This window comes from Nyctereutes procyonoides, unplaced genomic scaffold (assembly GCF_905146905.1).
Source record: "Nyctereutes procyonoides isolate TBG_1078 unplaced genomic scaffold, NYPRO_anot_genome, whole genome shotgun sequence".
Classification (NCBI taxonomy): Eukaryota; Metazoa; Chordata; class Mammalia; order Carnivora; family Canidae; genus Nyctereutes; species Nyctereutes procyonoides.
In genome coordinates this window covers 22,990,930-23,096,077 of record NW_026575135.1, presented here as the reverse complement: position 1 = coordinate 23,096,077, position 105,148 = coordinate 22,990,930, and the positions used below count along the sequence as shown (strand labels likewise).

At 46.4% G+C, this 105,148-nt stretch overlaps 8 protein-coding genes and 1 pseudogene across 17 annotated transcripts; 2 read left to right on the top strand and 7 right to left on the bottom strand.

The window, feature by feature from the left end:
• Window positions 1-2,858: 2,858 nt before the first annotated feature.
• On the bottom strand, window positions 2,859-5,599 carry SIGMAR1 (sigma non-opioid intracellular receptor 1). 2 transcript variants are annotated; one of them, XM_055301402.1, is made up of 4 exons: window positions 5,331-5,599; window positions 4,986-5,186; window positions 4,760-4,852; window positions 2,859-3,919 (listed from the first exon to the last, which is right to left on the bottom strand). In XM_055301402.1, exons 1-4 carry the CDS (start codon window positions 5,479-5,481, stop codon window positions 3,693-3,695), a joined length of 672 nt encoding a protein of 223 aa, XP_055157377.1. In that variant the 5' UTR covers window positions 5,482-5,599; the 3' UTR covers window positions 2,859-3,692. The 2 variants fall into 2 exon arrangements, with proteins under 2 accessions (XP_055157377.1, XP_055157378.1); XM_055301403.1 differs by having other exon boundaries at window positions 4,778-4,852.
• A 5,963-nt stretch (window positions 5,600-11,562) lies between these two features.
• On the top strand, window positions 11,563-15,015 carry GALT (galactose-1-phosphate uridylyltransferase). 5 transcript variants are annotated; one of them, XM_055302807.1, is made up of 11 exons: window positions 11,563-11,713; window positions 12,000-12,169; window positions 12,401-12,476; window positions 12,552-12,600; window positions 12,724-12,853; window positions 13,007-13,063; window positions 13,217-13,339; window positions 13,614-13,746; window positions 13,849-13,932; window positions 14,246-14,400; window positions 14,678-15,015. In XM_055302807.1, the coding sequence occupies exons 1-11, from the start codon at window positions 11,632-11,634 to the stop codon at window positions 14,759-14,761; spliced, it is 1,143 nt and encodes a 380-aa protein (XP_055158782.1). In that variant the 5' UTR covers window positions 11,563-11,631; the 3' UTR covers window positions 14,762-15,015. The 5 variants fall into 5 exon arrangements, with proteins under 5 accessions (XP_055158782.1, XP_055158780.1, XP_055158783.1 ...); XM_055302805.1 differs by having other exon boundaries at window positions 11,566-11,795; XM_055302808.1 differs by lacking the exon at window positions 12,552-12,600 and having other exon boundaries at window positions 11,566-11,795; window positions 12,753-12,853.
• Window positions 15,016-16,671: 1,656 nt separating this feature from the next.
• On the top strand, window positions 16,672-33,146 carry IL11RA (interleukin 11 receptor subunit alpha). Of its 3 annotated transcripts, none has more exons than XM_055301874.1 (13): window positions 16,672-16,737; window positions 19,705-19,804; window positions 20,088-20,148; window positions 21,042-21,211; window positions 21,352-21,466; window positions 21,619-21,651; window positions 21,737-21,903; window positions 22,997-23,160; window positions 23,976-24,117; window positions 24,452-24,571; window positions 24,678-24,774; window positions 25,026-25,108; window positions 32,866-33,146. In XM_055301874.1, exons 2-13 carry the CDS (start codon window positions 19,705-19,707, stop codon window positions 32,889-32,891), a joined length of 1,278 nt encoding a protein of 425 aa, XP_055157849.1. In that variant the 5' UTR covers window positions 16,672-16,737; the 3' UTR covers window positions 32,892-33,146. The 3 variants fall into 3 exon arrangements, with proteins under 3 accessions (XP_055157849.1, XP_055157852.1, XP_055157851.1); XM_055301877.1 differs by lacking the exon at window positions 32,866-33,146 and adding an exon at window positions 25,617-26,039; XM_055301876.1 differs by lacking the exon at window positions 16,672-16,737 and adding an exon at window positions 18,425-18,501.
• Window positions 26,123-26,915, bottom strand: CCL27 (C-C motif chemokine ligand 27). Its single transcript, XM_055301880.1, has 3 exons — window positions 26,775-26,915; window positions 26,494-26,626; window positions 26,123-26,300 (listed from the first exon to the last, which is right to left on the bottom strand). Exons 1-3 carry the CDS (start codon window positions 26,842-26,844, stop codon window positions 26,144-26,146), a joined length of 360 nt encoding a protein of 119 aa, XP_055157855.1. The 5' UTR covers window positions 26,845-26,915; the 3' UTR covers window positions 26,123-26,143.
• LOC129494793 (uncharacterized) lies at window positions 29,621-32,846 on the bottom strand. Of its 3 annotated transcripts, none has more exons than XM_055301884.1 (4): window positions 30,630-32,846; window positions 30,192-30,259; window positions 29,906-29,965; window positions 29,621-29,784 (listed from the first exon to the last, which is right to left on the bottom strand). In XM_055301884.1, exons 2-4 carry the CDS (start codon window positions 30,236-30,238, stop codon window positions 29,628-29,630), a joined length of 264 nt encoding a protein of 87 aa, XP_055157859.1. In that variant the 5' UTR covers window positions 30,239-30,259; window positions 30,630-32,846; the 3' UTR covers window positions 29,621-29,627. The 3 variants fall into 3 exon arrangements, with proteins under 3 accessions (XP_055157859.1, XP_055157858.1, XP_055157860.1); XM_055301883.1 differs by lacking the exon at window positions 30,630-32,846 and adding an exon at window positions 30,555-30,603; XM_055301885.1 differs by lacking the exon at window positions 30,630-32,846 and adding an exon at window positions 30,337-30,358.
• A 15,009-nt stretch (window positions 33,147-48,155) lies between the features above and the next one.
• CCL19 (C-C motif chemokine ligand 19) lies at window positions 48,156-50,175 on the bottom strand. The gene is made up of 4 exons (XM_055301881.1): window positions 49,920-50,175; window positions 48,833-48,959; window positions 48,515-48,608; window positions 48,156-48,424 (listed from the first exon to the last, which is right to left on the bottom strand). The coding sequence occupies exons 1-4, from the start codon at window positions 49,978-49,980 to the stop codon at window positions 48,404-48,406; spliced, it is 303 nt and encodes a 100-aa protein (XP_055157856.1). The 5' UTR covers window positions 49,981-50,175; the 3' UTR covers window positions 48,156-48,403.
• A 14,882-nt stretch (window positions 50,176-65,057) lies between these two features.
• On the bottom strand, window positions 65,058-66,220 carry CCL21 (C-C motif chemokine ligand 21). The gene is made up of 4 exons (XM_055301879.1): window positions 66,066-66,220; window positions 65,853-65,973; window positions 65,582-65,764; window positions 65,058-65,494 (listed from the first exon to the last, which is right to left on the bottom strand). The coding sequence occupies exons 1-4, from the start codon at window positions 66,130-66,132 to the stop codon at window positions 65,452-65,454; spliced, it is 414 nt and encodes a 137-aa protein (XP_055157854.1). The 5' UTR covers window positions 66,133-66,220; the 3' UTR covers window positions 65,058-65,451.
• Window positions 66,221-81,153: 14,933 nt separating this feature from the next.
• On the bottom strand, window positions 81,154-95,662 carry LOC129494570 (protein FAM205A-like). Its single transcript, XM_055301498.1, has 2 exons — window positions 95,612-95,662; window positions 81,154-83,379 (listed from the first exon to the last, which is right to left on the bottom strand). Exons 1-2 carry the CDS (start codon window positions 95,660-95,662, stop codon window positions 81,154-81,156), a joined length of 2,277 nt encoding a protein of 758 aa, XP_055157473.1.
• An 8,199-nt stretch (window positions 95,663-103,861) lies between these two features.
• Window positions 103,862-104,588, bottom strand: LOC129494789 (high mobility group protein B1-like; annotated as a pseudogene).
• Between the last annotated feature and the right edge of the window lie 560 nt (window positions 104,589-105,148).

Below are 105,148 nucleotides of genomic sequence, written 5' to 3'. Positions count from 1 at the left end.
AAATCAGATATCTAAATCTAAAGCTCAGAGGTGGGCAGCCCCGGTGGCACAGTGGTTTAGCGCCGCCTGCAGCCCAGGGCATGATCCTGGGGACCCTGGATCGAGTCCCACGTTGGGCTCTCTGCATGGACCTGCTTCTCCCTCTGCCTGTGTCTCTGCCTCTCTCTTGCTCTCTGCATCTCTATGAATAAATAAATTTAAAAATCTTAAAAAAAAAAAAACTGGCCATCATCTTTGGCCTCATTAAAAAAAACAAAAACATGCATTTAAAAAAAATAAAGCTCAGAGGTTTAGGTTAAAACAAAAAACTAAGAGCTGAGACATATAGACAGGCCTCAAGGTCCATCCATATTATTGTAAATGGCAGGTTTCCTTTTTTATGGCTGAATAATATTCCACTGCGTGTACCTAGGGACATTCATACATATATACCACATTTTCTTTATCCATTCATCCCTGTGGAAATTATTAAGTGAAGTCAGATGAAGACAAATACTGTATGTTCTTACTTATATGTGAACTCTGCAAAAACCCAAACTCATAGAAACAGAGAACAGATTGATAGATGCCAGAGGCAGGGGGTGGGTGGGCATGGGGTTGGGGGTGGGAGTAATGGAGGAATGAAGAAAGGTGGTCCAGAGGCACAAACTTCCAGTTGTAAGATAAATAAGTCCTGGGGATATAATGTAGAGCTTAGTGCTCTAATACTATATTACTTAATAGTATATTAGCATATCAAATACTGCATATAGAATTGGAAAGTTGCCAGGTAGATCTTGAAAGCTCTCACCTGGGCAGCCCGGGTGGCTCAGTGATTTAGCACAGACTTCAGCCCAAGGCCTGATCCTGGAGACCCAGGATCGAGTCCCACATTGGGCTCCCTGCATGGAGCCTGCTTCTCCCTCTGCCTGTGTCTCTGCCTCTCTGTCTCTCATGAATAAATAAAATAAAATCTTAAAAAAAAAAAAAAAAAAAAAAAAGCTCTCACCTCAAGAAAAAAAGAACTTATAGGCAGCCCGGGTGGCTCAGCAGTTAAGCGCCTGCCTTTGGCCCAGGGTGTGATCCTGGAGATCTGGGATCAAGTCCCACATCGGGCTTCCTGCATGAAGCCTGCTTCTCCCTCTGCCTGTGTCTCTGCCTCTCTCTCTCTGTGTCTCTCATGAATAAATAAAATCTTAAAAAAAAAAAAAAAGAACTTATAACTATGTGAGGTGATGGATGTTAATTTATTATTGTAATCGTTTCACCATACATACATCAAATCATTGTATTGTATACCTTAAACTAACAGAATGTTCTATGTCAATTGTATTTCAATAAAATTGTGAAAAAAAAAAAAAAAAGACATATAGGTGGTTGAGAACACCTGAGAGGAGTATAGACAGAGAAGTCTGAAGATTAAGTCCTGGGAAGCCAAAGGTTAAGGAACTATGAAAGATACAGCAAAAGGAGCTAATTTAGGAAGAGTAGTGTTCTGGAAACCAAGAATGTTTTAAGAGCAATTAATTATGTCAAATGAAAGAAATCACCATTGGACTTATCAGCTGAGACAGTAGGGAGTCTGGGAGCCCAGTCCTATGTGGAAGGGAAGAGTGGACAAGGAGAGCAAGGGCATTCCTGATAGATGTGGTCCCTGAGCCTAGGGTCAGAGCTGGGTTACAGGGTGGGAGAAATTCTTAGAGGTTTGGCTTTGCAACCCATTATCAGTGGGAGAGGCTCCAGCTAGGACCTGTTATGGCCAATATGATGATATGTCAGAATGGCCATCTTGCCTGGGCCTCACATTCACTCAAAGCCATAAATTTAAACTTTTGATGTTGTTTCCATATGGTTATACATGTGGTCTTTGGGGTTTCTGTTCATTAGAATGTTGAGTTTGTATATTGTATATAAAAACAGTATTTTTTAAAAAGATTTTATTTATTTATCCCTGAGAGAGACTGAGAGAGAGAGAGAGAGAGAGATAGAGGCCAAAACATAGGCAGAGGGAGAAGCAGGCTCCATTCAGGGAGCCTGATGTGGGCCTCAATCCTGGGACTCCAGGATCACACCCTGAGCTGAAGGCAGGTGCTTAACCACGGAGTCACCCAGGCATCCCAAAATACTGTATTTTCATATATAATTTATATACAACAACCACCAGTTCCCTTCTGTTCTTAATATACCAGGAGGGTGGGCACCCCGGGTCGCTCAGCAGTTTAGCGCCGCCTTCAGCCCAGGGTGTGATCCTGGAGACACGGGATCGGGTCCCACATCAGGATCCCTGCATGGAGCCTGCTTCTCCCCCTCTGCCTGTGCCTCTCTGTATGTCTCTCATTAATAAAGAAATAAAATCTTTAAATATAAATAAAAAAATATATACGGAGGGCTAAGAAGTGAGTGGCCTGGGTCTTACTCAGAATAGGGTCAAGAGGGTGACGGTGAGGTGCCAGGGTGCAAAATTTAAGAAGGTGAATGCAGTGTCCCAGGGAGTGTACCTTAGGTACCTCTTTTGCCTCACCCTGGTGCCAGCCTCATCTACCTTAGACACCACCAGGTAGTCTCCCTGTTCTCCATCCCTGGTGGGACCTCTAAAGGTAGGCATCCTGGAGAAGGAACACTAGAGAGAAAGAACTCTTACTCTGGGTGGGGGTGGGCACAAAACCCTGGAAATAGACAAAAATGATTATTAGGCCTCCTTCAACTCAAAAGTGGGTATACACTGCCACCCTGTGGCCACCCAGGATTGGATTCCCAGAACTACTTCCAGAATGGCACTGGCAAAGGTAAGGCAAGACCAAGATACACACCATCTCACCCAGCCCTGAATTTCTTCACATTAGCCTGTTTTCCTGCTGTTCAGACACATGAAGAAATGAAACTGTTCAACACATCTTTATTAACAGAGACATATGGACAGACTATGCATCAAGGGCAATGTCTGGAAGCTGTGATGGGGGTGTCTGTGTGCAGAAAAGGCCTTCTCTAGGCCAGGGATAGCTCCCTGAACCTAGGCTAACCTCTCTAGGTCCCCTGCCCAGCAGTGGGTCCTGAGCTGAGACCAGCCTCGCCATCATACTCCTGAGGGATGGATGGGGCTGGGGATCTTTCAGGATTGGAAGACCCTGACCTCAGCATTCTTATGGTTCCCCAGCTAACTTGGTTGCTGAGAGGGTGGGGGACAGGCCATGAGAACACTTGCATAGCAGGGGAAGAGAATGGGGGTAAGGCATATGGTGAGGACAGGGAGATGAAGGGGGCCTCCACAGGCAACCTTCATCTTCTTCCCCCCTCAATTTCTGCTGGATTGAGGGGTCAGGCCCATACAGAGTATAATACCCACACCCATCCCTAACTCCAGAGCCCTGACTGGTGGCAGAGAAACTCTGGAAAGGCCTGAGTTAGTCATCAAGCTTGTGGTATGTGAGTCTGAATGACTGGTCCCCTTGGTATACGTGGGGCTCCCTCTCTGGATGGGTGTGAATGCATGATGCTGCTGTACACATGGGATAATATCTGCGGGTATGTCCCATATGTCCCCATGAGTCTCTATGTTTGGTTGTGTAAGTATGTATGTCCCTGCTTGACAGCAGGAACTTAGTAATTGCATGTTGTGAGTACGTCCCTGTCTTTCCACCTGGGCTCCAGAAAGTGGATGTATGCGGGCCTGCCCGCTCCTGTCTATCCACAGGTCCTCCTTCAGGCCTGGCTGGTCAGGGGTCCTGGCCGAAGAGGTAGGTGGTGAACTCAAGCCGGAGGCCCCGGGCATAGGCTCGAAGAGTATAGAAGAGTGTGAGGAAGTCCTGGGTGCTGAAGATCGTGTCAGCCAGCGCGAAGGCCAGGGTAGATGGGATGACACCCCGGCCATACTCCACCATCCATGTGTTTGGTCCCCACTCCACAGCTGTTGCCTCACCAGGCCCATGCACCACGGTCTCTCCTGGGGGACAGGGAGCACCCACATAAGGAGCCTCGCCCTGCCCTTCCACTGCTGCCACCTCCCTAGGCCATGGGCTATCTATGGGCAGGGAGCAGAGCAAGAGCTTCAGGAAAGGAAAAAGCCTTACCTCATGGCCTGGTTGCCCATCTGGAAGATTAAGAAGGCAAGATAGCCACTCTTAAGTTTTCCTCTGTGGCATCGCCTGGCTCATGTCCTCTTTGGGGGGAAGCCAAGGAGGGCCACCTCACCTGGCCATGGGCCACTGTATGGGAGTCCTGGAAGTCTGCATTCCCCAGCCTCACACATGTCAGGCAGAAATTTAGCTAAATTTGGGCTGGGCCTGTTAGATAGGGAGGAGTGATTGTAAGATTTTTGTGGCTTTCTGAGAAATGTAGCTGTTCAGTTATAATTCCTGTCATGCCTGTAAAGCTCAACCTCAAATTTATGTGGAAGTCCAAAGCTCTACTTTTTATGTCATATGTTTCACCACAGAAAAAGGGAGACAATGGTCTGTCTTGTCTTTGGGGGTAGGAGAGCATATCTGATTACCCAACTGTCTTCCCAACAACTGTTGGAATATTAGATGAATAAAACAGTGTCTGGGTAGATAAAAATCAGGCATGGTTAACAGGAAGCTGTTATGTTTCGTTTCCTTTTAACAGTGGAAAGCAACGGGGGCCCTCGGACCTGCCTCAATCAACGACCTGTGGCTTATCTAGGGGGTTAAGGAAACCTGGAAAGAGCCCCCAACACACCCCCTTTCCGTGCTATCGCTCTCTTCCAACTCTGGGCACCCCAGAATGAAGGGACCCACCTCTCTGCCAGAGCCCCCCTACCCACCTGGGTAGAAGACCTCACTTTTGGTAGTGCCCTCTCTCCACTGGTGGAAGGTGCCAGAGATGATGGTGTCGGAGATCTCAGCCCAATAGCGCCCTGAGGGACAATCAGATGGACACCGAGTATCAGGGGATCAGCGCCAATACACGGCTTGGCCAAACATCAGAACGGAGGGCATGGGCCCTTGTACAGCCCCAGCCTCCCAGTTCGGCCCGCCGCCAGCACTGACCCGAGTGGCCGCGAGAGCCCAGGGCGGTGCCGAAGAGCAGCACGTACTCGGACAGCGAGGCGTGCAGAAGGCACATGGCGCCCATCCAGCCGCCCGCGTTCACGAACACCCACTGCAGCTCCTCGTCGGGCAACACGTGGCCTGGGTGCAGCCGCCGTAGCTCCACGATCAGCCGAGAGAAAGCCAGCTCGTGGTCCAGCCCTGGAGGGGGCAGAGGAACAACAGGGTCAGAGCCAGCACCACTCCGAACTCGGGAAAGGCGCCTCTCAAACTCCCAGCTCGGCTCGGGCCTCCCCAGGACCCTGCCCTCCACCCGTTCACTCGCCCGGTCATCCGGCGGCTCACCCGCGTACTGCCGGGCCAGCTGCGCGATCTCTTCGCGCTGGAAGACGAAGCTCTGCGTGCCCAGCCAGAGCCAGACCACCTGGGCCAGCACCGCTGCGGCACCCAAGAGCAGCGCGGCCCACGCCCACCGCCGGCCCACTGCCCACTGCATCCCGGCGGGCGGCCTGGCACGGAGAAGCGAAGGAACGACCGGTGGGCCTGCAGCTGCGACTCCCACTGCCTCCAGACCTGCGGCGCGCAGCCCACGACCGTTCCCCCGCCACAGCGTGGTACGGCTTGCCCTGGCCAATCATAACAGTCCGGGCACCCGGGCTCCGCCCCTCGGGTTGAACCATTTCCTCGCGGGGAGCGGGGAGCGCCGAGGAGTGCGGCGGAGCCTCGCGCGTGATGCGAGGGGGCGGGGCTAAGCCTCCCCGGCTGCACTATTTAGGGCCTACGAGCAAGGTCTCTGCGAGTGCCCTACCACGTGTGAATGGGGGTGTGAATGTGGGCGGGGGTAGGGGGCCGGCCTGGACTCCCAGGTGAAGCAGGCAAGCCCGGAAGCAGAGACTTCCGGGACTTGTGATTGCCATTTTTGTTAGCACAGAAAGTGGGAGGAGGCGCTTCTGCCTAGGAATGTTACCGAAGGCTTTATGGAGGCGCTGATGCCTGAGCCACGCCTTTAGGGGAAATGGGGAGGGCATTCTAGCGAATGTGGCCTGTTCCAAGAACAAAGTCGCTGTGAAGAGACAACAGGGGGTCTGTTGGGGGCCTACGATTCATTCTTTGCTTTGAAGCACAAAATGTGAGAGGAGTGCATTGTAAACCAAAAGGGTTATGAGGAGCGGAATAATAAAGGAAGAGAAACAAAGGAGAAAAGAAGCAGCAAAGTGCAGTGATTAAGAAAGTAACTCTGGAGCTGGACTGGGTTAAAAGCCCGGCTTCTGCCATCTACTAGGTGTGTGATCTTGGGCAAGTTACTTAAACCCTGTGACTCAGTTTTCTCATCTGTGTAATGCGATGAATAAAAGTACCTACCTCAGAGAGCATACGTTCATTGTGATGAAGATTAAATGAGTTAATATTTATAAAGCAATTAGTGCCCTGCAAGTGGTGACATGTGTATTTGTTATAAAAATAAAACACAAGGGAGAAGAGAACTGTAAGAACATAGCATCACACATGATAGTGATGGAATGAAGGATCAACACAGTCAAATGTAATTGAGAGGTCCGATAAAATGATGGGAAATGGTCATTAGGTTTCTCAGTAGGGGCATGTAGCAGAGATGATGCTATATGTTCACAAATCTATTTCCTTTTGCTCTTGGGCAGTCAGATTGCATTCCACAGTATACTCTATAGTTAGATGAGGTCATATGACTGTGTTCTGGCCAATGAAGTATAGCCAGAAATGTTGTATGCCACTTCCAGGTCCAGCTCCTAAAACCTGTGAAATTCTTTACATTCTCACTCTTTCTTCATCTATTATCTTAGTTACAGAGAATTAAGTAGTGGAGAATTCTGAATGCTGCTTCCCCTCTACCTCCACAATGGACTGTGTTGCTAAGCCACTGAGTTTGGGGGTGTGGTGTCATTTGTTACAGCAACTAAGATTACTTAGACCAATACAGGCCACTAACCTTGTTACAGTGTATTGTGCAGTTAAGAGTAGAGACTGGTGGGCAGCTCCGGTGGCGCAGTGGTTTAGCGCCACTTGAAGCCTGGGGTGTGATCCTGAAGATCCCGGATCGAGTCCCCCATCAGGCTTCCTGCATGGAGCCTGCTTCTCCCTCTGCCTCTCTCGCTCTCCCTGAATAAATAAATAAATCTTAAAAAAAAAAAAAAAAAAAGAGTAGAGACTGGGAAGATGGACTCTGTTAAGAAAGACAATTCAACCAAGTAAACTTGAATATCTAATTGGCTTTATTAAACAATTCATGAATCAGGGAGCACCCCATCTAGCCTGTAGAGGAGAGCTCCAAGGAGGAGGCATACAAAATGGAAGGTTTTTATTTTTTTAAAGACTTATTTTTATTTTTTTTACCTATTTTTTTAAGATTTATATATTTAAAAAAAAGATTTATTTTTAGAGAAAGAGAGTGAGGCACTTGGGTGGCTCAGTGGTTGGGCATCTGCCTTTGGCTTGAGTCATAATCCCAGGGTCCTGAGATCGAGTCCCTCATCAGGCTCCCTGCCAGGAGCCTGCTTCTCCTCTGCTTGTCTCTGCCTCTCTCTCTCTCTCTCTCTCTGTATTTATTCAGAAAGAGGCAGAGACACAGGCAGAGGGAGAGGCAGACTCCATGCAGGTAGCCCAATGTGGGACTTGATCCTGGGACTCCAGGATCACACCCTGGGCTGAAAGCAGATGCTTTAACCGCTGAGCCACCCAGGCGTCCCCCAAAAATATATATATTTTTAAAGATTTTATTTATTTATTCATGAGAGATAGAGAGAGAGAGAGAGGGAGAGAGAGAGACAGAAACATAGGCAGAGGGAGGAGCAGGCTCCACGCCCTACACGGGACTCGATCCCGGGTCCCAGGGTCAGGCTCTGGGCCGAAGGCGGTGCTAAACTGCTGAGCCACCTGGGCTGCCCCCAAATAAATAAAATCTTAAAAAACAAACAAACAGAGAGAGAGAGAGAGAGCTTGCATGTGACTGTGAGGCAGGGTGAGGGAGCAGAGGGAGAGGGAGAGAATCTGGAGCAGACTCCTTGCTGAGTGCAAAGCCCACGCGGGGCTTGATCTCCCAACCCTAAGATTGTGACCTGAGCTGAAATCAGGAGTCAGACGTGTAAGATAAGATGCCCCCCAAATGGAAGGTTTTTATAGGAAGGAGCCTGGCACAAGAAAGTTATTAGCAAGAGAAAAGGATTATTCCAGGCAAGTTCCTTTCCCTTAAGGAGTATTATGCAGATTACCTAGTTTTCCTTTGGGGAAAGAAAATGCCCATGTAGGGGCTCATTGGTGCTAATCAGAAAATTCCTGACTAATCAGTGAAGACAACGTGTCTGTGGAAATTGAAACACAGTTATAGGGGATCCCTGGGTGGCTCAGCAGTTTAGCGCCTGCCTTTGGCCCAGAGCACGATCCTGGGATCGAGTCCCACGTCGGGCTCCCAGCATGGATCCTGCTTCTCCCTCCTCCTGTGTCTCTGCCTCTCTCTCTCTATGTCTATAATAAATAAATAAATTAATTAATTAATAAATCTTAAAAAAAATGAAACACAGTTAAATTAGGCATTAAGCCTGGGTTTGGGGCAGCCCAGGTGGCTCAGCAGTCTAGCGCCACCTTTGGCCCAGGGTGTGATCCTGGAGTCTTAGAGATGCGGGATCGAGTTAGGTGTGGGGCTCCCTGCAGGGAGCCTGCTTCTGTCTGTGCCCCTCTCTCTCTCTGTCTCTCATGAATAAATAAATAAAATCTTAAAAAAAAAAAAAGCCTGGGTTTGAAGACTTGACCTATTCTTTTTTAAATATTTTTTTAAGATTATTTATTTATTTACTCATGAGAGACGCAGAATGAGAGAGAGAGAGGCAGAGACACAGGCAGAGGGAGAAGCAGGCTCCAAGCAGGGAGCCCGACGTGGGACTTGATCCCAGGACTCCAGGATCACACCCCGGGCTGAAGGTGGCCCTAAACTGCTGAGCCACCGGGGCTGCCCTGAAGACTTGACCTGTGTGATGCCAATTTTGGACTGCAAGTTTTCTTTTCTTTTTCTTAAGATTTATTTATTTATTTATTTATTTATTCATTCATTCATTCATTCATTCATTCATTCATTCATGAGAGACACACAGAGAGGCAGAGACACAGGCAGAGGGAGAAGCAGGCTCCATGCAGGGAGCCCAATGTGGGACTGGATCCTGGGACTCCAGGATCATGCCCTGAGCCGAAGGCAGGTGCTTAACCGCTGAGCCACCCAGGCATCCCTGCAAGTTTTGTTTTCAACAATGTTGTATTAGAGATCTTCAAGGGATCCTGGAGGGAAAGGGCTCAGTAGGCTCCATCTCAGCCATTCTGTTCCTCCCCCAAAAAGTCATCTTGGAGACAGAGAAGAGGTTTGGAAGTGTTCCTGAAGAGATGTTTCTGAAGGGGGTGAGAAGTTATTTGGCATTGATGAGAGAGCAGAAGGCAAGCTGAGGACAAAGCACAGACACCCTGCAAACCCCTCCCTCTTCTCCCAGGTGGGACAGGTGTGACATTCCTCAGGCACTCCTGGCTGCCCTAAAGCTAAGGGAAGGAAAAACAAATGGTTAACTTACAGAGATACAGTCCAGCAAGACAAGAGTCTCCCTCAGTTTACAAATGTCTTAGTGACATTTGTAAGAAAAAAGCATTCTTATCAATAACCTAATTTCCAGAAGGAAGCTCCCAACTGTCTTAATGTTAATGCTTTACTAGAGGAAAAAACAACCTTAACTTGACAATGGCAAGGCCTCCAGTATCTCGTAGATCCTCTTTTTTTTTTTTAACAAAGTTGAATTATCCTCTTTTTTTTTTTTTTAAGAGTTTATTTATTCATTCATGAGAGACACAGAAGCAGAGAGAGGCAGAGACACAGGCAGAGGGAGAAGCAGGCTCCACCCAGGGATTCCGATGTGGAATCGATTCTAGGTCTCCAGGAACACACCCTGGGCCAAAGGCAGCACTAAACCGCTGAGCCACCTGGGCTGCCCTGTAGATCCTCTTTAGCATATGAAAGTTCTTTTAAAAACCTCCCTTTTTCCTTACCCCCAGTTCCCAAGTATATAATCAGCCACCCCTCGCAACCCTGGTGCAGCAGCTATTTCTGCCCAGGGTCCTGTCCCTGTTGCTTTAATAAAATCACCACCTTTTGGGACCAAAGACCTCTCAAGAATTCTTTCCTGGCTGTTGGCTCTGGACCTCACCTACATTCAAAACTGTATCAGCATGATGTAAGGAGTAGCACTGAAGCACTGGTGTTCTTGGGAAAATGGGTCTGCCTCCAAAATCCAGTCACTCCAACAACAAAGATGGCTGAGAGAGGAGGAAAGCAAATCTATCCTAGCTCCCCCCACCCCACCGCCACCCCAAAGAATGAAAAGCCAGTGGTATAGGTTAAATGCTCATTTCTCAGTTTCCTGCTCCCTGCCCCCTACCTAGTAGTCTCTTCAGATTCCAGTCTGAGGACCTAGGGCAGAGATTAGGTAAATGACCAATGACCCAGTTTTTGCATCTGAGCTGCAAAACACCTGGGTTGGCCTGGCCTGGGTTGGGGGAAGGGGCCTCCCTACTACTGGGGAGTTCCTATCTTCTGTCTTGAGTCTCACTGAAATCTCAGAGCATTTTAGAGCATGGAGAAGAGCCTGGAAGCTTGGGTTCAAATCTTAGCTAGGCCACTAATCCTCTAGGTGACCTTAGGCTTCTGTTCTGCATGTGGAATGAGCAGGGGGTTCAAACAATATTTAGGAGTCTTTTAAAAAGTGCCAAGGGAGGAATTAATTTGAATTTTTTTATCCTAGTGTAAAGGAAACACCCCTGATCCTACCTAGATGGTGGCTGATTATATACCTGATTATATACCTAGATGGTGGCTGGAGCTACTGACAGTTGGGTCCTGTCCACACTTCTACATTTCTTTTAGCCTTCTTACAAGACAATTCACTTCTTGTGCTTGTAACGCTAAATAACTAAATAAATAACATGGTTACTTAGGCTCTTTCCCCCCCAAACCTGTTTCTCCAGCCTGCAGGGGATGGGGTTTGATTTTGGTGAAGTATTCACTCCTCCAGGTAGTAACTGGAAGCCAGGGTTGAGCTGAAGCAGATCGCTCCCACCCTCACCCTCATGCCATTTTGCTTCTCCACCTTGGCGATTGAACAAGTGCGACAATTGTGGATTCAGGATTATACCCCTACCCGACCCCAGACTGTGAACTGCTGGAGAGCAGAGACGATGCCTGACTTGTGCAGGGGCATCCCTTTGCCCCACATGGAGCCTAGGGGCCTGGCACACAGATCTTCAGTAAATATTTGCTGAACGAGTGACCAAATGAATGACTGAATACGGCAAAGAAATCTTGTGTCACGGAGCTGAGGGATCTGCAAGCAGCGGTTTTTACAGATAATTTTTTCCTAAAGTAGTGACTTGGCCCGAGGGTATACTGGGATGACCAAAGCGCCCCCTCCCCCCCAAAGCTAGGCTTTTCCGGAGTCGCGCCCGCGGTCGGGTGGGCGGTCCCTTAGGCGGTCACCTGCTAGAGGTTGGCCAATCATCGGGGGGCGGGGCGGGTCAGACCCAGAGATGGGTGAGAGTCTGCTCTATAGAGCTCCAGAGGATCCCCACCCACGCAAGTGGCCTAATGTCGCGCAGCGGATCACCCCCTGAGCAGCGCCAGCAGGCGTCAGAGGCGGATGCCACGGCCACAACCTTCCGAGCGAGCGGTAACTGCAGGGCGGCTGGGACGCGCTGGGACGCGGAGCCGAGCCCTCCCTTTGCTTGGAAAGTTACCGTCCCTTCCCCGAGGTCGGTGCCCCACCCGGCCAAGCCTCCGCGACCGAGTTGGGGCCGAGGCTAATTAGGACCTGGGAAAGCTCAAGCTCGCGTCTTTGGCTCCTGAGCAGGAGAGGGCCGAGACGGTGCCTCCAGGCTTGGCCCTGCTGGTGGGTGAGACCCAGGCCAGAGGGAGTCAGAGAGTTTTGCTGATTGATCTTGCCTTTCTGTCCCCAGAACATCAGCATATCCGCTACAACCCGCTACAAGATGAATGGGTTCTGGTGTCAGCTCACCGCATGAAGCGGCCCTGGCAGGGGCAAGTAGAACCCCCGCTCCTGATGACAGTTCCCCGCCATGACCCCCACAACCCTCTGTGTCCCGGGGCCACACGCGCCAATGGAGAGGTAAGCCTTTAGAACCTGCATCTGCAACTGAGCCCCGAGTAGTAGCTCCTTCTTAGAGCTGCCCCTCACCCACAACGGAGTGGACTCCCTTCTGTGTTATAACCCACGGAGTCTTTCTGACCCCACAGCGGGCCCTCCACACCCCCCCTGTAGCCTGTCTGGCCCCTGAAGCTGGCCAGATGACTGGTGGGTATGGAGCAGCAAATGCTTCTAGACCATCCTTGTCAGTAGGTGAATCCCTATTATGATGGCACCTTCCTGTTTGACAACGACTTTCCAGCTCTGCAGCCTGATGCCCCCAATCCAGGTAAACTGTGGGGGGGGGGGAGGCTGGACTTGTTGGGGGACTTCTGTTGCAGAGAATGATACCCTTTTATCTCAGGACCCAGTGATCATCCTCTTTTCCAAGCGGAGGCTGCTCGAGGAGTTTGGTAATAACTATGGATTTCCTTTCTTACCTTCAACCCAGGGCTTGGACTGAGCACTAGGTTGGGCCCTGCCCCTGGCACAGCCAAACCCATATCACTGTCATTTCTTCCTCCTACACCACCTAGTAAGGTCATGTGCTTCCATCCCTGGTCAGATGTAACGCTACCACTTATGTCAGTCCCTGAGATCCGCACTGTCGTCGATGCGTGGGCCTCAGTGACAGAGGAGCTGGGTGCCCGGTACCCTTGGGTGCAGGTCTGTGAGGTTGCCCCCTCCCCTGGATGGGCAGGGAGAGGGTGGTGCAGATTTGGTGCTGGGAAGTAGTATTCCTGTTTTCACAGGATGTGGTCAGGAAAGGCTGGTTTGGTGTCTCTTTGGCTATTAAAGCTACCTACCTCTACCCGATAGATCTTTGAAAACAAAGGAGCCATGATGGGCTGTTCCAACCCCCATCCCCACTGCCAGGTAAGTGTGTCAGGGGCCCTAGTGGATTTGTGGGGTGAGTTCAAGGCAGTACTGTGGGGAAAGGACCTAGAGGGACAGAGTAAATATGCTAGTAATGTGGAGGCTTGGAGGCAAAGGATCTGCCAGCTGTTCTCTGCTCCTGCCCCTTGACAGGTGTGGGCCAGTAGTTTTCTGCCAGATATTGCCCAGCGTGAGGAGCGATCTCAGCGGGCCTATCAGAGTCAACATGGAGAGCCCCTGCTAATGGAATATGGCCGCCAGGAGCTGCTCAGAAAGGTGCGGAAAAGCCAGACCCTGTTTCTGCAAGGAACCCCTACCCTCAGCCCAAAAGAGAAAGGTGTATGAAGGAGAAGGGTAGAAGGAAAATAGAAGAGAGACTTGATGGGTAAGCCATAGCAATAATCAAAAAGGAAAGATGACAGTGGCTTAGATTAGGGTGGTAGTAGTGGAGATAAGATTCTGGGTACATTTTTTCTTCTTCTCCTGCCTATTTGCTGACAGTCCCCCAACCCCATCCCTTCATGACCTCAACTCTACTTGATCTGCCCAGGAACGACTGGTCTTAACCAGTGAGCACTGGTTAGTACTAGTCCCTTTTTGGGCAGTATGGCCCTTCCAGACACTGCTGCTGCCCCGTAGGCATGTGCGCCGCCTGCCTGAGCTGACCCCTGCTGAGCGTGATGGTGAGTCTTCCAGCTGGGACCCTGGGGCCAGGCATAGGATGGGGATAGCTCTGGTAGGGCCAGCATCTTGGCCCCAGGCTGAGAGTCAGGCTCTGATTCCAGATCTAGCCTCCATCATGAAGAAGCTCTTGACCAAGTATGACAACCTATTTGAGACATCCTTTCCCTACTCCATGGGTTGGCACGGTAAGGCTTTTTGAGCATCCATACCTAGCTCTGACACCAATTCTGAGGTCCTGAGGCCAGCTCAGTGGACTGCAACCCCCAGCAGGCTTTGAAATACTTGTTGGGGGAAGTGTCCAGACCAGGGGTGCTGGGACTGAAGGTGGAACAATAAACTTGGTGAAACTGTGTCTCCTAGTGTTTTCCAATGCCTGGTCTACTCAGTGGCAAGGAATGCTGGGAGATGTAGTTTTCAGGTAGCTAGCTTAGTTTAGGGGTAGGGGCTAGGCTGAAGAACTAGAAAATGACCCTTCCCAATTATCTCTTCTTCTGTCAGGGGCTCCCACAGGATCAGAGGCTGAAGCCAACTGGGATCATTGGCAGCTTCATGCTCATTACTACCCTCCACTCTTGCGCTCTGCCACCGTCCGGAAATTCATGGTTGGCTATGAAATGCTTGCCCAGGCTCAGAGGGACCTCACCCCCGAGCAGGTCAGATTTCAGAGCACTCTGGGTCCTTGGGTGCTACTTTTGCCTCCCATTTTCCCAAGGGAACTCAATAATCATGACCCTGAAAACCGCTATAACCTAGGAGCTGCTCAGCAATATCCTCTGGTTACTTTGGCAGTCTTTATCACCAGCCTCCTGGTCCTACTAGCCTTCCCCCCAGTGTCTCCTAGGTACTCATTATTACTGTTCGACTCATACCACTCCATACCACCATTCTGGGCAGCCTCCTCCTCCCTGATTGCCCCCTGTTCCCTTCCAGGCTGCAGAGAGACTAAGGATGCTTCCTGAGGTTCATTACTGCCTGGGGCAGCAGAAGGATAGGGAGACAGCAACCATCGCCTGACCACGCTGACCACAGGGCCTTCTGCTTGAGGGAACCAGGGCCGAGGGTTGGGAAGATGTGGGATCAATAAAACTAAACTGTGTTTCTCAAACTTATTCTAATGACAGAGGAGTATGAACTATAATCCTTGGGGATCTGGGTTAAAGGCTGATGGCATAGCACCAGCCACAACTCTTCTTTGCCTACAAATATACAAAACTTAGAGTACAAAAATTCCACCCCAAATCTCTGAATAAAATGAATACTCAATTTAATGTCTGGCCTATAGATTCTCTTATTCCTGGAGTAACAAAGGCATCACAGTTTAAGAAACTTTGAAAATTCTGTGTTCTTGTCTGTGGCTAAGGCTTTCGGAAGGCCAGAGCCCCCTTTACCACTACCCCTGGGATGATATGTCAGCTCATCAAGCCTAGGCCTGAGGGTTTGATGGGGAGTGGGGGAGCAGGATCCTGGATCCAGTGGTCAGTGGCCAGACACTGGGCTGCTGGCCAGAACCTCGGCTTTTTGAGTGGCTGCAGCTTGGCTCTGCTCCAGCCCACAGGGGCTGAAGGGGCGGGAAGGGAACGTGTACGTGGCTTTGTGTCCTTGACTTCTCTAGACTCTCATGTGCAGCATATAATTGCAGGCTCTGCACGTTTGTAGTTGCCCATGTGCCCCAATTATTGCAGCAGAAGAAAGGAAGAAAACAGCTCTGGCAAGGAAGGGGCTAACAGAGTTAGGAGCCTCAGCACCTGGAAGGAGGGGATGGTTCTTGGAGTGATCTTGAGTCTGTCCCCACTCCTCCCAACCTGTTTCTTTTCTTTCTTTTTTTTTTTTTTTAATATTTTATTTATTTTATCATGAGAGGCAGAGAAGCAGAGACATAGGCAGAGAGAAAAGCAGGCTCCATGCAGGGAGCCTGATGTGGGACTCCATCCCGGGACTCCAGGATCACGGACTGGGCCAAAGGCAGGTGCTCAACCTCTGAGCCACCTAGGTGTTCCCCAATCTGTTTCCTTGGCAAGACTGTATGACTATGGCAATATTAGGGCATGCAACCCAGGAGACCTGATGCCATCTAGTGCCCTCCAAACTTTTAGGTGAGGATAGGGCTGGTGAGCAATGCAAGAATGGCCAGAGGCTTTTTATCTTCATTCTTTCAAGGCAACTGAGTTTGGGAGGGGTATCATGCCAGGACTAAACAGTGATGATTTGGCTTGGGAGAACCCTGGCTGCCTGTCTTCTAGTCCAGGGTTTTTTCTTCCTTGAGACCCTGAAGGGATAGGGTCTGGGACTTGGAGTATCTGGAAGGACCTCAGACAGACATGGTACACATCTCCGTTGAGACCTCAGTCACTGGGAGTGGATGTGAACCCTGGATGTGTTGCCGGCTTAAGGCACACTTACACAAACACCTGACCCAACACTCTTGATTTGACTGCATTTTGGAATCGTTTGGGAGTTTTAAACCCTAATGCCAAGGCCCTTCCAGAGATCGGATTTAATTATTTTGGAGTGTGGCTTGGCTGTTTTAAAACCACAATGCCCAGCGAAGTTTAAGAATCACTGTCCCACAGAAGTCCTTATCTGGAGTCAGGGGCACCTTCACCTTCTCCAATCACCTGACCAGTGGCTCCTGAGCCACTGAACTTGGTTTTGTTTTTGGACTGCTGTAAGGAGGAGGGGCCTGAAAACTTCAGCCCTGCTGTCCCAGGAGGGCACGACTGCAGGCTCGGACCCAGGAATCCATCTCCAGACTCTGTCCCCCTGCGGGCTCCTCAGTCCGGGACGGGACAGGAAGTGTCCGGCAGAGGTGGGGTGGAGGTGATTGGCAGTTGGAGGCACCAATAGGCCCAGACCCCCTCCCTTTTCACCCCCGTCCCTCCATTGGTGCCTGGGCGGAGCCGCCCCCGCTGCTGGGGGCCCCGGGGCGGGAGGGAGTAGAGGCCGGGGCAGAGGGCGAGGGCGGAGGGCGCTGGCGGCGGAGGCCGCAGAAGGTGAGGCCTGGTGGGGCCGGCGGGAGTGAGAGAGGGAGCCTTGCCAGGAGAGGGCGGGGCTGGCTAGTGTACGCTCTGAAGGGCCTAGACTGACTGATGGACTGTCAGTGTGTGCGTGGGACTGTGAGGCTGTGTGTGACGCTGTCAGTGTGTGGACCTGTAACTGAGTGTCACTGGGTGCAGCTGTCAACTAATCTGGCTGCGTGTGTTCAGTGTGCATGTGGTCGAGGCTGCATGTGGCTGTGCAAGTGTGGTGGTTCTGTGTTTGTGTCAGTGTGCAGTTTTGGGTGAGAGACTGAGTTGTGTGTTTGTGTGTGAGAAGGCCTGTGACCACATGGGGCATGTGTTTTGGGAAGGTCTTTTTGGGGTTTAAGACTGTGTCTGTGTGAGAGTGGGTGGCTGGGTCTGTGTGTGTGTGTGTGTGTGTGTGTGTGTGGTTGTGTGACTTCACAGAGCCTGAGTGAGACTTGTTTTATGTGTGGGTCCTGGGTCCTGTGTTAGAGTGTGTGAGTGGAGCTGTGTTGTATCTTGGGGACCAACTTCAGTGGTCAGTGGGACTGACCTTTCTACCCAATGTCCAGCAAAAATAGACCCATCCCAACACACGTGTCTGCCCTTCCTTTCTGTGCTCTAGGATCCCTGTCTTTAGTCTACTGCTCCATAGTTTGTTTCCCTATCTCAGTTTCCTTTTATTTTGCTCCCCCTACTACTATCTTCCTAGAGCTGTCACTCATATGCATCTCCTCATAGTTTTATCTCCCCAGGTATCTCTGTGTATCTGCCTCTCACATCCTTGGCATCTCTGTCTCTCTCTGCACCCCTATTCCTAGCTTCCCTGTTCACCTCTGTCTCTTTGGCTTCATGGGGGCCTGGAGCAATGATGAAATGTGGGGTCTGCTGTGCTAAGAGCTCCTTGGAAGATGGGACTTAAGCCATTATGAGGATTTGCTTTTAGGGAGTGCTGTGACCCCATCCCCGGGGCAGAGTGCTAAGTATATGTGTTTCTGTCTGTATGAGGGTATGAGTCTGAGTGAGGATGTCTGAGTGTATCCATGTGACTGAGTGGCTATATCTGAGAGTGTGTATCTGAGGATAAGTGTGGGTCTTGTGTATCTGGCACCAAGGGACCAAAGGCATTTCCTGGTGCTGGGGCCCAAAGAGTGGAGGGGGGAGGTAAGAAATGGCTGGAACGTCAGGGGCAGAGGGACTGGACTCCGGATTTTCTTTATACCCCCCAACATGGGCCTCCCTTTTCCTCAAAAAACAGCTAGCTATGCCCTAAGGAAATATTTGCTGGGGAGTGAAAAGAGTGGAGGCGTGAGTCTGCGTCTGATTTTTCATTTGGTTATGTCCACGTGTGTTCAAGGGAGTGTTTTTGTTGACTGTGCCTAGTGAGTCCATGCATGAATGTGGCTGGGTGAAAATATAGGGAATCGCTCCCTGACGGGGACATAAGCAGCCCTCCTTTCCCTCTTGCTGGCCGTGGCTGTGCCTGTGGCTTCCTTTCCAGACTTTGGGGGAGGCCTCTTCCCTTCCCAGGGCCTCGGGTGGGAGGGGGGCGAAAGGGGAGGAGGGAGGATGAAAGAGGGAGGTGGGGGCCTAGCTCAGGGCGGCTGAGCTCTAGGGCCCAGAGGGGCGGAGGAGGGAAGGGAAAGGAGGGGATGATTCTGGGGTCCCAGAACTGAGTGGAGCTGAGACGGGGTGCTGTAGCTGGTGGGAGGAAGTCCTGGAGGCCATGGACATTCAGCCACTGGGATCACAGAGGTAGGGTGGGGCTCAACAGGGTAAATGTTGCTGGGGTACGGGGTGGCAGGGGGAGGGGGTGGGAAGCCATTAGACACATTCAGACAGATACACAGACACATGGACGCCCTTGTTCTGCTCTACTTGGGAGGGGTCTATGCTGTTCCTCTTCTGGAGCCCTTGCCTGCCTGGCTCTTTCCCTATCTGCTACTTTTCCTGTCCCCATGGCCACTTCCTCACTGCCTTTCTCATTTTGCTCTTCTCCCATCCAGAATCCCTCTCTCCTAGCATCCGCATAAGCAGTGGTTACCATACAAAAGACTTGGTTACCTCCTTTGCCTTTCTAGTTCTGTCCTAGCCCAGCCCTTCCCTCACTGAACCCCTACCACCTCCCAATCTTGACCTTGGAGCATCTCTTGGTCCTGTGGCCTCCACCCCAGGTTCCCTTCCCTGCAGGCTTCTAGATCCTTCAGCCTTTTCTCCCCTTCCCGACACCCTGTCTCCATCTCCTGGCTGCTTGCCCACTCCCAGCCTCTGGCAGCAGCCAAGGCATCTGGATCTGCTTAACTCTGCAGCCTCAGCCTGCACCCTAGCCCCATCCAGCCTCACAGGCTTGAGACCAACAAGATTCCAGAGTCAGGCCCAGATGAGTGGCCCAAGGAGCCAGGCCCAGGAGAGAAGAGACCTGGCAGCCAGAGGAGGGCTAAGCCTCCTGGTAGGAATATAGCAAGGGCTCAGACCCACGGTGACAGGCCCCCACCCAAGGTTGGTGAAGGCTGTCTCAGGTAATCAGAGGCAATGACTAGTGCAGGGCCAGGTGGGGGTAGGCACTGGAATGCCCAACAGCTGGGTTGGAGGAGTTAATGGGAGTGACTGAGCTGGTGCCAACACTTGGTGCCAGGGGTGGGCGCCAAGGGTGGTGTGTGTGTGGTGGGGGGGACTGCTGGCACAGCCTGTCGCCTCCGGCTTTTGTTCTGGGCCCTAGGCCCAGAGATGGAGGGTGTGAGTGCGCATGTGTGTGTGTTTGCATGTATGCACACGCAGCACTGGGTGTATGGTGTTAAAGGGGACCTTAGATCAGATCCCCTGATGTTTTCGGATATCCTTACCCCATGTGGTACCTAAGTTTTCTTCCTAGAAAGTCCCAGTTTAGAAGAGGAGGAGGCAGGCTTTAGCCTCCCATCTGGGAATGGGGGATTGCTGATCTTACCTTTCTCCCCACAGATGAGCAGCAGCTGCTCAGGGCTGAGCTGGGTCCTGCTGGCCGTGGCTGTAGCCCTGGTGTCCGCCGTCTCCCCCTGTCCCCAGGCCTGGGGCCCCCCAGGTGAGAAGAATCCTGCTATATGATGCTAACTCTGACTTTTGACTTGCCATCCTCACTGTGACCCTTTCCATGCCTAATCTGTGGCCCCCAACCCCTAACATCCAACCTGACAACATCCCCTCTCTACCCTGTCTTCTAACCTCTGTTTCCAGATTATAACATGATGCTTTGACCCAATGACCCCATCCAGGGCTTAAGAGTCTGACCCTTATCCTGTCATGCTTGCTAATTGGGGGCTTGGATGGGAGAGAGGGAAAGGAAGAGCATCTCCTTTCCTCCACAGGTGTCCAGTATGGGCAGCCTGGCAGGTCCATGACACTGTGTTGCCCTGGAGTGACTGCTGGGTAAGTGCCCCACCTGCCCATTGGCATTGGGCTGACACTCATGACCCTTTCTTGACTCTGTCCAGTCCTCATGCTCCTCCCATCCTTGCCCCTGTGTCTATAATCCTCACCTCTCCAGCTATCCTAACTTTCAAACCATCCTTATTCAACAGAAAATTTTAACCAACATGTATTGAGCACCTGCTGAGTCCCTGGTCTATTCTAGGCTCTGGGATCCAGCAGTGCACAAGCCTGGCAAGATGCCTGTCCTGGCAGAGGTTACATTCTAGTAGGACAGACAGATAATAAGCAAATACAAATCTTGCCGGGTAGTGGTAACTGCAGGGCAGAAAATCAAAGAAAAGTGATATGGAAAATGATAACTGATTGGTTACTTTTTATTGGTAATCAGGGAAGGCTTCTCTGAGGAGGTGACAGTGGAGCTAATTTCTGAAGGTCAGGAAAGAGGCAGACACGCACAGGTCGAGGTACAGGCATTCCTGACAGAGGGAACAGCTAGTGCAAATGCCGTGAGGTGTGAATGAGAGAGAGGCAGAGACACAGGCAGAGGGAGAGCAAGCTCCCTGTGGAGAGCCCAATGTGGGACTCGATCCCAGGACCCCAGGATCATGACCTGAGCCAAAGGCAGATGCTCAACCACTGAGCCACCCAGGCGTCCTGAGTTCAATACTCTTGAATAGCAACAAGATCAATGTGACCGGAGTGTAGTGGGGAGGAGAGGGAGGAGCTGAAGAAGGAAAGGAAGGCAAGGGCTAGGTCACCAGGGGCTTTGTCAGCTCCTGGACTTAAAGGACTCTGGGTTTTATTGCAAGCACAGTGAGAAGCCAATGGAGAGCTGTGGCATAGCTTACGCTTTAAATCTTCCCTCTATCATCACCTCATCTCACCCCCAGGGCTCCGGTGTCCTGGTTTCGGGATGGGGAGACAAGGCTGCTCCAGGGACCTGACTCTGGGCTAGGGCATGAACTGGTCTTGGCCCAGGCAGACAGCACTGACGAAGGCACCTACATCTGCCGGACCCTGGATGGTGCACTCGGGGGCATTGTGACCCTACAGCTGGGCTGTGAGTTGGGGAGGGAGTGTTGGGTGGCAGTGATGAGACAAGGCAAAGCACACCTGAGGGAAACTAGGCCCTGAGTAAGCCTTCTAGGATGGGAAGGACCTGGGGACTTCTCAGACTCCAGTTGCACCTTCTACCTCTAGACCCCCCAGCCCGCCCTGTTGTCTCCTGCCAAGCAGCTGACTATGAGAACTTCTCCTGCACTTGGAGTCCCAGTCAGGTCAGCGGTTTACCCACCCGCTACCTCACCTCCTACAGGTGTGTGCATGATCGGGTATGTGTGCCTCTACATTTGGGTGTACAGGCACAACATGGGTATGGGAGGCATTGAGGGAGATCCTGAGGAAGGCCTTAGAGAGGGGGAGGATTCTCATTTCCTTCCTGACCTCCGATGGCCCCCTCCCTGCCAGGAAGAAGACAGTACCGGGAGCTGATGGCCAGAGGTAGGATATAAGGGAGAGGCTGGGGGCTCCAGTTGGATCCCACAATAAGCATTGCCAAAGCTCAAGACCACATCCTGTCTCCTAGGATGAGTCCGTCCACAGGGCCCTGGCCATGCCCACAGGATCCCCCAGGGGCTGCCCGCTGTGTAGTTCATGGGGCAGAGTTCTGGAGCCAGTACCGAATAAATGTGACTGAGGTGAACCCCCTGGGGACCAGCACACGCCTGCTGGATGTGAGCTTGCAGAGCATCTGTGAGTACCTGTTCCTACTGATCCCTCAGATCCTCACTTCAGAGACCCCAAACGGACTCCAGAGTACAAATAGCCTGATACAGAACCTCCCCCTGCTAGAGCTCCCTCTTGACACAGACCCCATTTTAGGACACAGTTTCCGTGGAGACTAAGAAACCAAAGAGATTGGAGCCCAGGAGGCACAGTTACCTCAGCCTCTAGAGGCTGCTGCCACAACCCCTCTGGTTTCCTAGGCCACAAATCCTTCCAGGTACCTGGCCCCAGAGCTGCCTCTCAGCTTCTAGGCTCTGTGCTGACGGCAGCCGTATCTCATGTCCTCCCTACCCAGTGTAAGCCCTTGCTGGCTCCTCTTTCCTTTTTTTTTTTTTTTTTAAGATTTTATTTATTCATGAGAGACACACAGAGAGAGGCAGAGACATAGGTAGAGGGAGAAGAAGGCTCCATTCAGGGAGCCTGATGTGGGACTTGATCCCAGGATCCCGGGATCAGGACCTGAGCCGAAGGCGAAGTAGACACTCAACTACTGAGCCTCCCAGGCGTTACCTCTCTTTCCTTTTGGTCTATATGTAAGAGGGGGGAACTAAAGCTCTAGCTAAAATTTAGACTCATTAATTTTCTTCCTTGATTGGAAAGTAGAATCATTCTAATTCACTAAACAAATAGTTCAAAAACCGATCTCCAGATCTTAGCTCATTTTTTACAAAAGATTAAGCAAACAAACAAACAAACAAACAAACAAATAATAGGAGCAGAGGGAGAGGGACAAGCAGACTCCTTCTCTACGCAGAGCCTGGAGCCTGATGTGGGCCCAATCCCATGACCTTGAGATCATGACCCAAGCCCAACCAACTGAGCCACCCAGAGGCATCCCAACTCATTTTATAATGGGGATGACAGACAAGTACTGAGCCCAATGGATGATTAAGCTTAAGATTTCCCCAAACCCCTTGGAAGTACCTCCTTAAAAAAAAAAAAAAAAAGGAAGTGCCTCCCTCAAGCACCTTTAGGCTTACACCCACCTTCCCTTGGGAGGTGGTGAGGAAGGGATGGTTACCTGTTGACTGTTCTGACTTTGTGTCTCTACCACCCTCAGTGCGCCCTGACCCACCCCAGGGGCTTCGGGTAGACTCGGTACCTGGCTACCCCCGCCGACTGCGTGCCAGCTGGACGTACCCTGCCTCCTGGCCCCGCCAGCCCCACTTTCTTCTCAGGTTCCGACTGCAGTACCGTCCAGCTCAGCATCCAGCCTGGTCCACGGTGAGGCCTGGAATGTGTCCCAATCTGGGGGCTCTTTGTTCTGCCTCTGGTTTTATGTTCCTGGTTATTCTGCATGGCTTTCTGGTACACTGGCAGTTCACCAGAGCCCTGTCACCTCCCCTAGTAGAGTGGCCTCCATGGGTGAGCTTTTGTGAGGGGTGCTGGGGTTGCAGCAGGGCCCAAGAGGCCTAGTCTCTGCCCTCTGGGGCTGTTACTGATGTAAATCCATCTGTGGGAAGATAGGAGTGGCTTTTTACAAATAACATTTCTAGGGAAAGGAGTGCCTGGCACCCAGGGGCACAGCCTCAGACAAACATTCATATACCCAGATAAGAACAGCAGTAAATTACTCTCTCTAAAGTTGTTAAAGACTGGCTAACTGGCTAATATCGAGTCTGGGGAGCAGCTGCCTCAGATAATGATCAATATTTTTTGAGCATTGTCTGCCCACCAGGCACCATACTACACATTTTACGTGCATTATCTTATTCAGGTATATTCACCTCTATTTTACAAATGAAGAAACCAAGGTACAGAGCGGCCCAAGGTCACTCAGTAAGTGGTACAGCAAAGATTTGAACCCAGGCAGCCTGATGACACATCCTGTCTATATAACTACTGTGCACTTTTGTCTTCCAAAAACTAGGTGTAGATCTGACACCACCAGCCACCCCACGTGAGGCCCAGATGGCCCCACCAGTCTGACAGGGATAGAACTGGGAGGAATGGGTACTCTTTGCTGACTGAAGTTGGGGGCAGATAGGCTTAGCCTTTACAACCTGGATAATGGGCCAAGGTACCATCTTCATTCCCAGGTAGAGCCGGCTGGATTGGAGGAGGTGATCACAGACGCCGTGGCTGGACTGCCCCATGCTGTACGGGTCAGTGCCCGGGACTTTCTGGATGCTGGCACTTGGAGCGCCTGGAGTCCCGAGGCCTGGGGGACTCCAAGTACCGGTGAGAGACTGAGCCCAGGGCATGGGCAGAGGGCCCATCCCACAGCATCCATTGGCTGGACGGGTGTGCGAATAGGCTGCATGTACATGTTCTGCCACACAGGCGTGGCAATTGAGGTCTTGGTCTTTAGCCTTGGTTGCCTGCAGCCACACCCCAGGTTAAGCCCTTCCCCTCAATCTCTACCTCTGTTAAGTCCCCAGAAGCTGGCTCTACCCTTTCAGCTTCCACCTCCTGGGCATCCATGTTCAATCCAGGCCCTGGCCTCACCTAGCAGGCCCTGTCTTCCTCTCTCAACCTGTGTGGACAATTTTCCTCAGGTTTTGCCTCCCTTCAGGGTCCCTACCGAAGGAGATACCAGCTGGGGGACAGCCACAGAAGCAGCTGGAGGAGGAGCCTCAGGCAGACAGCCCCACTCCCCCCAGGCCCTCACTCTTGCCAGACCCACAGCCACTTGGTAAGCTTGGACAGGTAAACAAAGGTAGTATAGGACAGGAAAGCCCCAGAGAGAAAGGGTTTAGTCAGGCAGCCTTACACTGACAGTAGCATGTGACCCTCCTCAGACCAGAGAGATCCCTTGGAGCAGATAGCAGTGCTGGCATCTTTGGGAATCTTCTCTTTCCTGGGACTGGCAGCTGGGGCCCTGGCACTGGGGCTCTGGTAAGTAACTGCCATTGGTCCCTCAAATTCTGATCTCACACAGATGTTCTGATACCCACAGACCACACCTATTCCCACCCTTCATGATTTCCCAGTGGAACTTTCTGATTCTGGAAAGATCCCCCCCACCCCCCCCTCCAACTCCCATTATTTTCACTGCTTTCTCTCCCAACACTTTACTAATATACTGTTTTGGAGGAGACAGAGATGCCCTGCATTGTCAGGGAGACAGCTGCTTTTTTGTGCTCCAGGCTGAGACTGAGACCAGATGGGAAGGCCGGACCCCAAAAACCTGGGTTCTTGGCTCCAGTGATTCCAGTGGACAAGCTTCCAGGTAAGTAGGATATCTAGGAGGTTTGGACTCAAGAGATGTGTGCCCTCATTTCGAGTGTCTGGATTAAGAGCCAGATGCTTTAGTCATTATAAGGATATTGGGGAATCAGAGTTGGGTCACTTCATTCTTATGTCTGAGCTCAGGTATGGACCTTTCATTCTTGAGTCCTTGGGCTCAGAGTGGGGTCTCTTCCTTCTCTCACATGGTATTGGGGTTCCTAGATGGGCCCCCCTCATTTTCAGGGTGTTAAGCTCAGAGCTGGATATCTATCCTGATTCTTGGGGTATCTTAGATCAGACCTGGGTCTCCTCCCTCATTCTTGATGTACCTGGGCCTAGAACTAGGAACACTTCTTCATCTTCAGGGTGTTGGGGTCAATTAGAGCTGGGCTCCCCTATTCATTCTTGGAGTGTTGGGCTCAGAGCTTGGTCCCCTCCCTCATTCTCAGGGTGTCTGGGCTAAGATCTAGTCCTATTATCCCCCTTGATTTGCCTCCTGCTTCTTCTAGGAGCCCCAAACCTGTAGATGACCCAGGAGGGCTTCAGCTGATTCCACCTATAACTCTGTCTTGCTGGTGTGGATGGACAGACAGATAGAACCCAGGCAGAATAGTAGATCCCCATGGAGGCAGGGGGGCGGGAGTGGTCTCAGCTGGAGGTTCTGTTTGGAGCCTATTTCTATCAGATTGTTCGAAACTTGCCAGCTGAAAGGTGCCTGGACTTCTCATTTCATCTCAGAGTTGGAGGTCCACCTGAGGAATGTGTGTAGATATGTATGTTTGTGTCCATGTGTGCCCATGTGTATGTGAAATAGGAACATGTGTTCTCCAAATGTATGCATGTAGGTGCCTGGGGAGTATCTGTGGCTCCTTGGCGCTTGGCTTTGCCCCTGGAGGGGTTTGTGAAGATGTGAATAAAGAGAATGAAGAGGTTCTTCTGTTTATTGACATGTCTCCCAGTTTCAGAGTCAGGGCTCACAGGAGAATGCACAGAAGTTGGAAACCACAGTAAGAAATTGTTGTCCAATGCTGCTTTATTATTTTGGCTGGTGGGGGCCCTGGTCCATTTTCCCTGTCAGCCCCAAATTCAGATTAGGCAGAGTCCCCTGGAGCCTCCTCCCTTGGCGCTCAAACCACCGAGCCAGGCTGCGATTCTGAGGGTGGATGCAGACACTGCGTCGAGACAGGTGAAGCCTGGGGAAGGAAAGGTCCAAAGCCAGTCATAGCTTGGGGATGAGGTTAGGGGTCCAAAGGTTAGGGCAAAGGCTAGATGAAAACCCGAGTCAGCATCAGAATTAGCAACTGGGGTTGGGGTTGGGATCAGCATCAGGGCTTGGGACTGAGGTCAGAGTCAGGGGTCAGTATGAGGGGCTGGGGCAGAGCTCACACGAAGGCCTGGAGGTGACAGTCCCCATTGGCTTCCTGCAGTTCTACCCGGATGACCCTCCTCAGTAGCTTGTTCGAGAGTGGCTGGCGGTAGAGCTGAGTACAGCAGGTAATGCTGGGTGGCAGTGGCAGTGCTAGGGGACAATGGGGCCATGTGTTTTAGAGGGCTCCTGACCCAAAACCCTGCAATCAGCTGGAGGAAGGACTTCCCGGGTCCCTTTCCCTCCATCCCATTCAAATCCAGGGCAAATCCCTGGCCTTCTAGACCCCCTAAGCACTCACCTGCTCCAGGGTCTGGGCTTAGTAGCAACAGTAGCAGCAGGAGGCTGCTAGTAGATGATGGCCCCTTCATGCTTCTCAGCCTGGATACTTCTCTCTCCTCCTCCTCTCCTACCTTTTATTTAGATGCCTTTTACCTGAGGCACCAGATGAGTCAGAGGCAGGTGAAGATGTATTGCTCATCCTGTGACATTCCTGGGCCCTAATTGCCACAGACCCCTTCCTCTCTAGGGCTGCCATTTCCCATGGCTTCTAGACAGAGAAGCTGGAGAGAGGGGTAGTGCATGATGTGAAGACTGATGGTACAGTGACCAAGTAAGGGTACCTAGGTATCCACAGTGGCATCCAATGATGGATATTCACACTCACATACCCACAGTCACACTGAATCACACCTCACTCAGTCAACCTTACATGGTTAGATAACCAAAGACAGAATCACAGAGCCCCAGTTGTACTCAAAGTCCCACTCCCACAGTTGTGTCTTCATAAGCATTCAATCACACAGCTATATGAGCACACACAAATTCTGATAGAGGAATTGTGGGTGGGGTGGGAATAGAGGGCAGGCCGGCACCAACTTGCCTTCATCTTCCCCCCTCTACTTCCTGCCCTAGCCTGCCTGTCTTATCAGGAGAAATTGATGGGAAGGGGGTCCCTAAAGCAAGCCCTTTTGGCTGAGGACGAGTCTTGGCTGGGGCAGTCACATCCAGAGTGAGAAGCTGGGTCCTACTACTAGGGTAACTTCAGGACGTTGAGGAGTGGGCTGCTTTCCCCAAGGAGATGAGACAGGGAGGAAGGATGGAGTGGGTAAGGTGGGAAGATGAGAGAAGATAAAGTTCTTTGGTGCCAGGTTGCTGCTGTCAAACAGACTCAAGAAATCTTACCTTCCTGTCTAGTCCTGTCCCAGAAATGCCAGCCTCTTGCCAGCAGGGGCCTGGAGTTTCCAGAATCAATCCTGGCTTATTGAGACATCAGACTCAAGAGCTTAATTACCTCTCTTTTGTTCTATTCAAATTCCTCTCCCTGGTCCCAGGTCCCAGGTCCAGTAACACACCCCTCAGCCCCAACCCAACCCTTATACATTATGCATCCCATCCTCTTGCTAAAACCCCAACCTCTTTATCTCTTTCCTGTCTCTTCTTTGATCCCATTCCCAGGCCTCACTCTCTTCTTCCCCTTACTCCCTAAAGCAAAAGTCTTCCTCCTCCTCTGTCCTTTCCAAAAAGCTGGGAACTACCTATGGTGGGGCAAGCTGCTAAGTTTTGTGCCCCTGGCACCTTGAAGAATTTCCCACTCCTGGTCTGGGGATTTCAACCCTCAAGTCTTCCTCTGTGTTTGAAACATAAACTGAGTCATAACCCAGAAATCTAGACCTTATCTGGTTGTTGCCAGGGTGCCTTCTGCAGCCTTCTGCTCTGTGGGCAGCTATCCACTAGGGGCAGGCCTTCTCTTGAGATGGGGACACAAACCTATCCTGGGCATCTTTGTGCTGCAGGGCTGCTGAAACAATCAGGAGAGACCATCAGTTTCAAGAGTTAGAACTAGTCCCCCACACATGCTGGGAAGCCCACTCAAGCTTTCCTTCCTGTCCAGGGTGAGGCTTGAAGGCCTTTTCCTGGAGTTTGTCTTGGGGATACTCAGGAATTCTGACAGTGTCCTGGTATGGTGCAGGCCCAGGGCTGGAGAGGGTACTCCACTTTTGACAGGTGTAGACAAGGAAATGGCTCAAGAGCCTGGATCCATCCTTGAAGGTGGCTGCAACCCAGAGGTCACTCATCTTGAATTGCTAATACCGGAGGCCTTAGCGTCTCTCTCCTACCCTCCAGTCTGGATTTGTGCCCCAAAGCTTGGGTGCAGCTTACTTATCACAGATCTCCATCAGCTGATTGTCTGCTACATACTTTGTGGTATTCCTGGACCAATCAGTCCAGATACCTGGGAAGGCAAGAATGAATTCTTCTGGGTTATGCACCCATTTCTCCCCTTTGGCTATTCCAAAAATAGTTCCAAGTCTTCACCGCAGCCACAATCTGCTGAGGCAGGGGCAGCCCCCAGGCTGAAAGTTAGCTTTGCCCCCACCCATAAACAGGGCCTTCTCTTTAACTTAATTTTCTGGTGCCTTTTCTGGTGCTGGACCCAGTCCCTAACTGAAAGCAGGCCCACTAGGAGGCCCTCACCCTCAGCACTTTAGGAGCTAGAGGGTCTCAGGTCAACCAGGTGACAAGACAGAAAGGGGTGGCAGGGAGCCATGGCCTTTGGGTTTTCCTAGAGACACAGCAAAAACTGCTAGGTAAGCTGATGCCAAGTATCTTTAAACCTGGGAAAGACTGGGAGAGTCAGAAGTTGCAGTATTTAGGAAAGATCTCCAGCAGTCCCAAGTCAGTCTCCTGTGGCAGGCTGAGAGAGTCAGCGTCTAGGAATCTTCCCCTCCTCTCACAGCCTACTTTCTACAACTCTGGGCTTAAAATAGTTTATATTCACTCTCATTAAAAGATTCTCCAGACCCTTGGCAAAGTCCCGTCTAGGAGGAAGGTGGAACACATCGACGTGGGGATAAGGCTGGGAGGAAGAGTGGGACAGGGCTATTTAGTTCCTTGCACATAGGTTATTTACAGCGAAGTGTGTGTGTTTGGAGGGGATAAGAGGGGTTAGGTGGCAGAAGGCAGTCAATGACCATAACGGGAGGCCTGACACTGATGAGGGATCCTTAGTAATAACGGGGGCCTGGATAAGGAAGGGCATCTATCAGGGAGGGAGGCCCTGTCAGTAACGAAAAGCAGGCGTGTAGAGGGCCTCCCAGCCCGAATGGTGGCAGCGGCGACAGAGTCAGGAGGGCAGCACGGTGGCTTCGGTTTAAATCTTTAATGCACCGGCTGGCTGGGCAGTGGCGGTGGGGGTGCGGCGGGGGAGGCCGCGACCCGAGCGCTGGGGGGCAGGGCCCAGGCCGCTTGACAGACAGCTCATCAGGCCTCGCAGAGGCTCCAGCTTCTGCTCCCGGGGATGCGCCGAGCTGTGGGGCAATCCGACACCGGCATGAGGCAGGGATGGGACTCCCGGGTTCCCCCCATCCACCCTCCAGAGGCTGAGCCTCGTATGCTCCGGGCGGGCCCGCGGGGCCGCAGCCCCCTCACCTCCTGTCCCTCCGCCACATGCGCAGCCAGGGGAAAAAGTAGAAGCAACCCCAGTAGATCCTGCGGAGAGAAGGCCGGGCGGGGCGGGGCGGGGCTGACCCACAGACTCCGCCGCTCCGCCGCCTCGCCCCCCTCTCGGAAAGCTCCGCCCCGCCCTTTAGAGGCGGTTCCCTCCGCAGCCCCCGCCCCCCGAGGGGCCCCACGCCTCCCGCCCGCGGAGAACTTGCGCCCTCCCCCCACCCCAGAGCGGCTAGGTTCCTCCTCCGCAGAACCCGCCTCCACTCACTCCTCCTCCGCCTCCAGCGCCACCTCGTATCTCCTCAATCCCGACATGTCCAGGGCTCCGAACGTCTCCTGCGGAGCGGCATGATTGGATCAAGGATTCCCCAACCCCGGGTCCCCTTCTCTGTCATTCTCAGGACCGGTCTGACCTGTTCTCAGGTAATCTGAGGCAGGTGCCCCCGGGAAGCCTCATGCCACATTGGGACAGGGTGGGATTGAAGAATTGGGAGGCACCAGACATTAAGGAATTAGGAGGTCGGTCACCTCGGGGGCCTGGGGCATTTAGGGGGGGCAGGTCGAAAGGCTCTGCGGTCATGGACCTGGGATATTTGGGGCCCTGGGTGAGGATTTCGGGGGCTGGGATCACCTGGAGGGGGGCTGAGGGGTCGGCGCAGCCTAAACTCCCGCCCTCCCTGGCTCCACCCCGGAAACAGACCGTTACCGTTACGTCATAGGGACTCCGTCGCGCGCCTGGGGTGGGGCTTGCCTGTTACCCGGAAGGGGCGAAGTCGGAGCGCTTCTGCAGAGGAGGCGGGGTCAAAGTGTCACGTTGGAGGTGGAGCCAGGGCCCATCTATCGCTAAAGGGGCGGAGTCGGCCCTTATTACTAGAATGCGGACAGAGCTCAGGACTCTCTTTGTGAGAGATAGAGTCAGATTTTGGAGCTCTCTTCCTGGAAACCTCAGCCGCAGGCAGCAAGATAAGAGCTCTGGGACGTTATCCAGTACTGTTTTCCCTGTCCGCTCTCCTCTTTCTTTGCCCTCTGCCCTGCCATTTGTATGACCCTGGGCTGAGGAGGAATAGGTCTCCAGAGAGGGCCCAGCCCAGATGGAGCAGACTACAGAAGTACTTGATGTGTGAGTGGCCTTGGCCAAGTCACTTAATGGCCAGAGGGTCACAGCCCTTTCTCTCTGAGCTGAAATTTATCTTTATCTTCCTGTGACTTATGTCCCTACATTCATTCATTCAACAAATGTAACAGGCTAGGAATGGGTATACAGCAGTAGAGAAGACATCATTACAGTAAACATTAGCATACTGGTTGGAGGCAATAGAGGGTGCTCCAATAGAGCCCAGAGAGCGCAATTAACCCTGTGTAGGAGGTTGGAAATAGCTGCCCCAGTTAGTCTGCGGAGGGAGGAACAGAGCCTTCTGGCTGGACTGTAGGGGAGAGAGTGACCAGAAATAAGGGAAGTGCAAGTTCCCTCATGCTGAAGTGTGGAAAACGGATACAACTACTCTTTCCCCCCATCCCACCTTTCTCCTTCTACATCTCTTTCTGCATGGGCCACAAATGAGATTGCAGACAGATCCATGGGTACCAGTAGGGCTTTATTGGAAGCATTGTAGTCTGAGTGTGGAGGAGAAGCTACGCTTCTGGCACACTCATCCCTGCTCACACACTCACACTCACATTGACATTCCAGGCCCTGAGGTGACTGCGTCAGGTCTGGTGCAAAGTTGCTGGAGGCCTGGTTTCCCTTCTGATCTTTGGTTCCTCAGGGCTGCAGTGATTCACATCCCTTCTCTCAGACATACCACTCCTTCTGGGGCTGTCATGGGCTAACTGCTGTGGCCCTTGTTCTAGGGGAGGAAGGAGAGTCAAGGTCATGGGTTGGGGTCTTGGGCAGGGGCTCTGAGGGAGGAGGCAGGGCTGGGGAGGGCTGCGCTTGCCTTTGCAGAGTTCTTCTGCAGTCTCCGGATGATGCGGTCCACCCAGGGCTGGTCGGGGGGGTGCACAGAGCTGGCGACCCTTCAGTGTGGTGAACCTGGAGTCAGAGGTCAGAGAGAACACAGTCCTCTCAGCATAGTAAACTTGGAATCAGAAGGAATGGAACATCCTGTAACCCAGCTTCCTGGCAGGCCCTGGTGTGAGGGGCAGAGGCTGAGGACCACATCTGGGAACCTGTTTCAGGGGCTTCCTTGTGGGGAGGAGCTTGGCAAGGAGAACAGAAGTAAGATGATGAGTGGAGGCCCCAGGTGATGGAGGAGGTGATTGGGAGAGGAAGAGACTGGTTACTCTTCAGTACCCCCTACCCCAAGACAACAGTACCCTGCAGCCATCATTGAGAAGGAGATAGGAACAAAAAGTTACCAAATATGTTCCTGGGAATTGGATATTGGTTATTGGCATCACTCAGAGCTGGAGAGGGGGAGGTGGTGGTAGTGTAAGGGTTAGGGCTTGAGGGACTTTTAGGTGGGAAGACCATGGCCCTGACTAGAACTCAGGATGCCTGGTGCCCACTGCCTATAGCTTTAGTGTTCCTCTCTTTTCCATCCTTGTGCACCATCCTCTTCTTCCTCTGGAAACCTAGGCTAAAGAAGGTAGAGCCTCTAAAGAGAAGGGCAGTCAGAGGCCCCAGGACTCATCCAGGTACTGACACAGGACTGCCAGGGGCACAGGCACATCTATATCACACGGGTACACACATGGGACGTGGGCACATTCACACCCCACAAGTCTGTGTATAAATTGCACAGGAATATGCACAATGCACAGGTATACCGACAGTACACAGGAACACATAATCACAGGGGCACACCCATTTGGCACATGTACACTCTCAGGTCACAGACACACTTGGACCTGAGTGTTGATCTGAATGCACAATCTGCTTCACAGATTCTCCCCTTCTCTGCCCCTCCTTACCTTACCATTTCGCTCCTTCCCCTTTCCAGGGGAGACCAAGAAATCAGTATGCTGAGAAGAGGAGTGGTGCTGTGCAGGAGACCATGGAAGACAGAGAGAGATGGACAAATGGGTAGAATCTTTGGAAGCAAGTGTGGGTTGCAGGAGTCCTGCCTGTGTGGAGCTTGTGTGAGACTGTGAGACTGGATGGCAGAGTGAGCGGAAGAGTGAGGGTGAGGGTGAGGGAGGCCATGATAGTTCTATGAGTGTATGTGAGCCTGTGTGAGGTTGTAGCTATCTCTCGTTTATGGCCTCCTGAAGCTTTCATTTTTTGTATCCAGAAATTTCTTCCCTTCTGTTGTGTAATAAAGAATTTGACTGGTCTTTGCCTCTGATTTCTGAAAGGGAGACTTAAAATCTTTGAATTTCCTGAATAATAGGAATGCCTTTGTTATTCATGAGCCCCTTGGATTGTCATACCTGAGTTTATGCTAAGAGATGAGGTGGCTTTGTATCATCTGGGGAATGGTCACAAGAAAGATGAACCATGTCACTGGAAAGTTGGGGCTTTGAGCCTGCCTAACCTCTGGGAACGGGATGGACACTGGATATTGAGTTCAGTCAATTCAATCCTGCCTACATAATGAAATCTCAATAAAAACTCTGGATGCCAGAGCTTGTAGAACTTCCTGGTTGGTGAACACATTGATGTGCCAGGAGGGTGGGGCCTAATGTGTCCCAATGGGATTAGAGCATGAAGCTCTGCATTTGAGACCTTCCCAGACTTTGCTTTGTGTGTCTCTTCATTTGGCTGTTCCTGATGGATATCCTTTATAAACAACTAATTATAAGTATAGCACTCCTGACTCTCATATGAGTCATTCTAATGAATTATTGAAGCTGAGGGATCATGGGAACTCCCTGGGCTTGTAGCCAGTTGGTCAGAAATGTTCATGGCTTGGGGACCCTATAAGTGGGGACATGTTGGGGACCATACCTGTAAACATGTGGAGTCTGACACTAATGGTAAGTGGTTAGTGTCTGAACTGGATTGGAGTACATGAGTTGATAGAATACCTTTCTTTTTTCTTTTCTTTTTTTTTTAAGATTTTATTTATTCATGAGAGACACACAGAGAGAGGCAGAGACAGAAGCAGGCTCCATGCAGGGAGCCCAATATGGGACACCATCCCAGGACTCTAGGATCATGCCCTGGGCTGAAGGCAGATGCTCAACCGCTGAGCCACCCAGGCGTCCTGATAAAATACCTTTCCACTGAACATTTTACCTACTGTCTCTGTCTAGAAGAATTTTCTATCTCTTCCGTAACTCCTCAGTAGCTTCCTTACCTCATTTCCCTTCTTTATCTTTAGCTCTGAGAATCTTAGTAAATCAGCAATTTGGACAAAGCAAGGTGTGTGGGGGGGATATTGGCACTTTCATCCTTAGGCGAATGTTTACAATGTCCTCTCCTGGAGGCATTTGAACAACCAGTCTCAAGGCTAGGGGTCAAGGCTTGGTTCCAGATTAGAGGTCAGAGTAAGAAATACTTCCCTTTCACACGCTTCACCTCACCTCAACTCTTCTTTGTGCTTCAAAGATACCAGCAGGTGGGAGGAATGGGGAAAAAAACCCAGTTGGGTTCCCCAGATTCCCTAGAACAATGACAAGTAGCAAGATAAAACTGGGGAAGTTCCCTTCTTGGGTTCACCAAGTCTCCCTAGACCCATCACAGTGTCTATGCATCTGTCATCTGAGAACTGATCTTCACTTGGACAAGTATTGCTAAAGGGAAAGTTTTTTGGAAGCAGATCCAATTCCTGTATCACATCTGAGGACTCCAGGGTTTCACCCTCCTGACCCAGCCAGCACTGACTCTTTCCCCTGTTGACCCATTTTTCTATGCCCCAAGCTGAATCCAAGAGGGATAGTTTGAGTGGAACCTGGCCCAGAATAGGGGTGCAATTTTTTCTGCCTTCTCTATCATCCATCCATGTCTACCCATCTTTGTCTCTTTATCAGTCTATTCTTCCTTCTTCCATCTTTCATGTCTTTTCATATCTTCATTTCCATTTGTTCAGGCATATGTTCAACCATTTTAATCCAGTCATCATCTATTAATGCATCTATTCATCCATCTATTAGTTATGTTAATAATAATTGTTGGTACTTGAGTGCCAGGCACCATGCTAAATTCTTTAAATTCATTGTCTCAAGGCAATTCCTGAAGTAGAGTGCTGTGGGCTATGTTTTTGTTCATGCAGACACTTCTATACTCCTTTTTATGATTTCTTTAGGGAACTCCCATCTCATGTGGTCTTGGTGAGTCTGTCAGCCACAGTGCTCTGATCAGAGTACCCCATTTCCTGGTCACTGGGATATATTGAAGAATTAAGTATATGTTATAAACAGTTGGATTTTTTTTTTAAGATTTTATTTATTTATTCATGAAAGAGAGAGAGAGAGGCAGAGATCCAGGCAGAGAGAGCAGCAGGCTCCATGCAGGGAGCCTGACGTGGGACTCGACCCTGGGTCTCCAGGATCACACCCTGGGCTGAAGGTAACGCTAAACCGCTGAGCCACCCGGGCTGCCCCTAGTTTGAGTTTTTTGTGAGATTTGATATTAGGAAAAAGAGGCCTCTTTTATTTATTTACATTTTTTTTAAAGATTTTTTTTTCTTAAGTAATCTCTACACCCAACATGGAGCTCAAACTCACAATCCCCAGATCAAGAGTCACATGCTCTACCGACTGAACCAGTCAGGCACCCCAAAGGGTCTTTGTTTTTAGATTGTTCACTATAAAAATGTAGACTTGAGGCTTCCAGGGTTCATATTTTCTGCTGCTGGAAGAGTACCTATCTACACGAGGAATGAAGCCCCTAAAAATAATTAGAAATTAAGAGATGGAATTAACATAATTTGGATCCCTAGGACAGAAGTAGATTAAAATCTATTAAAAAAATTTTTTTTGAGAGAGAGAGAGCGTGAGCGAGCATGAGTGAGGGGATGGGCAGAGGGAAAGGGGAAGAGAGAATCCTAAGCAGGCTCCGTGCCCAGCTGTGGAGCCTGATGTGGGGCTCGATCTCAAGACCCTGAGATCATGACCTGAGCTGAAATTGAGAGTTAGATGCTTAACTGATTGAGCTACCCGGGCACCCCTAAAATCTATTTTTAATGGACCTAGTTATGTAATATGATAATTTTAACTTTTTGCTTAAGCTACTTTAAGTTGGGTTTTTGTCATTTGCAATGGGAAGAGCTCTGAATAATAATTACTGTATTATTCCCATTTTACAGATGAGGAAACTAAGACCCAGAAAAATTAATTTTGACAAGTTTTTTCAGCTTATAAATGGCAGAACATTGGTATTTGGAGCAAACTCTGATGTACTATGTAAATACATCCATCTACCTGTTCATTCATCTGTGCATCCATCCCATTTATTTATTTATTTGACTACCCAGGCCTAAGACTCCAAAGGCGATAAGCCTTGTCTCACTTGCTAAATCCAATTCTGAGGCTGCTTTTGGATTAGGGGTTGGCAACCTTTTTCTGTATAGGTTCGTTTGGTAAATATTTAAGGTTTTGTTGGCTGTACTGTCAACTGTAATGGCTACTCAACTTTGCTGTTGTAGCCCCAAAGCAAACATAGACAATATATAAAGGAACAGGAATGGCCGCATTGCAATAAAACTTTATTTACAAAAATGGGTGGCAGGCTGAATTTCTCCCATGGGCCTTAGTTTGCCAATCATGGTTTGGATCAATATTTTTGGGAACATGAGTTGGGAGTGGGAATAAGTATGCCTTGCATTTGTCCTTACCAATGAAGGAAAACAAGATTTTAATATTCAAACTCTTATGTTTGTGTCTGACTTTATGACCTTGGTTGAATGAGGGAAGAGATGATAGTATCCTCACCTGTAAAATAGAAATAATGTATATCTTGTGTACATGTGCCTGACTCACACTGGGCACTCAGTGAAGGTTAGGTCAATCCCGTTTCTCATTTATCACCTACCATGTATTACCAGTATCAGGAGACTTCTCTTTATGATATCCTGGATGCAGTGAGGACACTTCAACCTAGCTTGCTGAATTCAGGAATCCTGCTTCTAAGAATAAGCTTTCATATAAGTTATATAGAGTCAGCTCTAGCAAAATCCAAATTTCTCTTTTAAATAACTCTACTCCAACTCTTATCTGCACCATTCCACTGCCTAAAACCAATCTAAGTACCCGACAAAACAAAGAGCTCTCTAGTCAACAAGCCCTATTGGACCTAGAAGCAGTTTGGCTTCCTTTTATGTCACTCAGGATATCACCCTGTACCCCAGATGGCTTTTCAACCTATTCTAAACAAATACTGCTATCTAGGAGAAAAGATTGTGTCCATATGTATTTGTATGTCTTTGTGCCCATGACTGTGTGTGTGAAATCATTTGTCTGATTTACCCTTGTGTTCATATTGTGATTATAAGATTAAATGTTTGTGGTATGGGGATGCCTGGGTGGCTCAGTGGTTGAGCGTCTGCCTTCGACTCAGGGCGTGATCCCGGAGTCCTGGGATTGAGTCCCACCTCGGGCTTCTTGCGAGGAGCCTGCTTCTCCCTCTGCCTATGTCTTTGCCTCTCTCTCTCTGTGTCTCTCATAAATACTTAATTAAAATCTTAAAAAAATGTCTGTGGTATGTCTTTTGATGTATATGAATGATTAACTATGTACCTGTGTATGTATAAGTGGGTAGGACACATGTAAGTGGGGGTGTTGGCACTGATTTGTGTGTGGGTATGTATTCTGGTTGCTGTTCAGTCCATCGATTTGTGATTCCCACCCTCACAGGCCCTGTAGGGAACATCTATTGTATAGGGAAAAGGGGTATGAGACTCCCAGCCTGGGTTCTCAACCTCCAGGGGCCTGTAGAGGGCGTCTAGTGTATACAGAAAATGAAAATGTGTAGCTCTCGGCCTGTGGAGGGGGGCTTTGGCCTGAGGAGGCTGGGCTGTCTTGTTCCAGAAAGGAGCTGGAAATGAGCAAGAAACCAAATGACTCAGCCCCTGAAAGTCCCTGATCCTGGGAAGGGGTCTGCCTCATACCCCATCCTTCTCCAAACCTTCTGTCCATATCTGGAGGGTCCTGGCCCAGCCAGAGGGGCAGAACTTGGCCCTTCAATCTCAGAGCGTGGGTGGAACATTGTGTAGGACTTCCCGAGGTGACAGGACATCAGCATGGGGAGAAGTCTTGAGCAATAGTATACCCCCCTTTCCTGCCTCCTGCCCTCTGGAGCTTGAAATAACACCACTGCCAGGATTTTCTGAACACCCTTTCTCCTTCATTTCCTGCAGTTTGGGCTACTCCAGGCCTCAGGGTTCCTGGTTTGGGACAAGTGCAGAAAATAAGGGCCCCTGAACCCAAAATAGAAAGTGATCTATGTGGCTAGAGATGAAGAACCCTGGGGGGTAGAGGAGGCTGCATGGAGGAAGGATCTCTGTAGAGGATGTGTGAGGCAGGAGGGAGGAAATTACAGGTAGAATGAACAGCAAGTACAGAGGCTTAGAGGAGGGACAGGGGTTTGTGATTAATCCCTATGTAGGTGAGGAAGGGTAAGTGGTGAGAGAGGCTATGTGTGTGTAGGTAATACCTGGGGTACTTGTGGCACTTCCTCTTGGTGATGACATGCCTAGTGGTCAAAGTTCATGGAAGACCCTTGTGACTTTTTTTTTTTATTTTTATTTATTTATGATAGTCACACAGAGAGAGAGAGAGAGAGGCAGAGACATAGGCAGAGGGAGAAGCAGGCTCCATGCACTGGGAGCCCGACGTGGGATTTGATCCCGGGTCTCCAGGATCGCTCCCTGGGCCAAAGGCCGGCGCCAAACCGCTGCACCACCCAGGGATCCCGACCCTTGTGACTTTAATCAGGCAGGATCATTAGGGTCTATCTAGTATCCCTTGAGTGTGATGGTTTGGGTCTTTTTGCATCACAGAATGTCAGCTAGGAGAAGTGCCAGTTGGAGGTAAAAGGATTGAGTCAGGAGGAAGTGTGGTAAACATAATTCTAAAATTCCTGCCCCCTGGTGTGTATGTCTTATATCTCCTTGATTTGAGATTACCTTAACCTCTTGACCTGTGAATATGGTGGGATATCCTTCATGGGATTACATTATGATATATGACAAAATTGAGGGATTTTTGCAGATGTGATTAAGGTCCCTAATCAGTTGACTTTGAGCTCATCAAATGGGAGATTACCTTGGATGGGCCTTGCCTAATCAGTTAAGCCCTTTAAAAAAGCATCTAGAGATAAGAAATAAGCAGCAGCCTTAAAAAAACAAAACAAAACAAAACAACTTAAAAAGGGAGTGCCTAGGGGTACCTGGGTGGCTCTGTTGGCTAAGCATCCAATTCTTAACTTCAGTTCAGGTCATGATTTCAGGGTTGTGAAATTGAGCCCTGCAGCTGGGCTCCGTCCTGACCATGGAGCCTGCTTAGGATTCTCTCTCTCCCTCTCCCTCTCCCTGTCCCCCTCTGCTCATGTGCTCAATCTCTCTCTCTCTCTCTCTCTCTCTCAAAAAGGGGCAGGGTGCCTGAGTGGCTCAGTCAGTAGAGCATGTATGACTCTTGATCTCAGGATCGTGAGTTCAAGCCCCATTTGTGGTGTAGAGTTTACTTAAGAAAAAGAAAAGAAGGAAGGAAGGAAGGAAGGAAGGAAGGAAGGAAGGAAGGAAGGAAGGAAGAAGCAGCAGATGCTCTCATGTTGACTTTGAAGAAGCAAACTGCCATTTGTAGAGAGGGCCATATGGCAGGTGGCTAAAGGAACTCAGCCTCAGTCCTACAAGCACAACTGCCAATACTTGGTAAGTTTGAAAGATAACTCTGAATCTGAAATAAAATTGCAGCCCTGGCTGACACCTAAGTTCAGTCTGGTGAGACCCTGAGCAGAGTCTAGATACCCAGTCAACAGGTATCTAGATTCTTGACTCACAGAAACTGTGATAATAAATTTGGATTGTTCAAAGCTGCTAAATTTGTGGTGATTTGTTAGACAGCAATAGAAAACCAGTATGAGAAGGAAGTACATAATAAATGTTAGTTAAGCCCCAGGGCTAGTTTCATAACTACTGACTATAGCTTTTAACTGTATTTTCCTCCTGGTTTTGAAATGCCCCTCTTTCTTTAACTAACCTCTTTTCTTTCATCCTTTATTCCTTTTTTTTTTTTAAGATTGTATTTTTTTTGGGATCCCTGGGTGGCGCAGCAGTTTAGCGCCTGCCTTTGGCCCAGGGCGCGATCCTGGAGACCCGGGATCGAATCCCACGTCGGGCTCCCGGTGCATGGAGCCTGCTTCCCCCTCTGCCTGTGTCTCTGCCTCTCTCTCTCTCTCTCTCTGTGTGTGTGTGACTATCATAAATAAATAAAAATTAAAAAAAAATAAAAAAAAAAGATTGTATTTATTTGACAGAGAGCACAAGCGGGGGGAGCAGGCAGAAGGAGAGGGAGAAAGAGACTGCCTGTTGAGCAGGGAGTGTGTTGGGGGGAGCCTTGATCCCAGGACCCTGAAATGATGACCTGAGATGAAGGCAGATACTTAACCAACTGAGCCACCCAGGTGCCCCTATTCTATTATTGAAGATAGATAGTTGTGGTGGTATTATTACTATTCCCTAAGATGCTAATTTACTTCTCGTCCTGGCAGTCACTCCCTTAAAGTTAAGTATGGTTGGGGGTGCATGGGTGGCTCAGTTGCGGTAAACATCTGCCTTTGGCTCAGGTTATGATCCTCAGCTCAGCAGAGAGTCTGCTTGTCCCTTTCCCTCTGCCCTTCCCTTTGCTCATGCTCTCTCTTGTGCTTTCTGTCTCTCAAATAAAATCTTTTACAAAAAGTTAAGTATGATTGTATGACATGTTTTGGCCAATGAAATGTGTATAGAAATGGTGTGTGCCATTTGTGGATAGAAGTGTTTAAAAAAGAGTTCCCCTAACTGTCTTTCCTGGCTGCAGTGATCATAGAAACATGTGTTGAGATGAAGGAGCATGCCAAAAGATCAAGGCAGCCTAGAATGTTGAGCCACCACATGGAACACAGCTGTGCTAAAGACCCGCCTAGACCCACAGCAGACTTGGTATGCATGGGGAATAGAGTTTTATTGTGTTAAGGTACTCAGATTTGGTGTCGTTATTGCAGCATAACCTAGCTATCCTGACCAATCAGGTGTGTTGGTGGTAGTTACCAGGTGTTGTAGAATAGAGATGAGATTATAACAAACTAGAAGAAGAATTTATGTTATCCTGAGATCTTGGATTTAGAATTGGATTTTGCTGTGGGCTAAATTGTGTCTGTGTGACTGTGTCTGGAGATAGGGTCTTTAGGAAGTAATTTAGATTAAATATGGTCATAAAGGTAGAACCCTAATTTGATAGGACTGTCGCCTTATGAGAAGAGAATGAGTGAGTGATCTCTTTCTCTCTCTGTGTCATGGGACATAGTGAGAGGCAGTCATCTGCAAGATAGGTGGAGAGCTTTTACCAGCTCTCACCAGAAACAGAAACGGACTGTGCTGACACTTTTTTTTTCTTTTTTAAAGATTTTTTATTTACTTATTCATGGGAGACAGAGAGAGCGAGAGAGAGGCAGAGACACAGGCAGAGGGAGAAGCAGGCTCGATGCAGGGAGCCCAACATGGGATTTGATCCCCGGTCTCCAGGATCAGGCCCCAGGCTGAAGGCGGTGCTAAACCACTGAGCCACCCAGACTGCCCTGTGCTGACACTTTGATCTTGAATTTGTAATCTACAGAACTGTGAGAAAATAAATGTCTGTTGTTTAAGCCACCCAGACTATGATATTTTAGTATGGCAATCTAAGCTAAGACAGATGTGGTAATTGCTAAAACTCTGGATAATCTCTCTTTGGGGAGGAGTGAAGCTTTTTGCTTGTATAAGCAAAAGTGATATATATTAGGTGATACCTTTAAAATTTTTTTTAATTTAAAAGATTTTATTTATTTATTTATTTATCACACACACACACACACACACACACACACACACAGAGTGAGGCAGGCAGAGACATAGGCAGAGGGAGAAGCGGGTTCCTCACAAGGAGCCCGATGTGGGACTCGATCCCAGGATCCAAGATCATGCCCTGGGCTGAAGGCAGGCACTAAACCACTGAGCCACCCAGAGATCCCCTAATTATATATATTTAAATGAGATTTTGAAAATAGGCATGGTCAATAGGTTCCATATGACAAGATTCACTACTGTATCACCAGCACTCAGAAAAGTACCTGGTAAGAATAAAGAGGTGTTCTGGGTTCCAGTGATGTAGCATCACTTTAGACACAAGGATTTTCCAGGGCTAGGACCCTAAGTCATGGCAGCCCTGTGACTAGTGCGGGCCCTACACTAACAGATGTTCTGATACTTAGGGCACCAATGCCAAGAGGTGCCATTTACATAGACTGCAGGGAAAATGGTGTCCCTGGGTTATGCAATGTTGATGTCCTGCCTGGCAGGCACAGTGTTCCTGACAGTGTTAGGATTTCCTGAGAGATGGTAGCCTAATAGTAATGGGGGACCTTGACATTAGTGGAGGTCCTGCCAGCAATGGGACATCATTAAGTATTAGGATGTCCTGTTGGTCTGTTCTTGAATTGATGAAGGGTGTTTAAAGTGTTGGGCCCCTGGTAGGAATGGGGGGCTTCTTCTTGGAGGAAACTTCTTGAAATGATGATCTAACAGGTACGAGACTGGCAAGGTGACTGAGGTTTTGATGGTGATGGGTTCAGATTTCCAGGGACTGTGACTCTGAGATCCAGGGCCCGGGGGGATCCAGTTGTCCTGGTAGGGCAATGTGAAAGCTGCTGGAGTTAAAGCTGTCCCACTTCCACTGGGTTGGAGCCCAGGGCAGCTCATGTCTTCTGTCTCCTCACAGGACCCAGGGGAGGCTAGAAGGTCCTAGAAACAGGAGTAGGGTAGAGAGGTCTGACTCCCCCATTTACTCTGATCCTCAGAGGTTCCACCCTCATTCTTGCCCTCCTCTCCTGTCCTGCCTGATCCTGGCCCCTCAGGCGTGGACGTGGCCCTCAGAAGCCGGTCCTTCAGGAGTCTGATCCTACCCCATGATCCCCAGATGCTCTGCCCTGTGGAGGAACCCCACCTCGTACCCCACTTGCTAGCTCAGAAGGCTGAGTCTGCCCCATCCAGCATCCTTGCCCACACAACACCCTTGTCTGGCCCCTACTTCTCAGGATCCCAAGCCCTACCCTTCTATTCCTCCTGTCCTTTTAACATCACCAGGTCCTGGCCTCTGATACTCCCCTGGGAATGGAGGTAAAAATGTGGGCATATCTGTGGCCTGATCTCCATCTCCACCACTCCACCCTGGGAATACTGAGACTTGAACAGACCTGGAGAACCTGTGCCTATTTCCTCCTGGAAGCTTTGGGGAAGCTAACTCCCCTTCAGCTGGAGAGCCAGGAGGCTAGAGGCCCTCCAGGTGGCATCTCTACATCTGGGCTCAAGCACAGGCTCCTCCAGCTTCTCCTCTTGTTTTTTTTTTTTTTTTTTTTTCCCCAACTTTTCCTAGCAATCCAAGACATGTCCCAACTGGAAATCCCAGCCCTCAGCCCTCACTGCAAGTGCTAGGCATCAAGCAATCTCAGCTCTGTCACACACTAGTTCAGTGGACTTGGGAGCTCACACTACCTCTCTGTGCCTCAATTTCCTCATATATAAAATGGGACTAATGATCTCCACCTCATAGGATTATTAGAGGATGAAGTGATATAATTAATACACGTAAAGGACTCAGCTTGGAGCCTGACACATGGTTAGCACCACAAAGTAATGGCTTTCCGTGTTCCTTTAGGGTCACTTACTTAGACCTGGCCCTGCTGTATTGTTTCCCATTTTTATTTGGGAAATGGGTGAACTCACAGATGTGGTATGTGTAGGAGCTTAGAGTATAGATTCTGGAGCCAGACTGCCCAGTTAGGATGCCCCCAGCTCTGCCACTTTATCGTCTGTCCAGCCTGGGCGAGTATTTAACCTCTGCACCTCAGTTTCCTCAGCTGTAACATAAGAATCATACTAGTACTTAAAGCAGTGCCCAGCATGAGTGGTGAACAGGCTAGTGCTACAGAGCCATGTCTTTTCATGTAGACAAGTCTCAGGGGCCACTGAAGAAGTTCTCTAGCCAGAGAAGTGCCAGCTTATTCTTACAGAGGGGTTCTTGAGGAAATTCCCCACTTGGGAGACTTGCTCCTTTGTGAGACTGTTATTTCCAAGATTTTCTGGCTCTTTCTGAGTTTCCCGGAGGCCAGAAAAGGGGAGCCTGGGGGTGGGGGCTTACCGAAAAATCGAACATGAGCTGATGAAAATATGATCAAAACCGTATGGGTCTGGCTCTTACCAAACACCCATGAAACAGAGACAGCTCCAATGTCTTGAGAACTGGATGTGCTCCAGGTATGAGTTGGGTGGGGCATGGGAAAGGGCCATTTTCAGTTGCATTTTTTGTTAATCAAATAAGTACTGAGGCTTGTTCTGTGCCAGCCCCTGAGCAGAGCAATGTTGGCAGTGGAGACGAACAGGTCCAATCCCTTTCTCTGGGAATTCTATCAATAGACAGGACTTTTATCCTTTTTGTCCATCATGTAGACTGGAGTTGGGAGTTCTCTGAGCAGGGATGTTAGGTCTCTTTAGGGAGATGTTGGCTGCTGGGGCCTTAGGCCTTCAGGGTAGGGAGTTTTTACTCTGTTGTTGGCCTTAAACCCGCAGCAAGCACCATGTGCCCTAGACAGGAAGGTGTCTACTTAGAGGCAGGTGGCAAGGCCCCTGTATTCTGGTTGGGGAGCTTGAAGTCCATACTATCCCTTGGAGAAGCTGGCAGCCTCATCATCGTCAGGCAGGTAGGTAGGCTTCTGCCCTGCCAGAGCTTGGGATGACGACTCGGCACTTGTCAGCAAATCATAGTAAAATAGGGAGCAGGTGCTGAGAATGTTTGGGTTGGAACAAGTCACAGGTTGCTGGGCTAAGCACTCATGTATCTGGCAAGGAGATGAGAGGGTAAGACTCAGTGCCCAGGAGACGTTGGTGGCTGGGGAAGGGAAGGCACTGGCTGGAGAAGCTCCCTGTGGTACTCTGGTGTCTGTCCCCTCAGGCTCTCTCGAAATTCTTTATTCCCCAGGCCTCCAGGGTCTGGCCAGAGGCTGTTCAATCCAAGCCCCCTCACTAGCTCCTGAATTATTTTCTCTCTTCCTGAGTCTCAGCTCTTTCTTTGTTTCCAGAGGGTGTTCCCTGGGGCCCCAAGAAGTAGGGACATTTCTGAATGTGCATGACTTTGGAGGAGCCTACGTGAATGCTGGGGGTTTAGCTTGAAATCCAAAGATTGATTAGTAAATCTTTAAAAAAATTTTTTTTTAAATTTATTTCAGAGAAAGAGAGAGAGCATGATGAGACGGGGGAGAAGGGCAGAGGGAGAAGCAGACTCCCCACCAATCAGGGAGCTTGATGAAGGGCTTGATCCCAGGACTCTGGGATCATGACCTGAGCCAAAGGCAGAAGCTTAGACGACTGAGCCACCCAGGTTTCCCCTGGAGGAACTCTAAAAAATTAAGCACCTCTCTCTGTACACCTTACTGGGAAACTAAGATTTTAGAGATGGGAATAAGGAAGAGACTTGGCTGGAATAGCACAATGAGATGCAGAAGCAATACTGTGGGCTGGGCACTGAGCTCAGGACTTGTTCCTGTCTGCCCCTCAGTGGCAGTGTTAGGGAGGTAGTGTCCAGGGCCTCTGTCATAGTAACATCTTCTTCAGGGCTCCTGCCCTCACTTCCCCTACTCTATCTGGGTTTTTCCCTCCAAGAATCCAAAAGGAGGTTTTGTGTCCTCCTCTGTGGCAGGCTGACTTCTACTTGGCTTCACTGGGAACTGAGAAGAATTTGAAGCGATGTGTTCTCTTCACACCTGTGTTTCTCCTCTGCCTGTTGGAGTAGAGGGTACCAGGTCCAAAAGGTGTCTATTATTGGGACCCTGGGGCTTCATGGTTGGCTGCCTTAATGGATGATGGATGGAAGGATTAATGGATGATGGATGAGTAGATGGGTGGAGAAGTGGATGGATGACTGGCAGTCTGATGGATGCAGAAATGGCTAAATGGATTTATGCATGGGTGCATGAATTAGATGGCTAGTTTCCTCCAGGCAGGAGAGCCAAACTTCCCAGCTATAGCAGTTGTTCTTGCAAACTATCCCCACCCCCACCCCCACCTCCTGTGACTCTAAGATCTGAGATTTTGAGATTTTTTTTTAAATTTTTATTTATTTATGATAGTCGCACAGAGAGAGAGAGAGAGAGAGAGAGAGAGAGAGGCAGAGACATAGGCAGAGGGAGAAGCAGGCTCCATGCACCGGGAGCCCGACGTGGGATTCGATCCGGGGTCTCCAGGATCGCACCCTGGGCCAAAGGCAGGCGCCAAACCGCTGCGCCATCCAGGGATCCCAGATTTTGAGATTTTGAATACCTTACTTCTGGGAGCAGAGGGGAGGAAGAAGCTGCTGAGCACTCAGCTTAGTGAGGAGCAGATGGCACAACCCCCTCACCACTGCTCCCCTTCCCAGGCTGCCCAGACCTGGTTCTGTTACCAGATGAGGAATATCTGGTGTATTGATAACCTCTCTTCCCAGGTGATGTTGCTCAGTTCGCTGTCATAGCTGCCATCCAACCCTAGTGCCACAGACTTGCTGCTCTCAACGGGACAGGCCCTTAGAGGCCAAGCTGGAGACCAGCAGCTTCCCCAGGGGACTTCCCAAGCAGGAGTTCACTCCACCCAGGGCAGCCCTGTGGTGTGCTCCAAGAGTCACAGTGCTTTCACCTCCTGGGGAGGAGACTCCTTCTCTGTACCTCCCTGGTCTTAGTATTGCCTTGGCCCTGGTGCCCACATGGGCTGCAGGGGTGGTGGTAGGATTCCTCCATGCTAAATCTCCCCAGCTACCTGGCTGCTCCTTCTTGCACCCTTTGGGTCCTCTCCCATTCTGACTTCTGGCTCCCAGGTCTGTCTGTCAGTATCCTTTGAGAGGTGAGGCTCCAGGATTGCTCAAATGGGCTGGACCTGGCCCAAGCTGACTGAGGAAGGAAGGCTAGCTTGAAAGCCAGATTCTGTGTGGGCAGGGGTGCCTGGGTGCCTCAGTGGTTGAGCGTCTGCCTTTGGCTCAGGTCTTGGTCCTGGGGAACTGGGATGGAGTCCCCCATCAGGCTCCCTACAGGGAGCCTCCTCCCTCTGCCTATGTCTCTGCATGTCTCTCATGAATAGATTTTTAAAATATTTTATTTATTTATTCATGAGAGACATAGAGAGAGAGAGAAAGAGAGAGATAAGCAGAGACACAGACAGAGCAAGAAGCAGGCTCCCCACAAGGAGCCCGATGTGGGACTCAATCCTGGACCTTGGGATTACGCCCTGAGCCGAAGGCAGGTGCTCAACCGCTAAGCCACCCAGGCGTCCTGATAAATAAAACCTTTAAAGAAAAAAGAAATATCCTACGTGGGCAGATGGGCCCTCAGCATTGGCTGTTGAGCCTTTCCTCTCATATGTATTCATTTTCTAGCCAGAGTGTCTACCTTGTGCCAGGCAGTGTACTAGAAACCAAAATAGATACGGTCCCTACTGAGGAACGCTGACAAACTATCAATTATAACTTAGTGTGATGAGTGCTATAGGGGGAGGGGGCAAGGCCCCTGGGAGCTTGGGAGGAAGGCAGGCTACCTAACCTAGCCAGTCTGGAGTCAGGGGAGGCTTCCTGGAGAAAGAGTCATCAAGACCCAGATGGGAAGGCAGGTGAGCTGATGAGAGAGAAGAGTGTTCAGACAGAGGGAATGGCGTGGGTGGATGGGTACTTCCCCCTCTCACTCTGGCAGTAGAGCTGGGCCTTTTCTTGCCCCCAGCCATGAAAGCTGGTTCTTTTTTTTTTTTTTTTTTTTGAAAGCTGGTTCTTGACAACTCCCTTCCCCCTGGTGATACATGATCCTTGAGACACCTGGACACTTTGCCTTGGAGAGGAAAGACTGGGAGGCATGAGAGAGTTTGGCTCAATCAGAACAGACACAGGTTTGGTGTAACTGAACTGAACCATGCAGAGTGAGAGCGCTGTGAGGAAACGTGAGGTGGGGCCCTGATCATGGGAATTGATCCCGAGGACACAGGGTGTTAAGTAGGGAGGGGTCCATGAAGAGGTTGCTCAGGTTGCAGAAGGAAAATTTGATCCTGCCATCCCATCTCCCCATTTTCTCTTCTAGTCCTTCCAGACAGATAACAAACAGCAGACAGACAGATCTGTGGGTACCAGTTGGGCTTTATTGGAAGCACTGCAATCTGAGTGCGGAGAAGCTGTGCTCCTGCCACACTCACCCCTGCTCACACTCACACTCAAATTGACACTCCAGGCCCTTGAGCCTGCTGTGTCAGGTCTGGTGCAGAGTTGCTGGAGGCCTGGTTTCCCTTCTCATCCTTGGTTCCCCAGGGCTGCAGTGATTCACATCCCTTCTCTCATACACACCACTCCCTCCAGGGCTGTCATGGGCTAACTGCTGTGGCCCTTGTTCTAGGGGAGGAAGGAGAGTCAAGGTCATGGGTTGGGGTCTTGGGCAGGGGCTCTGAGGGAGGAGGCAGGGCTGGGGAGGGCTGGGCTTGCCTTTGCAGAGTTCTTCTGCAGTCTCCGGATGATGCGGTCCACCCAGGGCTGGTCGGGGGGTGCACAGAGCTGGCGACCCTTCAGTGTGGTGAACCTGGAGTCAGAAGTCAAAGGTCAGAGAGAACAGAGCCCTGGAACCCAGCTTCCTGGCAGGCCCTGGTGTGAGGGGCAGAGGCTGAGGACCACATCTGGGAACCTGTTTCAGGGGCTTCCTTATAGAGGTTGGGCTTGGCAAGGAGAAGACAGATAAGAAGGTAGGGGTATCACCAGTGGCTGATGGAGGAGATGAGGCTAGACAGGCTACACTCCACAACTCACACAACGGCAGGCAGTCTACAGCCATCCTTGATGAGGAGGTAGTGAAAGGCTCGCACGATATTCCCAGGGATGGGACGCTGGGTTACAGAAAGGCAGCAGTCTTCAGCATCATTGGCACCACCCAGAGCTGGGGAGTGGGTAGGGGAGAGAAAGTAGTGTCAGGACACAGTGACCCTGAGGCGGGGAAGGCCCCCCCCCCCAACAGCCCTAAATGGGATTAAGGACAGGTGTGTAGGGGTATGTGTGTGTGTGTGTGTGTGTGTGTGTGTGTGGTGGGGAGGGGCAGTTAAATCTTATTTGGGCTGGTATGTTATCAATATGACTCTAATGGTTGCTAAATATATTGAAGTACTTCTAAGCTGTTTGCTAAACAACCACTGCCCTGAGCTCCACAAATGCCCTCCTGCTGCCCTGATCACCCCAACCTCTCTCCCAGAACCTTTAATTTTTTTTTTGATTATTTATTTATTTATTCACAAGAGACACAGAGACAGAGAGAGTCAGAGACACAGGCAGAGGGAGAAGCAGGCTCCATGCAGGGAGCCCTAAGTGGGACTCGATCCCGGGTCTGCAGGATCACACCCTGGGCCGAAGGTGGCACTAAACCGCTGAGCCACCAGGGCTGCCCTCCCAGGACCTTTCAACTGCCACATCAGTGAAGAGTTGATGCTGCTTACAGCATGGGGGTGGGAAGGAGAGGTGAGGAGTAGGGGATGGGGTAGCAGGAGACCTGGGTTAGAGGACTTCTGAATTGTTAAATACTTGGACAATTAGCCCTGTCTCAGTGTCTCCCATTCTCCCCACTATAAACTAACATATACTGTTCTTTCCTGTCTGGGAAACTGAGGCAGCAGGGAACAGAGGCTGCAGAGAGAGGAGTAGCCATGGGCCCTGAGTTACATCAAGAGATAGACAGTCAGGGGCCCCGTTACACCCACATTCATAGGTACACACACAGGGCTCAGGGAACCCTCCAGTTCCCCCAAACACGCAGACCTAGTGCAGCGTCCCTCAGGTGCAGAGCAAAGGAGCCTGAGATTTAGACACCCCCTCCCCCTGCCCACCATAAGCCTGCCCTCAGCCTTACCAGGGGAGGTCCAGAGGAGCAGCAGGCTGAGGGCCAGTAGCACAGCTGCTTGGGATGCCATGGAGAGGGAACAGAGCAGCGACCGACAGTGAGTGTGAGCCTGGGTGAATCTCTGGGCGAGATGGAGTCTTTGTGAGGCTGCAACTTGGCCGGGAGTGGGAGGGAGCGATGGAAAGCTCACAGGCGTCCTTGTGGGGTGCAAGGGGGTCCGGGAATGTGTGTGAAAGCCTCTGTGAGGCTGCAACTGCCTCCTATTTATGGCTCAGAACTTTCGCTTTCCCAGCTCAGAAATTCCCCTCCACATCCATTCCGTGGATTCCCCTTTGCCCCCCTCTTGCTGACGGAACCTGCCCCTGCCCCTGCCCCCGCCCCCCCTTCTTCCTCAGTAGCTTCCCTGCTCTTCTGCTTTTTTTGGCTTCATCTCTGAGAACCTAAGCAGTCTGCAGTCTGGTCAAGAGAAGGGACTTTGAAATGCCAGCTCAGGATAGAGGATCTGCAATATCACCTTCCTGGTGGTATTTGCATCATTAACCATAGGGCTGGCTTTCAGAAGTGATGGTCAGGACTGGGGGGTCAGAATGAGGAGTTGAACCCCTTCCCTGGGTTCAGCCCCTAATTCTCATTCCCATCTCTGTGGTTCTTCTCTTCTCTCTGGTGCTTGTGGGGGTGAAGAAGGTTCTCTGGTCCTCTCAGAACAACCATGAAGCCTGGGATGGCCCCCAGTGCTGCCTATCCATTTTCTGGGAGCCAGTCCCTTCCTGGCAGAGTTGAAAGGGAAATATTCCTTGGGAGGAGGCCCAGCACCCATCCCGCATCTCGGTCCTTTGGGATTCAATCTCCTGGCTCAGCCAACACTACCCCTTCTCTATTTGCCATGTTCATATATCTAACACCTGTTCCACAGAACATCTGGAGGGAGCCTGGCCTGGAAGAGCTTCCTTCATCTTGCCCCTGCTCTCAATCCTGGGAACCAAGAGGGGATTTTTTAAGGAGAGGGGCTTGTCAGCAAATATTCAGACAATCCCCAAATTTTCAAGGAATTGACAGATGGAGGAGGGGATGAGTGGTTTCCCATCATTATGAGAAAGACCAGGACTCAAAAGGGAAGTTAATATGTGGTACACCCATTCAACCATCCCACCCAAGCTCTGAACCCTCTCTTGGATGGGGTGGTGTTTCCCTCATAAATTTCTGACTTATCTTTCTTTCCATCCATTATTATTATTATTAATAATAACAGTATTTCTTAGTCTTTACTCTGTGCTGGGCTCTGTATCAAAGACTTGATTTTACTAACTTCCCCAACAAAACTATGAAGTAATTTATATTATTAACATATTATTGTTCCTTTTTTACACATAAAGAAAATGAGGCTCAGAGCACAAGATCACATGGCAAGTAACTGTCTTGTGCTTAGGTGTCTTTTGCTTTAAGGTTTACACTTTTTCCCACTATCCCATGCGCCCATCTGCTGACTGTCCATTGATCATAGAACAGTACAGATCAGTGAGACTCTACAGATAGAATGCCTTAGTTGAGATTCAAATTCCATCACTTGCTAGCTGTGTCACCATGTGCAAGTTATCCAGTTCCTGTGTCTTAATATCCTTATCTATAAAATAGGAATGGTACTAGGTCTACCTTTTTTTTTTTTAAGATTTTATTTAATTATTTGAGAAAGAGTGCATACACGGGCAGAGCAGCAGAGGGAGAGGGAGAAACAGTCACCGCTGAGCAGGAAGCCCGACATGGGGCTTCATCCTCTGACCCTGGGATCATGACCTGAGTGAAAGGCAGATGCTTAACGGACTGAGCCACCTAGGCGCCCCTATAGATCGACTTCTTAGGGTTACCTTAGAAGGTAATCTGAGTAAAGTCCTTAGTTTAGAGACTGGCATGTGATAAATACTCATCAAATATTGTCGATTATTATTATTCTGCCCTTTCATTCAGATATATGTCAGTTCATCTGAACTTTCCATTGATCTCTGCATCCTTCTGCTTATGGCGGTTCTGATTATTCTCTGTTCCTACCCTCATCCATCCTCCACTCTGCTCTACCCTGCTCTGTTCTCTGAAAGCCTGACCTCTCTAGACTGAATTACTCAGGATCCTTTGCCTTCCAGCTTCTGTTTTGAGTTTGGTCCACAGGAGGCAGCAGCAGGAGATCGGTAGATGATAGGAGAGAGAAGTTAATTCTCCAGATCCTTCATCTTGCTGCAGTCCTGGCAGTGAATAGTTTTCTTTCTGGTAGTTGTTTCAAGAGTGGTCTTCCAACAGCAGCAGCAGCATCTCCTAGAAATTTGTTAGAAATGGGAATTCTCAGGTGCTATCCCAGACCTCCTGGAGTAATGTGTATTTTGACACATCTTCTGTGTGTTGCTACGTGTCGAAGTCTGAGAACCACTCCTCTACAGTTACATATCCTTTGGGGCTGCCTCTTCTCTGTGGGTCTCTCTGTAAGGTTCCTGAAACCCTGTTCCCTCTTCTTGACCCATCAGGCTTTGGTATGGTAATGGTTTCCCACTATTGCTAAATCCTGGGTGCCTCACCACCCCCATGTCGGTTTCTTAATCTTGACCCCACCTCTTAAATAGCTTCTTTGTTAAAATCTTTCTGGTTGAAGTTTTTTTGCATGTGCCACCTGTTTCCTGCCAGGATCTTTTTTTTTTTTTTTTTAAGATTTTATTTATTTGTTTAAGAAACAGAAATAGAGAGAGCATGGGTGGGGAGGGGAGGGAGAAGCAGGCTCCCCACTGAGCAGTGAGCCCAATACAGGGCTCAATCCCAGGACCCTGGGATCATGACCTGAGCAGAAGGCAGACGCTTAACCGACCAAGCCACAGAAGAGATCCCAGGAAATAGATTCCCACAATGGGATTCTAGGATTGGGCTGCTAATATATTTGATAAATGCACAGATAATCTCTGCATGGGGAAAGAGGACACAAAGTAATCTGGAGCATGCAGAAGCATCACAGTCACTTGGATTATTACCAGTGAGGCATAGGGGAAATGTTGGTGGAGGCCAAGGCATTAGGAGATAAAAAAAATGACTGAGGTACTTAATTACTATGGCCACAAATGGTAACTTCAAATGATGAGGACCTACATATATTGTTGAGTGGGTTGCCTGTTTTTGATACTGCTAGAAAAATTACATTTTAAAAAAAGGTAAAAAGATACTGTGAACTTCTATCTCAAAGTGTGGGTGGAGATCCAGATAAACTCTATGGAATTCTTAATTCTTAAGAAATCTTAATTTTATTTGATCACAGGGCAGATGTGGCTGAGGATCAAGCCCAAGACCTGACTGTATGGGTTGCAGAGTTGCGACACCAGGTAAATGCACAACTCTACCATATCCCTTAAGCTAGAATAAGGGTGCTGTTGGAAAGGAATTGGATTCTGAAACTTGTGATGAGGACATTTGGAAAGAGATGAACAAGGCTGATAATTATGTTTTTTAAAAAATATTTTCTGGGCAGCCCAGGTGACTCAGCAGTTTAGCACCGCCTTCAGCCCCGGGACCTGATCCTGGAGACCCGGTATCAAGTCCCACATCGGGCTCCCTGCATGGAGCCTGCTTCTCCCTCTGCCTCTGCCTCTCTCTGTGTGTCTCATAAATTAAATTAAATAAAATAAATAAATAAATAAATAAATAAATAAATAAATAAAATCTTAAAAAAATATATTTTCAGGGATCCCTGGGTGGCTCCGTGGTTTAGCGCCTGCTGTCGGCTCAGGGTGTGATCCCAGAGTCCCGGAATCGAGTCTCCTGTCAGGGGTCTCTGCATGGAGCCTGCTTCTCCTCCCTTTTCCTATGTCTCTGCCTCTCTCTGTGTGTCTCTTATGAATAAATAAATAAAATCTTTAAAAATATTAAAAAAAATTTTAAAGATTTTATTTGTTCATGACAGACAGAGAGAGAGAGAGAGAAGCAGAGACACAAGCAGAGGGAGAAGCAGGTTCCATGCAGGGAGCCTGATGTGGGACTCGACCCGGGGTCTCCAGGATCATGCCTGGGGCTGAAGGCGGTGCTAAACCACTGAGCCACGCCGGCTCCCCTATATTTTAATGTTTACATTAAAACTTTTTAAAAAAGTAATCTCTATGCCCAACTTGGGGCTCAAACTCACAACTCTGAGATCAAGAATCACATGCTCCACCAATTGAGCCAGACAAGTGTCCCTAAAGCTGATAATTTTTTTTAAAGATTTTATTTATTTATTCATGAGAGACACAGAAAGAGAGAGAGAAAGAGAGGCAGAGACACAGGCAGAGGGAGAAGCAGGCTCCATGCAGGGAGCCCAGTGTGGGACTTGATCCCAGGACTCCAGGATCACACCCTGGGCCAAAGACAGATGCTAAACTGCTGAGCCACCCAGGGACCACTAAAGCAGATAATTTTGGATCTTCAAATCACCCTGAACCTTTCTTGCTGGCAGAAGAACAGTCCTCCTGCAAATTATGAATTATTCGACCTTTCCTTCCATTAAAAAGATGTTTTTAATAACTTCCTGGCACAGGGCATGCATTTTCTCTTCAGGACTTACCGTGACCATTCCTCATAGTCTCTATAAGGATGTACAAGATGTGCTCCAAGAACAAGAGCATATATGTTGAAAGAGTTACAGGAACTTGTCAACTGTCTTGGGAGAATCTTGGGGACCAGTGAGGACAGATTTATTGATATTGGTGCCCTCACTCAGGAATTAGCTCAGCTCCTGGGAGTGGTGTTGATAGTATGTTGGGTTGATTCCTGGAAGTGTGGACTCAACAGTGGCCTTTGATCAATGAGGTTGAGATGTTGGAAGCTCACTAACATATTGTAGAACATTGCTTCTTAAACTTTGATATGCATGTGATTCACATGGGAGTCTTGTTAAACTGTAGATTCTGATTCACCAGGTCTGAGGTGAAACCCAAGAAGCGGCATTTCTAACAAATTAAGTGATGCTGATGCTACTGGTCCTCAGATTATATACTTTGAGGAGCAAAGTAGAGGAAGAAGTACAAAGTTTAGAGAGATGGGAATTTTGGAGTGCACTTGTTATGTGCAACCACTAACTGTATACCTCTGAAGGGCCCAAGAAGATTCTTCCTTCTCCAAGGCAACAAGAAAAGCATTAATGAGGGGAACAGTAGCTTCTTTGAAAAGCATTGCAGTGGCTTCTTTACTAGGTAAGAGATGAGGATAGGAGATGCCTTCTTGGATCCAGGCAATCTTATTTCAAGGGGGATAATGGAATCTTTGAGTGCTAGAGGTCAGATGTTGGCACCTAACCATGAGCAATAAGGTAAATGAGAGTACTATATAAACTGTAGGAACAAGTGGTAATTTATATGCTTTGCCCACAGGGACCTTGTGGTGCTAGCTAATTGCTCATAGTGTTCGTAGGAATGAAATAATGGACAGCTTACTGATGTGCTACTTGACCTGTGTAAGTGGATACATCTAGACCTAGTGGGCAAAAATTTGATCCAAATTGTACTGGGAATTTACAGTTTTTTACCCAGTTCCTCTACTTAAGTCAGTTTCCTAGACCCAAAGCCCTATGATCAGGTAGGAGGTGGGAGGGCTTGAGTCTCTTCATAGGTAGATTCTAGAAATCTTTTTCCTAGTTAGTGGTTCTCCTAGTGCATCTCCAACAGCATCTGCATCACCAAAGAAGTTGCCAGAAATGCAAATTATTGGGCTCTGCCCCAACATCACTGGATCAGAAACTCTGCAAATGGTCCAGCAATCTGTACTTTAACAAGCCTTTCTTGTGATTCTGATGTATGCTAAAATTTGAGAATCTCTATTCTAAGCCTTCTCTGCAGAGATCTGTAGCCATTTGCTAGGGTAAGTCTGAATGTTGGAACATGACATAGTCAGATCTTTGGAGTGTTATTAGATACTGTCTCATGTTAATACTAGTCTTGGGGACCCAAAAATCCCACTGTGGTCCACCAGTCAGAGCTTATAGAGGTCAAGTGACAGAAGGATCTTGATCCAGATCCATCTCACAGTGAGTCTGTAATACTTGTTCACTGATTATTTCTCTTGGTTCAGAATGTATAGTGGGAATAGGTATACTTAGTCATTATCCAAATCTCCACATTGGTTCTTTGACTGTGGAGTAAGGAAAATTAGGAAGGGCCAAGTGGAAGTCCTTTGAACTGTGCTTACCCTACCACATTTCCTGCTACAATAGGAAATGTAAAAGTAATGCTACATTCCTAGAGAAATTGCATAGATTAGGGCACCTTCAAGGACTTAAGAGATGTCATAACCTTTGGCACAGCATATTACAGGTAATAATCTAGCACATGCTTTTTTTCTATACTAGTCAGTTAAAGACCATTGAAATCAGTTTCTTTCCCTCTTTCCTCCCTCCCTTTCTTCTTTCTTTCTTTCTTTCAGAGAGAGAGAGTGAGCACACGGGGGTGGGGGGCAGGGAGAGAGAGAGAGAGAGAGAGAGAATCTCAAGCAGGATCCAGGGAAAGCGTGGAACCCAGTTTGGTGCTTTCTATTTATTTATTTATTTATTTATTTATTTATTTATTTATTTATTATTATTATTTTTTTTAGTTTGGTGCTTTCTTTCATGACTCTGAGATCATGACCTAAGCCAAAATCAAGAGTCAGATGAGGTACCCAAGCACCCCAGAAATCAGTTTCTTTTCAATTGGAATGACAGGAATACACTGTCACTGTCTTACTGCAGGGATCTATCAATGTTCCTGCTCTTTGTCAAAAGATAATCTTAACATCCCAGAGAATATCAACTGATGACATTATTCTTACTGCCTCTGGTATGTAAGAAATAGTAATCACTCTCCTAAAACCGGCATTACACTATATGTTAACTAACTAGAATTTAAGGATGCCTGGTGGCTTAGTGGTTGAGAGTCTGCTTTTGGCTCAGGTTGTGATCCTGGGGTCCTGGGATTGAGTCCTACATCAGGCTCCATGCAGGGAGCCTGCTTCTCCCTCTGCCTATGTTTCTGTCTCTCTCTGTGACTCTCATGAATAAATAAATAAAATATTTAAAAAAAACTAACTAGAATTTAAATAAAAATTTGAAGGAAAAAAAAAAAAGCAATCGCCCTAAATGCTTTATTAAGACCTATATATGTCAGAAGGAGAGAAAGAAATCCTACAAAAATTCAGGAGCCTGCCACATAGGTGGAATTTCTAGGCCACTGAGAGTGGAAAGAAGCTGAAAAATAGTGGTCTTTGGCATTTTGCACCTTTGCCATGAAGAAAGAGACAGTACTTAAAAGGAGGTTTGAATTTTAGAGACAGCATATACCATATTTAGGTGTACTGCTGCAAAATATTTATTGGATATGATGGAAAGCTATGGTTTTGAATAAGGCCTAGAGCAAGGAAGTCTAGTTTCCAGGAAAGTTGCCCTGCTCCTTGGGCTTTATGGCTCATAAATCCAATGAACTTCAGGTTTTCTCTGGCAGAAAAGGGTGCCATAGGAACCTTAACAGGAGAATTACAGCAAAGACCCCTAGGGTGTTAGAGTAAGGCCGCACCTCTTCTGCTAATAATTATTTTCTATTTGAAAAGCAGCTCCTGGGTGCCTGCCTGGTGGCTCAGACAGTTAAGCATCTGCCTTAGACTCAGATCGTGCTCCCAGGGTCTTAGGATCAAGACCTGCATTAGGCTCCTCGCTCAATGGGAAGCCTGCTTCTCCCTCTCCCTCTGCCTTTCTGCCTGTTTGTGCTCTCTGTCTGTCAAATAAATAAAATCTTAAAAAAAAAAAAAAGTGGCTCCTAATTTGTCACTGGGCCCTGGTCTAAAACTCAGACTCTAGTTCACCCAGTGACAATGTGGCCTAAGAGTGTTACCTACAGCAAATCATATAGTTGGGTGTGCACAACAGCATTCCATTGATTTTTTAAAATTTTATTTATATTTATTATTATTATTTTTAGCATTCCATTGTTAAATGGTTGTTGTACATATGAAATTAAGCCTTAAGTGGCTCAGATTCCTACTTGTATTATTTCTTCTGATCACACTTCTGCCTTCATGGAGAAGTTTTCTACAGTTAACAGAGGGAGTAAATGCATGGTCTTGAATTTTAGATGGTCTCTAAGGTATGCTGGCCCTGAAAGACGGTGGTGAAGGGAAGTCCTTTCAGTGGGTAGAATTTCAGGTAGTACATTAAATGTCAACATTGTTGAGAAGGAGAAATGGCCTGAGATTTGGAGGTATACTAATTTGCTTACAGTGCCTGCCTGTAACAACTCTGTCCTCATCTTTGTAAATGATTCCTTTATGTTTTTTCTCATTAAACCTTTTTGGGCATGCCATTTGTTTCCTACCAAGATCCTGAATGATACAAGAATATAATGTAGAGCTGGCATAGAAGTTTCAATTAAATTTTAATACTGTCTGCCTGGAATGCCTTTTGGGAAAGATCCTGAGAATCAGCAGCAAAGAGTGAAATAAGAAATAAGAATAAACAAGGGATTTGTAACACATTCATTCAATAAATATTTACTGAAGGCCCCCTATGTTCCAGACACTGTTCTTGGCACTGGGATATTGCAATAAACAAAACAGACATTTCTCCTCTTGCAGAGTTCTTATTCTAATGAAGAAGACAGGCAATAAGCAAACAAGGAAAATATATAGTATTTCAGATGACAGGAAGTGCTCTAAAGAAAATAAAGAAGGCCAGAGGTATAGGGACCATAGGGGAGGACAGTCAGGGAAAACTTTACTGACAATATTTGGGCAGAAAGCTTATGTGAAGAAGGTGAGGGAGAGAGCCATGTAGAGATCTGGGGAAAATGTGCCAGGTAAAGAAAATAACAAGTGTGGAAGATTTTGAGGGGAGAGTGTGTTTGAGGAATAGAAAGGAGGCCAGTGTTTGTGAGGGAAGTGAGCAAAGAATAGAGTGGTAGGAGATACAGTCCGATAAGAACAGCCAGTTGGTATAAGGCTTTGTAGGCCATCACAGGGTTTATGTTTTACTGTGAGTGAGATGGGGAACTATTGGAGGGTCAACAGAGGTGTGACATGGTCTGACTTGTTTTAAAGGCTCCTCTGGCTGTTGGATGAAGAATGGACCAAAGTAATGCAAGAAGGGAAGCAGGAAGACCAGATCAGAGGCTCCTGCAATAATTGAGGGGGACATGATGTTACTGAGAGTTGGTGAGAAGTGGTTAGATTCTGGAAATATTTTGAAGGTAAAGTCATGGGCTTTGCTTCAGCATAGGATGTGAGAGAAAGAAGAGGCAAGAATACTGCTATATTTTTGGCTTGAGCAATGTGATGGATGGATTGGACTTATCAAGATGTGAATGACTGCAGAGGAGTGGGTTTGTGGGAAGATCAGGGGCCTCTTTTGACTTGTTAAGATGAAGCTGCATTTGGACCTATAAGTGGAGATGTTAAGTAGGCAGCTGGTAATATGAGTCTGAAATTCAGGGGAGAGATTTTAGCTAAATATACAATTTGGGAGCATATGAATGGTATTTAAGGCCATAACACACTGAGATATCCAGGGGAGTGAGTATAGGTAGAAGAGATTCATATTCCAAGTCCTGATATGCCCCAACATTGACAGATCAGGGATATGAAGACAAATCAGGGAAGGAGGGGGGCTTTCAGGGTGTTATGATGGTACCCAGTATCATGGGGTAAAAGGGAAAGGAAACAGGGCCCGTGGGTGGAAGGCTTAAAGCACCCACTCCCTAGGTTTTGGTTTAGATGATCCAATGGAGGTGGAAGTGGGGAATTGGATGCCAAGAAGCTGGGTTTAAAATAGTTTCTGATCACACACACAGAACCCTAAGTGGGCTACATTTCACTAGTTCACTATCTTCCCAGCCAAGTCATCTTTGTGGTGTTCCCGGTTCAGTGCGAGCCCTGGACAAATCTCCTTACAGCCCAGGCCAGCTCATTCCAGCCTAGACCCACACTCCTCCAAGGAGCCCAAATAGTCTTCACACTTCCTGGTCTGACCAGAATCCATGCCCCAGGAGTCAGATCTTAGATGGTGAGCACTGGGGCCACTGGGGCAGAGGAGCTAGAAGCTGGGCCTGGGAAGTCAACCAAGTCCTTGGTAGGGGTGAGAGTCCAGGGGAGTGAATGACCGAGGGGGAGAGAACCTCTATTAGGTGCTTAGTGTTTGTTGAATGGATGATTGTGTGTATCCCAAGCTGTGTTCCTGGAGCTGTGGTGTGTGTGTGTGTGTGTGTGCCCTGGAGCTGTGGGTGTGTATGTTATGTGTGTGGCTACGTGTCCACCCCTCTCAGGCCTGCAGAGGGCGCCCCAGGCCGGGAAGCGAGGCTCTCGAGTAGGGCGGGGCTCTGGTGGAGGCGTGAGGGGGAGCTCTGGTGGCCGGGGTCGGGGAGGTGGGGGAGGTGGGGGAGCTCTAGCAGGGGCGGGTGGAGACCCTGACGCGGCGGGCCCCTCAGAGAAGCCGGGGAGGGCGTCGGGCCCAAAGTCCCTGGGCCTGGGACGGCTTCTGGTGCTCTGCCGGCTCTAGGCACCCGCGGGCCGCGAGCCTGAGCGTCCTAGTCCGCCTCGGGTCGGGGGAGCGAGCCGGACGCGCCAAGGGGAGACTCGGGCGTAGGTGGGGCCGCACCCCCGAGGACTGGGGCCCGCGTGGGTCTCGGGAGTTCCTCGGGGGGCCGTTACCCCAGGCTTAGCACAACAGCACTCCCTCCAAATCCCCCCCACTCAGGTCCGGACCCCGCCAGGTACGCGGCCGGCCGGCGGAGCTGCGTGGGCGGGCGAAGGCTCCGGCTCCGACGTACCCCGAGCCCGAGGCACCCACGTCGAAGGCTTAACGTAACGTTTGCCTGGAAGGCTAAAGGAACCTCACATCACCTCTGGCACTTCCTTCACGGAATAGCCTGCACCCGATGGATTCCTTACACCGCATGAGTACGGTGCCAACTCCAAGAAAAAAGGCTTCTTTATTCCGCGGGGGTTTAACTGAGAGCCTAATTGTGCCGGGCGCCAGAGGATGAAGGGCTTTAACGTGGACACGAGCAGAAAAGGAGTTTGTCCTACTTGTCAGTGGACACAGGAAAACGCTAGGCCTCGGGCCTATCGTGAGACACATTTGAGGACAAATAATAAAAATAACTTAAGAAAATTGATCCCAGAAAGATGAAGGAAATGAGGACAGAAAATTAAACCCACAAGCGGGCGGTTGGCCCTTTAGCGGACCCGGGACCGCGGCGACGATGCTGCCTCCTGGTGGCGGGACGGGGCAATGAAGCGATTATAGCCGAGTTGAGTTTCACGTGGTGGTGGTGATGGTGGAGACTGGGATTCTGAACCGAAATTGGCTCTGGCTGCTCGTGTGTGTGTGTGTGTGTGTGTGTGTGTGTGTGTGTGTGTGTGTGTGTGTGTGTGTGTGTGTGATCAAAAGTGGAGCCTGCAGCCTGGAGTGTGATCCTAGGGACCTGGGATCGAGTCCCACATCAGGCTTCCTGCATGGAGCCTGCTTCTCCCTCTGCCAGTGTCTCTGCCTCTCTCTCTCTCTGTGTCTCTCATGAATAAATAAAATCTTAAAAAAAATAGTAGGTTGAAATTTATTATTACCACAATCCATAGCTTTAAAGCAAAAGTCTTTAAGGGCAAGGCAGCAGAGTTTGCCTGGGATGTTTTAGTTTGCCACCAACTGAGAAAAGGATGTTTTGAAGAAAACAAAAGTTTTCTGCTTCTTGGTATAGCTAACACATTCTCTTTAGGGGAGCTGTAGACACCAGTAGAAGTACAAATGTAGGTGTTAGAAAAAGAGGCTTGTCAACTTCAGCATTTATAAAAATGACAATTCATTGGTCGAGACTGATGCCGAAGGACAGAAGCATTGATGATTTTAACAAAACAACATAGCATCATTTTGTCCCCAAGAACAAGGAAAATTAGTGCCTGGAGGTGGGAAAGAAAACTTCACAAGAGAGGCCAGTGAAGCTGAAGACATTTTCACAGGTAAATGATTAAAACTAGGAAACAAATTGATTTTGAGCTTCAAAGGTAGCAGGTATAGGTCCAATCCCTCTCTCTGAACTTCCTGTGCCATAATGCAAAGCAGAAGATGCCAAGTGTATCAGTGGTGCTGTGCTGTTAGCTCCATATTGTTCCATTTTTAATTTTTAAAAGGAACAAATCAAAAGAAAGAACCTGTCATTGGTGATCATGTCCCTCTAAAGGCTGTATTGATGAGTAAAGAATGAAGTAGTGGCTACTTCAAAGTGTGGCCCAAGTGGGAAGTGCATGTGTGTGTGTGTTAAGAAATCTGATTGCTCAGTTAGGAATTAGGTTTATATGACTGTGGTTGTTAAGCTGTTTTTATTAGCTGTAATTCTGGGAGATCTTACTAGCCATGTCCATCCCTTACATTTGTATCAAAGGGTACTTAAATGGTTTACAAGGAAGGGGGGCGCAGGGAAAGCAGGAGGCTTCAGATTCTGAGACAACAGACAAGAAGCAGCTGGCCCACCATTTCATAAGTATGTCTGTATGTGTTATTTCACAGAAGAGATAATGGCAAAATCATTTTAAAGCATGATGTTAGTAATTTTCTGGATGGCCCTGAGGATGACTTATTCTTAGCAGATAGTACTGACTCAGTTTTAAAGCAATGAAATGTTTTAGTGCTTTAGTGTTAAAGGAAAACTCTGGATTTCAGAGATTAAAGTGAGTTTTCATGTTTGGGGGGGATGATGATTTTGTAAATTTGGGGGATGATTGGTCTTTTTTTAAATTTTTATTTATTTATGATAGTCACAGAGAGAGAGAGAGAGAGAGAGAGAGAGAGAGAGAGAGAGAGGCAGAGACATAGGCAGAGGGAGAAGCAGGCTCCATGCACCGGGAGCCCGACGTGGGATTCAATCCTGGGTCTCCAGGATCGCGCCCTGGGCCAAAGGCAGGCACTAAACCGCTGCGCCACCAGGGATCCCATGATTGGTCTTTTGAATTTGTTTTCTTCTTTTCTTTTACATTTCTAGGAGAAGCCATTAATTGTCTTCCTGTTGAACACTGGTATACTAGTACTCAAATATTTATTTTTACATATGCATGAGTGAGACATTGCAGTTCTCCAAATTTATAATTTTATTGTATGTTTTGTATCTGTTTTTATGGAAATATTTCCTTGTCTAAACAGCAGCCTTTGAAAAATTACTTTTATCTCTCCTATTTGGGCCTTTACAACACATACACACACCAAAAACATTTACTGTAGTTTTAGTTGGGGCTCAGGAAGAAGTAAAAACAAATGTATGTGTTTATTTCTTTTTTAAGATTTTATTTATTTTTTTGAGAGAGAATGTACATGAGGTGGGGGAGGGGCAGAGGAAAAAATATACTCTCTCCTGAGCAGGGAGCCTGATGAACTCCATCCCAGGACACTGGGATCATGATCTGAGCCTACGTGTTTCCTTTCTCTCTGGAGCAAGCGTTTTGGCAGGGCTGAGAATAGAGGCATTCTGATGTCCAAGGCCCTTCTGCCTTTGTAAAAGTCTAAAGCAAACTGGGGAAGAGGTTATGCTCTGGAGGGGCTGGGGAGAGGAAGGATTTTGAAGAGTGGTCTTTATGACTAGGAGAGGTTTGGTGTGTAGGTCCAGCAGTGGGCTATAATTCCTGGCTGTGATGAAGCAAATAACAGCACCGAGTACATGGCCCTGGGGATGTCTGGGAAAGCCAGGCTCAAGCCCAGAGGTTCTCATAGCAAAATTTCCATGTCTCAAATATGGCACAGAGCTGAGTTTGAGAGTCCGGCATCTGAAGAGTAGTCATACCTACTAGTACTTACTATAGGGGCCTTAGCATTCACTGGTGAGACTGATGTCCAGTGATGGGATGGTGTGGGGGGCAGGTAAGAAGCCTCCTCTGGGCTTTGGTGTTTCTCTGACCTTTTGCACAGCCCTTGGTAGGTGGGATCTTAAGACTGTCTGATGTTGAATTCCTTAATAGCACCAAGTGCAGAGGTTCGGAATGGGATTAAGGGCATTGAAAGAACATTTTAAAATGCAGTAATTCTTGCACATCTGAGTTTACAGACTAAGATCACGCTTGCTGCACAAGGATAGGTAGGGGGAGCCCCTGTTTTCACTGGTTCCAGGAGGAGCAGACAGCAAGTACTTTTATGATAAGTAGTACCTGATGTGGTGGTGTGCTCAGGCTCCTTCAGAAGGAAGAAGTGGTGGGGCAATCCCCTGTAGCTTCTTGCCCCACCCAGGATCTATTTCCTTCTTTCTCAAATGCCCCCCCACCCCCCCACCGCTCTCCCACTGTCATCCCTCTCCCTAAATAGGGGTGAAGGAGGGAATAAGAGTATCTCTGCTCTGGGGAGGAAAGACCTAGAGGAGAGCCAAGCAGGAGTCTTCATGGAGAGGACATTGATTTACATCTGAATTCTGGGGTTCTAAATACCCACCAGAGGCTAAAGGGGCTTGGTCTCCTGAGGGGAAAGGGGCTAAAGTATTGAAGGGAGAAAAGAAGGGAAGGGGAAGAGGCTTTCCCAGTTTGAAGGGAGCTGAGGGAATCAGGAAGCCCAGATAGGAATAGAGCAGCACACAGCCCTGTTAGACAAGGAGGGACCCAGCTTCACTGATTAGGGCAGAAGGGAATCCTCTTGGATATTTGGGAAGGGAGGAGGGCTCTGAAGGGATGCCAGGGTTGGGACTGTGCAGTAGGGTAAGTTTCAGTAGAACTTGTGTTTGCCTATGTTAGAGGCAGGCCCAGGTTCTAGTCTCCCTTCTGGGGACCCTTTCAAAAAAGGTCTTGGGAGTTCACCCTCAGAAAGTCCCAGAGAAAGTAGAGGCAGTTAATTGCAAGTAGAGCTAGGAAAAGATCTGGAGGTCACTCCTGGAATGAGAGAATGCTGGACAGAATCAAGAAGGGGCTCTCTTCAGGGTCTCAGAGGCCCGCAGAGCCTTTGGGGATGTGTCATCTCTCATTGACAGGGATTCTTCAGGGACCAGGGATTCTTCAGGGGCAGCCCAGGTCCCTTCTACTGCCAGCATACCTGGGAGGCAAAGAAACTCTTAGGGTAGGTGGGAAAATAGAATTTGCCAGATTTAGCTGTTGGTTGGCACCTCAGAGTGTGTGAGCCCACCCTGTAGTGACATGGGCCTCCCCACAGACACAAACACACAGGAACAGATGTTTGGGTGGGAGGCTGGAACAGGTTTTTATTGTTAGGTATAAATCATATTTACATGGAAGCAGTGGGGTGCAGTGGGAGCAGGGTCAGGTCCAGGGTCCTGGGTGACCTTTCCTCAGAGGGGACAGTCCTGCTGCCTCCTCTCACACTTCCTGGGAAACTCTCCCTCCTCTGCCTTTCTGGGCCTGGCCTGGTATGGGCAACTCAGCCATGCAGGGTAGGGCTGGGAATACAGAAGGGATAGTTGAAGCAGGAGAAGGGGTGAGGCAAGGCCAGCATGAGGTGACTACTCTGGGGCCCCTGTGTCTACCCTTTCTCCTAGCCCACTTCTTGCTCCTTGGATTGGGGCTGCAAGCCCAGATGAGGCTGGTAGGGGCCTCCTGGGCTCCAAGCTGGTCACTCAGCTACGGACCCTTTTGGGGTCTGTGGCTGTTCAGTCCTAGGAGGGCAGAAGAGTGGAGGGGTTTGAGGGGCTGACTGAGGCTCCCATTCACCAACACCCCCCACCTCCCCTTAGCTTCCTCACCTTTTACAGCCTTTGGAGCCCTTTCCCTTCTTGCCAGACTTGGGAGCCCCCTTGTCCTTTTTACAGCTCTGGCCTTGTTTCCTTGGGGCTGGTGGCTTGTCCAGACGCTGCATCAGCTGCCGCACCCAGGTCTCCTTAGGGTCTGCACACAGCTCTGGTTGAGAGCGCTTCCGAGGGGAGAACCTGGGGGTTGGGCATTAGCAAGCCGGTCCTAGTCTTGCCCACCATGCCCTCCCCACTCAGCTGCACCCACTTTCTTGCACTCACTCACAGGATAGCCTGGATTGGGCAGCCCAAGCTTGGCTCCTGCTTCCGGTAGCTGCGGACAACCTGGGCTGGAATCTTCCTTAGGCTGTACTTGAGGCAACAGTCCTGTGCCCCTCCATCACTGCCTGCAGTGGGAGTTTACAGGGAGCCAGGCTACTTGTAGGCTCCCACCCAGGCCTCCCCGAGTCCCCATCCTAGGCAACTCCCTCCTTGATACCTTGGGTCCAGGGGATGCAGGAGGCCAGAACCAGGACAAGGAAGCTCAGAGCCAGTGATGGAGCCATGGCTGTGGCAGAGGGGTAGTGTGAAGCCAGAGCGGTGGGCGAGGTGGACAGCTGCAAGTTGGGGGTCTGTATGTCCGCTAGGACTGGTCTGTTGCCTATTTATGCAGATGGACACTTTCACTTCCTCCACCCCCAGTCACTCTGTCCAGGCAAGAATAGGGATCTCCCTCCTTTTCCTTCCTGAAAGGCAGATCCTGTCCTGGCACCCAGCCTCACTAGTATGCGGAAACAAAAACTTCACACGGCTCATCGGGGTCCCAGCTGCTTGGGTCTATCTCCTCAATATCAGTTGAATCTGTCAGGTCCTCTTTCTACCTTTGGCTACTGTCTTGGTGCAGGCTTCACCTCTCCCTCAGAATGTTCCCCAGGAAGATTGCCTCTTCACTGCGTTCCCGGTTCCACACTCCCCCCATCCTTCCAGCAGGCTGACTGTTCCTAAAATGCACATCTTATTATTGGATTGTAAGAGTTCTGTCTACAATCTGGATAATTGATCCTTATCAGGTATATGATTTGGAAATATTTCCTCCCATTCTGTGGGGTTTACTCTCTTGATAGTGTCATTTGATACACAGAATTTAAAACTTTTTTTTAAGATTTATTTATTTATTTGAGAGAGAGAGAGAGAGAGAGGCAGAGGGGGAGGAAGAAGCAGATTCCTGGTGGAGCAGAGAGCCTGACATGGGGCTCCATCCCAGGACCCAAGGATTATAACCTGAGCCAAAGGCAGAGACTTAACCAACTAAGCCACCCAGGCTGCCCCAAAGATTTTAAAATTTTGATGAAGTGTAATTTATCTATTTTTCTGTGTTTTTCGTGTCATATTTAAGAAATCATTGCCAAATCCAAGGCCATGATGATTTCCCCTTGTTTTTTTTCCCCCAGCTTTATTGCATGTATTTAAAGCATCACAACATGATGATTTCATATAGGTATACATTGTGAAATAATTACCACAATCAAGTTAATACCTCTGTTACTTTATGGAGTGACCTTTTTCTTTTTTTGTGATGATAATTTTTTTAAAAAAGGATTTTATTTATTTATTCAAGAGAGACACACACAGAGAGAGGCAGAGACAGGCAGAGGGAGAAGCAGGCTCCATGCAGGGAGCCTGACAGGGACTCGATCCCAGGTCTCCAGGATCACGCCCTGGGCTGAAGGCGGCGGTAAACCACTGAGCCATCCGGGCTGCCCATGTGATGAGGATGTTTAAGATATACTTTCTTAACAAATTTCAAGTGTATAATATAGTATTATTAACTACAGTGACCATGCTGTACATTCAACCCTTAGAACTTACTAATCTTATAACTGAAAGTTTGTACCCTTTGACCAACATCTCCCCATTCTCCCCCTGCCCCCAACCCCTGGCAACCATCATTATGTTTCTTATTTATTTTTTTTAAAAGATTATTTATTTATTTATTCATGAGAGAGAGAGAGACACAGGCAGAGGGGAAGCAGGCTCCATGCAGGGAGCCCGATGTGGGACTCGATCTTGGGTCTCCAGGATCAGGCCCTGGGCTGAAGGCGGCGCTAAACCTCTGAGCCATTGGGGCTGCCCCCATCATTCTGTTTCTATGTGTTTGAAAAAAAATTTTTTTTAATTCCACGCTTATATGATACCAGCCCGATGTGGAACTCAATCTTGGGTCTCCAGGATCACGCCCTGGGCTGAAGGCAGTGCCAACCACTGAGCCACCTGGGCTTTTTTTTTTTTTTTAAGATTTTTATTTATCGGGATCCCTGGGTGGCGCAGCGGTTTGGCGCCTGCCTTTGGCCCAGGGCGCGATCCTGGAGACCCGGAATCGAATCCCACGTCGGGCTCCCGGTGCATGCAGCCTGCTTCTCCCTCTGCCTGTGTCTCTGCCTCTCTCTCTCTCTCTCTGTGTGACTATCATAAATAAAAAAAAAAATTAAAAAAAAAGATTTTTATTTATCTATTCATGAAAGACATATACACACAGAGGTAGAGACACAGCAGAGGGAGAAGCAGGCTCCATGCAGGAAGCCCGATGTGCAGCTCGATCCCAGGACTCTGGGATCACGCCCTGAGCCAAAGGCAGAGGCTCAACTGCTGAGCCACCCCAGCGTCCCTTCTTTCTTTTTTTAATGGCTGATTAATATTCCATGGTATGTATATACCACATCTTCTTTATCCATTCATCCATCAATACTTAGGTTGTTTCCATGTCTTGGTTATTGTGAATAATGATACAATGGAACTCCCAAAGAGGGATTGCTGGATCATATGATAGTTCTATTTTTAATTATTTGAGGGATATCTATACTGTTTTTCATAATGGATGTGCCAGTTTACATTCTCATCAGCAATGTATAACACTCCCTTTAATCCACAGCTTCTCCAGTGTTTGTTATTTCTTGTCTTTTTTTTCATTTATTTATTTGAAGGAGAGAAAGAAAGAGAGCTCGAGAGTACAAGGATGAGCACAAGCAGGGGGAGGGGCAGAGGGAGAGGGAGAAGCAGACTCCCTTCTGAGTGGGAAGCCCCATGTGGTGTGGGCTATATCCTAGAGCCCTGAGATCAGGACCTGAGCAGAAGACTGACTGAGCTACCCAGGTGGCCCATCTCTTGTCTTTTTTGATACTAGCCATTCTAACAGGAATGAGGTGATAGGTCATTGTGGTTTTGGTTTTCATTTTTTTCATGATTTTCCGCACTTCCATGTCCAGTGTGGAGCCCAATTCAGGGCTTGATCTCATGACCCCAAGCCAAAATTAAGAGTCAGCCCCTTAACCAACTGAGCCACCCATGCACCCTGATTACTATATATTTTAATAGTTTGAAATCAGGAAGTATGTTCAGCTTAGTTTTTCTTTTTCAAGATTCTGGCTATTTAGGGTCTTTTATGGTTCAATATGAATTTTAGATATTATTTTTTCTATTTTTGTGAAAGAATACCATTAGAATTTTGATAGAGATTGCGTTGAATCTGTAGCTCACTTTGGGTAGTATGGACATTTTAACAATATTAATATTCCAGTCAAAGAACATAGGGTATCTTTCCATTTATTTGTGTCCTCTTCAATTTCTTTCATCAATATCTTAGGTTTTTCAGTGTATAGGTCTTTCACCTCCTTCGTTAAATTTATTTCTAAGTATTTTATTGTTTTTGATGGTATTTGTAAATGGGATTTTTCTTAATTCTTCTTTCAGATAGTTTTTTGTTAATGTATTGGAATTCAACTGATATTTGAATGTTGATTTTGTATTCTGCAGGTTTACTGAATTTATTAGTTCTAACAGTTTTTTTGGTGGAGTCCTTGGGATTTTCTATTTATAAGATCATGACATCTGCAAGCAGGGACAATTTTACTTCTCCGTTTCGGATCTGGATGCTTCTTACTTCTTTTTCTCGCCTAATTGCTCTGGCTAGGACTTTCAGTACTGAGCTGAATACAAGTGATGATAGTAAGCACCCTGTTTTGTTCCTAATCTTCCCCAATGTGGGGCTTGAACTCAGACTACTAGATCAAGAGTCTTAAGTTCTACTGACTGAGCCAGCCAGGTGCCCCAGTTTTGTTCCTAATCTTACAGAAAAAACTTTCAACCTTTCACTCTTGAGGATAATGTTAGCTGAAAGCTTGTAAAATATGACCTTATTTATATTCAGGTACATTCCTTCTATACCTAATTTATTATGAGTTTTTATCATGAAAGGATGTTGAATTTTGTCAAATGCTTTTATTGCATTTGTTGAGCTGATCATAGAATTTTTATCCTTTAATCTGCTAATGTGGTGTTTCACATTTGCTGATTTGAGTTTATAACCTACTTGCATCCCAGGGATAAATCCCACTTGATCATGGTACATGACTCTTAATGTGCAGCTGAATATGGTTTGTAAGTGTTTTGTTGAGGATTTTTGCATGTATGTTAATCAGGGATATTGGCCTGTAGTATTCTTTTCTTGTCGTGTTCTTGTCTGGTTTTGGTATCAGGGGAAGGCTGGCCTCATAAAATGTGTGATTTTAGGAGTGTTCCTTCATCTTCAGTTTCGGGGATGGGTTTGGGAAAGATTTGTATTAATTCTTCTTAATAGAATTCACCAGTGAAGGATTCACCAGTGAAGGATTCATCTATCTGGTCCTGGGCTTTTCTCTTTTGGGAGGTTTTTTTTTATTACTAATTTAATGTCCTAACTAGTTATAGGTCTATTCAGATTTTCTATTTCTTCATGATTCAGTCTTGGTAGGTTGCATGTTTCTAGGAATTTACCCATATCTTCTAGATTATCCAATTTGTTGATATATAATTATTTATTGTGGTCTCTTATGATCCTTTGTATTTGTGTGGTATCAGTTGTAATGTCTTCTTTTTAATTTCTTTTTATAGATTTTATTTACTTGATAGAGAGAAGACACAAGTAGGCAGAGTGGGAGACAGAGCAGCAGGCAGGAGAGAGAGCAGAGAGCCCAATGGAGGGCTCAATCCCAGAACCCTGGGATCATGACCCAAGCTGAAGGCAGATACCCAACTGACGGAGCCACCCAGGCACCCCTTCTCTTTCATTTCTGATTTTATTTTCCAGTAAAAAACCAACTGTTTCCATTGCTGCACAAATTTACATCCCTACCATCAATGTACTATGGTTCCCTTTTTTCCACATCCTCACCAACACTTGTTTTTTGTTTTTTTGGTAATAGCCAAACTGACAGATATGAGGTGACATCTCATTGTTGTTTTCATTTGCATTTTTTTGATGATTAGTGAGGTTGAACATCTTTTCATGTGCCTGTTGGCCATCTGTATATCTTTTTTGGAAAAATGTCTATTCGCATCCTCTACTTATTTTTAAATTGGGTTTTTAAAATATTAAGTTGCATGAATTTTTCATATATTTTGGAGATAGAAAGATATCCTCTTCTTGGATGTGTGATTTGCAAATACCTCCTCTGATTCAGTAGGTTGACTTTCATTTTGTGGATGGTTTCCTTTGCTGTGCAAAAGCTTTCTAGTTTGATATAATCCCATTTCTTTTTTTTAGTTTTTGTTGTCCTTGCCTAAGGAGATTGGTACAAAAAATATTGCTAAGACTGACATCCAAGAGCTTAGGGTCTATGGTTTTTTATAGGAGCTTTATGGTTTCAAGTCTTATATTCAAGTCAGACTCAATAATTTCAATTGCCTTATCTTTAAGTATCTGATCCTTCCTTCTGCCTTCTGAAGTTTGTTGTTGAATTCTCCCAGTGAATTTTTTCATTTAAATTATTATATTTTTGGCGTGGGGCACCTGAGTGGCTCAGTCAGTTAAGCGTCTGACTCTTGGTTTTGGCTCAGGTCATGATCTCAGGGTCCTGAGATCAACCCCGTGTTGGGTTCCATGCTTCCTTTTCCTCTCCCTCTGTCCCTCCTCTCTCTCTCTCTCTCTGTCAAATAAATAAAATCTTTAAAAATTAAATTATTGTATTTTTGGATCTAGAATTTCTGTTTGGTTCATTTTTAATAATTTGTATCTCTTTATTGGTAGTCTCATTTTGTTCATATATCGTTTTTGAGATTTTCCTTAGTTCTTTGCTCATGGTTTCCTTCAGCTCTTTGAATCTATTTAAGAGAGGTAATTTAAAGTCTTCATCTAAAAAAAAAGTCTTCATCTAGGGATGCCTGGGTGGCTCAGCGGTTGAACATCTACCTTTGGCTCAGGGTGTGATCCTGGAGTCCCAGGATGGAGTCCCATGTCAGGCTCCCTGCATGGAGCCTGCTTCTCCCTCTGCCTGTGTCTCTGCCTTTCTCTCTCTGTGTCTCTCATGAATGAATACATAAAATCTTAAAAAAAAAAAGTCTTCATCTAGTATGTCCAATGTGTGGGCTTCCTTATGTATGGTTTCTGTCAAATACTTTTTCTTCTCTGAATGGGCTATATTTTCCTTTTTTGTTTTTTTTTTTTAAATATGTCTTGTAATTCTTTTGGGTGGGAGAACTTGACATCTGAGTATTATAATGTGGTATCTGTGGAAATCTGATTCTTTCATTCCTTAGGGGCTGCAGATATTTATTTGTTAAGGGCTGCAGTCATGTGTTTTGACTTTTCCAAGCAATTTTTGCCAGGTGTATATTCTTTATTGTGTGTGGTCACTGAGGTTTCTGTTCTGCTGTCTCTGCAGTTAGCCAGTGGCCTGATGAAGGTTTCTCTATCTCCTACTAAAAGTGTTCTGTCCCTTTTAATATTGTGATTTATGCCACTGTGGAAGCAAAGGCAGGCATCTGCCCCTGTCCCACAGGGAACCATCAGACCAATCAAAATGCACAATCACCAATTTCTGAAGGACAAGATCCTCTGCTACCAGCCAGATACTCCAGAAATGTGGGCCACTTTCCCTAGAGCATTAGCTAGTAGCTATTTGATGCATGGTGCTCTCTTATGAAAGATCAAGCAAAAAAAAAAAAAATTAAAAAAAAAGAAAGATCAAGCAAACTATCCCTTCATGAAGCACTCCCCTGATTGCTATGATTATCTAATCAAGTTCCAGAGTTCTGAAATATGTACTTCCAATTGCTCTTTCCAGCTCAATGGTTGCTTCAGTGGAGGGACCAACCCTAGAGCTTCCTACTCTGCCATTTTGCATGCTGTCATTCCCGTAGTTTAGTTTTTAACATTTTAAATCTTTTATCCATTTGGAATTTATGCTGGTGTATGGTGCATTACTAGGTCGTGACTTAGAATCTATGTTTAAAACCAGATTGGGACCTCAGAGTTGTGATTATCAGGTTAGGACTGGAAAATACATCTAGTTTCCAGAATGCTGAACCCAGCACCATGCCCCCTCATGCCCAGGCTTATCCCAGATTTTTCAAGGACAGAAATATCTCCTTGTATGGGGATAGGGGGATGTGAAGAGGATAAGAATTGGGAGGAATACAGTCAGGGTAGGGTAGGCCAAGTAGAAGATAGTGACAGAAAAATTATGCCCATGATAGCAGTGTTTTTGTGGGATGCAGAGGGGAGTGGGGATTGGATATGGGGATATTGTTGGATGGTGATGAGGATGTGGTGTTTTATCCCAAGGCCCACTGAGTAGAGGGACTGGAATCTGAGTGAATTAAAGGGTAGATAATTGATCTCTTGAGCCTGAGGTTTTACCACCGGCTGAGACCTAAGCAGAGCAGGGAGTGCCTCAGCTGGCAAGAGGCTGGCATTCTTGGACAGGACTGGGCAAAAACAAGGAGATAAGATTTCTTGGGTCTTTTACCTGGTCTGTTGGTAGATCCTGGCAACAGAAAGCTTTTAATTCCCATATCTTCAATCTCTCCTTCCCCACCTACCTACCTTCTATGGAAGTGATTAAGTAAGGAGTGAGCAGCCCATTTTTGAAGAGTTTCCAGAGAGGTAGGATAACATGGGTCTGGGTGGGTGGGGGTGGGGGCATGTAGATGATTCCAGAGTCATGTCATATTAGATTGTTTACACTGTTTCCAAATTTGGCTGTACTTCAGAATCACATGAGGAGCCCATTAAAAATACAGAATTAGAGGCACCCCAGACTATCTATCTATCTATCTATCTATCTATCTATCTATCTATCTACACACACACACATATATATGTATTTATTTGAGAGATAGAGAAAGAGAGAGAGAAAGAATGAGAGAGAAAGAACAGGGGGAGGAGCAGAGAGAGAGGGACAAGCAGACTCTGTGCTGAACTCGAAGCCTAACCCGGGGCTCGGTCCTATGACACTGAGATCACAACCCAAATCAAAATCAAGAATTTGACGTCCAACCGACTGAGCCATTCAGGTGCCCCCCACCCGACCATCTTAAATAGAATCTTAGAATACAGCCAAAGGATCTATATATTTTTTTAAGGTCTCTAGGTACTGTCAAACATTTGGTGGAATGTGGCTAGGAGAGCCACCTGGGCCTATTTTGCTCCCCATCCCAAACTCCAGAAGGGCACAGAGCCTGTAGTAGGTAACAAAGATGGTCTGGGGGAAGAAGAAGCTAGAAGGATACACCTCCAACCTTCCTGAGGGAGGGGACTTTCTGGCCTGGCACAACATATAGAAAAAGGGAGAGCATGGCTGGGAAGAGTTGGGGACCATGCTATTTTCTCTCCAAAAATCTCAGGTTCCCTCTATCTCCCAAGACATCCTGTCTCCTTCCCCTTGTTTATGCCATCATGTGGGGAAGCTCTTGTTTGTCAGATGGTGTCCAAAACCCCCTTAATTTAGGTCCCTTACTTGATTGACTTTCTTCCACTCAGGAGGCTTTTCCTAGGATCTACTATAAATCCCTAAATCTGAACTTGAGCTTATAGTGGTAGATCAGCTATAGGGAGATGTTTTATCCTGGAGATGTTGGGGCCGCCATGCTTATTCCTGGGACTTAGAACCTAAGTCAGGGGCCCTGAGAAAAGCAAGGGAAAGAGTAGAGGCTTTGCTGGAGGTAGGTATTTGGCTGGACAAAAAGCCAGAATTGGAAAGACCTATTCTCAGAGCAGGAAAGTGACAACGAGTCTCTGCCACATGCTAGGTCGCAGGTGACTGAGCCTATGAGGTGGAGGTGGGAGGCATAGCAGGGAGGCAGTGAGGGATTGTGGAAGGTAGTGGAACCCAGGTATACATACAGTCCACAGAGGAGGGGTAATGGAAGGAGTTATTTACCTTTTCAAGTCAGCCACACAGGCATTCCTTTGCACTCAGCTGCTGGCCTGGGCTAATCCTACCCAGAGTCCCACTTGAACCCTAAGCTTACTGTGGGGGCCTGGAGCTTGCAGCCCTGAACCAAGCCCTTCTTTTGTTCCTCAGGATAGGCTGGAATGTAGACATTGGGGAAGGGAAGACAGAGATTTGGGTAGCTTTTAGTCTAACAAGGGTCAAATGGCCTGGGTACCGTGGTGCGGGTTCCAGCTGAACACTGAGCACTTCAGGGACATCCTGCCCTGATGACTATGTAGGTGTTACTGAAGGAGCTATGAGTTCCTGGAGTGCAGGTGTCCCATACTGTCATAAGTATGTGATATTTGTACGTCTAGTGCAGGTACAGGTGTAGCTATCTAGGGTTAAGGTAACTGTGCTTAGAATAGCATTGATGTAGTGGTTACAGATTGGAGGTAGACAGTGGTAAGCATAAGGCAAAGTAAAGATTTTGGGGGTAATTGCCACCAGCATTCCCTTGAAAGGATGTGTCCGTCTGCTTTATTCTTCCCTTAGCGTCTGTGGCTGCTGAGGCTCGGGGGTCAGGACCCTGCGGTAAACTGAGGACACTCCTGGGGATGAAGATGGGTGTATAGGTGAGGGATGGGGCTGCTGAAGAGGGCAGTGGACTACTTGCTGACCTTGTCATTTCTTTGAAAGCCCACAGCCAAGTTGTTGAGACCAGTGGTATGCATGTGAGTACAGGACTATCCTTAGTAAAGGACAAGTATGGGACCGGAATTAGAAACCAGAGTTTAGAGGAAGGAGAGATAAGTCTGGTTTAAGGTGGCTTAGGGGGCTTTATGGAGGAGAGCAACTTTGGGGGATGAATTTGGACCGCATTTGTGTTTGTCGGTCTGTATCTGTTTGCAAGGGTGAAACCTGTGTTTGTGTCTGCCTGTGTGCTGTGGCAGTGCCTGCTCCAGCATGTCTGACTCAGGGTGTTCTTGAGTCTATGCAGGTGTGTTTCCTGGGCATGTCTCTGGGCACTATTCTGAATTAGTTTTGGAGTGGCCTCATTGAATTTGTGTCTTTCTGTTTGTGTATCTGTGTGGCTGGATATCTGTGTCCATGTGTCTCTATGTGTGGGATTCGGCTCTGGCCTCTCACTTTACCCTGCCCCTCTCCCCTGACACTCCCCAGCTGCCAGCATCATTTACCGCCAGGAATGGCTTCCATTCCCTTCCCGCTGTCTGGATTCCCACGGGTCCAGCTGCCTGCCCAGGGTCCTGCCCCTGTGGCCTCTGTAGCAGGCTTGACCTTGGGAGCGATACACTCTGGAAAGCCCCCAGTATGCTCCTTGCCTGGCCACAGACCCAGAGAAGCTACCGTGGAGAAGAGGGTGAGGCGGGAAAAGGCAGGCAGTTGGCAGCACCCGCCCTCCTTCTGGAAACGGAGATCTCCCTCTGGCCCCTTCCCAGGCCCCCTTTCCCTCCCCATGCTCTCATCCAGACCAAGTATTCAGGGTCCTGGCCTCACTGTCTCTGGGGATAGGAATGAACAGTCCTCTGCAGGCCCAGCCAGACCTATAGGGATCTGGTCCTCTGTGTCCCCCAGCACCTTACATTGTGTTCATTCCTCATACCCCACCTAAAGTCCGGGCTGTCTTCCCTTCTTTCCTCTCCCTGCATCAGACACAGCAACCATTCTTGTTCTTCATTCTGTGACAGCCCTGGCCTCTGCCATGGGCCTCTGAGCCCAGTGGAACATTAGGCTTTGGATGGCTGGGAAAGAGAAGAAGCCCAGCCCACTCTCACATGGTGCAGGAAGTAGCATCTGTGGGGTTTATTCCTGTTCTCATTCTGAGTTCACTGCCTTCCCTGGATGGGCCGTGGTAAGCAGGTACGGAAATGAAGCAGTCATGGTCTCTATCCTCTAGGACTCAATGTTTGACAGGAGAAGTGATTTTGTGGAGAAGCCTCTCTTCTGCACTGCAGTGGTCAGTTGCCTGAAATTCCCTCCATAGAACTCTCAGGTGCCCTCTGCAGAGATTAAGGGAAGGGGTCCAGAAGGTCAGAACCTTTCCCCATGACACGTTACCTCAGAGCGCCAGAGGTGAACTCCAGGGTTCCCTAGCAAGCACTGATATATTCCTAGCATCTACCACCAATTCTGGAGTAGTAAATGCTTGAGTTTCTGTAAAAATTCTGATTTTTACCTCTCTTGAGCCTAGGAAAACTGGAGGGTGGGGTTGTGCTAGGGTTATGAGATGGGATGAACAAGGCTTCATCCCTCAACATCATCCTACATGAGTCACAGGCTTTGACCTCTGTCTTCTCTCAGCTCTTGACTTTGCTGAAAACTGAGAATCCTGAAGGTGTTTGTTCCAGCTCATCTTTATGCCCTCAACCCTTTGTTGTAAGACCTTGGTCAGCACTATGAACTCACACTACTCTGGGACAGGTAGGACCTGCTCCACCTAAGTCAGGATGTGTGCACATTAACCTTGGCTTCCCACATGATGCTGCTGTGACCTTTTCTGGATTATTCCCTTCGCGCTGAGTCCCCCCTCATGTCTCCTTGTTCTGTGGCTGTTTGCCCAACTCCCACTAGGCAGGGAGGATGTGCCTGTCACAAGACCTCCTGTGATCTCTGGGAATGCTTTAGGAAAACACCTGGAGGTTTTTGGCTCAGCAGGCTTGGGCTTTGTGCCTTCTTACCCTGAAGGCCACAGCAGGGCCTGGGCCCCCCATCCTTTAGGCACAGAGTGTTTCTTCCCATCCTGGTTTTTCTGCATCCTGCTAACAGTGGACACATTGGATCATATCAGTGGAAGAGAGTCCTACCACCACCTCTTGGTTTGAAGGGATGTTGAGTCATCCTGGATTTCCTTAGGAATTAGTAAGACGGAGTTGTCCCATCTCCCCTCATACCATATCATAGGAAAACTACAGCCCTTCCTGTATTTCCTCTAGCTCTTGGCTCCTGTGAGCTAGGTCAGAATGTGGGAATGCAGAGATGCTACCTTTTGAGAGATACAAAGTGTCCAAAACAGAGATTCTTTCCATCCACTCAGGGCAGCCTCTGTCTTTTTGACTTCCAGTTCTCTCCTTCCACCTCCAAACCACCCTAGTCCCTGAGTGAACACCAGTATACCACACCTGCCCTATTACTCTGTCTCAGGCCCCCTCCTCTTCTTTATGCACTATGCATTTAGATCTTTCTCTGCCATCTCTTCTTCCGTGTTCCAAGAGCAACTGTTCCATACATATGATCACCAACTTCTACCACTTTTCTGCCCACCTGGGCTCACATGCTACTACTGACTTCTTGGGTCCTAAAAATAACTCATCATGATAATTTCTAGGATTCTGCTCCACCTCTGGTTTTGGCTTTCCATTTTGTCCTTCCCCCTACTTGCTATGATCCTTTCCCAGCTCCTGCTTTTCCTCTCTAGATCTTTGTCCCCACTCTCTTAACTGGGGAAATCTTTCTTCTTCTTTTTAAAAATGATTATTTATTTATTTATTTATTTGACACAGAGAGAGAAAGAGCGCACACACAAACAGGGGGAGTGGGAGAGGGAGAAACAGGCTCCTCTCTGAGCAGGGAGTCTGACTTGGGGCTTGATCCTGGGACCCTGAGATCATGACCTGAGCCAAAGGCAGATGCTTAACTGACTGAGCCACCCAGGTGCCCCTCTTCTGTTGATATACAAAGTCCTTCCTCATTAATGTCTCCTCTCTTTATTTACCACCAGTGTAGTGTCTGTGCTTAGTCAAGGCCAACCCCTCTTCTTGGGTACTCTCACTTACTCGTCAACTTATTCCTCTCCATTGGATCTTTTCCATCAATATCCAACATGCTATGTCTCCTACTTTTAAAAATCTTGCTCTGTTCTACGCCCTCATTTTCTGCCTGTCTGTGGAACAGAATCCCTTGAAACCATTGATTCTACTTTCTATCACCAGTTGCTCCTCCATTCTCTCTTAAATCCACTCCAATCACACCTTCATCTCCACTACTCACCTGAGTCTATCCCCAAGGCATAAATGATCTCTATGTTGCTAAACTATCATCTCTGAGTCATCTTAATTGGCTGATTGGCAACTTTTAATGCAGTTGCTCACTTTCTCTTTACAATATTTGTTCTTGGCTTCCAGTATATTATACTCTTTTGCTTTTCTTCCTACCTCAGGGGCTACTACTTCACAGTCTCTGCTTGATTCCTGCATTCCCCACCCCCCTCTGCCCCCACCTTTCTGCCTTTGATTTGTTAATGTTAGAGTGTCTCAGAGCCCAGTCCTTAGATCTCTTTATTTACACTCATTCCCTTGGTGATCCTATCCAATCTCATGGTTTTACATCTACCTGTCTATTATCTATCTATCTATCTATCTATCTCTCTATCTATCTATCTAATCATCCATAGTCAGGACCCTCCCTGAGGACCATCAGGCTTTTTTATTGAGAACAGAGTGTTGAGGTATGGTCTCAGTAAGAAGCTGAGAAATAAGTTATGATGCTACTGTACTAATCTTAGCAGCAGACAGAGAGAGAAGTGGTCATGTTCTCAATTCATTTTGTAGGTGGAGATAGCATGATTATATTGCTGGATCAGATATGGACTATTAGGGAAAAAAAGGTCAAAGATGACATAATTTTTGTCCTAAGAAAATGGTAAAATGGAGTTGCCACTGACATGGTAAATACTGTGATAGAAGCATATTATGTATGTGTGATTATGTGATAGTGATGGGTGAGGAATCAGTTGTTCACTTTTATATATTTTGAGATGAATATTGGACTCCTAAGCATATATTTTGATTAGACAATTTCGGCATGTGAGACTCTATCCCATGAGATCATGAGCTCCATTGTATAAGTCCTCATATATTTTTATTGTTGAACATAAGATGCTTTTCAAAGTCATTCTTATTCTTATCCTTCTTAGGGGTCCTATCAGCTGAGTTCTTCCTCCTGTGACAGGATCCCCCATTCCATAGAATTCATCATATAATGTAGTGATTTGTCTATTCTCCAGGTTCAGACTTTTATTTCAAGTACTATTTAGATACTACTCTGGACCAGCCAGTATTCTAAGCCCTGGGGATATGAGCCATTATTTAAATTATTCTGACAAGAATGGAAGAGAAACTGAATATAAACAGGGGCAGTAAAAAAGAGGAAAAGAGGAAAGTTGAGAGATATCAAGATTACAACTCAGTGACTAACTTCATATTTGGGCTAAGCAAAAAAACGTACTTCCAGTAATACCATTACCAGACATTGGGTCAAGTTTGGTAGGGTAGAGGGTAAGTGTTCTGATTTTGAATTAATTTGCATTGCTTTTGGACAACAAAGCTCAACCCATTGTTCCTTATCACACTATGGGCAAGCAGATTGAAACTCAGATGTACTCACCTACTTTCCCCCAAAGCACTTGAACCTTGAGTTGACTTCCTGGCTCCAAACTCTTTTGAGTGCAAAGTAAATTGGTTTTGTTCCCTTATCATACCCTGGTCAGGAACATGTCAGCCTCTGTCTCAGGTACTCAGACGTCCATCTACATGCTCCCACTCCCTGATTCTCTCCCTGCCAGCCCCTGGGAGTGGGGGACAAGCCCCTCTTCATGGCCTACTGTGATCGCCATTCCAAAAGTCACTCATTCTATGCAGCTGGCAGGCAGTGGAGGCAAGCTTTGGGCAAGAGAGTTACATCAGCCTCGCAGATGAGTTCTCCAGAAAGATCTTGCCAGTTACCAACAGGGAGCAGAGGAGGGGAGATTCTATCATTTGCTTTTAATATCCTGTCATATTAGCTACCTGCTTTTGATAAACACAAAGTACCTCCTCAAGGTTGGAGCACTGTGGCACTCCTCTAAAACCCTTCCCTGCAGACTGTGGGCCTTTACAGGAGTCATCAGTGAATTCTGCCTGTGGGATTCCTGGCCATTCCTTCTTGTCACTACTATCCTCCTCAGGTCCACATTGCTCCTCTGGGCGCAAGGACACCAATGGAAAGCCATGATAGAATTCAAGCCTGACCTTTACGTAGCTTACCTTCCTTCTCTGCTCAAGCCCCTTTATCCACAGTCCAGGATAGGCTGGGAGGAGTTGTGTGGAAGGCTGACCCAGCTTAAGTGTGGGTTAAAGCTCCTTCTCTAGTTGGGAAGGACATTTTAGCCTCCCCTCATGCCTTCCCTTAACACACCACAGTGGAGAGAAGGAGACAGACGGTTCTTTGCTTAGAGACATAGGATGTATTTTGGGTGGCACTCTGCCCCACCTGTACATTAATGAAAATGACAGTAGCAGCCCTCTTCAAGGGACACAGATGTTGGGGAGCCTACAAAATCTTTTGATTTTATTGAGTCTTCTTGGGCAGACCAACGTTTCCCTCTAAGGTGAGAGCTGAGATCTAGGGTGCATTCTCTGGTTGGGTAACACAAGCCACTTGAGGACAGTGCTGAGGGCAGTGGCGAGGGTGGCCCAGGACCGAGGCAGAATGGAGTTGGTAAGAATGGGAGCGGTGCCAGAGCTTACTGTCTGGGGAATGGGGTCCATCCAAGAAAGCCAGGCCCACCTGCTTCTCGGTGAGGGAAGATTGGGCCTTGGAGTCCCCTCTTGTCTTCTGAGTGTTGTTTTGCCCCACCGGACTTTTGGCAGGAGCCAGGATCTTTTGTACATTTTCTTTTCTGGGGTTGGCCACCTTCCCAGCTCTAGAGAACATGGATTCCTTATGCCCTTTGCCTTTCATCTTGGAGTTAAAACAGTACAGGAAGGATTTCATCCCACTTCTCAAGCCTGCTTCTGGAAGGCTGGGCCTCTTGTGAGTATGGACTGGCATCTCCTGTCCCTGCAAAACCTGACCTTTCAAAGTTTGGCCCTGCAAAGGCCTAGCCTGAATGAGTTGGCCCAGGAAAGGCTGGCCCTTTGATGCCTGGGGCACCATAGGCTGGGTATTCTTAGGAATCCTTGCTGGCTTGAGGATGACACTGAGCTTGGTTTGACTGTCGTGCAGGTCATTCTTCTCAGATACTTTCACCCCAGGGATTCCTGGAGATGGCTCTGGAAGCTTAATCTGAGGGTGATGCTGGGTATTGTCTTCAAAGGGAGCAGCAAGTTGAAAGCTATGGCTGTGTCGCTGGGGGCTGCGGGGTGCCCTATTCAGAAGTATCCCTTTTGGCCTCTGGGCTTTATCGGGGTCGCTTATTTCTCTTGTAAAGGAGCATGCAAACCCTGCATCCCCTTCCCCATGGTCTCCTGCCAATTTGGGTTTCCCTGGGTCCTCTCTCTTTTCTGCCAGCATGGGGACCTGGGCTGAGTCCTTGCTCTTGCCAGGGCTTTGGGGCTCAGGGCTCCAGGGCTCCTCCAGGCTGGGGCTGTTCGCAGTGGCTTCCAGGTGAACACAGAGCACCTGGGCCTCCTTCATGTCTCCGCTGGGCGGTGAGATCTTGGAGGCCCAGTGGGCAGAGCCATGAGGTACTGCTCTTGAACTAGGCTGCTTCTGGTTCTGCTGCACTGCCTTTAACTCAATGGCCAGCTGTTCTTTCAGGTGGAGCCATTCTGGATCTGGGGCACGAGGAGCATCTGGTGGGATGGGGAGATCCTGGAGCAGTGTTTTTCCTTGATTGTTTAGACTCCTGAGAGACTCCTGTGTGGATGTGTTGTCTGGGGTTGCCCCAGTTTGTTCTCTGGACTCCCTTGCCTTTATGGGAATTCCCAGTTGTATCTCTAGGATCTTCTTTCTTAGATGGAAATTTAGTTTGGCTAAGATGGGTTTTTTGAGTGTGTAGAGCTCAGAGGCCTCTGCCTGGCTTTCTAGAGGCATCGCCTCGATCATTTGTTCCACCTGTTCTTCCACCTGGAGCTCCTCTGCAGCGTCTGCACAAGTCTTGTTGGCATCTTGAAAGCATGGCCCAGGACTCAGGCACTGCTCTTCAGATGAGATCATCTGAGTCAGAGGTTCAGTAGGGAATTCGCCAGGTCCAGGCACCGTTCCTGTGATTACAGCTTGGGTAGAGATTGCCGGTGCCATGGCCCTAGAGAGAGCCACATAATAAAGAGCAGGCAGCCCTGACAAGAAGGCAAGGTACTTGTGCCTCAGAGTCGTCTCCAGTTTCTCAATGGCTCCCTCGGACAGGGCTTGGGGCAGCTTAGTGTGTTCAGTGACAGCATCTGGTGGAGCTTTTTGCTGTTGATCAAGGGCCGTTGGTATCCAGGCCCCAGCTTTCTGTTGTAGGGCAGGGTCAGTTGCAGCCTGTAGGTCCAAGGGCTTGCTTTCTGGGATGCAGGTGAAGGGAGCCACTTGCAGGCCCCCAGGAATTATGCACTGCCAAGAGCTACATACACAAGCAGGGACCTTGCCCTGGTGAATCTGCCCACATTTGGAGTTGATGTGGCTCTGCAATATTGCCTTAGCCTGGTCAAACAAGTGTGGCATGGGGACTGGTACTTGGTCTGTGATTGGAGAGAATGGGTCACCGGCCCCAGTGGCCTCTAGGGCCGTAGGTTGGGGAGCATGCACATTGGCTAAGGCTGTGCTGCTCCAGGACAGAGTTGACTGATCAGTGGGGGACAGGAGCAGTTGGATGGACTCCTGGATCTTCTGGGGCAGGCCCCAGCGATGGTGAATCAACTGCCGCTGGAGTTAGAATTTCTAGACTACTTTGCATCTAAAGATGGACATATGGATGAGGTCTGATTAATAAGGTATTTGAGGAAATTTGCCAGGGGTCTTTTGAGGAAGAATTTGTGTTCCAATTAAAGAGACCGGAAGTGAGAACTTGGTTCTAGCTCTTCAACCCATGAATAAGAAGTGCAAATGTAATGTTTACATATATATATTTTTTATACATATATATATTTTATACATATATATTTTTTTAATTTAAAGTTTTTTATTGATTTATTTGAGAGAGAGAGAGAGAGAGAGAGAGAGAGAGAGAGAGAGAGCACAGGCTCCCCACTGAGCAGGAGCCCAATGTGGGGCTTGATCCCAGTACTCTGAGATCTTGACCTGAACTGAAGACAGATGCTTAACCAACTGAGTCACCTAGGTGTCCCTGTGATGTTTATATCTAGTGCTGCCCTCTTGTGATCCTCAGTTGACACATCTAGGATAAAATATCAGCATTTGAGGATGATGGAGAAGAATGGACAATGGTTGGATGGTTGATGGCATCCATAAACTCTCAAAGGAACCCTGGAATCTCCTGGGCTGAACTATATTTTCTGAGCCAGAGCACTTCCATTTTTCCCAACTACCTTTCATTGTCATGTACTGTAGTTCTGGGTATTCTTAGTTTCACCTAAGATGCAGTCTTTCTTTCTTTCTTTCTTTCTTTCTTTCTTTCTTTCTTTCTTTCTTTCTTTCTTTCTTCTTTCTTTCTTTCTTTCTTTCTTTTCTTCTTTCTTCTTTTCTTTTCCTTCTAGATTTTATATATTTATTCATGAGAGACACAGAGAGAGGCAGAGACATAGACAGAGGGAGAAGCAGGCTCCCCACAAGGAGCCCGATGTGGGACTCAATCCCAGAACTCCTCACAGGGAGCCTGATGCAGGACTCAGTCCCTGGTTTGGGATCACATCCTGAGCCGAAAGAGACAGTCAACCACTGAGCCACCCAGGAGCCCCAAGATAGTTTTCAACTCTGTTTTCCTTGTTTTGAGGTGATTTTCTAGAAGAAAATCTTTCTCAGAATGAAAAAAAAGTTTGATTATAGAATGCATTAGGAAAGATGTGGAGAAAAAGCTTTATTACAGACTTCTGGTTGGAACATAAGAAAGAACAAACTTCTGGAGTGTAATTAGGGATAGGAAATGTAAAATGCGCATAGCCCTTGACCTAAAATTTCCTATTCTACAAATTTATCTAATAGATAAACCCACAAAGACTTATGTGCAAAGATGTTTACTGCATCATTATTTGTAATAGTAAAAGAACATGAAAACAATGTAACCATGAGGCTGGTTAATTAAATTACGATTTAGCCACATAATGGAATACTATGCAACCATTAAAAGGATGAGATCAATATCTGTGCTCTTGCATATAAGTGAAATAAGTGTATAAATTGTCCTCTCATTTTTGTAAAAAAAAAGTATGAGGAACACACAAATATATATATATATATATATATATAAATTTCATATATGGTGGAATTGTTTTTTTTTAAGATTTGTTTATTTATTTATTCATGATAGACACACAGAGAGAGAGAGAGGCAGAGACACAGGAGGAGGGAGAAGCAGGCTCCATGCCGGGAGCCTGATGCGGGACTTGATCCCAGGACTCCAGGATCATGCCCTGGGCCAAAGGCAGGTACTAAACTGCTGAGCCACCAGGGATCCCATATGGTGGAATTGTTAAGGACCATCTTAGGAGGCTGGGTACCAGACAGGCAGATGAAATCTCTCTCTGTTCTCCAATAGATTGTTACAGGGTACACTGTTTCTGTATTCCCTGTCCAGAGATGTCCTGCATGGCTAAGTGACCGTTGGGCCGGCTCTGTAATGTACCACCTTATATTTGCTTTTCATCTTTTCCTATCTTTCAATTTAATAAATATAGAAGAAAATCTCACCTGGACAATAAGTAGATGAAAGTCCCCAAAACACTTGCCCTACAGGGATGCCTGGGTGACTCAGTGGTTAAGTGTCTGCCTTCAGCTCAGGGCATAATCCCGGAGTCCCAGGATTGAGTTCTGCATCGGGCTTCCTGCATGGATCTTGCTTCTACCTCTGCCTATGTCTCTGCCTCTCTCTCTCTGTGTCTCTCATGAATAAATAAATAAAATACTAAAAAAAAAAAAACCCTCAAAAAACTGCCCCACAAATCCAGGATCAGAACAACAAACTTGGGCTGTGGGAAAGTAGGGGGAGGAACCCCCCTACTTTGAACCCTGCCCCATGCCCTAGTTCTGGAGCACCTCTCTCCTTACTCTCTGTATTTCCACATAATAGACACCTCTGTGCAAACCAGGAACATTGCTGCAGGTCCTCCAACAAAAAGCTGTGTTTTAGCTGACTTCTGGTTGTCACAACCATCACAGGGGAAAAAAATGACCACTAACTACATCAATGAATATGGTAGATCTACTCTTTTTGGTGTGTGTAGGGTGAAAAATTATGTGCTTTACTTACACAAATTTGTATTGAACACTTAGATTTTTAAGTCACACTTTAACATGACAATTACCTATAATAAAGGCATGCTTCATGAAAATGTACAATTTGGATATCAAGCTGTCTATTTTGTAAATAAAGTTTTATTGGAACATAGTCATGTCCATTTGTCTATGGTTGGTTTCTCAGTACAATGGCTGAGTTGGATAGTTGCAACAGACGTCTGCTAGTCTAAGATATTTACCATCTAAAAATCTGGCTTCCAACAGCATGGTAGTTAAAAGGTACCTGTAAGAAACAGTTTCAGTAACAATATATTCTCTCATTTGTATTGCACATTTTCCTCAAGCCCTTGTGCAGATATACACCTTACCCTCAAAGATTTTTTATCTTAGGTACAAATGCTATAAAACTTTTAAGTTTTCTTTTATCAAAAATTATAAATCTTTTATAAACATTTTAATCCTATATGGCATTGCATTACTACAAAGTAGTAAACTGTAAAACACCTTTAGGTTAGCACCAGTTTTTATACTGAAAAAGGGACACAATTTAATACAGAATGGGAAAAGCTGAATTTTGAACCACAAGGGGTAAAACCCCTCTAGAGTGTCCATTTGGGAGGATTATTTACAACCAAACTAAACCCTAAAGTTGACATTGGCTTTTTGCTATTAACTCTCTAGATAACTGCCGAAAGATTTTTAGGCTGTTTAGCCATTCCTAGTCATCTGCATCTATCCCTTGGAAATATGAAGGCCACAAATTGATTTAACCACCTGGGATTTGGGAAGGACTCATGACATTAGCCATCATTCTCATTTCTCAGAGAAAATCCCTCGAGTATCCTAGGATGTCTTTTTATATTTACAGCTCATCTTAAGTTTGGGCAAGGAATTTGTATTGCGGTATGGGTCCAGTAGAGATGCCTAATAAATAATTGCCCCTTCTCCTTTGGGAGATGGCTTGTACCCTCCTTGCTCTTTCCCTGTTTCTCTCAAACAACCTTAATTCTAAGCTGGCAAAAGTACCCAAGATTAGGGGCTGGAGACAATACTGGGCCTTTGGGCAGTCAGTGGAGAGCAAAAGTACAGTCAGATTCCTGATTCTGAGAATTATATGACTTCACTGGATAATAAACAGGCTTGGGATTTTGAAGAACCAATAAACTACCTGCTTTATTAGAGTGAGAAAGGCATAATGCTTAATCATGGAGCTGGAAGTTTAATTTATGTTCAAGGTAAAATCTATCACAAAATTAGCTTGCTTATGACCAACCATAAATTGAGTTGCAACACAGATCTGTGCTGTTCATCAGAAGATTCTTAGTAATTGTTTTCTCATAAGAAGAATAACTACTTTTCTCCAAAGCAGTGTTTTTCAACCTTGGTGATTTTTCACCAAATAATATGCCAAAATCTGTGACTGTTTCATCCAATGAAAAATAAAGATGATTTAAATTTATCTCTATAATATGCTACTTTTAGTCACTTCCCTTCAGATGTTCTTGGCTGTATGGGAGAGAAAGGGGTAGAGTTACAGCATCTATGCTAGAAATTGTGCACTGGAGCATACTGAACATTTGAAAATCATTTGTCAAATGTATTGGGGCAGAAAAAAAGGTTGAGAGCCACTTCTCTAAACATGTCCTGCCCAAATCAGGTAATCTTTGGCATAGACCATTCCTAGTAGATGGAGGAAGGGATATCAAATGTCAAAGTGTCCTTATTTCTTTTTTTCTCTCTCCCCTCTTTCTTTCTTTAAAATTTTTTTGATTTTATATATATATATATATCCATAACATACTACTCATAATCGCCTCCTCCACCAGTCAGACAGGTGTTGAACAAGAAGACATGCCTTAAGTACAACTTGATAGGAAAACTTTAACACAGGGGCAGAGGAGACAGGCCATCTCCTAAATAGCAGGCTTAGGCAGAAGCTAGTACTATTGCTGGATGGATGCTGAAGAGTAGGGTGGGTGTACTGAGCACACTGAAGCAGAGGAGGAATTAGAGCAAAGAGCTGATAACTGACAGACTTCGAGGACTCATAGCAGAGTGAGAGGGCAGGAAGAAGCTAAAATAGGCTGAATGTGAGGTCTCCATAGCTAAGGTATTATTAATTCTGATCAGACCTCCTATTCTTGCCCCCTCATACCTGGCATCTTGGCTCCACAGCTACACTGGTCAAACTTGGTGAGCCATGACCAACAGGATGAGCAGAGCAGGCTACTCTATTTTCCATCCATCATTAGTTTCTTCTGCATAGGCTAGGTGGTTCACTGGGGTGTAAGACAGAGCTGTAGGTCTTATCTAGAGAATGAAAAACTGGTATTTAATACCTTTTGGGAAAAATGATATTTACAATGAGAAGTAGTTAGGTAGAGCACTGACGAGATAAGGTTAGGTGAAAAACCAAGCATGTCTGGTGACATGCTTGAAAAACCAATTATTTGAGTATCACAAGTATAGCTGTGTAAAAATGTACCCATAAGAAAAAAGACCAGAAAGAAAGAGCCCATACTGTTTTTTTTAAAAAGACTTGTTTATTTATGATAGACACACAGAGAGAGGCAGAGACACAGGAGGAGGGAGAAGCAGGCCCATGCCGGGAGCCTGACGTGGGACTCGATCCTGGGACTCCAGGATCGCGCCCTGGGCAAAAGGCAGATGCTAAACCACTGAGGCACCCAGGGATCCCAAGAGCCCACACTGTTGGCAGTGATTGTTAGAGAAGTAAAGTTGATAAGTATGTTATTTTCCATTTTTCTGAATATGCCACTTCTATAGTTTCAAAAAGGATGTCAAGGTAAACAATTAGGGAGGGAGCTGCCAATCCAATGACAGATTGTTTATTGAGACCATCTCTTCTGCTGAGAGCTACTAGAAAAGGTTGACAAATTAAAAAAAATTTTTAAAATCTTTTTTAAAATTTTTATTTATTTATTTATGATAGTCACACACACACACACACAGAGAGAGAGAGAGAGAGAGAGAGAGGCAGAGACACAGGCAGAGGGAGAAGCAGGCTCCATGCACCGGGAGCCCGACGTGGGACTCGATCCCGGGTCTCTAGGATTGCTCCCTGGGCCAAAGGCAGGCGCCAAACCGCTGCGCCACCCAGGGATCCCCAAATTTTTAAAAATTTTGTTTGAGGCATGATCCATGAAAGCACAAACTGTGAGAAAATATTTGTAAATAACATGGATGAAGCTACAGCATATTATGCTAAGTGAAATAAGTCAGAGAAAGACAAATACCATATGATTTCATTCATGTGTGGAATTTAAGAAACAAAACAAGCATAGAGGAAAAAAGAGAGAGAGAGAGGCAAACCAAGAAATAGGCTCTTAACTATAGAGAACAAACTGAGGGTTACCAGAGGGGAGGTGGGTGGTGGGATGGGTTAAATAGGCAATGGGGATTAAGGAGTACATGTGCTGAGCACCAGGTGTTGTATGGAAGTGTTGAATCACTATATTGTATACCTGAAACTAATCTAACACTGTATGTTAACTAACTAGAATTTAAATGAAAACTTTAAAAAATCTGTTTGAAGGTAATACTAAAGCAGTGAGGAATTATGAGGCCAAGACTCAGGTGAGAAGAAAAGTTTTCAGAGGTGAGTGTGACAGTTAGTGCTGTCTTTTCCAAAACTTAAGGCTATTGTGAATGACAAGAGCCAAAAGGCTGAAAAGCTGAGCAGAAAATTTCACAGATTTATAGGATAGAGGGAACAAGAATTGGAGTCAGGGCCTGATAAGAGGAGAGGCTCTGGTAAACACCATAGACTTTTTTTTTTAAATTTTTTTAATTTTTATTTATTTATGATAGTCACAGAGAGAGAGAGAGGGAGAGAGGCAGAGACATAGGCAGAGGGAGAAGCAGGCTCCATGCACCGGGAGCCCGACGTGGGACTCGATCCTGGATCTCCAGGATCACGCCCTGGGCCAAAGGCAGGCGCTAAACCACTGCGCCACCCAGGGATCCCACACCATAGACTTTTGATTGGGACCCACGAGGGCCCATATCAGTGAGTATGAATTGTAAAGAGACAAGCCCAGTGTCCACAAAAAACTTTGCACATGAATGTTCATAACTGTAACTCATAACAGCCAAAAGGCAGAAACAACCCAAATGCCTATAAATAGAAGAATGGATGAACAAATGTGGTATATCCATATAATAGAATATTATTCAGCCATAATAATAAAGGAAATATTGATATGTGCTACAACATGGGTGAAACTTTAAAATATTCTGCTAGTGAAAGAAGCCAGTATCAAAAGACCAATGTTTTATGATTCTATTTGCATGAAATGTCCAGAGTAGGCAAATCTATAGAGACAGAGTAGATTAGTGAATGCCTAGGGTTGTAGTATATGGAAAGATTGAGGGGGATGGTTAAAGGATATGGGGTTTCTTCTGGGGTGATGAAAGTATTCTTAAATTGAGAGTAGTGATGGTTGCCTAACTCTGAATATATTTTATTTTTTCTTTTTCCTTTCTTTTTTTTAATAAATTAATTTTTATTGGTGTTCAATTTACCAACATACAGAATAACACCCAGTGGTCATCCCGTCAAGTGTCCCCCTCAGTGCCCGTCACCCATTCACCCCCACCCCCCGCCCTCCTCCCCTTCCACCACCCCTAGTTCGTTTCCCAGAGTTACGAGTCTTTATGTTCTGTCTCCCTTTCTGATATTTCCCACACACTTCTTCTCCCTTCCCTTATATTCCCTTTCACTATTATTCATATTCCCCAAATGAATGAGAACATACACTGTTTGTCCTTCTCTGATTGACTTACTTCACTCAGCATAATACCCTCCAGTTCCATCCACGTTGAAGCAAATGGTGGGTATTTGTCGTTTTGAATATATTTTAAAAAACACTGAATTTTACACTTTAAGTTGGCCAATTGTATGATGTGTGAATTACGTCTCGATAAGGCTGTTACCAAAAAACCCATTAGCATGAAGGCTTTTCCCCCTAGGTCTAAGAATATTTGGGGAATTGGGATGCCTGGGTGGCTCAGTGGTTGAGCATCTGCCTTTGGCTCAGGTTGTGATCCCCGGGGTCCTTGGGATTGAGTCCCACATTGGTTCCCCACAGGGAACCTGCTTCTCCCTCTGCCTATGTCTCTATCTCTCTTTGTGTGTCTCTCATGAATAAGTACATAAAATCTTAAAAAAAAAGAATATTTGGGAAATTATTTAAGACAAAGAAACAAAATACTACGTTATTTTTTAGAGACCTTATTATTATGTCTTCAAACCAAAATAGATCTTTACATTTAAGATGATTTAGGAAGGGCAGCCCCGGTGGCTCAGCAGTTTAGCGCCACCTTCGGTCCAGGGTGTGATCCTGGAGACCTGGGATCGAGTCCCACGTCAGGCTCCCTGCGTGGAGCCTGCTTCTCCCTCTGCCTGTGTCTCTGCCTCTCTCTCTCTCTCTGTGTCTCTCATGAATAAATAAATAAAATATTTAAAAAAAAGATGATTTAGGAACATTCCTCCCTAAACATGGGATGGATTTGAGCTCCTTCAATAACTTTCTTGAACTTAAAATTTCCATAATTCAAGAACAAGACTTTTTCTACCAAAGAGCAACAAATGATAATTTAATACAAATAAAATATCGTGAATATACAAATAAAAAGCAGCTTGTGTCAGGAAACCTACAAAGTAGCTTAATCTTTTATTATTATTATTTTTAAAGATTTTATTATTTGAGAGAGAGAGAGAGAGAGAGACAGAGTGCATGAGCAGAGGGTGGGACAGAGGAGGAGGGAGAAGCAGGGTGATGAGTAGAAAGCCTGATGCAGGGCTCAATCCCAGGACCCTGGGATCATGACCTGAGCCAAAGGCAAACACTTAACCAACTGAGCCACTCAGGCACCCTTAATCTTTTATTATTGCTATATATTTATTAGGAGGCCTAAAATTTAATGTGTTGCCTTGACATCTTTGAGCCTTATGGGATTCCAAAGTTATAACTATGAGTTCAACTCTTGCCAGAAATGCCCCTCACCCAGCAGGAAAGGCCCCCTACTTTGCTAATATCCCTATCAGCTGGACTGGCTGTACCTGACTCTCCCTCAGCCTAATGGGCTTCATGCCCCTGCAGCCTGTGGAATTATTTGCCAATCACATCTTCCCATGAGAACCAACCGTCACCCCATCGTCTTGTTATTACAAAGCCTGCCTCCTAAAGGCCCTGTTTGTTCTCTCCACTCCTGAGAGCAGTGTGATGTTGCATGGTGTTTGGTGTCCTCCTTCCCTAGGCTGGGAATATATGTGATTAGTAAACTGCTGTCAATCTCATAGGTCCAGTGTGTAGTGTTGTGAGTTCAGTCACCTTCAGAACCCTAGGACTCTCCCTTCCTCACCAATGGGATGAAGAGAGAGTGAACAGAATATTGTATCTCTTCCCCAACCAGCTCTGCTTCCTGCAGCTGCTGCTGCCTTTTTACTGCTGAAACAGTTCTCAGTCTCCCATTAGTCTAACCTCCTGCCCACAAGAAAACCATCAGATTGTGCAAACTTTGCACCTGCTCCAACCAGTGCACTCTTTACCTTACAGATAACCCACAGCCACTGCCATCCTACTAAGCCATTAAAACCATCTGCTCCCAACTTCTCTGCAGCAACTCATTCACTCTTGTTCCTCTGTCTCCAGATTCAGGAGTTAGAGCCAAAGATAATTTTATGTATTTTTGCAGAGTAGGCCTTTCCTACAGGTTTATTTACTGATTTGGTACTCAAACAAAGGAGATGAAGTACCTGAAAAGCCTGTGTGGATTCTGGAGTGCTGCACAACTATAAATTCAAATTTATTTGTTTCCAGAAAACTTGCCAAAGCCAGATTCTGCTTCCATGATTGTGCTATAGTGCCACAATTACTATAATAGTAGAGTTTCTTCGGGAAACTCTTCACAGTTGCTGACTCATGTGTACTATGGGTCATATCAGAGCCCCTTAAAGAAAATCCTCAAAGACACGCCACTAATGTAAATTTGTCCCTCCAAACAAACCTAATGAAGTTCTGCTGTGTTTTATTCTCAGAAAATATTACCTAATTCCTAAAATTTGCCAAGCATTATATTAGGTACTGGGGACAGAGAAACATGGTTGCTGCTATTTATCAGCAACATTAAATTTTTTAAAAAAGATATTACTTATTTATTAGAGAGAGAGAGAGAGAGAACGAGCAGGAGGAGGGGTAGAGGAAAAGGGAGAAGCAGAATCTTCACTGAGCAGGGAGCCTGACACGGGACTCATCCCAGGACTCTAGGATCATGACCTGAGCTGAAAGCAGACGCTTAACCACCCAGAAGCCCAACATTAAAAATTCTAAATTTTAAATTATGTTTAGAAACATAAAATTTATCATCTTTAAAAAATTGAGGTACAATTGACATATAACATTATATTAGTTTTAGGTACACAACATGATTCAGTATTTGTATATATTGCAAAAATATCACCACCACAACTCCAGCTACCATCCATCACCTAACAAAGTTGCAAAAACTTTTTTCTTGTGATGAGGATTTTAAGATATATTCTGAGCAACTTTCAACTATGCAACACAGTATTGTTAACTATAGTCACCATGCTATACATTCTATCACCATGACATATTTTATAACTGGAAGTTTGTACCTTTTGATTCTCTTCACCCATTTCACTCACCCCCTATCTCCTACCTGTGGCAATAGATCTCTAGCCTTTTCGTGTGACAAAATAAGATTCCCTACTTATGAAATAACTCTGTTTCCTTGGTTAAGTTATTCCTAAGTATTCCTTTTTCATGCTATTGTGATTGGAATTGTTTCTTATTTTCTTTTCAATTAGTTTTCTTCTCAGATTTTTGTGTGTTGACACAGCATTATACATGAGCATTTTTATTAATGCTCAAGAGCTAAGATTTTCCTGGAAATCTCTGCGGGGTGGTAACAGGCAGCAAGACCACAAGCCCTCACACAGCAGGTTACTATGATGCAGAAATGTAGTGAGTATTACTAGATGGCAGCCAGAGACACTAGAGGGCAGCATCGGCCCACCCAATGCTCTTGGTCCTGAGGCCTCAGTGCCGAGAACTTTAAAAGATCGTTTGCTTCTGTGGCTTTCAATCTCGCCCTTATTTCAGAATCACTAGAAGGCTTGTTAAAAAATACCTGGTTACAGGAGCACTTGGATGGCTCAGTCGGTTGGGCATCCAACTCTTGATTTTTGCTCAGGTCATGGTCTGGGAGTCGTGGGATCGGGGGCCTGCATGAGGCTCTATGCTCAGCAGGGAGTCTGTCCCTCTTCCTATGCTGTTCCCTCACCACCCCCACTCTCTCTCTCAAATAAATAAAATCTTTAAAAAAAATGGCTGGTTACATAATTTGTACAATCCAGAGTAAAATGAAAATGCTGGCCCTATGTTCAAAGAGTAGGAAAAATTGTCTTTAAAGATACTAAAATAGGGGATCCCTGGGTGGCTCAGCGCTTTAGCGCCTGCCTTTGGTCCAGGGCCTGATGCTGGCGTTCCGGATCAAGTTATGTCGGGCTCCCTGCATGGAGCCTGCTTCTCCCTCTGCCTGTGTCTCTGCCTCTCTGTCTTTCATGAAAAAATAAATAGAATCTTAAAAAAAAAAAGGTACTAAAATATAAAGCTTTTTCCTTTTACTATATTCTCCACTTCCCCCCTCTCCTGACTTGTCCTGTTTTTTTTTGCCTTGTCTAATGTTATTCTAAGTAAAGAAACATTTAAAACTTTAAATAATAACCCTGAATTTTACTGTTAATCTTTGTATTGTACAATGCCAGCTTTAAATGCAAATATCAGATCATTTAACCCTTAGGTAGGATCACCAACATTACTTAATTCATATTTTGTAGCTAACTCATGCATATGTATTTCATTCTTAGCAAAACATAGAAACACTGCACAAAATTAACTCTAGTTTTATTTTACTTCTTGATATGTGTACATCTAGCAACACACTATGGAAGTCAGTGACTTTCATAATATGCTTACCTTATACTTACTTTGGGTCTTGAACAATTCCCAACATCATGGGTCCACCAGAATTCTGTGTTTATGGGGACATTGCAAGTGCTCCATATGAATGGGGCATCAAGAAATGGCAGGCATACATGAGCCTGTGTCTTTGCTTATGCACACTGCATTATCTTATCAAACATCACTTATAAAATACAAAATAAAACTATACACAAAAGTTTATTTCATTTCAGAGGCTATGGCAATTAGTAATCTATTCAAGGACACCCTAGGGAGCTTATACAACCACATCAATAAATGAGTATGGATGCCAAACTACAGATCATAGCTCAGAGGTAGGGGTCTTCAGCAAGTCAGATTCCTTATGGCCAGAAGTTATAGCAAAGACTTCTTTATGCTATTCTCAGGTATACACAATTAGCCTAGCAATTAAGAGTAGTTTTTTTTGGAATTACACAGACCTGGATCTAAATCTCAGTTTTGCCACTTTCTTTGTGATCTGGGTAAGTTTTTTACTTTTCCTTGTTTAAGATCTTTTATCTGTAGGGCAGCCCCGGTGGCGCAGCGGTTTAGCGCTGCCTGCAGCCCGGGGCGTGATCCTGGAGACCCTGGATCAAGTCCCACGTTGGGCTCTCTGTATGATGCCTGCTTCTCCCTCTGTCTGTGTCTCTGCCTCTCTCTCTTTCTGTCTCTATGAATAAATAAATGAAATCTTAAAAAAAAAGATCCTTTACCTGTGAAATGGGGATGGTGGTAGTATAAACATCATAAAGTGCTTGTAGCATTATAGGGAATTTTGTAAAATAAGAGTTTAACACAGTGCCTGTCACAACTGATAGCTACAATGGAAAAAAATATGACAAATACCAATCTAAGATGCATCCTCATTCTCTCCTGGCACTTCTGAATACCTGCTTACCTGGCTTCTTATTATCTTCACTTGGTAGAGGATACAGTGGCTAACACAATTAGAAAATAGAAATAAATTGAAAGCATAAAAAATTAGGAAGAAGAAGGGATCCCTGGGTGGCTCAGCAGTTTAGCACCTGACTTTGGCCCAGGGCGCGATCCTGGAGACCTGGGATCGAGTTCCCTGTCGGGCTCCCTGCATGGAGCCTGCTTCTCCCTCTGCCTGTGTCTCTGCCTCTATGTCTATAATGAATAAATAAATAAAATCTTTAAAAAAAATTAGGAATTTGAAAGTAAACTGCTATCATTGGAAAGTGATATGATTGTATGCCTGAAAAGCTGAAGATAATCAACTCAAAACTTACTACTACTACTACTACCACTACTATTACTATTACTACTGAGGGGGCAGGGAGAGAAATGGAAAGAAAGAATTCAGTAAGGTGGCTGAATACAAAAATTAATAGGCTGAATTCAAAAGCCTTTGTATATACAAATGTACAATCAGAAGATATATTGGGGAAAAAAAAAGATATATTGGAAAAGAAAATCCCCCCTTTCCAAAAGCAACACAAAATAATAAATACTTAGGAATAAAACAGGCAAAAATTTTTTGAGAAAAATGTTAAAACATTTTCAAAAGTATAAATTCAGTCTTAAACAAATAGAAAAATGTACCATGTTCTTAGGGATAGGAACACTAAAAAATCTTCCTAAGTTAATTTATAAATTATTGTGATTTCTTTCTTTCTTTCTTTCTTTCTTTCTTTCTTTCTTTCTTTCTTTCTTTCTTTCTTTCTTTCTTTCTCTTTCTTTCTTTCTTTCTTTCTTTCTTTCTTTCTTTCTTTCTTCCTTTCTTTCTTTCTTTCATTTTTTTTTTTTATTTTTAAGATTTATTGGGACGCCTGGGTGGCTCAGTGGTTGAGCGTCTGCCTTTGGATCAGGGTGTGATCCTGGAGTCCTGGGATCGAGTCCCACATCGGGCTCCCTGCTTGGAGCCTGCTTCTCTTTCTGCCTGTGTCTCTGCCTCTCTCTCTCTGTGTCTCTCATGAATAAATAAATAAAATCTTTTAAAAAATGGTTTATTTATTGGGGCACGTGGGTGGCTCAGTCAGTTAAGGGTGGGACTCGTGATTTCAGCTCAGGTCATGATTTCATGGGTCCTGGGATGGAGCCCCTACTGGGCTCCCTGCTCAGCAGAGAGTCTGTTGAGATTCTCTCCCTCTGCCCCTCCCCCCATGCTCCCACGTGCTCTCTCTCAAATTGAGAGAGAGCCGGCAGGGAGGGGCAGAGGGAGAGAGAGAATCCCAAGCAAACTCTCTGAGCCTCACAGGGAGCTTGATCTCATCACCAAGAAATCATGACCTGAGCCAAACCAAGAGTCCCACGATTAACCAAATAAGCCAGCCACTCAGGCACTCCTACGTTAATGTGATCTCAATAAAAATACCAATAGGTTTAACTGGGGACAAGTAGGCTGATTTCTAAATTTATAGTGGGAAGTAAGCAAAAATAGTAAAACTCTCAAAAGGAAGAACTGTGATAGCCCTGAGATTAGTGATATCAAATAATAAAAAACCATGTAGCCTTAATTATTAAAACATTATGGTACTTGTGGATAGACAGATAAATGGAACTGATGAAAATGTCCAGAAATAGAACAAATACATAGTAGAATATGATAGAGGTGACATTCCATATCATTAGAATAAACATGTATCTTTTAATTTTTTAAAAGTTTATCATCATCATTATTATTTTTTTTTAGCAATCTCTACTCCCAATGAGGGGCTTAAATTCACTAACCTGAGCAAGAGTTGCTTGCTCTTCCAGTTGAGCCAGTCAGGCACCCCTAAACATGTATCTTTTAAATAAATGGCTTTAGGACAATTGGATAGTTTTTTTCAAGGAAGATCGGTGAATTCATATTTTGTACTATACACTTAGGTAAATTTCAAATCAACAGATTTAATTTTAAAAATCATACCTAAAAAGTTTATACATTAAAGTACCAGAAGAATGCATGGGATAATTCTTTTAGAACTTTGGAGAGAGGAAAACCTTCCTAGTTAACTATGAAGCCATTAAATAAATGATTAATTTATTCTGCATAGAATATCTTTTGAATGGCAGAATGCACCATAAAAAAGCCAAAAGACAAATTACAACTTGAAGACAATTGCAAATCTTTTTTACAGACAAAGGCTAACCCCTTCTTATATGTAAAAAGTACCTAATAAGCCAGTAGAAATAATTGTAAAGGAAGTAAACAGTCCATAGAAAAATAAATACTAATGACTCTTAAACAGATGAAAAGATGGAGATCTCTGGGTGGCTCAGTGGTTTGGCGCCTGCCTTTCGCCCCGGCATGATCTTGGAGACCCAGGATCCAGTCCTGCGTTGGGCTCCCTGCATGGGGCCTGCTTTTTCCTCTGCCTCTCTCTCTGTGTCTCTCATTGATAAACACATAAAATCTTAAAAGACATTCAAACTTACTCATGATAAGATAAATGTAAATTAAAATCATAACGCAGTAGATTGTGAAAACTCAAAAGTTTGACAGCACGTTCTTTTGGCAAAGTAAGAAGAAACTGACAATGTCATATTTTGCTGATGGGAGTGCAAAATTGTGCAATCCCTAAAGAGAACAATTTTAGAAATATTTGTTATAAATTGCAAATACATTTTCCCTTGGCCCAATAATTACAACTCTAGGAATTATTCTTTTTTTTTTCTAAAGATTTTATTTATTTATTCATGATAGACAAAGGGCGGGGGGCAGAGATACAGGCAGAGGGAGAAGCAGGTTCCTGCAAGGAGCCTGATGCGGGACTGGATCCCGGGGCTCCAAGATCATGCCCTGGGGTGAAGGCAGGCGCTAAACCGCTGAGCCCCCCAGGGATACCTCTAGGAATTATTCTTACACTTAATTCTGTCTTGGCAACAGCTTTTCTGAGGACTCAGACTAACACATACCATTTTTGTGGGAAAGGTGGATAAATAAGAGTATATATACATATTTGCATGTATTTATATAAAACACATTAGAAGGAGATAGAAGAAAAGGGAAGCAATAGAAATGGGGTAGTGATAACAGGTTGGGTGGAGAGAAAGAAGAGAGCAAGATTTTTGAATCCATGTGAATGTATATCTATGCAACACATAAATTTAAAAGGTTTTTGGAGATCAAAAATTTTTTTCTTTTTAAATTTTATTTTATTTATTTTCTTTTAAAAAAGATTTTATTCGTTTATTTGAGAGAGAGAATACACACGAGTGAGGGGGAGGGGCAGAGGGAAAGGGAGAAACACTCTCAGCTGATCAAGGAGCCTGATGCAGGGTGGATCCCAGGACCCTGGGATCATGACCTGAGCCCAAGGTAGACACTTCATTAACTGAGCCACCTAGGCACCCCTAAATTTTCTATTGTGAAATAATTATTGACTCATGGGTAATTGGAGAGATAGTGTAAAGGTACATGTACTCTTACCCAATTTCTCTCAAAGGCTATGTTTTATATAATTATAGTAAGATATCAAAACTGGAAATTAACATTGACACAATATGTGTATGATTCTAAGCCACTTTATCACGTGTGTAGATTTATGTAACCACCACACTATCAAGATACAAAATTATCCCATCACTACAAGAAAAAGAAAGAACTTGATAGTACATACTATAGGCGAAGCAGCCAGCTTGGGGTGTTAAGAATTTAGACCTGAACCTAGGGCTCAAACTCAGAATGACTTGCTTTATTTAAAGAAAGCATTTCTGATATGTATCTCTAATGTTAAGTTTGGCTGAGGATGTAGTCCAACAGATCATTAGGCCCTTGTTCTCATTCTCATTCTGAGATTGAGACATGCTAGGAATTGAGATAAAAAGCTTTATCTCAATTTTATTATGCATTCTTTAATACTTCTAGTATCAAGATTTTATTATGAAAATTAATTACCATTAAATAACCCCACGTATTAAATACAAGAAAGCTAATTTCTTAGCTGATATCCAGTTCTTTTTTTTTTAAGATTTTACTTATTTATTTGACAGAGAAAGAGAGAGAGAGAGAGAGAGAGAACAAGCAAAGGTAGTGGCAAGCAGAGGGAGAAAGAGAAGCAGGTTCCCCGTGGAGCAGGGAGCCCAACTCAGGATTCAATCCTAGGACCCTAGGATCATGACCTGAGCCAAAGGCAGATACTTAACTAACTGAATGACTCAGGCACCCATCTGATCCTCAGTTCTGCACATTAAATTCTCAGCTTTAATTTACTAGATTTTAGCTCAAATTTCAGGACCTATATTTTATAAGAGGCAATTATAATGAATTAAGTTAAAACTCTACAAGAGATGATCCTGATAACTAGGATCAGCCAACAACCCATAAAGGCCTTGTTGATGGGACTGTAAACTGTAGCAACTGTTCTGGAGAGAAATTTGGCTATAGATATCAAAGGCTTAAAAATATACCATTTTTTGACTCAATAATTCCATTTCTAGAAATTTGTCTTGAGGAAACAATTAAGCATATGGAAAAAAACTTTATTACAAAGTACACTATAGGGGCAACCTGGAGGCTTAGTGGTTGAGTATCTGCCTTTGAGTCAGGTCATGATCCCAGGGTCCTGGGATCGAGTCCCACATTGGGCTCCCTGCGGGGAGCCTCCTTATCCCTCTGCCTATGTCTCTGCCTCTCTCTCTGTGTCTCTCATGAATAGATAACTGAGATCTTTTTTTTTAAATGATACACTATAATCACTTAATGTAAAAGAAGGCAGTAAGGAGGAAAAGAACAAAAAAAGACACGAAACGTATAGAAAACAAAAATCAAAATGGCAGACATAAATCCGACCATATCAATAATAACAATAAATGTGAATGGACTGTATAACAGTATCTTAAATGCTAAGAAGGCTGACACTGAGGCCTTTCTATTTGATTGCCCACTACAAAACCTCAAACCTTGTCTCAAAATAAACTTACTGTCTTGAAAATGAGTTAGCTTTTCTGTTTTACTTTGACATTTATTAACTTCATCCAAAACTCCTCTTCTCATATGGCCTTCTCAAATGGTCTTCAGACTTCCTGCAATCAGAATTCTAATAGATCCCTGATTCAACATGAATAAATCCTGTCCTTTCACTGACTTGTCCCACTCTTACACCTCTCACACTGTATCTCAGGGACTATGCATATACCATGCCCTAGGAGTGAGCCATCTAAAAATGATCTATTTTCCAAACATAAACTGGGTTACAGAAGAGGAATTTGGAGTAAGTTCAGCTTGCCAATCAAGAACTACATTCCAAGTAGTGACATATATTAACATCAACTCAAATGGATGTCCTATAAAGACTCCCTGCCAAAAATACCCTAGGGAAAGCTGGAGCAAAGAACAAATCCTTTAGAACGTATCCCAGATGAATACCTTTTTGATATACCACGAGGTATTGAATCAAAGTGTAACTTTTTAGTGGGGAAGCCATAACTTACTGAATTCCAAAAGGAAAAGATATGGAAGAAACACAAATGCATATCACTAAGTGAAAGAAGCCAATCTGAAAAGGCTACATACTATATGATTCTAACTATATGACATTCCAGAAAAAGGTAAAACTATGGAGACAGTAGAAAGATCAGTTGTTGTAAGGGATGGGGGGAGGGAGGAATCAATACGCAGAGCATGGAGGATTTTTAGAGCAGTGAAAATATTCTGTGTGACACTATAATGATATATACACATCATTATACATTTGCCCAAACCTATTGAACATACAATACCAAGATCTTTATGTAAAATGTGGACTCTGATGACAAACTGATGTAGGTTCATCAGTTGTAACAAATGTGCCACTATCATAGGAGAAAATGGAGGAGGCCGTCTCTGTGTGTTGCAGGGGCGGTGATATATGGGAAATCTTTGTACTTTGCGCTCATTTTCTGTGAACCAAATGGCTCTAAGAAATAAAGTTTATTAAAATTAAAAAATTTAAAGGCAGCAGGCCACCAGAACTCTGGACTCAGCATATTCTAAATCTGTTAAGAGGCCAGAGTTAGTTCAGAAAAAAGCAGTAGGAGATGGAGGGAGGTGGGTGGATGATGGGTCTTAAGGACAGAATTTGTTATGATGAGCACTGAGTGTTGTATGTAAGTGATTAATCACTGAATTCTACTCCAGAAACCGATTTTGCACTATATGTTAACTAACAAAATGTAAATAAAAAATAAAGAAGAAAGAAAAAGGGTAAGGTATGGAGTATGAAGACAGAAGTGGAAGAGGAGGCCAAGATCTATTTCCTTTGAAATTCAGCAGCTTGTTAGCATGCAGCCTGAATGGTTCCATTATTTTACTGTATGTATCAAGTCTGGTTAACAATTTCTAAGGTTCTAAGAACCTTCCTAGAAATGCTTTAAGATGGAAGAGATGACCAGAATGCCATTTACAGTTGAACTAGGCACCTTTCACACTTTTCCTTGGTCAGTAAGGATTGGCTATTTGTAGACCCTTTTAAGTACTAAAGCAAAATATACATTTTAGTGCTGGGGAAAGACATCATACATAGTTCGAAGCCATAATATATGGCATTAGTATGCATCTCTAGATAAAATTTTCCTAAGCTTAGAAAATGCATCCTTCACATAGCTTCTGTGAGAAATCTCTTAGATTTTTTTTTAAAGATTTTATTTCTTTATTCATGAGAGACATGGAGAGAGAGGGGCAGAGACACAAGCAGAGGGAGAAGCAGGCTCCATGCAGGGAGCCTGATGTGGGACTGGATCCTGGGACTCCGGGATCACGCCATGAGCTGAAGGCAGACCCTCAACCACTGAGCCACCCAGGCGCCCCTCTCTTAGATTTTTAAAAATATTTATTTATATACTTATTTGAGAGAGAGAATCCGCATGAGTAGGGGGAGGGGCAGAGGGACAGAATCTTCAAGTAGACTTTCTGCTGAGCACAGACAAATGAGATCATGACCTGAGCCGAAACCAAGAGTCTGACCTTAACCAACTGAGCTACCCTTAGATTTTTTAAAATATGGATGCTGAGAGAGATATTTTATCTTTCCTCTGGGGTTGCTAAACTGGAATGACATAATCTTGAAACTGCCTGCAGCTTGTTCTTACTGTCCCTCAGTAGGAACTCAGTAGGTGTGATGTTAAAGAGAAAAATTGTTCATGATACTTGTTAAAGAATAAGGCAGACTTTTCTCAGGGTGACTATTACAATAGGTATAGGGACCACTACAATGGGGTTTTGCAGTAGAGGAGAGTTACTGGGCTCAACCTCAAATATAACAAAGAAAAGTGGGAATTTATACCTAAGGAGTAGGGGGCAGGGTTAGTGGATGGAAAATTAAAAGAAAACTAAGGCAGTAATCAAGAAAAACAACCTAACAGGATTCTTGCTGAAGGCAGTCCAGGGAGATCAGCCGTTACCTGCGGGATGGTGGAAAATGAGGAACCCAATCAGATATGGAGGGTGAGTAGATATCAAGGATGGGGGATTCTGGTTAAACTGACTCAGTAGGATTCTTGCTAAAATTGGACAATGTAGGGATGAACGCAGAAGCCAAAAAGTCAGGGCTTGGTTGAGAAGAGAGTTCAGAGGAGCCTGACTAAATTTTGGTTAAAAAGAGACTCTGCCAGTGAAAGGTGTCACAGAGAGGAAATCAGATTCATCACCCATTTTATTTATTTATTTTTTAAATTAAAAAAATTATATTTACTTAGAAGCATTCAGAATGTCAACAAAACAGCTGCAACTTTTTTTTTGCAATTAGAATGGTATTCAGTTAACAGAACAACAATTATTTCATAGAAGCTGCATCAGAGACAACTGAAGATGAAAAATTACCCGATCCCCATATATGACTAATTTGTGCTGTGCACCAACAAGGACCTGCTTTAAATTTCTATGCCAATTTACAACCCCCATACTAGACCAGGCAAGGTTAGTGGCTATTGAAAATACCACTAGGACAGGGCTATCTAAAGACACATTCAGTAGTGTGTTAACTATACAAAAAAAAAGATACTGTACAGTTTAAAAACAAATCTTACACAGCCTTACATTTCAATTTTTTCTTTAAAAGGAGTGAGTTGTGTACGGGGGTGGGTGGGTTAAATGCTTTATAGACAAGAAAAAAAACTGCGCTAGAACCAACTTATTCATCATCATCATCTTCTTCTTCATCTTCTTCCTCCTCCTCATCCTCTTCATCCTCACCGTCTTCCTTCTCTTCCTTCTTTTTCTTGCTCTTTTCAGCCTTGACAACACCCCCCCCCTTTTTTTGCCGCATCAGGCTTTCCTTTAGCTCAGTATGCAGCAATGTCCTTTTCATATTTTTCCTTCAGCTTAGCAGCCTTCTTTTCATAAGGCTGCTTGTCATCTGCAGCAGTGTTATTCCACATCTCTCCCAGTTTCTTTGCAACATCACCAATGGATAGGCCGGGATGTTCTCCTTTGATTTTTGGGCAATACTCAGAACAAAACAAGAAAAAGGCCAAGGGAGGCCTCTTGGGTACATTGGGATCCTTAAACTTCTTTTTTGTTTCCCCTTTAGGGGGGGAAGTTTCATTTCTCTTTCATAATGGGCCTTGTCCACCTTAGTCAAGTCTTCAAATTTTCCTTTCTCTTTAGTAGACATGGTCTTCCACCTTTCTGAGCACTTCTTAGAAAACTCTGAGAAGTTGACTGGAGCATCTGGGTGCTTCTTCTTGTGTTCCTCTCGGCAAGTTTGCACAAAATGCATATGATGATATTTTGCTTCTCGGCTTCTTAGGATCTCCTTTGCCCATGTTTAATTATTTTCCTCAGCAAGACACAGAGTCGCCCAGTGCCTGTCTGGGTCTTACTTGCCCTGGCGCTGTCTCTATGGAGCTTAATGTACTGTAATGGCTATATCACCCATTTTAGAATATGGTTATCTTTTTGTTATTAAGTTGTAGCGGTTCTTTATATATTCTAGATGCAAATTCCTTATCAGATATATAATTTTAAATATTTTTATCCCATTCCATGGGCTATATTTTCACAATCTTGATAGTGTCCTTAGATGCACAAAAGTTTTAAATTTTGGTGAAATCCAGTTTATCTGTTTTTTTCTTTTGTTGCCTGTGCCTTTAATATCATATCCAAGAAATCATTGCTAAGTCTGTCATGAAGATTTTTCCCTTGTTTTCTTTTTAAGATTTTATTTATTTATTCGTGAGAGACACAGAGAAAAAGAGAAGCAGAGACATAAGCAGAGGGAGAAGCAGGCTCCCCGCTGAGCAGGGAGCCTGATGCGGAACTCAATCCCGGACCCTGGGATCATGCCCTGAATCCAAGGCAGATGCTTAACCGCTGAGTTACCTAG

Bases quoted from the DNA above. Each gene is read 5' to 3' on its own strand.
- SIGMAR1 (XM_055301402.1), bottom strand. From the start codon at position 5,481: ATGCAGTGGGCAGTGGGCCGGCGGTGGGCGTGGGCCGCGCTGCTCTTG. The intron at 4,853-4,985 runs GTCAGTGCTGGC...ATTGTCCCTCAG, and splicing joins GGGCTCTCGCGGCCACTCGG to GGCGCTATTGGGCTGAGATC. The intron at 3,920-4,759 runs GTGGGTAGGGGG...CCTGTCCCCCAG, and splicing joins AAGTGAGGTCTTCTACCCAG to GAGAGACCGTGGTGCATGGG.
- GALT (XM_055302805.1), top strand. From the start codon at position 11,684: ATGCCACGGCCACAACCTTCCGAGCGAGCGGTAACTGCAGGGCGGCTG. The intron at 13,064-13,216 runs GTAAGTGTGTCA...GCCCCTTGACAG, and splicing joins ACCCCCATCCCCACTGCCAG to GTGTGGGCCAGTAGTTTTCT. The intron at 13,933-14,245 runs GTAAGGCTTTTT...TTCTTCTGTCAG, and splicing joins CTACTCCATGGGTTGGCACG to GGGCTCCCACAGGATCAGAG.
- IL11RA (XM_055301874.1), top strand. From the start codon at position 19,705: ATGAGCAGCAGCTGCTCAGGGCTGAGCTGGGTCCTGCTGGCCGTGGCT. The intron at 24,118-24,451 runs GTGAGAGACTGA...GCCTCCCTTCAG, and splicing joins CTGGGGGACTCCAAGTACCG to GGTCCCTACCGAAGGAGATA. The intron at 25,109-32,865 runs GTAAGTAGGATA...TCCCCTTTCCAG, and splicing joins TCCAGTGGACAAGCTTCCAG to GGGAGACCAAGAAATCAGTA.
- CCL27 (XM_055301880.1), bottom strand. From the start codon at position 26,844: ATGAAGGGGCCATCATCTACTAGCAGCCTCCTGCTGCTACTGTTGCTA. The intron at 26,627-26,774 runs GTGAGTGCTTAG...ATTGTCCCCTAG, and splicing joins AAGCCCAGACCCTGGAGCAG to CACTGCCACTGCCACCCAGC. The intron at 26,301-26,493 runs GTGAGCTCTGCC...TTCCTTCCCCAG, and splicing joins TGTCACCTCCAGGCCTTCGT to GCTTCACCTGTCTCGACGCA.
- LOC129494793 (XM_055301884.1), bottom strand. From the start codon at position 30,238: ATGTCGGGATTGAGGAGATACGAGGTGGCGCTGGAGGCGGAGGAGGA. The intron at 29,966-30,191 runs GTGAGTGGAGGC...TTCTCTCCGCAG, and splicing joins GCGCTGGAGGCGGAGGAGGA to GATCTACTGGGGTTGCTTCT. The intron at 29,785-29,905 runs GTGAGGGGGCTG...ATTGCCCCACAG, and splicing joins ATGTGGCGGAGGGACAGGAG to CTCGGCGCATCCCCGGGAGC.
- CCL19 (XM_055301881.1), bottom strand. From the start codon at position 49,980: ATGGCATCCCAAGCAGCTGTGCTACTGGCCCTCAGCCTGCTGCTCCTC. The intron at 48,609-48,832 runs GTGAGTTGTGGA...TTCTGACTCCAG, and splicing joins TGTAGACTGCCTGCCGTTGT to GTTCACCACACTGAAGGGTC. The intron at 48,425-48,514 runs GCAAGCCCAGCC...TTCCTCCCCTAG, and splicing joins TGCAGAAGAACTCTGCAAAG to AACAAGGGCCACAGCAGTTA.
- CCL21 (XM_055301879.1), bottom strand. From the start codon at position 66,132: ATGGCTCCATCACTGGCTCTGAGCTTCCTTGTCCTGGTTCTGGCCTCC. The intron at 65,974-66,065 runs GTATCAAGGAGG...CTCCCACTGCAG, and splicing joins CTGCATCCCCTGGACCCAAG to GCAGTGATGGAGGGGCACAG. The intron at 65,495-65,581 runs GTGAGGAAGCTA...CTGCCCTCCTAG, and splicing joins GGCTCCAAAGGCTGTAAAAG to GACTGAACAGCCACAGACCC.
- LOC129494570 (XM_055301498.1), bottom strand. From the start codon at position 95,662: ATGCTACAAGCACTTTATGATGTTTATACTACCACCATCCCCATTTCA. The intron at 83,380-95,611 runs GTAAAGGATCTT...TTCTAACTCCAG, and splicing joins CCACCATCCCCATTTCACAG to CGGCAGTTGATTCACCATCG.